At 38.8% G+C, this 124,702-nt stretch overlaps 5 protein-coding genes and 1 non-coding gene across 8 annotated transcripts in view; 4 read left to right on the top strand and 2 right to left on the bottom strand.

The window, feature by feature from the left end:
- Positions 1-557: 557 nt before the first annotated feature.
- LOC144085276 (sterile alpha motif domain-containing protein 10-like) lies at positions 558-26,768 on the bottom strand. 3 transcript variants are annotated; one of them, XM_077614376.1, is made up of 5 exons: positions 18,221-18,350; positions 13,172-13,356; positions 7,542-7,710; positions 3,876-4,016; positions 558-1,182 (listed from the first exon to the last, which is right to left on the bottom strand). In XM_077614376.1, the coding sequence occupies exons 1-5, from the start codon at positions 18,267-18,269 to the stop codon at positions 1,160-1,162; spliced, it is 567 nt and encodes a 188-aa protein (XP_077470502.1). In that variant the 5' UTR covers positions 18,270-18,350; the 3' UTR covers positions 558-1,159. The 3 variants fall into 3 exon arrangements, with proteins under 3 accessions (XP_077470502.1, XP_077470493.1, XP_077470485.1); XM_077614367.1 differs by lacking the exons at positions 558-1,182; positions 18,221-18,350 and adding exons at positions 1,194-1,755; positions 26,505-26,768; XM_077614359.1 differs by lacking the exon at positions 558-1,182 and adding an exon at positions 1,194-1,755.
- Positions 26,769-36,634: 9,866 nt separating this feature from the next.
- On the top strand, positions 36,635-43,085 carry prpf6 (PRP6 pre-mRNA processing factor 6 homolog (S. cerevisiae)). The gene is made up of 21 exons (XM_077610988.1): positions 36,635-36,885; positions 37,227-37,389; positions 37,473-37,591; positions 37,680-37,758; positions 37,862-38,038; positions 38,173-38,301; positions 38,634-38,728; positions 38,823-38,979; positions 39,123-39,285; positions 39,347-39,465; positions 39,551-39,769; positions 39,847-39,969; positions 40,172-40,293; positions 40,373-40,511; positions 40,674-40,793; positions 41,059-41,235; positions 41,300-41,433; positions 41,613-41,704; positions 41,777-41,891; positions 41,958-42,084; positions 42,230-43,085. The coding sequence occupies exons 1-21, from the start codon at positions 36,635-36,637 to the stop codon at positions 42,380-42,382; spliced, it is 2,973 nt and encodes a 990-aa protein (XP_077467114.1). The 3' UTR covers positions 42,383-43,085.
- A 161-nt stretch (positions 43,086-43,246) lies between these two features.
- aar2 (AAR2 splicing factor) lies at positions 43,247-45,971 on the top strand. The gene is made up of 4 exons (XM_077613848.1): positions 43,247-43,410; positions 43,482-44,256; positions 44,404-44,633; positions 44,894-45,971. Exons 2-4 carry the CDS (start codon positions 43,491-43,493, stop codon positions 45,059-45,061), a joined length of 1,164 nt encoding a protein of 387 aa, XP_077469974.1. The 5' UTR covers positions 43,247-43,410; positions 43,482-43,490; the 3' UTR covers positions 45,062-45,971.
- A 1,842-nt stretch (positions 45,972-47,813) lies between these two features.
- trnaa-cgc (transfer RNA alanine (anticodon CGC)) lies at positions 47,814-47,885 on the top strand. Its single transcript has one exon. It is a non-coding gene; the product is annotated as a tRNA-Ala (tRNA).
- A 35,906-nt stretch (positions 47,886-83,791) lies between these two features.
- Positions 83,792-95,128, top strand: emilin3b (elastin microfibril interfacer 3b). The gene is made up of 6 exons (XM_077598266.1): positions 83,792-84,377; positions 90,321-90,443; positions 91,335-91,639; positions 91,742-92,088; positions 92,164-92,517; positions 92,998-95,128. The coding sequence occupies exons 1-6, from the start codon at positions 84,199-84,201 to the stop codon at positions 94,105-94,107; spliced, it is 2,418 nt and encodes an 805-aa protein (XP_077454392.1). The 5' UTR covers positions 83,792-84,198; the 3' UTR covers positions 94,108-95,128.
- A 4,749-nt stretch (positions 95,129-99,877) lies between these two features.
- b4galt5 (UDP-Gal:betaGlcNAc beta 1,4- galactosyltransferase, polypeptide 5) overlaps positions 99,878-124,702 on the bottom strand; it is a 30,833-nt gene continuing 6,008 nt past the window's right edge. The window contains exons 2-9 of the mRNA XM_077608309.1: positions 109,340-109,456; positions 109,136-109,249; positions 108,473-108,600; positions 107,816-107,932; positions 107,511-107,698; positions 107,304-107,426; positions 106,830-106,931; positions 99,878-105,722 (exon numbers count right to left, since the gene is read on the bottom strand). Coding sequence (XP_077464435.1) covers positions 105,575-105,722; positions 106,830-106,931; positions 107,304-107,426; positions 107,511-107,698; positions 107,816-107,932; positions 108,473-108,600; positions 109,136-109,249; positions 109,340-109,456 — 1,037 coding nt within the window. The 3' untranslated portion in view covers positions 99,878-105,574. The remainder of the gene's footprint in view (positions 105,723-106,829; positions 106,932-107,303; positions 107,427-107,510; positions 107,699-107,815; positions 107,933-108,472; positions 108,601-109,135; positions 109,250-109,339; positions 109,457-124,702) is intronic.

Here is a 124,702-nt window from a genome sequence, read left to right on the forward strand (position 1 = left end):
CTTGTATCTGGGTACCTGTCACAGTATTACAGGATTATGAAGCTTTTAAAATTACACTACCATATGGGGATAGAGGTGTATAGAATACAATTGGGATCTATCCATTTATTTTGTTTGTCAGGGAGATGACTAACGGTAATGTTCTTGAACAACACAGCGAGTCTGTTAAATTCTCTCTCTAAAATAGGCAAATCACAAAAAGCATTCTCCTCAGCACACATGTAATGAAATAACACCTTTCAGTATGCCATTCCTCATTGTGTAATTCCATTTAAATTATTGCTTTATCAAGCCTACACACCGAGATCATCATATCACACTTGTATGTCCTTAGGATTTGACCCATGGAAATTGTTTCGCATTTCTCAGATGTACTGTACGTAATGTATATTTTGAGTAGGTATTGAGTGTTGTAAATGTCTCATCTCATCTCATTTTCTTCCGCTTTATCCAAAGTCGGGTTGTAAATGTGGTCTAATTTAATCACCATACACAGTAAAATGTCAGATGATCTGCTATCAGTTATTCACCAGTGATCTCAAACCCTGAGAGGAAAATGTGCTGCCGAGTGTTTATGAAAGATGTTTTCACACATGCATATACATACAGTAGACTAGTATTTTAACCATATCTTTAGCAATCTGGGCTTCACAATTTAGAATTCACCTGAAATACACTCACCAACAAATTTAGCTACGTCTTGAATACAATGGAAGAGTAAGATAAAAACATTTATATTAAAAACACACACAGTTTCAACTTCTCTTTTCAAGTTATTATTATTAAAGTAACTTTGCAAAGGCAGAATGTTGATCTGGTCTACCTAAAAAAAGTGACATGTCGGTTTATAATTTCCCACAATGAGCAAGCTCATATTGAAATGGGACAGACTAACAAGAATCAGGTTTGCAAAGTAAGACCTAAACCAGTTTTAGATCTTCACCATCACCTTCTTATTCTTATGCTACGTTCGAGCACGGATTTGTCTCTCATCTCGAACTCTAGTGAACAAACATTCATGATCATCCCGCAGAACTGTCGACATGTCGTCCACAGGCTTGTCCTAAGTTCGATTCTCGATTCACACATCTGAAGACAGAAGCCTTGCTAGGCTGCTGGAGTTTTTGTGACAGAGACTGAGGGCAAGTGATGACATGAGCTAAGAGAAATTTCCAAAGGAGGCTGTGGGAGAAAAGGAGAGAAGAGGGCAATTCATTATTAGTGCTAACACAGATTTTATTTAGAATGAGTCATTCAAATGCATTTCCTCTTTTTATAAAAAAAATAAATGGACATAATGCAGGTTAGTTTTCATGTTGTGATTTTGTATGGACTTTTGTTGGTCAATAATTGACCTGGGAGGTGACATATACTATGGTTTTGTTGGGATGGAATTCTGAGTGTTTCCATTACATTCAAACAACATTCATCAGTAAATATCCATTTTACGGCGATCAATGCAATCTACTTAAGTCAAGCAATATGTAAGAATCTTCAAAGAAAAGAGACAAGATGTTAAAAAACACAAATTCCCCCTTAATGTCATTATCTTCCTCTCGTGAAACAACAGATGAAACCAGCCGGTTCTCGCATCGACGAGCCAACTCCTGACATCAAGCGTCATTAGGCGGTCACAATTTCCTCGCCTAAACTGTTGACTTTTTCAGCTACAAGCTCTTCTCTCTTGATAGGCGACAAAGACTCGCCACCTGTTTCCTGGCCGCAGACAGATGTGAGCGTGGCACTCAAGCCAACCTGAACCACGACACACAGAGGCAGGAGTATGAAATGTCTAGAGATATGACTGGAGGCGTGTGGAGGCACTTCTCTGATGGAAAAAAAAATAAATGAGCTCCCAAAGGAGTTCTCATAGCAGATGTGGCATAAGATGAAGTGAGTACAATAGGAGATGAATAGTAACCAGGCAAATTTGTGCAGAAGAATTGATATTGTATCTCATTCTTAAAGTTCAACCATGTGAAAAGAAACGGAAATTAACATCACAAATAGGTAACATATTTAAGGGTCAAGGTGGTAGGGAGGAGCTACAACCGTCATCTGGCTTTAGCAAATTAACAGTAAGGTGTAGCGGCGTTGCAGATGGCTGCATCACACACAGAGAGACTTTGATGAAAATTTCATGTTTTGAGAAGTAAGGAAGAACTCACCATTTATTATGATGAAAAACCAACAAGCATGAGATAAGCTGGAGCCCTTCTGAATAAAGCCCCAAACATTCCAGCCCATCCTCCCAAGACTCCCAAAGCTCTCCAGATGTTGCATAAACACCTGCAAAGCTCACACTACACTAGGAGAGCTAAGAGGCTTTGAGCTCTGGAAAACGCCCCGTTACCTTTCACCGTACAGACAACATAATACACCAGGCTGAAAATACAAACCATGGAAAGTAAAAAGTCTAAAAATACAGGCATGAGATCATGCTGAGAATGTACGGGGTAAAAGATTAGGAACATGAAAGACGTGAAAGTACTGCGGTGAAGGTTGAACAAGTCTATGTATGGTCCCTTACACACATTTGCATTCTACTTTGATGCTCCGATTTGAAATTTTCACACGTAAATTTTAAGCTTACCTGTGCAATACAGCTGTGACCTGAAACTTTGGTCCAACTTTTGTTTAAATAAAATTGTGGTTCACCACCTTTTCCTTCTCTCAGAAAGTTTGCTTGTGCTTTAACAATCACTTTACCTCAATTGTTGAAATAGATCTTTTCAGAAATAGAACGACACCCTTTCTTAGTTGAAATACCAAGGTGTGGTATGGAGAATAACATAATTAACTCCCATATTCTGTCCCGCAATTAGAGCAGTGCCTTGATATTGAATGTGAAACGTTATTACAGTGCTTCTAGCAAGCGTGCCTGTCACAGACTGATGAGCACATAATGGAATGTGTAGACAGGCAGAAAGTGAATAAATGCAATTTCAGAGAAACTTTTTTCTCTCTGTACTCCATTATCATCTGATCTGTCAATTTGAGCCCATCTATTTTTCGGTCATACACTTCAAATCTAATCACAGTTCTGTGTAATTTTCTCAGTTTCCCTTGTTCCAAGGTTTATTCCTTGGGCTCAACCAAGAGACAAAGTTGCATTACCTTTGAGCAAAACACACATTTTCAGGTAACAGGTATGTTTGACCAATAATAATTCAGAAAAACACAGTAAAAATATGAATCTACAATTTGATCTAAAATAAACTGTTTTTTCCTGTCTTTAGAAATTGTATCACCTTGTCCCAACTTTTGTTTTTTCATACAGAATGCCTAATCAAGTGTTGCTGACTAGGTTTACTTGTGAATTATGAAGCTGATTAATTAGAAAATGCGTTGCTGCATAATTTCCCACTATTTTGGTTGGACTGGATTTACTATAGTACTTTATCTCCATCATCTAACCATTTAGCTCAAAGTCTACTTTATCCCTAGTTATCGTGGGAGAGAAAAATCCTGGGAAGCATCAGAGAAAGATGTTGGCGGCAGCTGAGGAGGGGTTCAAGCTTCTAGCTGAATATTTCATGGAAAGAATTTGTTTGCTACATCATACTTACCGTGCACTACAGGTGAGACAGTATTGTGCGAAAGCTATTTCTGGATCCAAGCCAGCTGTGATTAACTAGGTTATTTTATTGATGCATCACTAGTAAAAATGTTTACTGGAGCCGTGATTCAGAAACAGGGCAGCAAATTATGTACTGCCGTCAATAAAAGCCCACACTGCTTGCTCAATGATGTCCATTTCTATTATATGTCGCAGCTGCCATAACTGCTGGCGGGCAGTCAATTTAGCGAAAGCTAAAAAAAAAAAATCTGACCGCTTCTCCCCCAACCCGCAAACAGAGTAATTTGGTACTCACTTCGACTGAGAAGCTGAAGGTTGCGGACCTCTTCTCTGACCTGCAGCTGGAGGACTTGTTGAAGAACCTCCTGTCTTAGGAGGTCCTGTATGATTCCCATCCTCTGAAGCTTCTCCCCATTCAAACGCAGCAAAGCCCGTCCTGTCAAGAGAAAATGGACGAGGATTCACTTTGTAATAAATAATGTCATAAAGTAAGATCAGAACAAGGATGAAATCAATTTTTTTTTAAGTTATTAAATAGTAAAGGAATTCTGGAACCAAACCGTGGCTACCAGTGTGTGTCTGTTGGCATGGGTACTTTGCTTGTGTTCCTGCAACGTCAAATTCTGGAATGCCAAAGCAACCTTAATCTGGTTCTGACCCCATTTGCACTTTTGGCCGACATTTACAGAAAACCAAGAGACATGTTCAGGTTTAAGGATTATATCTGTCAAAATCTTATTGGAACGGGTTTGCTGCCATTTTAATTTACTATATTACTTCTGAATGTGGTAGAAATATTACTAGTAGCACACAATAAGTCATATTGTTATAATTGTTACTGCTAAATACAAATTCTAGAAAACAATTCAGAACCAACAGAGTTGGTTTGCAATGACATCCGTTGTAATGAGACGGAAATATGGAATGCAAATTGACTCATGATAAAATAATACATCCATTCAAGATTTTCTGCAAATCAAGCAAACTTGAGAAAACTAGTGGGCACATTTGTAATTCAGCCCCAAGATTCAGGGCTTAATCCACATTCACACTCCCGATTTGCAATTAGCAGCAGTAAAAAGTCTGGAATGAAGAGGAAAGCATTCATCCTGGGTCGGACTTAAAGAGTTGGCATTTAACACAAGGGAGACACTCATTTAACAAACCATTTCCCACAACCCGTGCATTTTACAGGCAGCTTGCATTCACATTAGCACAGAGAGAGAGAAAAAAGTCCTTCAAGCCATAAGCAAACATAAATGGAAGAAATGTCCTTAACCGCGGACAAAGGAATCCATCATACCTGCTGCAGCTCACAAATCATATAATTAGACTCATTACTCATAAAGATTGTGTCTCCTTTTTTCGGGAGCCTATCTATCCACCCATCTATCAAAAGCTTTACTTAGTATTATCAAACAAGTCCAGTATGTCATGTCAGGTCAGCAGCAGCAGCAAACAAAAGACAAATTAGGAAGACATGGTAGTGAAAGTTCTTTCTCCACTGCCCCATTTTAGATCTAATGAAATATAAATGGGCTTAATAGAGAGTTGACAGGCATATTTTAAATGACCGGCAGCTGGGTTGATGGTGGATTTACTATATGTGACTCTTGCAATTTGAAACCAAAGCTCTAGTTGGCTTAAAAAAAAAAATCACCTGCACAAACAAAGGCAACCTGTTCACCAATGGTTTGAGATTCTTTTATTTACTTATCAGTCAATATGTGCAAACTACTGCGCGTTCATACGTCACAATCTATTCCAACCTCCATTTCGTGCTTGAAAGCACACTGCTGTTTATAACCTCCAATGTTGACACACATTTCAGATGCTAAACAACATTCAATACTGAATCAGTTCTTTTGTGTTGCTTGTTTAAATAATAGTGGAACATCACACAGTGGCATCTGTTTACGCTTTTACAATATGTATACTGGCCTCCAATTTATTGTTAGTATGATATATACAGAAAACAAGTTTAAAGATAGCAGAGGCATCATTTAAAGGCAAACAATGCAATTGTGTGTATGCAGGTGAATTTACCTGGTAGCTCACAGTGTAAAAACTTGATTTGAAAAAAAAACCTACAGGAATATACGGTATGATGGCAGTCACAGTTTTTTCTTCACTCCCTTGTACTTGCGTCCACAAAAACCAAAGCAGCCTCTCTCACACCCTTTCCGTCCTTAGCATTCCTTTGTGTGCTTGCCGAGAGGCACAGCGGCACGTCCTAGAGATACAATGCCCTTGCTATGTGAATGCGTAGATGAAACAAAGGCAGTAGAATGGATTTCAAATCAATTTTCCACAGATGTGCTACGGCTTTCATTAATTGCACGCCGATTGCGATTCTCCCACTGTGTGGCGAGAATGACAAAAACTGCTAAATTGAGATGACTCCTCTCAACTTAGCTTTAAAACAAATAGAATATTACCACTTTCAATGGCAAAATAGAGCCATTTTCAGCCAGAAAATAATTGTGTAAAGCTCTTTTTATTTTGTTCTGACTGGTAAATTAATAGGACAGAAATCCAAATTCAATGATAAGTGATGCAATATCACGATTTTGAGGATTTTAACTTCATGTTTCCAGTGTCGCACCTTTCCTCAATCATCATCAAATGGGTATTTAAATGCAGCAGTTGTGTTATTGTATTCATCTCTGATTTGATTCAAATCGTTCCGTTATTTCAATTTTTATTTTATAGATTCTTTTGTTGGATTTTCAAAAATCGAAGATTTGCAAGAAAATTGTGTTCGGTGAAGCCAGTTCTGGTGATCGAAATGTTCCCTATTGTAGTGTTTCTTCATCACAGTCCTTACACTGTTGTAGATCACCTTAATACCAGCCTAATTCTAAAAGATCTTTCAATGCGGCTTCATTTTATGTGTGTCTTTGCACATGGACAGAATAGTAATAAAAGGATAAGATAAAAAGCGCACAATGAAAAGTGATGTCCCAAATGTTCACATACAAATTGAATGGCAACACTGATCTCCCCGGGCAGCTTGTTCCACCGTGATGCTGTGCTTTCTGAGAGACTGTGAGAGACATGATTACTGTTGGGTCACTGAACAAAAGATGATACAGGGAGAGGATTCAGCTCGAGGCTTCTGCACAGATCCACCACCCTTCCGTGATAGTGTTACAATTAATGCACGAAAGAATGCATCGATGTTGTTCACCATATGCATCACCAATTAAAATAGAATATAAATGTCAGAGAATTAATTTCAAAATAATGCAGAAAAAATGTAATCCACCTTTACTATAAAAAAAGTTTTACTTTCCTTGTTTGAGACTATCCAAATAAAAAGGTTCAGAATTGAGTTTGCGCTTAAGTATGATCCAAGGTTATAATAGTCATTTTGAGAGTGGCATTTATTTATTTATTTATCTCCTTCCCAAATTTCAGCTGATCAGAAATGGCACATGTTTTGAGACATGAATGAGAATGGGTGTGAGAACAAATCGAATGGAAGAATGCTGGAAGTATCTTTCCATAGCACCTAACCTGTAAAGGTGCATTCTACGTTATATGGGAAAACCTTTCATGTAGAGTTTCTTAAATATATCTGCTTCTGCGGGGTATTGCTTGAATTTGAACAGCCCAACATTTTTTCCACAGCTTTCTGTACCCAAAAATAGTCAGCAGGTTTTTTTTAAACATAACTACACATGAATGCCTCTTCAATCTCCTTCAGAAAGATTTGGCTGCAAACGTGCTTCCACTTGAGCAAACTAAGCTGTGGAACCACAAACTCTACTGAAGTGTGCAACCACTTACCTCAAAACTTGCAACGCGAGATATGCCAAGTTCTTTATTGTAGTGATTTGCAGTCTAACTAAATAGTGACATGACAAAAGATAAACGGATGTGACATTCAATTTTCCGCCCTTTCCTTTTTTTAAATTTACACTTCGATGATATAACACAAAGATGTGTTGCTGAGTACCTGTGATGGCATGATGAGAGAAGGCTTCTACATAGGTCAGGTAGTTGTGGGGACAATATTTCTTAAGCCACTTGCAGACGTCCTGCTGAGACCACAGCACAACAGGTTTGGACAGACTGGACAACGTTGGGCTGGTGTGGTACACTGTGAAGGCTTCACCTGGATGTAGCTGAAAAGAAGGAGGTAATTTTAATTGATTTAAAATTCCCCACGTTGTTGGAAGAGACATGAATAAGAAACCCAGAAACCACATTACTGTGTATTGGTGTGTATTTTTTCTTGTCTTATGAATTATTGTTACTACATTTCTATCTTGTGGATTAATCTAGAGGCACATTACTTGTTGCCAGATATATTCTTGATTCTGTCTATGTTAGACACTGCTTTTTCCCACCATGATAATTGGAGCTGTGTCTCTACAAGACTGGCAAATAGTTTTGCCTGTTCCACTTGACTCTAGAGTAATTGATCATTTATAGGTGCACACACCAATCCATCACCTTATAACTGACTGTAATTGAAATGGGCAAGGTTCGGAAAATTCCCATTGATTGCAGGCGAGGCAAGGTAAAATTACTTTCTCACTTGAGGACAAGCTCGTGTGTCGGCAGCATGCAAATGAAGTCCTACACGATTTAAAAATCTCTTTGAATATTGATCGCAGGATTTCTTTGAGCGACTTGTTAAAGCAGCAATAACTGTTAGCATGATCTTTTCCCTTTCTCTCTTTTTGCAGTTATCACCATTGGATTTTACATCTGTAGTACAGTATTGCGTATTGGGCAGCACATTGCAGCTCAGTTTTATTGCATTGAGATTATTAAAGATTCTGCTTCATATCAAGGCACCTTAGGGTAGAAAAATAAGCAAATCTGTCTCTTTGCGTGTCTTGAAAGCCGACAAGATGAAGGGTTTAGAGAGAATTCTCATCTTTGGTTATTACTGATTAACTGTGTATCAACACTGAACAATGAAGGCTTAAATTGCCACTTAATTACCGACATTTATGAGACTTCAGAGTAGCATGATTAAGCACATCTCAGTAAAATGGCAGGCCAGTTATTACAAAAACAATAATGATTACTCAGTGTAAATTTGTCTTTTCTCTTTCTATAGAAATACAGGATATACCTGCATATCAATATTTACATGTAGGATGCAAATCTTCAATACCATGAGTTTCCCTATAATAATGTAACACTTAACAAACTGTCATGATTTCAGGCTGAGATTCTGAGAAAGTTACATGAATAAAATTGAATGAATTTTTGAGAATTTGTGTTTTATAACTTAATTTCTTTCATATCCAGGGACAAAATTTTCAAATTGAGGCCTTTTGTAAAGTCAAGAATTTGTATGTACATTTTCACACGAAGTGGCACCACTATACAATTTTAATTTACAATGCATGTGTATAAATATGAATGATGACCTAGGTTCATTAAAGCACCCAATATGAGATAAATTAAGTAACAGTTCTGCATCATCTCCCCATTAATTATTTCACTTCCTTTGGTCCCTATGTGTGCAGTTACTGTCATTTATCTCAGTTGATGTCCTCTGGCCACTTCTCTGTTGATCCTGTTCACACTTTGTTGGAGCCCCCACTCTTCGTGGGACCTAATTCTGTCCAGTGGGAGGAGTTTCCTCATTCATTTCATATGCAGGAAGTGGGGGAGGGAAGAGGATGAGTCAGGAAAAAGGATGGGGGCGAATACAAAACTCAATATTGAGCAAAAGTAAAAAAAAAGGGTAACGTTATACATTTCTATAATACAGAGTTGATCATTGTCTTCCTGTTGTCTCAAGAATCTAATAGGATACATTTACATTGCAAGGAACTTCACCCAATTACTTTTATGTAGTCGTTCAAATCACTGTAGCCAAACCAAATGTGACTTCTAATGTAATACGTGTTAAGAACACACTTTTCCTGAACGCAATCAAATAATTTATAAATTTTAACTTCCACTGAAAAGCCCTTTGGGGTCCGTATTCCAATGTCCCTTCATGTACATGTTTTAAATTGAACAAAATTTAAAATATATTTTCCACGGTACCAATATTCACACCCCTAAACCTTTTTTTTTAGATTTAGTCAAGAACCAAAATAAATTCAATTTAAAAAGTTAATCTTTTCTCTTAAGAGAAAAAAGAACAATGAACAGCTTCTGTTTTGGAGAGTTGAGTTTCAATCTTTTTTTTTCTTTTTCTTTTAACTGGAAATACATTGCTGGTAGTGCAGCAGTAAATTCACCAGACTATGGCCCAAATTCAATTCTTGTATTCAGTGTAGCCTTTTATCTGAAGTCATCTGAACTCCATCAACCTGTGGCCTCACCAAGATGGGCTGCGTTGGAAATGGATGGAACTGAAAATAAACTTTTCCAACACTGTCTGCACCCAAGCATTTTATGTATTCATGCAAGTGAAGAATTAATGTATTACAAGGCTAGATAATGTTTCCATAAGAATATTTGTATTTGTCTGGTCCTGCGCTCATCTGGCTGACAGTCGATCTCCCCCTTTTTAGGTTAAATCTGTCTCTTCGATCCCCCCCATGACAGACCCTGATACTTGATCAGGCATATCCTCCTTTCCCATCCTGGGTAGACATCAAATCCTCTTTGTCCCCGGATGATTCGGATGTGTCAATCAACAAGCCCAGACAAGACGCATACTTTCAAAACAAATGTTGTATTTTCAAAACAAATATTGTATAGGTATAATCTCTACTCGGTCTGATATGAGAATTTCTCTTAACAGACATTTGGTAGAAAACAATCCGATTGAATTTTTTTGCAAAACTATTCACAAAAAGTCTAACATCCTAATGTAATGGAATCATCACTAAGAGCCAACAAGGACAAAGGCAACTACTAATTGAATTTCTCTGCAGGCATCTGCCACCGTGTGTACAAAGAAAAGTGAGTTTTTGCAGAGCAGCTGCTTTTGTTAGGTGTCTCACATTTTGTATTTTTTAGGTTTCTCGACGGCGTAGTTTGCTGATTACTAGGATAGATTCTCTGCTGAAGAAGGGTGGACTGGATAGAAATAAATCTTGTGATGTTCCAGAAGCTTGTTGAAATGCCATACCGAATTTATAGCCTGATCAAAGCTAAAAGGCAGTCCAATGAGAGCTGGGCAGTCTAATAAATTCGTTTTTAAACTATTGTTGAAAATGACTCAAAACCCAGTGTAAGTACTTGCAAATTGACTCGAGACTTCTCAATTTTGACTCAGTACTTGAGGGCAAAGACTTAAAACTCGCAAAATAATGACTTCCTACAACTTCTGATTGGAAACTAGAATTTTGCTCAATCGTTCTTGAGATTTTTGAGTTTTTTTCAAGCACCTCTTTTCCTAGCCCATGGCTCGCCAATTAACATCTGAGCAGCATTGCAAAGTCACTAACTTGCAAGAGGATTCCCTATCCCAACTTTAGTTGAGCCCCAGTTTGACAAGCTATATGGCTGTCACATTGCAAAACTTACACCATCAATGGTAAGCTTCGTGCCTAAGATCAGTTCCTGACAAACTATTTGTTTGTTGAGGATAGTGTAAACGGGCACAGTGTTGAAATAAAACTTCACAAAAAATAGTATTGAACTGTAGTTGAGTCTTGATTTAGAAAACTACGATATTTTTGTTATTGTATGATTTTTCAGAGTGTAAACATAAATAAGTGAACAGGTGTTTTTTTTCTATTAACACTGTTAATTTGAAGATGAGAAATCCCAAGGTCGCACTTTAAATCCATCACTGAGTTTTGTTCTGTTTTTCCGACGTCACCTAACGACTCCCTTATTAAAGCTCATGTGTGAATAAACAGTATAATGGAGAATAATCTTAACAACACTCCCGAGAGATGTTGTCCAAACGCTAGATATACTGTTCATCACATTCTTCCCCAAAGAGTCTTCAGAAATCAGGCATTGGCAATTATTGTATAAAGTGTGAATCCACAAAACATGCACACCTCAAGTAGAGCGAGCTATTTTTTGAATAATGCATGAAATTGCATGTTGCCATGAGGAGACGATAAGGCTCATAGTGTAGAGGTTTAATTATCCCTCTGCTGTGTAATCATTCGGAAACAGCTTCCCACTCTTTTAATAAGCCTTTTCTAGTTGTTATAGCTGAGGGGGCACTCTTATGAATTATTAAACAAACTTGCACAGAATATATGTGCATCTTATAGCACCCAAGTTGCAAGTTTCCTAAAAGCCAATGGGAATGTTCCATTGGGGCATTGGCTTTTATTCCATGAACAGCTGGACCCAAAAAGGAGTTGCTAGTGTCATGTGCAATTTTGAGTCAAATGCAGAGGGGAATGATTTGAATTTTGTTTTCTATACTTTGTTTTGTCCCCCCATGGATTGCACAGAAGGGATTCAATTCTGCACAAAACACATATGTGAACTAAGAGACAATGAACGACCAAGCAGATTTTGACGACAGCTGCGCCAATGAGTTTCCAATTGCTGCTGCGCATTGAAGTAAACACAACACAACTTTTGGACAGATTGCTCAAGGCACATTTTTGGATTACAGAAAATGAGGTCTATGGGTCTGAACATTGCTGCATCCTATGTATTCAGGCTTTCCCCGGTTTCATAAATCGTCAGGTGAGAGCTGACAATAATTCATTTTTGGATAAGCGGATAAGTTTAAACCTATCCATTAACGTAAAGGCTGGAAATTGAAGGGTTGAATGGAAATTGAATGGTCGGATGAATAAAGTACGACAAGGGATAGAGTGCATGGATTTGGGTTTCTTCTTCTTTTTTTTTTGGATTGTCTCTTGGTGCAAAGAACAGGAAGAATATTGCTGCCTCCAGCCAAGAAGCAACATAGCTTTGTAAACATTCTTTGCAAATGGAAATTTCTACCTGCCCCTTCAGCATGAAAAACAGCTGAAATGTTGTCACTTGGGACTCTAAAAAAGGAAAAATCCAGATCTGAATACATCCGCTGTGTTCTTTTGATGTAATTAGCATTATCAGCAGGAAAAAAAGTATGGTGAAAAGCACTTCCAAAAACATTTTAATCATTTACATAAAAACAAGCACTGTTTGGTTGGACATTACCCGAAAAATTTGTGGTGTGCAGCTTTTGGGCTGGTGTAAATGCAAACCAGCAAACTCAGGTTCTGAAACCTCAGGGGAGAGGTGGTCTCAGTTCAATGATTGAACAATCATAATGATTTAAAAATATACTTTATTATTTTCTTTTATTTGTTTGATTATTTTTTTATTGTATTTCCAAAAATTGCCACGCATTGTGTTGAAAATCTGCTCTTCCTCATCCGTTGCTGCACACAAAGTTTTTGTTTTGTTTTTTCGTGATATTATTTCATCTTCAAATGCCGTTCATTTTTGTGACAGTATGTATATATTTTGTGAAAAAAGCGCATGAATCAGCCAAAAATGCACAAAGGGCTATGGTACAGTGTTACAATATTTAATCCTGACCTATACGCGCATGTCCACAAACACATAACATTTTCATATTTCATAAGAAATTCAAAATGCATATTTAACTATTTCATGCTTTAAACAAGTCTATCAATAGTTTTTTATTCTCCTGTAGTTCGAATTTTTTTTACAAAAAAAAAATGTCCTTCTTACCTGGATGTCCTCTGTGCCAGGCTGCTGCAGGAGTTTGACAGGGCGCGTGTGTGATGTCTTCTGGCTACGGCCGTCATGCCAGGTCAGGTTGCTACCGCCAGAACGACGTGGCAGCTGGTAGCTCAACTCTTCAGCCGACAGCGTGTGATCCAGAGAGGTACGGCAAAAGCTGAAGCTGGACGCCGCTAAGGGAAGGTATGTGTAGAGGGAAATAATTCATTTTCACTTTACAATGACTGTAATGAATATCTGTTTTGAATGCAAGCAACAAAGGCTGCATCAGAAGATGCCATTTTTTTTTCCAGGCATGAAGGTCTGCTCGCTTTTAATAACAAGCTAGAATGTGAGCTACATTATCGAGAAACAAGTTTAATCATCCCTCGTAATCAAGTAATCAGAAGTTTGCTTAAGAAATTACATTTCCCTCATCATCATAATTATTTGAAACTACGATGCTTTTTGAACAATTTGATGCTTCATAAGAATAAAATACAAGAACCATAACAACCAAATTAAAATATCAGAACAAAACTGGCTTGAAGATACCTGTCCCGCTATATCATGACTTTTTCTTATATATATATATATATATATATATATATATATATATATATATATATATATATATATATATATATATATATATATATATATATATATATATATATATATATATATATATATATATATATATATATATATATATATATATACACCATCTCTCCATCCATCTGTGAACAAAACACAAGGATGGCCACCTAGATTTCCTAAGTTGTCAAGAAGATATGTAGAAGAAAAATGAGCAATTCTGCCAAAGGATAAAGGAGCACCAGTCTTTGAGGAGTATGTTTCTATCTCCCATTTTTATCTCATCTCAGAGCTTTGTTCAGTCAGCAGCTGCATGAAGACAGTGTTAGAGCATTGCCATGACAGAGACAGGACAAAAATAAAGTGGAGATGAAAACAAGAGTAATAGCCTACAGGCATTACTGGTGTGACGTCAACGTTCTAGCTACCTATACAATACTGATTTTGGTGCTTAATAGGCTTTTTACTTGTTACCCTACAGAATTTATTTCAGCCATTTTTCCAGCTGCCACTGAGACAAACCAGTGTAATTACTGCCAGTCAGACTGCGACGGCGGAGACAGGAGAGGAACATGGGAAACAGGAGTGCCTAAATACCTGCCAAATATGAGAAAAGAGACAAAAGAAGGAACAGTCGTGGGACCGACAAGAAATAATGCCAGATGATCCTTATCATATTCTCTTTACCATAGACTGTATTTTGGTGAAAGCCTTTGTGGTAGACATAGAATATGAAGAAATAAGTTCATTTCACAAAGTGTTGAATCAAGTGTTTTCAATTATTCCACAGAGACATTACTTTTAAGATGAAGAAATGCATTTTGTTATATTGATGTCTCACTAAATGTCCTTTCACGGGACCTTGTAAGCTTCAAAAGTCATAAAAAAAGATAAAGTGCTCACACTGCAAGCTATAATAGACTTGTTGGACTTAACCCCATGAGAGAGGTTCTAGAGACTTTAAGGACAAATCTATACCTCCCAGCTTCACTTGGATTAAAAGTAGCTGTAGGCAGAACTCTTATTGTTAAAATGTGCTCGAAGTCAGTCGGGAGTGATCCATGCCATTTCCAAACATCAACCATATATCCAAATATATTGATTCTTACAATCAAACATCACAAAAAGGATCAATACTGTAATAATGACAGTTCTGCCATAATTTAAAGACAAATTGACTTACAGAAAGGCATGGTTCTTCCTCTTGAATGAGTGGCAACATTTACAATTACAAAAAACAATAATAAGCATTCTGTCATTTAATGGAAGAGCATTTAATTGCTCTGCTGCTCACCATATGACGGTGGCAAAGATGAGCAGAGATATACAGCTATTTGAAATTGAGAATATTTCTCCGAAGAAAAAAAAAAGATTGATTCTGTGCAGAAACTTTTAATTGATTAAAACCTACACCATGTCCAACCATGCAAATGAAAAAGTACAAACCAATGTGACATACTCTTCGGCCACCAAAAAATCTGTGTATCGCTTGCCACAATGCAAATGTTTTTAGTTAAATGTTTACGTTTTTAAGAGAGGAGGTTGAAAATATAAGCAAATATACAACAAATATTTCTGCAAGAATCCACTATAAAAACCTGTGCAGTAACTTGGCTAAGAGTACAATGGAAGCATCAGCCAGTTATGTCTCAGGGGTGATTAGCATCTTCACTGGCCAGCATCATGAGTCATCTGTCACCTTTCTGTCCCAACACTCAGTACTTGATTAGCTTGGACAACTGCCAAAAACACTTTGTCCTGTTTGTCACTAACTGGTGTTGAATTATCTCCTGCTGCCCTTGACAACGAGCCCTCAACAACCTCCAGAAAGGCGATGACACGGAATGAAAAATGGTTGATCCAGGGAAGGAGGCGGAATGAACGCTGAAAAAGCCTGTGTTCAAAGCATCAACAAGTATTGGGAGTCCTAACAGCTTTCAGACTTTCGGGAGAAAGTTTTACTCCCCCCACATTTCACAAGAAGAACAATTACGATTACAAATAAGTCAATAGCCTCTCAATATACACACTTCATGTTATGTCTTACTCTTCTTTGTTAACATGGACTTCCTCTGAGAATTTCACCATGCTTTTGTAGATTGTTTTTTTTAAATGTAGTATATTACACAATATGTGTATATTTATCTGTTACGCAATACTAACTAGCTTTGTGTGTAACAAAAGTATTTACAAATTCATTTTGTTTTTCATAATGTTCAACTTCAGTTGCTTTCAGCCATGTTGCTCAGTGCAAGGCAGGATAAGAAATACAAACTAAACCTATGATAATTTCAAGTTTTTGTGTGTGCATGTGGATGCTCATTTTTTTGAAAGCCCAGACCAAAAAAAATCTAAACAGTGCTGCAATAAACAGGCAGCACAGCTGAAGGTAAAAGCCCTGAAATTAAAGGGCAAAGTCATAGACAGGTGTTAGCGTGAGCGTGTCTGAGTGCGTGCGCAGACGGTAAAGAGGTCAAAGCACCTCCGCCCAGTGAAGTGTAACCTCATCTCAACTGCTTTTGGCATATCTTCCATGCACAATGACAGCCAAATCTCCATAGTATTTCTTCACTAAAGGTAATTAAGCATTTTGGCACAGCATGGTGGCGGGTCGTTCCGAGTCATATCTCACACTCAATTAACATGACTCATCTGACTCCAGAGAATAAAAAATGTCTGGGACTATTCTTTTGTTGAGGTTTTCATAACCTTGATATCAGCAATGTTTAAAGGATAAAGTTGGATAATGCATTTTATTCCAGGCATCCGTAGAGGAGCGTATTGACTTTTACTTTAGTTGTATAATACAGGCATCAACTTAACCCCATCCTCAATTCAATGTGACCTGAAAAGAAGTAAAGCACCAAGAGGTGATTTCAAGCCTGTAGAATACAACAAACCAAATTCAAAAATACAATATTAAGCAGAGAAATTCCGCCTGTTCTAAACAAGTACACTGCAAATGATGATTATGTGTTTGTGCTCTCATATGTTTGAGGTAAAACAAGTAAATATCTGTGACTCTTCCACTCTTGAATACCTGGTGCTAACCTTTGGAATGAGCCATGAAATTACTCAATTTCGAGTGTGTGCAGCAGGATAAATATATAACCCAGAACACAGGCTTTTACCCATGATCCCCCGGAGTCCATTTTCCACTCTGACACGAGACAATGTTGTGGAGACTGTGTCTGAGGTTTACTTTTCACAAGCTATCACTGTCAGTGGGGCAGGCATGTATGGGCATCCACAATGCATGCTGATAGAAGATACTAACATACCAACTCTCATCAGGGCAGAGGCGAGAAAATGCCAACTAAATCTCTTTATGAATGAATGTGTTAGTCAAACCTGGCAGGTTCATGCATATGTGAATATGAGTCACAAAAATTGTATCAAAACTCCAACAACCGCACATCTGTAAAATAGTTTTCTGCCTTGCTTTGGGCCACTGTGTTTAAATGAAGTTGCCTGGAACCTACAATCAAGTGTCTGGTTGTAAGATAGATTCTGCATTTAGACTGCAGGCAATTATGGCTCACAATGCACTGAGAGGTAGAAAACCGATGTGAGTTTGACACACGCTCTGCTCACTAAATGAAAAACGTAAAAATCAAACCAAAGGTTATGAAGGAAAAATTCAAACAGAACTGTGCTTGTGGCATCTTTTGGCATGTCTGTTTTGCAGTCTTTCCAACTTAGACCGCAGTGACTTTCGCTTATTATCAATTTATATCATATTTTTATTTACAGTCTGATTCAGGGCTGTGGAAAAACACTACTTTCAGTAAGGCATACCACTATCACATAATTAAATTATTCCAAACCTTAATGTTCTTTTATGTGCACCTAGAAAGCAACAATAAGCAAAACATCTCGCTCCCAATTTGCCTGATTCCATTTTGATATTTTTAAGCTAATCACAAAGCTTTTATGAGACCACTATGCATCCACTTTATGACCCATAATCCATGTTACATCTTCCCATTTGTCATATCCATTCAGATTAGCCTTAGACTCAACATGAACTGAGGGAAAAATTACAAATTACATAAGAAGGTTATATGAGGTGACACAGAACTGTTAACGGCAATTTTGTAAAGGTCAGGCAACCTCGGTTTAGTTTGTTGAATATTTCTGACAAGCACTATTCATGGCAGTGGTATGATTTTGATTAGTCATGTACACAAATTACAGTCATTCTTAGTACAAAAAACTTTACATTTTTCAACTTCGAAATTAAAATGCGACAATAGTGTATTTATTTATTTATTAAAAAAATAAGTGTAGCTCAGACTCCCCAGAGTTGTGATGTTATTATTAATGAAGGTCTATATTTATTTTACAACATTTAGAAACAGTTCCAGACAGCACTTAGGTAATACACAATTGTTCACCACGTGCTTATCAATTTCATTATCATCTCGTTTGACGATAAAAATTAGTAAGGAGTACAAATACCTTCTGTAATAGCCTGCCAGGTATCCATCACAATCAGTCTGGTGACCATTAAAAAAGGAATAATATACACGATTGTGTGATGTTATATTTTCAGCCCAGCACAGTAAGTCATATTTGGCGCTTGGACTGAGCTTAAACAAGTGACTGTTTTAGAATTTCCCACTTTTATGGACTTGGCTTCATTGGGTTTAGTCACATGTGGTCTATAAATCAATGTGGAGTGCTAATGCTGTGGCCTGCTGAGTGAATGGCATCCAGTGGGGTGCACCAATCAATACTATATTGAGTGTCCTTAATAAATGCCTATTACACAAGCACGCCATGCCATTGATCCATGAGTGTCACAGACCTCCGTGACAAATGACAAGAAATGTTTAAATGATGTAGCTTTGTTGAAAAAAAAAACACAGTCGATAGAACTAAAAGTAGCAGTGAAGACACAGACACACACTTGTTCACACAAAAACAATGATTATAAATTATTAGCCAAGTGTTATGCAACTAGACTTCAATTAATGAGATTTTGTTGCATGACGGTGTACTGTCCGAACAGGTAAAAACCTGGTTTTAATCCCAATTGACTGAGGTTTGTGTACTCTAATGGTTTGTCACATTCCAAAAGGATTACTTTATATTTTTGGGTTACATGTTGTTGAGTTTATAGTGTTTCTGCTTATCCTCACAAAGGTCACTGGAGCCTATTCCCAGGCAACAATCGAGTGACACCCTGAATTGGTTGCCAGCTAATTGCAGAGTAAAATGAGACTGAAACAATGGACGCAAAGACAATTTTGAGTTCTAATCAATCACCCCACCATGCATGTTTTGGGGATGTAGGAGGAAAACGGAGAACCTGGAAAAAAGCCACGCAGGTTTTGGAAGAACATGCAAACAAAACACAGGAAGCTTGGAATCCACCAAGGATTTACCCATTCATCTCAGAACTTTGGGGCAGACGTGGTAACCACTCCCTGCAATAAATGTTCTTGCTGCTCAATTTTGTATATGTTTTTACTTACATGTCCATGTTATAACAGAAGTATAATGTGTGTGCTTTCTGATGCAGGAATACATTGCTGCTGCTGCTGCTGCTGATGATGATGATACCGGCTCAAAAACATTACAAAGTCGTCAAACAAAAGCAGACTAAATGAGCTGAGGAAGGAAAATGGATTATGTACAAATGAGTTTAATGATATAGAATGGCCCAGTGAAACTACCAACCAGAGTTCAACATTTATTTCGTACAAGTAGATGATGATGGTGGCAGCCAAATAGAAGTTGGAGCTTTGAAGTGGTCCGAGTTGTACTCCTGAGTGATGCAAGTGGCTCTAATCTTTCCCAGAGGGGAGGCAACAGAGACTGAAAGAGGAAAGGGAGGGATGAAATGCAGAAGTTACTGCACTGGGCCAAACGGCTAATGAGTGGCAATGTTGCTGAGACATGCAAGTAGAGAAATGCGGCATCACCACTGCCCCTGCCCCAAATAAAACAACAATGAATTGGGGCATTCATGATAATAATACTTTTCCTGCAAACTGTCCAAGAGTTTTACCTAGTGCATTAAAAAACTATATGACTGATGTGTAAAAGCAAATCTTCACACACCTTTATGTGCAACCCTAAGCCATGCCCATGTGTATAGTAAGTAATAAAAAAAATCAATCAATAGAAGTGTTGAGTCAGACAGATGACTTTTCCCCCTCAAAAAGGGTTTTTTTTCTTTTCAATGAGCAGCTTCCATAGTTTCACTCAATAGCAATGAGCAGGTTGTTTTTTTATTCTTAAATCATATCACATCATATCATCAGTCAATCCAGTCAGATTGCATAAGGTTTTTTTTTTCCTTTTCTTCAACCCTGTGTAGCACTTGGGCACAAGCCTCTATAACTCACTCTTACTAGACAAATCCCTAGTAATCTAAGGATAAGGCACAGCAGTCATATATCTCAATGGCTTTCTGCAAAATCAGGTCAGGAGGGTTAAGGCAAGCAAAAGAGCATTATCATATACAGGGTTGGGATCCATGGACATTCCTCATAGCCCAACAAAGGAAAGGGCCTAAAACTAAAAATAAGAGCCACAACCTGAATAGGTGGCCAGCAAGTCGCAGAGCACAATGAGACATCCAGCTATTCCCGCTCACACTTCATACCTAGGGACAATTTAGAGTGTTCAGCCAGCCTACCATGCAGGTTTTGGGGATGTGGTAGGAAACCGGAGTACCTGGAGAAAACCCACACAGACATGGGGAGCGTATGCAAACTCCACACAGGAAGGTCGGAACCCACTGATTATTGAACCCTTAATCTCCGAACTGTGAGGCTAACTTGCTAATCACCCTATCTCCATGCCACCAGTTTTATGTTTTATTAATAATTCTTATTTAAATTTTGCTGCAAATTATGTGTCGCCATCTTCTGTTCAGGTAACACAATTAAAAAAACTGCAAAACAAGAAAGTCAACTCCAACTATCTGTGCCTTGATTTCTTTTTTTTTCACAGGATACATAAGACGAGGGGGCGCCTCCATTAGGAGTAGCTGGCCTCTAAGAGAAGGCAAGAAAAGTAACCGATGATGAGCAAAGCAAAGTCAGCACAACTTAAAAATGGTTAGCACTTGGCAGTTACACTAGGAGCCAAGTGGTAGTCCTAAACTCCCTGACACACCCATCACAACCACCACATAAAATACTGTTAAGCCTGTAAGAGGCAAATGCAATTGCTTTTCAACTGCATGAATGTGACTTGTGCTCCCTGAGTCATGAGAACTGAAGCATGAGCCAATAGCCATTTGATTTAATGAGCAATCTGCAGAACAGACTGCAGTGACCCCCAATACTTAGTAGGAAAAAAGGCCAACCTATTAACTAAGAGTGGGAAGTTCCAAGCCCACCCTATCACACAAGGCCACACTTAATTAGACTGTTTGTTTAGCCGGCTCTAATGGAAAGATTGCAAATGGGGCGAAGCGGCAGATGCCAAGTGCTCTCCTTGAAACTTGAAGGCTGAAAGTCATCTGGCCAAGCATGGGGCTGAAGGCATATTGTGTTTGGGGCCTTAATGTTCTCAGGGCAGATGGTGATTGTGGAGAGGAAGGGATAAAACCCATTAAAAACGAAAACAGAGTCAAAATGTGTTTTGTTTGTTCAGCTAGCCTTTGTAATAAATTGTAGCAAACTACGCTAGTCATGATTTATTGATAATGAAGTAAAAATAAGTAAGTACAAGTGAACAGACATTTTGATACAGAGCAAAACACATGAATCGCGTTTATGTTTGGTGCTGGTAATACAACATGATTCACGAAGCACAATACATCTTAAAACTACTCTTAGGCCTCGTGTATGTCGCAGGGCTTTTAAAATATGATATTCTTTTCCCCCTGCATTAAGGGGGTGGTTGTACAGTCCTTACTGAAAGAATTGTGTGTTTTGTGGATAAAATCAGGAATGTCACTGTGGTTCTTGAAGGTCATAATACAAAAATTGTACGCAATTAGTACTTCCTAAAAAAATATGGCATGCCTTTATATCATCAGACCAGCACCTGTTCAGACATTTTCCTGCTTCTCCCTAATTAAAGAAGGGGAATTGGATACGGACCTATGAGCACTCTAATTTAGAGAGAAGGGGCCCGAAGACACAGGCAATGTATAAGATCGAAGATGCCGTGTCAAGTGTGGAAATATTAGAGGATGCCAAGGTTACTGGAGGGGTCAGACAGGATGAAACGGTTGAAGCGTGAAAACAGGCTATCCAAAAATCCAGCATGAATGCTTATGCTAATCCTCATCTGATTTTTACTGAATGATGGTCTCCTCCAACTCATCACTCCATGAGGTCAGAGAGAGTCCTGATAAAGGTATTAAATCCATCACATAGCCAATGGGGCCGCCTCGTGGTGTAGAGGTTCACTCGCCTGACTTCGGTGCGGGCAGACGCGGGCTCAATTCCTGCTGGTGGCGGTATGATTGGGGATGCGGATGGTTGTTTGTCCCTCTACGACTGACTGGCGACCATTCTAGGGTGTAGTCTGGGTTTTGCCAGAAGACAGCTGAGTTAGGCTCCAGAAACCCCTGCAACCCTTTCGGGGATGGGCGGTATGGAAGATGAATGAATGAACATAGCCAATAGAGTGTTTGTTTGAGAGAGAGAGAGAGAGAGAGAGAGATGAGATGAGAGATCAATAATGTATTTTGACAATCATAGCATTTGGGGGAGAGGTCAAGAGTACCGCCAGCACTATGTGGACCAAATGGACGCCATGGCCAGCAGGGGACAGGCCACACAACAAGATGGCAACAAAAACAGCATTTGTCTGTCAATCTAACACCTCTACACCCCTGCCAATCCTCATGTTCACACCCACTGGGTGTGCTAGCTGCCCTTTTGCTTCATCTATTTGCATGTTAACATCAATACACAAGGTCCGCATTGCAAAAAAACTCATACATACACATACAAATCCAAAAGTCATGGCATATAGAGAAAGGCTGACTGGACGAGGCATAATGTTACCTCGACCGAGGGAGCAATAGGCTGTATGACATATTTATCACATACAGCAAACTTAAATGTAATTCTTCCATAAAAGAAAACAAGACAAGCAAGTTATCATTGTGAAGATTCAGGTTACTAAAGAAAAAGCACGAGTGTGCCCGAGAAAACCAAAGGGGTGGCACAGGCTGCCTCTTTTGGTACCTACAGGCACACCGAGTCCGTGATTAATTTATCAGCCCAAAAAAAAATCAAAAATCAGGCTCTGTAGATGGAAACTACGCAAGAAGAAGTTTGAAGCCTCAACCTCAATATTATAAGGAAGAGGAATGAACCACTTCTCTTTAGTTTTTACCCACATCAAAAATTAAATTACAACTAGACACAATCTAATATAATTTGATATACTAATTTTAAATATATGAAATTAAATATAACATCGGGACTCTTCCTGTGTGTTGATTATTTTGTCACATTTTATCTCTCACAAACTGAATCCATTAACTCCACTTGGACAAGCACCACAGATGCTTTGGTCCACCGCAGCGAGAGATCAGTACTCAAAAGGCAGAGTGCTGTAGTTGCCGTCAGGGCCGAGAAGCAGTGATTCAAAACGTTGTTTTCTTTTTCGACATGGTACAAAATTGTTACTGGACTTTTTGCTGAATTGAAAATAGCAAATGTCTATTGATTAATGAATTGAAAACTCCTGCAATAATATTGACACTTTGCAATATGTAAAGTCATAAATGGAAAATGTCTAATAATTCATATGCGGGGATCCTAACTATTATTTTTCAGCACCACCGATATATAGGTTCCTGAATATGTTTGTAAATCTGCGATTCTGTAAAAAACCTTAAACGATGATAAAGTTCCCAATTCCAAATTCAAAACATCACAAAGTGGAACGAATAAATCAAAGGGTGTCGTCATGATGGTAATGGCTGCTTCTATTAGACAGGTTGGATTTTTGCCTGAATGATATTGAGACTTGGTTGGTGGGTAAAGCGCTACTGGAGATAAATAGATGGTTTGCTTTTGAGCTTCCATCCAGCTGTGTCCTCGCCTGCATGATAGCCTGTCACACTGATATATGGATGTTTGTGCGTTTGTGCATGTTGTGTGTAGGTGTGCGTGTCTGACATATGTGTCGCTGTATGCATGGAAGGAGGCCAACATGGATTGTATGAAATAGCAGAGTTAAAAGTCTGGACGCTGATCTTGGCTACGCCCACAGATTCAAGACTGAAGACACAAACACATGTAGAACAACAACACAACTACACACTCACACATGTCTATTTCTGCTGCAAATGAGGAATGAAGCTCTATCACGAAACAAAAGATACAGTCCAGTCCACACAGTGGGCAATGACCAACATAAATCCATGACCATTGTATACATAGTGCTATTAATCTGTGTTCTGGCAATGTACTGTAGGCCTGCAATTCTGAGCAATTAAATAAAAGCATGATGAAGTACACCATCTCTTGTGTATGACTATGAAGCAGCCATAAAAGGACTTGACGTGAAGCTGGCAGGAATGTCTCTCGTTAATTTTGAAGTAAAATCACTCAAAAAGGAGAATCATCTTATTCTGTTTTAAAGCCCCATCAAATCAAACTCTACAGTATTCTCCTCACAAAAGAAAATCAGTTAGTAGCACAGCCAAAAGAGAACCAAATTTGAGGTGTTAACATCTATCGTTTCTCATTAAGAAATTGAAGATACTGTTTTTAACACACGGATTGTGTCAAATCTATGAATATTGTATTTTGTTCAATGTCAATTTAAAACATTAAAAAGACGGACATACACTAAGCAATATGAATGCTACTTGGGCCCTTGTAAATAAAGCTTATTCACTCATTTTTGGACAAAACCTCATTAATATTTAAATAACAGAACACACTGTGAGGGTGTCATCAATGCCCAGAGCACTTAGTTAATGATGCATAGGTCAATTATGGAATGGATTAATTAAAAAAATAGCCCCATGTTTGACTAAGTGAGGGCTGTCTGGACTACTAATGAACCTGCTTCAGCTGATAGCAGAAGCATTGAAAAACAATCACGCCCACAATTATTAATGTCCTCAAGCTGAATGAGACTCTTATTAGGCCTCACTTGTGATTGCTGGCCTCACGCAAATGACAGCTAGCCAAGCTCAGGTATGAAAACATTTAGTTAGACAAAAGCACTCAGGTAGCACATACTGCACCTTCTATCAAGGCTCAAACATTAGTTACCTGCAAAATCAATGTCGGATTGTTCCGTGACTGTGCACTTGGTCAAGAGTAGAAAAGTTGCAAGTTACGATCAATGCGGGTTTAGTAAGTTGCAATCAATACAGTTTTACCTCAATCCAAGATGTAATGCGTTCTTTTTTGGTGCGCAACTCACTCCTCCACAAAGCTTATTGTGTGTTTTTCTTTGGAGAAAAGTCAAGGTAATTGATGTACAGTATATTTTCATGTTCGCTACCTCTAACAGCAGTTTTAAAGTGTACTTTATTTTACTACATTTGAGTTGCTGTCGCAATTTAAGGACTAAAGAGTCTACTCCTCTCTATATGGCATGGGCACAACTACGTCATGAGACATCTTCGGATACGCATGAAAAATTATCCACTTTCTCCTAACTGGTCTGGAAATTATAATTCAAATATTGTAAAACTGTTAATATTATTCATCTGACTATGCAAGTCATGTGGGTATACACTGATAGCTGGACACTTTTTAATCAAAGTTGGAGTATACTTACATTCAAGCACTCAACAAAACATTGTAACAACACTTCACACGTTATATCTTACAATTGTGATCAATTTTAACCAAAAATACAAAATACTTTTCTTCATTATTGCATTTTCCAACAACAAACTCCTTATATAGTGAGTGTAACATAGTCTATCAACGATCGAGGCGTCTGGGAAGCCCTTCGATACAAAACTAAAAAATAATTAGTGTATAGTTTTTGTGTATTTTCACGATGAAGAGTAACATAAGGATGTACAGTATTGGCACTGATACTGTGCTGGTATCACTCCAGCAATGTAGAGCAGAAATTGCGGCTTACATTCTGACCCCGAATCAATCAATGTGTGGGAACTGAATACACACTGCCTGTATTAAAGTAAGGCAGATTTGCCACTACGATATTGGTGACTTGCTTTATGAAATATTCAATTTAAAAAAACTCTGCTTTTTATCAATTGTAAGTGTTAAAAGGGTGTAACTTGTTTGTACTTCATAATGGCTACATTGAATCTGTAAAAACTGAACACAAAAGAATGCTCACTGCTCTGAGCTCTTCCATTCAAAAGAGGACATGTTTACACGGGTTGATCTCTATTTATAGCCAAACAAAAGAATAGAGAAAAAATAAAAGCCTGCACATTAATGCATCCCTCAAGTGAATATTGCCGTATATTCATGTAAGCGAGGTGTAGAATTATGTTAATCCTTCATCTAAATGAAGCAATAACAACAACAACAAAATCTATAAGAAAAAATAAAAACAATAAAGTTTAGGCAAAAGATTGGAAACGTGATTATTAAAAATAGTTACAGTGGCTAGTTTAAGCTTTTTCAGGAAAATACACTCTGTTAGAGGAAATTAAGTGATTTAATGCACAATCATTTTCTCCCTCTTTGACAAGAATTTGATGGACGCTTTCCGGCGTCCTGGAGTGTAAACATTGCCATTTGTGTGTCACATAAGAAGAAGCAGTGTGTCGGCACCCTGCTGACCCGGTTACGTCAAGACAAAACGCGCCTACCGTCCACGGCCATGCTCGGTCTCGGCGTGGATCTGTGCGCTGTGCTGTCACCAAGGTTCCTCCATTCTGCAGCCAGTACGACGGAATGTTTTCAGGGTCCGGACCGACGGAGCAGAAGGAGATGAAGTCCTCCTCCTTAGCGGACAACCGCAAGACACGCTCGCTCTTCGCGTCCAATTGTTGTCATAGAAGAGAAGAGGGCAGTCACCACAGCCGAGCGCTCATCAAGCGGCAAACGCTGAAACTCCGCCCCTTCTCTGCACCTGACCACCTAGAGATTGAAAGGTCACCACTGTGCACCGTGTCCGGCTCGCTCGCCCCCTCCCCCGCCATCTCGCTCTCTTTCTTCCACTTTTCTTTAACCCCAAATCCCAACTAGTCCTACTTTATAAGTACAGGAGGCAAATTAAAAATATCTCAACTAGATTCTCGCAGTAGAGGTACTTGTAGTCATTCATTTTCTGAACGGCTTATCCTCACAAGGGTCGTGGGGTGTGCTGGAGCCTTTTACAGCTAAGTACGAACACCAGGCGAGGGACACCCTGAATCAAGAAGACAAGGAGATGGGCAAATAATCATGCTCACACTGATAATTAGGGGTAATTTAGAGTGTTCAACCAGCCTACTATGCATGTTTTGGGGATGTGGGAGGAAACCGAAGTACCTAAAAAAAAACACGCAGCCCCAGGAAGAAAATGCAAACTTTGCATAGGTGAACCAACCTGGGATCAAACCCTCGACCCCATCACTTTGGGGCCGACGTGCTAACCACTCAACCGCTGGGCTGCCCAGCATGGAACAAGAGTTTGAAATTTCACATAATTTCTCAAAAAAACCCGATATATATATATATATATATATATATATATATATCGTTTTTTTTTTTTAGAAATTATGTGAAATTTCAAACTCTTGTTTGAATATAATTTCTCAAAAAAACCCGAGATATATATATATATATATATATATATATATATATATATATATATATATATATATATATATATATATATATATATATTGGGGTTTTTTTGAGAAATTATGTGAAATTTCAAACTCTTGTTCCATGCTGGGCAGCCCAGCGGTTTATATATATATATATATATATATATATATATATATATATATCAGGTTTTTTTGAGAAATTATGTGAAATTTCAAACTCTTGTTCTTTTTTTTTTAAACATTACACATCTAACTTTGTTCAGGTATCTATCACAGCAACATATAATAGTAGTGATGCCAGACAGGCGCTTCCAATTGCTTAGAAGATACAATAAAGTGTTTACATTTCAACTTGCCATTCAAATATAATTATACATTTAAATTTTTATTGCAATTTGCAGTTTCTACAAAATCTGTGCGCAATATCATATTCAGGTGTTCATGGGAATGATAATAACCCAAGAACTTGTAAATTTTCACTTGCTATTTTATGCGTTAAATATTTTGGCAGTGTACTTCAAAAAATCGTTGCACATCAAGGAAAAAAAACATACTTATAGTTGTGTTTCTGCACAATATCACTACATTCCAAAATCATAGTTGTCATATTATATTATAATTCAATACTGTCCGACTATATAAATATGAGTTTTATTTAGTTTTTTAATTGTACAGTGTAGGCCATGGATGGGTGGATGGATGGATGGATGGATGGATAAATGGATTATATATGAGTGGATCAATATAATAAGGGTGGGTGCATGGATGATGTATGGATCATTGGATACCCAAAAATAATAATGATTTAACTTAGCAATGGATTCATTTTTTGTACTTTGTAACATTCTATAATGACAAATATGAAGACGTTGATCACTGTAGTACGTAAATAATATTTGTTAACTGAAATCCTGCAAGAGAAACCTTGTCCAAGTTACAAGCATGGAAACTCGGATCTCCCCAGAATATAAAATGGTTTGCCTTGCATAACAACTAAAAGAGAGTCATCATTATTATTTCTCTGTTTTCATGTGCAAGTCCTAAAATTGACAATGTGACCATCGCAGGTTAAACACTGTAAGAAAGGTGTAGAAACGGTCTCAGATAAATTGTTCTCTTTACTTTACTAATGAAGAGCGTATAGCATGCCACTCTCTCTTACTCACATTCACATGCACACACATGGTTGCAGAAACAATACACAGCAATGAGATAATTATGAATTTTTAATGACGATTGGGGAAAATTTCATCAAGCTCCTTTGTGGATTAAAAGAAGCAAAAGCATTAGTAGCTTTGATGAGTGTAGAACATTTGGAAGTTCAGTTAGTATTCTTGTCATCACGTAGGCTTTTTGTGTTGTGGTAATGACGACATGGCCTATGTCCGATTATTATTATTATTATTATTATTATTATTATTATTGCCATTGGGAATAATCTTGCTTGTTATAATTAAATTTAAAACATAAAGAACTACCTTCAAACCTTCCTATTCTAAAGCTATGAAAAAATGTCCTTTTGTGATTGTAGACGGTCTTTACCAAAACTGAATAACGTCAGTGTCTCTTTTGATTGGATTAGAAAAATATATATAATAGTAATACTATTCCGACAAGTAACAAAATACTGATGCACACCTATGCATAAACAAACAGTGGTACCTCTACTGATGAAATTAATTAGTTCAAGAAGTGGTTTCGTAACTGTATTTTCCGTAAGTAAGGAAATATTTTACATCGATTTATCATAATCCATTTAACCATTTTCAATACTACCCCCTGAACCTTTAAAAATTACAAAAGTATATAAATTTTGTATGAAATATGTATGTGAATGTTTGTAGGTTGTGTGCATTCAAAAAACATAAGAAAATGATTTAGCAAACCATTAAAATGAATAAGAAATGCCGACATTTTCCAATGAGATGGAATTGCCAGTGGCAGCTGGTAGAAATTCCTAAGCAACACAAATGTGTGTGGATTATATCATCTATCCAAACATTTGCCCTTTTGTCAAGAATGCAGCAAATGTTTTTCTAAAAGGACTAAAATGATCTACTAGCCTAGCGGATGTCGTGGTCAGCCAATATTTTTCAACAGGCAGCTGAGCTTCACTTCAAAGAGGACCAAATTGTGATTGTGTCTTTGTTAGTATAATCTCACCATTTCCCTGGCTAACTGATTTGCCAGCCATCCAGTGCTTCTCCGTCTGCTCAGCAAAAGTACACCAAAAAAACCTTACCCCAAAAGACCTTAAAGATGAGAGAATGGGAACAGATGTGATTTAATTTGTAAAAAAAAAAAAAGACATGAATGTCAGAAAAAGCGAAAACATCAAGAAGAAACTGCTCCAATGGCTAGATCTGGTAGGTATTGCGGTTCAAGCTCCTATTGCGGCTATGCAAATAGTAGAGGGTTATCAGAACTCAAGATTTCCACCCAATGCTCATACAGTAAACATTAAATGTTACCATAATTCCAAATATTTCTTTTGATGTTTTGTTACTTTAGAGGATGTCTGTGTTCGGAATGAACCGATCACATTCAAATTCATGTAAAATGGCCATCCTAATACATCTATCAAGTACCTTTAATTACACGCAAATAATGATTTTTAATGGGCTCTTCCTGTGATTTTTATCTTACTTGCACAAGCCTGGAGGTTATGTTCTAACATGGACTGCTCCGTTGAACTCTTAATTGGTGATACCAAAGGTAATAAAGGCAGCAGCATTTGACTTGAGACCTATGCTATAGTATTGTAGTGTATGTCCACCTTTTCTGGTAAAGTCACATTTTCTAACTTATCTCTGGTAGTGGCAACTGACAAAATACTGAGGATTATATCTACTCTTTTATTATTTCACTCTTTCACTCTCTGACTCACTCATACACACACTTGCACACCCTCACGTTCCCCTACAGCCATATACACATTTGCGAATGTGTTTAATCTCTGAGACAGATCCTAATTTAGGGTGTTCTCATGAACGCCTGAAAGAACGTTTGCCCCTTTCTAACAGTGAGCAGTCAAAGCATGTAGTATGTAAAATTCTGATGACGGTTTGGATGGGAATAATGAAGTAGATTTACAGGCATAAACTAAGGAACTTGTGAGCAAATTATGCAACATGGATACATGTGATGAACCTATTGAGTTTGTTTTGCATCTCCGAGCTAAGCAATACAATACATTGTATCCTGCATCAGATAACTATGAAATATGTGCTGTATACTTTTCATCTCATGGCCTTTCGATCTTTTAACAAATCTTTGACACGACTAAATACAAAGAACTCAAGCAGCCAATTTAATTATAAATCTTGGAGTATGCCAGGGCTCAAATGATCTATTGTGGCCTGATAGGAAGCTTATTGAGCTCGAGCACCATTCAAGGAGAGAGGAGCACATTCTGAAAAGACATAGAGACGCTATTGATGGTGGAGTGTGGCATCAGCCTTCCCAAAGCTGGTGTCATTCTGAATGGCTGCCTTTTAGTGAGCACTGAGAAATCACGGTGGCCAAATTGAGCATGGAAAGAAAACTGGCAATAACAAAACCTGGATGGTTTATTTGGACAGGCAGAAACTGTAGTTTCAAAGAAGTGTGGTCTCAATGGGGCTCCTAATCTGATAAGAAAGGGTCTTTCAGGTGAAAGTGAAAGATATTCACTGAATTCCCACAGGAAGTTTTTTTTTCTCTGCTGAGTTCAAATGATATAGAGGGAATGCTCATGAGCTTATATGTATTATATTATTTTGTACTCCGGCTTCCTTCCACGTTTCCCAAAAACATACATGGTAGGCTGGTTGAACATTAGTTATGGTTGTCTGTCAACTAGTGCTCTGTGATTGGTTGGCAATCAATTCAGGGTGTCCGCCGCCTGGTGACCGAAGTCAGCTGGGATAGGCTCCAGCACCCCCCACAACCTTTGTGGGATAAGCGGCTTGGAAAATGAATGAATGAAAGTATATAAGTAGTATATGTATGAGGGAGGGATGGGATGCATATCTCCATGGACCATATGCCTTTACCCCTCAGTACACATAACCCTCTGTTTTTTCCTCTGCAACAACACAGGCTGAAAGTCAGCCTCTGGGCAGGAAGCAATTGAAGTGAAACTCTTAGAGACACTAAAAAGAAGAAAGGGGGACGCAGAGGGAGAAAACCATGTAAGATTTGCACCATCGCTCATCATCTCTTCTCATCTACGGTTTCATCTTTGAAAGTCAGTGGCATTCACTCTGGTTCTCGCCACAAAGACAATACGTTTGGCCATGATTACTTTTCAGGGGGGCAGTGTCTCAGAACATTTTGAACTAGAACATGTTGCTGCCTGACCTCACAGTAAGCAAGTACTTACCTTTCGTCTGTTGCGCTTTGCTTGTAAATGAAATTAGATATAGCACATATGGCTCATTTTCATTAGCATCGTTTTCGGTTTAAAAGGCTTCTTACAGTATTTGGTCAAGGTGACTTTGCAGCAATAAAGAATTAAGTGGTTTAGTTGGTTGTTTGTTTGCATGACAATTAGCCTAATGAATCAGAACCAATATGACTGAACTGTAATTCCTCAATCACCAGTGTTTTCAATACATTAGGAGATTTAACACACCTTGAACCTTTTTCATTTTTGCACAGTCCCAGTTTCCAGCATACTCATCATTAGTGTGAATAGATTGCTGTCACACTGAGCTGAGTTTAGAGGATCAATAATTCCATTTACGCATCTGTGGCAAAATAACATTAAAAAAAACACACATACTCACACTCACACATACACTCTTGTACTTAAAATGAAAAGCAGTTTACTGGTGACCTTTTGCAAGGGCATTTTTCTTTGTTATTACACAGTTGCTAATCAGGGGCGCAACAAATCATTAATCCCGTCAGGATATTATTCAGTATGAATCCACAATATGCTCACATCCATGAGATGGTAATGGAGCTTAGCATGAGTGTGTAATAGTGAAAAATGACAATGTCTGTGTTCCTTTTTGCCAACATTGTTTTGTGTTTTTTAATGAACTAAAATTAACTCAGTGATGCTACTCAGACTGTATGAATGATGCATCTGTGTTTCCTTGTGTATGTGTATGCATGTGTTTTGGCTGATGGATGAAAGTATGGCAGTAAAGCTGCTGTCTTGTCATCTCACCAACACTGTGTCGCTTCATAATCTTCAGAATCATAAATCTGACATAATCATACAGTGTTATTTCCAATGTGTACATGTTGTTTTGCATGCAATTCTGGTTACATTTTGCTACATGATCACGCTACAGACATCTGCTCAGTCCTCGCTTGTATCTGTTATGAGTGCATAATAGGTTAACAGATAAAATAGAATTATGCATTCATGCAAACAGATACACACATGGATACACATGCAGAAAATTACGCGGTTTGCTATGGCTTTGCACGACAAAATGTTAATGTGAATGCACTAAGCTTTCCTACTTAATTTATTTTCTGGCATATCTATATAATTCAAAATGTATTCATTGTGGGCAAGAAGATTGTTTGTGGTCATTCACAGGGCACTTACAAACAGGCTAGTCACACAATATTGACTATTCAGATTGGCATGCATATTTTAGGGAGTCCAGGAGAAGCCAATGTAGCAAGTGAAAACCCATCCAAGCACGGGGCGCACATGCAAACACAAGCAGGCGCTTTCTGAAATTTCCTTTACACTTCAGAATTGTGTGGAAGACATGCTAACCACTGCTTCAGTGCTTCATTTTCTATCACACTGCATGTGTAATTTAGAGAACAGATGTAAGTTGTCGAAACGCAGTTAACCCAGGGAAGTAATTAGTGTCTTGATTGGTTGCCACGTGCATCTTTACAAATGTGGATAGCAACAACACCCACAGTGTTGAAACGTCTGTCAGCTCTTCATACCCTTCATTATGAGCTATTTTCTGCATAAACTTATTTAGATGTCTGTGTTGCTGAAGGAGTCATAAGAACATTTTGGGAGATGTTAGCAGAGCTCCAGTAGATGCAAACATCATTATAGAAATGTGACGTTTGCCACTCTCAATGTGATAAGAAGTCTTAATAATTTATTATTCCAACACTGTTAGTACTTGCTTTTACCAATTATACAGCCCGGTGATGTTAATTCGAGCTCTGCACAATGTACTATAAAAAGAATAATTTGACCTAAATCAACCAGTCGTTGAACTAATCAGATAAAAGTAAAAGAAGTAATATGAAAGCTGCATGAAATTAGATGCGTTTGTACTTTAAATTAGTCCTTGCCAATGTGCGTTTTGTCAGGCTGTACATTTTCATCATAGTATCTATTCCCATGAGCACGGTAATGTCTGAGCTCCCGGCCATAGAAATGAAGAAAAATGGAAGGAACCCGACGAACGTGTGGACTGATGGATGGATGAGTGAAGTGAAACGTGATTAAACAAATTGATGGAACATCTGGCTCAGATTTCCTCGAAGGATGAAACCCAAAGTTGAGTGAATTTAGTTACTTTAACTGCTCAAAGTTATCGAACATGGTCAGATTAAAATCTGTGGAGGTCATGTACTCCTTCTGTAAGCAAACTAGCTCTTCTGGAGGCATGAGTCACGGACATGCAGTGCTTACACACTGTCGGCTTAGAGAATAATGGTGTATGATATTATATATTTTGGCATCCATATGGTCCAAGTTACTACAGGTTCACTATTGCCCATACAGATAATATTTAAGGTAGACGGTTCATCGAATTAATAAATCATTTTTTATGACTCTCGGTCATTTATGCGAAGATTAAATCATGAATCCATATACTATGATGCCTACGGTAATATATATATATATATATATATATATATATATATATATATATATATATATATATATATATATATATATATATATATATATATATAGTACAGTGGCGGGCCGTCAGGGCCTTCAAGGCCTTCTGTGCTGGCCTAAGAAATATCTGAATCATATGTTATATTTTGTCCATCGATATTATTAAATAATTCCAAATTGTCTGTTAGCTTCCTTTCCCCCTGGTTGCACTGCTTCCAGATGTGTGTTTTCATATTGAAGCATTTAACCAATCAAATTTCAGCCATCATTTGTTGTCAGGGTCAGAAATCTGCCTCAAAGCCTTCACAATCAGTTCTGCGGGCTCTGCCGCTTTAAACAAGCGTCAATAAGACTGTTGCTTTAAACAATCAGATTTCGAGTTGGCAACACCACAATGTATTGTCGAGGGCGTAGGGATACGTCATTGCCTTGTCGGCAATCAATAAATGCTGCTAGGAAGTGGATTTTACCCCATTTTAGTGCAATTTTTGCCGTTTCGCGTATGAACGTATGTGGACGTATCGACCTTCATCGCTGTCGTTTTCCCGGGGAAATTATATTCCGGGCCCGGTTCTGATGTCTAAAAAGCTCCAGTATTTGTATTTAATCAATAAATGCTGTTTTCGGCTGGATTTTACCCCATTTTCGGGCAATGTTTACCGGTACGCCATTGACGTTCATCGCTGTCTTTTTCCAGGAAAATCCCCCCCCTGGCCCGGTTGTAATGTCTGAAAAGCTCCAGTATTTGTATTTAATTATTAAATGCTGCTAGGAAGTGGATTTTACCCCATTTTGTGCATTGATTTATTGATTATTTTTTATGTGTCGGAGCTGTAGCTGCAGTCGAGGTTTTATAGCCATAAAATAGTTTTGAGGGTTGGATTGATTATATATATATATATATGTATATATATATATATATATATATATATATATATATATATATATATATATATATATATATATATATATATATATATATATATATATATATATATATATATATATATATATATATACAGTTCATCACTATAGTTTCTAAGGAATATATTTTGTTTTACAAAAACGAAAGGGCGAAACTCAGCCATCCCAGAAAAACACATTTCACAAGAACAATAATCTTAGTGCAACTCCTCACAAGCACCATTCCAATCTTCTGGGTAATGCTGCTCCTTAACAGCTTCATATCAGAATGCTCTCAATAGGATGCATACTTTACTGTGTGGCCGAAATATTTGCAAATGTGCTTCCATTACAAATGTTTATTATGCGTGGAAAAAAAGCATCAGGGATCAGGAATCACATTCATTATTGGATAGTTTACAGAGAGCAGAGACTGTAGAGAGACTGGACTTATTATATTAGTACATAAATAGAAATGTATTTATATATACTGTACTTGGGCCTATATTCAACAAAGAAAAATCCTGACAAAGATAATCGGTTTTGAAAATGGTTAAATACATATTATATGTATTATTAATAAATTAACATATATTCAGTTTTTGACTGTTTATTTTTGTTTTTAGAAGGGAAACCTAACACTTATTGGCTTAGACTGTTTAAGAAATCAATAAGTATCAGCATAACCAACCAGCAGAATAGGAGTATTTATACCTTCCTTCCGCCCATTCATCTATCGATCCATCCTCTACCGCTTTAGCAGTTTAAATAGCAAATCAGGGACTTTCATCTCTTCGGCAACTTTGTCCGAATATAAATATTCAGTCACCTTTTGTTGTACCAATCACCTCATATCGCTGACCTTATTATTTCTTGCCTTTTATGTTTCTAATATTAAAAACATAAAAAAACATCTGTGCTGTTTCAAATCAATACTAAGTATGCAATGCTTATTACTTTTGCAAATCACAAATATGTCCCAGTGTGTGTTGTTATAGTATTGTGGATACCTGCTTCAAACTAGTCTTTGCTACAACACAATTAATGAGGCCTGCTTGTAGTAATTTTTTTTCTAGGTTATGCAATTCTGTTATGTGCCCTATCCAACCCCGATCCCTATCACGGGAGCAAAAAACAAAAACAAAAACAAAAACAAAAACAGGACCTCATCACTATACGTAGTACTACTATACTGTCGGGAAATAGCGCCTTTCAGTGGCCTTCTATTTGTACATCAGAATGAGCAGATCAGAGTCTTCTCTTAAATTGAACGTGAATTATCTATTCAAAATTGACGTTACATATAAAAACAATTCTTAAAAACAATCTTCAAAGTAACATGACTGACAAGTAGCCTCAAGTGTGTTCCAATAAAATGTAAAAACAGCGAGCGTACTCTCCTTTCCAGTGGCGGCGCTGTTAAAATATAGTATCGTTGTTAAATTTTCCTTTAATGGTCGGATGTGCTTATGTTGTTATCCGCCTCGTCGCGTGTGTGTGTGTGTTTGTCGTAAAGATGTCAGCCACTTTGACTAAACAACCGGCTAAAAATGTCTCTAAATCCAACACAGGAGCCACTGGGGCCGCGGGGGCAAGCGGTGCGCCCCCAGTTATTCCCCTGGCCTCCCCACTGATGGGGAAAAAGAAGAAACCATTTCTGGGGATGCCTGCCCCCCTCGGTTACGTCCCCGGTTTGGGTAGAGGGTAAGCTAACATTTTAGCCAGCTTGCTAACCATAAACCTAGTCCTTCTTCACTTCTTCTTTCCACAAATTCAATATTCGTAACGTTTTACGCGTTTTGCATATGTGCCGAGGTGATATTCTGCAAATAAAATGCACTCACGTGTCAGAGAGCAACAATTAAGATGAATTTTGTTGTGGTTTTATTGCTGCCATAAGGATTTAGTTCAAATTCTGTTTTTTTCTCACAACTTGTATTTGCATCTTGACCGTTATTCTTGATTATTGGTAAAATATTAATAATATATTCCAGGAATATTATTTTAACACAGTATTTCATAGCTCGTTCATGGTTTTCTTGTAGGGCTACTGGTTTCACTACTCGATCCGATATTGGTCCGGCTCGTGATGCGAACGATCCAGTGGACGACCGACATGCACCTCCAGGGAAGAGGACGGTTGGGGATCAAATGAAAAAGAACCAGGAGGAAGATGAAGAAGATCTCAATGATACTAATTATGATGAGGTGCATTGTTTTCTACATTATCATAAATTCCTCCTATGGCTTTTTTCAACATGTTAAAATATGTAACACTTCCTTTCTTGTAGTTTAATGGCTACGCGGGTAGTTTGTTCTCCAGTGGGCCATACGAGAAGGACGATGAAGAAGCTGATGCTATATATTCAGCGTTGGATAAACGAATGGATGAAAGACGCAAGGAAAGAAGGTAGATTTTAAAATACAGTTCCTCAGCATTGCAACATTATATTCCATTGGGACAGGACATTATTGATATTTTTCCTTTGTGATTTAAGGGAGCTGAGAGAAAAGGAAGAGATAGAAAAATACCGTATGGAGCGACCTAAAATTCAACAGCAGTTTTCAGATCTAAAGGTAAAGATTGTAACAAATCCACAAATGCAATCCTCTTGAAATGTACTGCTTAGTCCCCCTGTCTAAATCAGATATTTTTGTAACTACTCTTTTCTTAACACAGAGGAAACTTGCAGAAGTCTCGGAGGAGGAGTGGCTTAGCATTCCTGAAGTGGGAGATGCCAGGAATAAGCGCCAGAGAAACCCACGCTATGAGAAACTCACGCCTGTTCCAGATAGCTTTTTTTCCAAGCACCTTCAAACTGGAGAGAAGCACACCAGTGTGGACCCATTGAAGGGGGTCGGTAATATGCAAATACACAGTAACAAATGATGACTACTGTTAATTATTCAATGCATACACTTTAGTGTTCTGTTTGGTCTCAGCATATAGGGAACCCCAAAATAAATAGCATTGTCTCCTCTCTTAATCAGCTTGGCGGTCTTAACACACCATACCCAGGAAGCATGACGCCAGGCCTGATGACGCCAGGGACGGGAGACCTGGACATGAGAAAAATCGGTCAGGCCAGGAACACACTCATGGATATGAGATTGAGCCAGGTAATTAATGCAGCATTTGCAGACATTAATCATAATTTCACAAAGCAGAACAAAGGTAATGCAACATTATGTCTACAATCACCAACACGAGGTATCAATGTAAGCATATTTAATATACCTGAACAGCTCAGTTCCTATTAACATCCCAATAATTATCAGTCCTGTAAATATACTGCGCACACGATGCTAGGTCATTTTTCATCTGGTTAGTCGGTGGGATCATTGGGAGAATTATAGATTATAAAAATACTTGATAAGTGCAGCCTTATCACAGCTCCTAAAATATGAAATCATTAGGAAGAATTGTCTCACATATTTCATCATTATGTCAGGTGTCTGACTCAGTCAGTGGTCAGACAGTGGTGGACCCTAAAGGCTACCTTACGGACCTCAACTCTATGATCCCCACACACGGAGGAGACATAAGGTAGGGTAGCAATGCAACTCCCAATCTACATGTGGTGGTCTTATTCTTTTTGCATTTGAGGACTTGTTCACGGCTGTTTTTTGGCTCTGTCCAGTGACATTAAAAAGGCTCGTCTGCTACTCAAATCGGTGAGAGAGACGAACCCTCATCACCCGCCTGCCTGGATTGCTTCGGCCCGGCTGGAGGAAGTAACCGGCAAACTGCAGGTGGCTCGGAATCTCATCATGAAAGGCACAGAGATGTGTCCGAAGGTAAAGGAAGGAGGAGCCTTTATATGGGTGTTTGTTTCATTAATTTCATTTAGTATGTATATATTTTTTGTGTTAATACTAATTTGCATCTAAGGGCTTAGTTTTCTTTTTAAAAAAAACTGATCATCCTCTCTGCCCAACAGAGTGAGGACGTGTGGCTGGAGGCGGCCAGGCTACAGCCTGGCGACACGGCCAAAGCTGTGGTAGCGCAAGCTGTACGGCACCTGCCACAGTCTGTTCGAATATACATCAGAGCCGCGGAGCTGGAAACTGATGTCAGAGGGAAAAAGAAAGTCCTCAGAAAAGGTAGTAGGCAAGTTAAATGTACCATCTTTGTTTTATGTCATGGTTCTTAATGTCCACACAGCATTGGAGAATGTGTCCAAGTCAGTCCGTCTGTGGAAGGCAGCCGTCGAGCTGGAAGAGCAGGAAGATGCCAGAATCATGCTGAGCAGAGCCGTCGAGTGTTGCCCTACAAGTGTGGAGGTGCTTCGAGCTCATATTCTGCTATTCAACCCCCCAGCGTGTAAAATCCCAGCTCTCCTGTACTGTTTGTGTCCATTATCTTTAGCTGTGGCTGGCTTTGGCTCGACTTGAGACATATGAAAATGCCCGACGTGTCCTAAATAAAGCTCGTGAAAATATCCCCACGGATCGTCACATTTGGATCACTGCCGCAAAGTTGGAGGAAGCCAATGGCAATACACAAATGGTCGACAAGATCATTGAGAGGGCCATCACCTCGCTACGTGCTAATGGGGTGGAAATCAACAGAGAGCAGTGGATCCAGGTGTGTTTGTGTCACTCGCAATCTGTTAAGTCCAATGGTGTCTTGCTAAAAGGTTGATTTGCCATCTTTTCTTGCAGGATGCGGAGGAGTGTGACAAGGCTGGGAGTGTGGCCACCTGCCAAGCAGTAATCAGAGCCGTCGTCGGGATTGGCATCGAAGAGGAAGATTGCAAACACACTTGGATGGAGGACTCTGATAGTGTGAGTGTAAACAATTGTACTTTTTTTTTTTTTACACATTAATTTAATTGTTTGTGTTATTGTTATGAGTGAACTTATTGGCTCCCACTGACAGTGGTGCACATTCAGTCGGGGATTTCAACCGGGGAGGCTTGCAGCGATCGAACGATTTCTGCTTAGACACTACCATCTGCCCCAGTCCTTAAAAAAAATTCTGTTTTAGTGCGTGGCCCATGGAGCATTGGAGTGTGCCAGGGCCATCTATGCCCATGCTCTGCAGGTGTTTCCCAGCAAGAAAAGTGTGTGGCTTCGAGCTGCCTACTTTGAAAAGAACAATGGAACGAGGTAATTAATATCTTCCTCAGAGAGGTGACGTTTTGCATTGAATAATCTCCATATTGTGTATTCTGCTCAAACCTGTCAGGGAGTCCTTAGAAACCCTGCTCCAGAAAGCTGTGGCTCACTGTCCAAAGGCAGAGGTATTGTGGCTTATGGGGGCCAAATCCAAGTGGCTCGCTGAGGATGTGCCTGCTGCTAGAAGTATTCTTGCTCTGGCCTTTCAGGTACTAGAGCTGTTTCGCCAAACAGAGCCTCTGATGTGAAAGAGCTTAATCACACACTGACACTACTGCTCTGACATGCATAGAGTTCATTCAACATTGTATTTCAACTGTAAGAACACATGTTGAGCACTTGATATACTCCAATACTGCACTTTTCCACAGGCTAATCCAAACAGTGAGGAGATCTGGCTTGCTGCAGTCAAACTTGAATCTGAGAATAATGAGTATGAGAGAGCTCGTCGTTTGTTAGCCAAAGCTCGGAGCAGCGCTCCCACGGCCAGAGTGAGTTCTCGCTTCCCTCGTTTCTCTTTTCACTCTCTCTCGAAATCCTTTAACCTCAAGGTACTGTGGGCCAATTTACATTGTGATGCTCCGACACAAACAGAAAATGCCCCATTACTGATTTCCGTCTATATGACCAGAATTCAGCTTCAATTTCTGTTCGAATGACCGTGTGAATACAATACACAAGATAAGGGCCACCATTAGGAGAAGGGCTTGTCTGTAAATGTGTGTTTTTATTTGGAAACGTGTGCTGTCTTAACAGGTGTTCATGAAGTCAGTCAAGTTGGAATGGGTATTAGGGAACATTGAAGCTGCTCAGGAGTTGTGCACAGAGGCCCTAAAACACTATGAGGACTTTCCAAAACTCTGGATGATGAAAGGCCAAATTGAGGAACAATGTGACAACACAGATAAAGCGAGAGAGGCCTACAACCAAGGGGTGAGTTGTTTGCAAAGGCTCTCATTTCATCTTCTTAAGACTAATGTCCCTTATTTTCATGCAGTTGAAAAAGTGTCCCCAATCAGTGGCCCTGTGGCAGCTGACATCACGTCTGGAAGAGCGAGTGGGCCAGCTGACCAGAGCTAGAGCCATCCTGGAGAAGGCGCGACTGAAGAACCCCCAGGGTCCAGAATTGTGGTAAGCAATCACTCAGTGCAGAAAAACGAGAAAGTAAATGTGGGTAAGATAGAAGAATGAAAAATGTTTTAGGTTGATCTCGGTAATTACGAGTGCCATTTAATGTTTTTGAGGCAGATCAGCCAGCCTTTTGAGAACGACACTTGAAGCTTATCACTTATGCTTCTCCCGTTAACAAGGTTGGAATCTGTCCGATTGGAATACCGCTCAGGACTGAAGAACATTGCAAACACTTTGATGGCCAAAGCTCTGCAGGAATGTCCGAATTCTGGTGAGAATGGACCGGTGTGTTGTCATTAATTGTGCAATCTAATAATGTAGTTAAAATTATTCTTTATTCAAGGCATCCTTTGGGCTGAAGCTGTGTTTTTGGAGGCTAGGCCACAGAGAAAGACCAAGAGTGTGGATGCCTTGAAGAAGTGTGAACATGATCCATACGTGTTGCTTGCTGTGGCCAAGTATGACCGCCTCTTTGTCTGTATTGTACTCTACAGACAAATCTTTATGAAAATGCATGCTCTTAGGTTGTTCTGGAGCGAACGCAAGATCACCAAAGCCAGAGAATGGTTCCTCCGCACGGTGAAGATAGATCCTGACCTGGGAGACGCTTGGGCTCTTTTCTACAAATTTGAACTCCAACATGGAACAGAAGTAAGATCCTTTCATTCTAGATATACGTGGATTGCCTAGCCCTAAGGCCTAGTCTATTTTACAACAGATTTTTTTTGTTAGTGAGGTATCCCAAAACAGAATTCCCTCTAACTTTTATCTGCATGTTTTTTTTGTCTTCCGTTAGGCGCAACAGGAAGAGGTGCGAAAGCGCTGTGAGAATACCGAACCACGCCACGGCGAGCTGTGGTGTGCAGAGTCCAAACACGTCCTCAACTGGCAGAAGAAGACAGTTGAGATTCTTGCACAAGTTGCAAGCAAAATCAAAAACACCTTCTAAGACGGAGGATTTGTACTTGACACATGTGATCCATTTGACCAATTGTAACAGGAAGGGAGTCGTTTTGGACTCAAGACAACTTAGTCTCCTTGTTGTATTTTTCCGTTTAAAGCAGGCATGTTGTGATTTGTTATTGTGATAATCTCTAAAATTAGACTTTAATAACAAATGAAAAAAACAGCATTTTTTCCACAGTAAGATTTACTTTTTTCTATATGTAATCTGTCTTGTTCAGATGCATAGGCAAGAAGACTGAACTTGATTGTCCTTTAGGCAGAACAGTTTTAATATGAGGCATGGTATACTCCCATTGTGAGTGTTTATATCTTGTGCTGTTTATCCAGAGAAAGCAACTGAACAATAATTTGGGGGAATTGAGAGAAAGGTAGAAAAGCAGGAATAGTGAAACAAAAAAAACACAATTAAATATATTTTTACTCAAACCATGTAGCTTTACTTTCTAATCTTACCAAGAGAGCACCATATACATTAAAAGTGATGGCTACCTAATAACTAAAAAAGAAAGAGGGAAGATAGGCCAGCCAAAAGTGTGGGAACAGGTGAGTGTACAAACAATGTTGATAATGTCTAGTGGAAAACCCAGTGTTTTAGGACAAAACAGTATTAATCAACTTTCTATAGTAATAACAGGTATGTCAGGGAAAAAAACCCAAATAAAACCTTCGCCCCAATCACCTCAAAACTGGATTTTATTTTGTGAATAAAGTTATCCTGGGTATAGTTAAATGCAGTGTAGTGGTTAAATTGTTTTAATATTATTATGTCACTACTAGTTTATAATGCTATACGTATATAGTACTTAGTTTGTAAACGTGCATCTTGTTTTGTCAGTTGCTGGTAGGAACCTTTGCACAAAAAGAAATGTTCCTACCCGTGCTGACATTACAGCAGGACATTGCAATGTTTTGTCGTCTTGACGTGGGCTTTTATGGGAATTCTGTAAATTAGATCGCGCTGCAAAGTTGCATCGTAGCGCATTTTTGCAGTGTGTTACCAATATAAAAACTGTGAGTATTTGAATTGATATTTGAAATGGTGTTGAGCCATGTTTGTAAAACGTAAAATTCGCTGCGTTTAGGTTCCCGAAATGGCTTCCGGTAGCAGAGTAGACATGGATCCTGATGTTGCTCGAAAGCTGTTTGAGGAGGGGGCCACCCTTGTGCTCCTGGGAGTCCCTCAGGGCACGGTGTTTGGCATTGACTACAAGAGTTGGAAGGTTGGTCCCCGCTTCCGGGGTGTTAAGATGATCCCCCCGGGGCTGCACTTTCTCAATTACTGCTCTGTCAATTCACCGAGCTGTGGAGGAGAAGTTGGTCCCAAGACTGGCCTCTTCCTCCATCTTAAACCAAGAGATGTCTTGTTGGCTAACTGGGACCCCAAAGAGGAAGATCTCAACTTCTCTGCTTCCTCCAATGAAGAGGAAGTGAGCAGAATCAGAGCGAGCCTGCAGGATCTGGATCCATACCTTGGACCTTATCCGTACGAGGTGATGAGAAAGTGGGTGTCCCTCTCGGACCGTCTACGCGAAGAGTTGGCAATCAACTTGCAGCCTCTCTCGGGTCGAGTACGTTCCTACAGTGACGTTGTCCCCGAGACTGAGTTCAGACACACCAAGGATCGGGCTGAGCAGCCGAGGAACGACACGGCATGCCAGACTATGAGAGAGGGACTGGACAGGCTCCCCAAGATGAAGGAGAGAGAGGGAACAGAGCTGCGCTTCTCTGCCATCCCAGAGAAAACTTACCCTCCTGGGGCCACGCCTGCCCAGATCACACAATGCAGCATGGACTTCACCTACGCCCTGGAAACTCTGCTTGACCAGAACCACCGGCAGGACCCTCTCGACCTGCTAGGTGAGTGTCAATCTTTAGATTTAGCAGAACATCTGTAATGATCTGATATTTTTGTAAGCAGACAGTGGGTCAAGGGACTCTTGGTTGTAAAACCTTTCGAAACTTTGAAGAACCAAGCTTGACTAGCAAGTGGAACTTTTTTCCCAGGTGAGCTGCAGTTTGCCTTTGTGTGCTTCCTGATCGGAAATGTGTACGAGGCCTTCGAGCACTGGAAGCGCTTACTGAGCCTGCTGTGTCGAGCGGAGGCGGCCATGCAGAAGCACAAGGAGCTCTACCTGGGTCTCATTGCCGTGCTCTACCACCAACTCGGAGAAATCCCTCCCGACTTCTTTGTGGACATTGTGTCTCAGAACAATTTCCTCACCTCAACGCTACAGGTAGGATTTTCAGGAGGTAAAAATCCAGCCTGTTGTTCGGGTTTAATCACATGCAGTAAACTCTAAATGGGAAACTGTCATTTAGCCTCTTCTTTTTTTCATTTTGCTAGGTTGAACCATAAATTATCTCTTCAAATTGGAGGTTATGTCCTTTTGCAAAATTACGGGAGAACTCTGGTTAAATTCCCTAATAGCAACAAGGCTTTTGGTAATAGATTTCATGTTGTTTGATTGATTTTATTTAATTTTTTCCCCTACAGGACTTTTTTCAGTTCGCCAGTGGGCCTGGAGTGGACGGGACACTACGCAAAAGAGCAGAGAAATTCAAAACCCACCTCACCAAAAAGTTCAACTGGGATTTTGACGCAGATTTGGATGAATGCGAACCCGTGGTTGTAGATCTTCCGGAGGGTTTTACTGTGGCATGACCTAGCAGTGTTAAAAAAGTTTGGCCTTCCATAATGCTCCATGTGTAAACCTGTTTACTATGTCCCCATGAACACAAATGTGGTGCTTCATCATTAAGGTTAGTGTTAAGAAGTACATTCTTGTTTTTAAGATTACTAATTAATTTCATCAGTGACACAGCAGAGTAATTTCAGTAAATCAAGGGTATTAAGGCAAACCTAACCTTCCTCTGAATTCATTGTCATATTGGCCTCCTCCACAAGATGGTGGCCATGAGCTGTTAATTTATTCTCTGCCCAGAGAAGATTGATTGCTTTCTTCAGTGGATTTAGTGTGAAATTCGATTATTTTTAGTGTCCATTTCAAAAGATCAAATTTTCATTTGAGGGCCTATATCATATTACAGAAGCCCCGAATGAATTATTTCCCAAAGATATGTAATTGGAAGGCCCTGCTGGTATGAGATTGGATCATAGAGAAGGAACAACAGGGAACAGAGGCTACTTGGGTTTAAATTTATCGGATGTTATTATTGATTACATGCAGTCTCGACAAAACAACAATGAGTCGCAATTGGCGTTTTCAGACCTCAGGCCACTTTGATAGAAGAGATTCACACCTGCCCTTTCATCTGGACACTTCATTCCATCAACAATGTATATGTGATTCTTTTGAGTGAAAAGTTTTATGTTCATTACTCTTGGATGAACATACAAGCTTTTATAGGATTCATGTGAAATATCAATCATTTGTCTACTGACTTGGTTTTTAATTTTGACATCTGTTGTAGTTTGCTCTATATAATGACAAACCAAGGGATTGAAGATGTAGTTTTTGATATTTTGGCCTTTATCTGAAACTGTTTTTGGGGAAATTCAGGTTGAATTCTCAAAAATGCAATTTATCGCAATTAAACATCTTTTACTATTATTGACAGGAATACCTGTCTTTCGTGTTTTTCTACATTCCGATGCTGCTTCATAGTAAATTTCTTGTGTTAATACAATTGAACTGCTGCTCAACCACAAGTAGATGGAAACTATGTAGAGTAGAAATAATGTCAGACCAAATTTCAGTCCAAGATGGTTGCATTTTGATCAAATGAATCAATGTAAAGATGTATATAATAAAATAATATTCTATGGGAGTTGAAATATCTGTCAATTAAGACCTGCCCAAAATAGGACAAGACAGGGAAAACATGCAAAGAAGAGCACAGATCAACTGACAAAAAAATAGCTGCCTGTTTTAAAGCAACCTATGGGACTCAATTTTCATCTCTTGTCACAGATCCAGATTGACATAGTGTACAAGGACACACATTAGACTAAGTGCTGCCAAACATAGCCTTTAAGATATCCACAATGTTGTCCTAACCAGTGGTTCAGTCCAAATTCAAATATTTTCCTCCCTATCCAATAGCTACATTTTCTTATCCTTGGTTATAAAAGCCTGCGTGTGATGGGTCTTTATTCCCTCCGGCTGAAGTTCCATTGAAGTTTTCACATGTCTTATACACATGATGTGAGGCAGGCACGTGTCCATTGTCCATTTTCCCCCTTAGAATATGGGAGAAGTTTTGGCTTGCTCACATTTGGAAGTATGGTAACCAGAAAATTGGACAAAAGCAGAAGAGGGTGCACTAAAAACTGGTGATGTTGTTAAAAAATTCTGGAAAAATCTCACACACATTAAGGTTCTGTTTGAATGATCTGCTCAAGTGATTAGTGGCGTTAGACTTCGAAAGTTTGTCCTTCTGCCGTTGTGATCACATAGGACACGCTTGAAAAAGTCATTCCCCCACAGACTGAGGGACTGAATGAAAGCAATACCGGGCTAACATGCAATGCCATGTTTCACGGATCTCATGCATGTTTCCGCACTCATTAGGTAAATCTTCCATGAGAGCTTAACTAAACATTTGGCAAGTCTAATTTTAATCAACCTGGTTTTAAACAGGCCACAAATCCTTTCCTGGCCCCTCAATACTCCTGGGCCACAGTTCACCAGAGAGCTGTCGTCCTCCCCCCACCTACCCATCACATGACTGATAGCTTGCTTCCATTTTTACTGACTGTTGTCTTTGGCAGTGACACCCCAGCCTGAACCTTGAAAGACCTTGTCACTGCAGACAAGATTTGAATACGAAACCACCCGGACCCAGACACCCCTGCTGTTCAATTACTTTTCACCCTACCCCAATTTTGTTCTTCTTTGTGAAAGAGATGATGTGACATAAGACCTGTGCTAGAGGTGCCTTGAAAGAGGGCATGTTGAATGGCCAATAAATAATAAATAGTGAAATGATTAAAATAAACCTTAAAAACTCACTACTGACCCATGGTTCATGGATTATGTTGTCTTTTTGGGTAGTAGAAACCTTACCTCGGGTGAAAAGGACCAAACACACATCTTTGTTCTCGCCCAGCTAAATTTAAATAATTCACAATCTGATGCATTATTCAGACGTTTCTCTCGCTTGTTTGCTGCTTTTGTCTGCTGTTATTCCCCTCTGCATCATGTTAAAATATGCAAAACTTTTCTATTATCTCCACCTCAGTAATTGAGTCACATGCGTGATTGATAGTCAGCAGAAGAAATGTCTAAAGAAAATAACTGAATTACATGATTCAAATAACCATTAGGTGATTTTCTACCACATTTTTCTACCCCAGCGACTTTGGGTAAGAAACGGGACGGACATTGGACTGGTTGCTGGTCATTCCTACCTTTTAGGTTTTTTCCATATTTGATTGCTATTTAACTCAAGAAGGGGATGTAGCTCAGTGGTAGAGCGCATGCTTCGCATGTATGAGGTCCTGGGTTCAATCCCCAGCATCTCCAAGTTTTATTAGATCTAAATTTGAAACATTTGCAACAGATTAAAATTTGCGCAGAATAAAGGATGAAATCAGGTGTGCAGTACAATCACTGCAACATTGTTCCGGTTGAAAATGCAGCTCAGTGTTAGAGCCCATGCTTTGCATGTATGAGGTCCTGGGTTCAATCCCCAGCATCTCCAAGTTTTATTAGATCTAAATTTGAAACATTTGCAACAGATTAAAATTTGCGCAGAATAGAGGATGAAATCAGGTGTGCAATACCATCACTGCAACATTGTTCCGGTTGAAAATGCATGTTTCTTCTCATCACTTACAGGTTTCATTTTCTTCTGATGTGCTGGTATGTAAGGAAAAATGAAATTTAGCAAATCAATGTATTGATCCTTTTGAAACTACAGGTTTTTTGGGAGTAGAGTGTTGGCACTAACGTCAGCGCCATTATGTAACCCTCTCCACAAACACTGCATTGTTTTACTGAATGGTCTCAGGCCTTGTTTGTGGACATTAACAGCTTTCAAAAAGTCATATAAAAACCTCAACAACCTATTGCTGACAGATCCATTAGTAAATGTAACCCTTACTGGCTACTTGGTATACTTTGAGACCCTCAAAGAATCTCTTTCTACTGTAATCTACATCCTTTTAACCCCCTCCTATCTCATGCTAAATTATGGGAACGTCATCTAAAGTAACAGTGGGAGATATGATTTCATCTTCCATCTCTTCCCCATCTTGCTTAAACTCCCAAATGAACTAAATGTACTCCGGCTCTCTGGAGTTCATTGTTAATCATACACAGATTTCACAAGAACATCACCCGCATCAATGAGTTTTTATTATGGATAACAAATCTTAAAATTAAAATTTTGATTTAGTCCTTATAGCCTGAATTTCAGTTTATCCTGCTTTACCAGTATACACGGAAACTCACTTAATTGAATATATTTCTGTCTGCTACATGCTGTGGCCAGTCTTACTCGAACCAGGTGGCCAAGTATTTGGCTCACAGGAAGCCATTTTTCTTTCTGTTCAACCACAGGGAATTGACAGAGCCCTGAGATGTGCACAGTAAATTGTTGGATGCATTAAAAGTGAGAGTAAAAGCACAGGAAGATTGAGAAATATCTCGCTAATTCTAGGGCAAACGTTTTCAGAAAGCTATAAATAAGGCTTTGGGAAAAGGTCCTCATTACTGAAAAGCTAATCCTAAAATAAAGTGCACTGGAACCTCTGCAGTCCAATGTTTCTGGGCTCAAGCAATTAAGAAATCAACCATTATTTACCCCGCTAAAGTCCAAGTATGCCGCTGTCACGCAAGCCCTCAGCTTGGCAACCATCCCATGGGTGTGCATGTCTTTTTTTCCCATATGGCTTTTGGAGTCACTGACTGCATTTCAAATATGGACCAGTCTCAAGAAGGGGTGTTCAGCAGATGTGATCATAGAGAAGAACAAGAATGACCAGATCTCAGCAGAGTCACAACGAAGTAACATTGTTTTTGGTCTTTCATTTACATTTCAAGCGGCACGATGGTTAACGGCCGTTAGAGCGTCTGCTTCTCAGTTCTGAGAGCAACCTTCGCCTCTGGCCTTTCTATGTGGAGTTAATTTTGTTGTAAGATGGAACATAGGTGTGATGCAGAAAGCTCCGCCCACCGCCACATTAATACCTGGGCCTCTGTAATTGAAAAACACACGCAGTGAGGTAGCAGATCAACACCGCTTATCTTCTGCCAGGATTCATTCATGAAATAAAAGATTCAAGGTTTGACAGAAACTCATTAAATAATATACAGTTGCACTGTGGTCGCCAAACGTGTACAATAAACTGTACATTTTAGTTTCGCTTCCCTTTGGATTAACTACTGACGCCAACATGCTTCAAGGGGCTAATCCATTCAAATCCTGACTGGTCATAGTGGGAAATCCATTTCCCATGTCAGTATTCATACCGGATGGAGAAAATGCACCTCATGTTAAACATTTAGGATTTAAATGTAAATATTCTTACATCAATAACCAATGGCGTAACAAAAGTTGGGAGTAAATTGGAAAAACAACCTTGCTTAATCGCTCTCCCTTGCCTTCTCTCACAGACAGACATTTTTGGCTGTAATGTGTTTTCTGGTTCTTGGGGGCATATACATACATATATTTCATATCCTGTCTAGCACTGAGCAGAGATTTGCTTCTCTTTCAGATTCCTGGATGAAGGTCTAAATCCATTCCTTCACTGCTCTGGGAGGTATTTATCAAACTAACCTTTCTCAAACCCTTGGAGGCCATTGCACCCTCCTTCTCCCCCCTCCATATTCCTCCTCTACATCATCATAAACATCTGTAGGATTGCAAAATAAAGAGGGAATGTTCTGTTAATGTGATAGGCCTCAAGGTTCCAGTGACACCTGCCAGGCCCGGTGTAAAAAGTGTAACCTTTGGCTGGTGCAAAGAGAAAGCAAAGCAAATTGATGTTATACGGGTATGAAGGCATCTTTGGGTCATGGACAATGTTTGTGGTTCCCCATTCATTAAAATTCCCTTTCACATTCCGAGAAATTATAGATTGGATATGAGAATTTTGGTATTTGGGTGGACATGTTTTGTTTCTTTTAAAATTCCACTCTTGTTGTCCTGGAAAAAAAAATAAAGACACAATGCATTATTTATTCTACGCACAATACTGGAACACAACAATAACGTGAAGCTAACTTATTGACTTAATTGAATCTACCTGAGTTTGAAAAAGTTAGTTTGAAACCCTAACACTAGTTTCAAACCCTACTACGGAAACCTAAATCTAGATTGAAATCCTAGTTTGACTGAGTTTGAAACGTTATGACACCTATCGGCATCGATAGCTAAAGGCGGGTTGATGTTGAACTATGGGTGTGCTGACTACTTCCACGTCGTTGCATGTCGCAGTCTGCTTAAGAGAAGATCCTGTTGGACGTGAAGCTGATCGAGGCGCCGCCATCGGCACCCCTCCTATCATAAAAGATCACCGGGGTAGCAAAACATTAAGGAAGCATGTTCAACAATTGGATTCCTTGCATTCCAGTTCCCTTTGCTGACAAGCATGTAAGCACAGGTCACAAGGCCACAACAGGTTGTGGTTTAATGTGTATTAACCTCATATTTCAGATGACAACACTATTATCCATTACCTGTGGATTCATCTTTGAGATGGCGTAGGGAACCAACCCTAGGGTGCTCTAACCTTTGACCCTCTGAGGTAAACCTCAGACAAGCTCAGCGGGGATCGACCTCTTCCGACAGAATAATGAGCATGAACAATAACGTGCAATCTATTAGGGCTGTTTGAGCTTGAACTTTTCTAATAAGGTGTGTTGTGCTCCAAGTGTTTTTTTTCTCAAAGTCTATTGCAATAGGATCATACAGTAGACTCTTTGATACACACCACTCATAATTATGGAGGCTTGGGCTTGTATGGCAGATATACTACATATTTCATTAATCATTCGACTTAACCCTGGTGGAAAAATATACTTAAATGTATTTGAAGTGTAGTACGATTTTCAGTAATAAATTTGTCATCATAGTGTTTATCTGTTGGTTAGCTATGTCTTTCATATAGCATGTGCCGATGCTTTACTAATTTAGTTAATTAATAACGTTTTCTAATCTGTGTGTACAGTTTAGTAATCTGTGATTCAGTTGAGTACACTAACTGTAGGTCCAGATTAGTTATCACAAAATATTTTTTTCCACCCTGGCACTCCATAGCATTCTTTTGGATAGTTGTCCCTAATATTTCTGCACAAATGAAGTCAAATCCATTTGGGAAATTCTCTGCTGTGTGTAAAATACACTAATAGCAATTCTTGCAATTCTTATGCAAAGTTTAAGCATTTCTACATAAAACACACTTGCATACACAAACCAAACTTAAACAAAACATGCATACTTCAAATGTGCTTGTGCACAAAGATCTAAGTGTTTTCTGCTCAATTGCAAGTTCTGCTAAAAAGAAGAGTACCTTGTATTCACAAGAAGTTGAGAGCAATTGACAATTATTAATTGATTGTGGTGAATCAAGAACAAACACACACTCATTATCATCAGGTCTCCAATGGACAATTTAGTTAGTTTTGTTGTTGTTGTTGATTGCATCTCTCCCATGTGTTCATTATTAGAAGATTCAACTCGACTACAGTTTCTTACCAAGCAGCACTTGGAAGCATTTCTTTTCCCCCCCCTGCAAAATCACTGTCTTTCTCAGTGTGCCAAAATTATTTAATGGAGTTCCAAGTTTCTGATTGCCTTTTTTTGTTTTTACCAGCCTTTCACCAGGTTCAGTACTGGCAGCTCCATACGAGGGCTTTCGTTATACAAGTATGATGTAAAGGATGTAATTACATACATATTGGTACATAGTGTAACTCAAGTCTCTCGGAGAATATCAATGAAAATGCCCCAAATATGGGTTATGGACTAACTCTAACCCTGGATTGATCTGGAGTACATCAGCAGAAATAAAAACACATTATCTCACAACTGCACTGGTTACCATATTAGAAAACCACCAGGGAACTGATTACCTTCCTTTAAGTTCCAGAGGCTAAGCGGGCACAAGAATAAAGCGGCCTCTGATTGCTTTTCCCAGGTGTGCCGGATAATTCACAGTGCGAGTACAGTCTGCTCAAATAAGTTACAGTCAGGTCATGTAGTGCAATCCACAAAAATAACATAGACCCACTTTAGGATTTATAATACTATGTATTAGCATTACAACAGAGTTGGAAAACGGACTGACTGACTGGAGAGGACAAGCCTCTATTAGGTCTGATTGGTAAGGCTGAAATAATTTCCATTCCACCTTCAATTAAGTTAAATTGGAGCAAACCCATCTGTTTTTTGTTATGCTGCACTGCTTAAAGTGTTTGAATTGCTCCACTAAGTAGCATTCCTTTATTTTGATGTGGAATGGGCTTTGTTAAGACCACACTGCCTGGTGGTTTGGCTATTAAAATACTGTTGAGGACAATAAGCATTGCTGTGTTATACATACGAGCTCATTAACGAACATGGACTCCCATTTGTCTGGCAGCGTAAAATGAAAATTTTGGGAGCGTGTGAAATTTCAAGAGTTGTTTATGATACTTGACGTACAGTACAGATGTTATGAAAACGCCAAATGATTGAATTGTATTGAATTGTAATGATTGTATTCCATCTCATAATCAGAAGCAGAAAATAATAGGCATAATAATATTTATTAAAAGGGGTGTTGAGGTGTGGCGCAACTGCTGTTCTTCATGGAGAAGGCGTGGGTGAGGCTCAATGGAGGTGTTTTAATTTGCTTGGCCTGTCATGTGATTTCAAGATCATGTGGATCAGTGGATGACCTTTTCATGTCATTACAGAATTTATGTAACAGCCTGGTCAGTGTGTGTATGTAAAGGCAGGACGGCGGTGTTCCTGAAATGGAAAGGCAGCATTAGATTAATCTTAGCAACATATGTCTTGGTATTTATTACACAGGCAAAATAGTCCTTGTTGATTGTCCCTAGCTATGAGCATGAGCGCGAATGGTTGTGTCGTGTGATTGGCTGGCAACCGAATCAGAATGTACCCTGCCTATGGCTCACAGTTGGCTTAGAATAGGTTCTAGCACCCCCACAACCCTTGTGAGGATAAGCAGTACATGCAATGAATGAATGAGGCATGTTCAGTTAAGAGTTGAGCTTTAAAACCCTGAAACAACTCTGCAATACTTTATAGGGACAGCCAGTCTACTTAAGGCGCACTGAAGGGTCATGTTTGTTTCAGGTTTGGCAAAATCCATTAAATTCTTCTAATAGTGTCAGTGCAGCTGCCTTTAGGGGTTAATGTGAGTTAGCTCAAGAAGATCCTATCACACATTATCACTTCACAAATGAAGAACCAGAATGAGGTTTGCTCACAGAGTAAATGGGTGTCTGCAGGGTGAATTTCAAACCCAATTCTGTTAGTAAAACCCCTTCTGCCTATTGAGAAATGAAAAGAAGCAAGTCTTTGTTTTTTTTATTACTGTCTAGCAAAACATAGGAAGGTTCCTGTTTTTTGACCTTCATTGAGTCAATGCACATTTTTTACAAGATGTTATAATTTCATGATACTAATTCACTAATCTGTCCGACTTCATTAGAAAAGTATGACCCGTGCTTGAATTTGGTGGGAGTATTAGCCAGAGGCAGAATTTGTTTTATATGTTTTATTTTTTGAAACAATTGGTCAACAAATGGCCTTATTATGATATTACTATGACATAAATATTAACAGCGATAAGCTATAAGCTGTCATTCTGACAGCAGTTGGAAAATCTAACTCTTTAAATAGAATCCAAGATTGAATTAAAAAAAAATATTTATTTAGTTATTCATTTTTTTTTTATATCAAACTTAACAGCTTTGTAACCATCAAGACACAAAAAGAATCCTGACTGGCTTTTCAGCCATCAGAAGAAAACATATTGCTAACAAACAATTAAAGAGAATCCCTGAAATAGATTTATATTAATGATTTGGCTGACAAGATTTAACAAAGATCGTCTCCATTTAATCTTCCAAAGGTGCTTGTTAATCACATGATTGGCAGCATGAGTTACTACAACTCTAATGTTCTCTCTCCACGTACTCACATGCACTCGACACAAGCCGCACGGCATCTTATGCTCGCTCGCACCAACATCAAGGCCTGCTGCGTTACTTTGGAAACCCTCCTGGCAAGAATCCATCTCAAAGCGTGACTTTGATTTCCAAAAAATCCTCACGAGTTCCAAACACAAAACACCATTTCAAATAACTTGGCTCTTGCTATGTTTATAAGTGGAGTACTCAAACTTGTCAACATGCATTAGGGAATCATTCAATAAGATTTGCTTGAATAATGTTGGACTGCTCAATAAGAGTCTGGCAGGTGAAAAGAAATAGCTTCATGGGTCATATGTTGTTTGTGAGTCAGTGAACTGTGTGACAGTGAGCCTAACAGCTCCTCTGCAGGGCACATCTCCATCTGGGACGTTCATATCTAAGCAGTGCTGAAATGAACGGCTTTAAAAAGACACTTGTGAACTGATAGACTGAGAGAGGAGTAGTACAAAAAAAAACAATGATGGCGAAATATTTCCATTGATGAAAGGGAATCCATTTAGGATTCTTGAATTCCAGACTCCCCACCGTGGCCTGAAAGCTACCAGAATGAGATCATGTGAAAGTGAGGACAGGGCCGTTGGGGGTGACATACAGGACACTCTGCTTGACTGACATTTTAGTTCTAGTTTATTTTAAGCGTGGCTAATTGTAACCCAAATTACCCCAAAGCATTTTATAATTTATATTAAACCAAGTTTGGCAGCACTCTGCTCCACATCCATAATAATAAAGTCTCAATACTAACTGTTTTTCACCAGGATGAAATTTGAGAAGAAATGAGTGATAGGTACTTTGCCTACTCATTTTTGCAGTGTCAAATACTATTGTGATTAACATTTACTTTACACCGGCAACCATACGAGATACACTTTTAAAGTAAAAATCATTTTTTAATCTCTCATCTCATTTTCTGAACTGCTTTATCCTCATTAGGGTCACGGGGGGTGCTGGAGCCTATCCCAGCTGACTTCGGGCCAGAAGCAGGGGACACCCTGAATCGGTGGACAACCAATCGCAGGGCACAAGGAGACGGACAACCATGCACGCTCACACTCATACCTAGGGGCGATTTAGATTGTCCAATCAGCTGACCATGCATGTTTTTGGAATGTGGGAGGAAACCACAGTACCTGGAGGAAACCCACGCAGGCCTGGGGAGAAGATGCAATCTCCACTCAGGTGGACGTGCCCTGGATTAAACAAATAATACCAGCCCAGACAATTTTGGCACTAAAAATGAAAAATAAATAAGTCCTTGGCTTTGTTTTTTTAATTATAGAGGAACATACAGAAGATGTGTTTACTTAGGGTCAGTTGCACAGTAGTATTTAGGGTTTTACGTTTCCCACTGGTATGTTTGAACCTGATGCGTTAAGCAGAATAATAACACACTCTTGGATATTGCGATTCAATCTGTCAATACCATTAAAACATCTTTTTTAATTACGTGAACAGAAGTGGAAAAAGAAGTTGGCTGTCATACTTTATCAGTGATGGGTGAAAACCCTCAAAATACAGCACAAGTACATTTTTAAAAAAAATAGTTATTTGGACTTGTGGCTGCCTATAAAGACAATTAAATGATCGCAGTTTGATGGCAATAGATGTACCATCTACTTGAAATGGTAAGAGTTTCCAATCCTATCAATACCATTCAATCAGTTTAATGTAACTTTTGTATCTAAACTACAGTGGCTCCTTTTTTTTCTTTCAAATTTTCTGCTTTTTTTAATTACCCAAAAATGTAAATTGGTCCTGACAGTTTCTGCCTGTTGACAGATCTTGCACTTGTTCAATGACTAAAAGCAGAAGCTAAAACCAGATGCCTTGCCTGAATGATTTCAGAAGATGATAATTGTTTTGGGCGAGATGTAAAAAGGTTTCTTGTGCTCTGCTGGTTGAAATTATTCTTCAAATATCAAAGATTTTTGTGCTATATAATCACATCATTAAAATGAAACTCAGTCCAAACGCTATGACAACAAAATACCTCTATAATTAATACTGGATTACTTCTGAAAATGGTTTGGTTAGTCCTAAAATAGTGCAATTCAAAAATGACTATCATACTGCAACTCGAAACAAAACAACATGGTCTTTATCTCTGTGAATTTTTACTTCAATCTGTTATTTACATCCACACTAAATTACTGTATTGTGTAACAATGCCAAAAAAATATATCTGGATTATTTGCTGACATTTCACTTTGAGCAGAACATGATACACAAATGTACTTTGGCAAGAAACAAAATGGAACACTGGAACATGGGTCCAAACACACACCCTTTATAGTAGAAACCACAACATAAAAGCCTGTTGGTGTTAAAGAATAAGAAATAATGATTGAGCAGGCGACGCGTTGGCGTATGTGGTTAGACCATCTGCCTCCTACTTTGGAAGTCTTACTGAAGTGTCCAAACGGGGCTGTTGATTTGACATGGTTTCTCTGTGCTATTGTATGTGTTATTTTGAGGGCTTCTATTTTGTCCCACATTTAAAAAAACACATGGTAGATTCATTGAGGAATTATCCTGAGGCGTTAATGTGGTGCCTTGAAATACATTTGCCCAAAGACTTCACCCGAAACGATCTTCTGCATTCTCCATTCTCTGTTAACTAATTTGCTCCCAATTAGCTGTCCAATCAATTTTTCAAGGGGAAGGTTATGAGTTAATGATCATGTTCCATTGTCTTCAGCGATGACAGCTGTCCAATCCAATTTTGACTAGGAGGGAATTGCTCTGAATGACCTGGGCTGATACATGTATCAGCATATAAACCTTAACATTCATAAAGCATGTGGAGGCAACATGTGAATAAACACTTTGTTGGACTGAGAAGAGAGAGTGTCCAACGGGAGGGAAGATGTCTTTAAAGCCGAAGAAAAATACAGTCATAAATTTTGGCGAATCATCACGGCAGAACGTGCTGGATAGCAAAATCCCATTTCACTTTTTTTTCCAAATTAGTAGATTTATGAGAACGCACTATGTGTCACTCAGCAGCTAAAACAATGTGTCAGAAATCAGGAGGTTGGATTCAACTTTGTCTTTATATGTGGAGGTGTGAACATGCGCCTGTGTGTGAAAGGTCGAAGGGCCTATCTGTGGGAATTTGTGTTTGCTCACTGTTCTCTGGGTGGGACCTCATGTCTAGCGGTGATGATAAATATTATTCTCCTAAAAACACCAGACCACAATAATACTGAAGTCCAATACCATGAATTTAATCCTCGCAGATGAATAGCGTCCACGTGAGATCACGTTTTCTGGAGTACGTAGTAACATACACGAGTGTTTTGTGTTTCACAGTGAAACATCTGCCAAAGAGCTGCCGGGATGTGAAACCATTTTTCACTTATTTTATTTCCCACGTGGAATGTTTGAATACCGGGTAATGACATGCCCAAATAGACTAATAATCAGGGTATGCTGCAGGTGTCAAGCCACATTAATAACAGTCTTCCCACCCACAAAGCAGCAAACACATCTGTCTATCTTTATTAATCTCCTCTGTGAAACCTCAGGGCTCACCTGACTTCTTCTGTCCACATGTTGAGCTGTTCAAGCCAGATCAGCCTCAACTGCATGAATATATGCTAGCCTGGTAAATGTGACTAGTTTTGCGTGCCATTATCCATTAGTGGGTATTTGTTGGAGCAGTATGCAATGGCAGAAATGCACTGAATGAAATGATTGTTTCCATTTTTAAGGATACCTTATTTGTTATAAAATGCATTTTGTAACTCCAGGTGAATCTTGAACCATTTCCATCATTGAAATTAAGTGTAATGGTATTGATCTACTCCAGTTCCCCTACAATTCCCACAGCTAATTTTAAGTATACAGTATAGTAATTACATTATTAAATATATTGTACAGGATAAAAGCATTTGCCAAGTGAATTAAAATATATTGAAATGCCCATAAATCAGCGCGTCTGCCTCACAGTTCTGGGGTCCTGGGTTCAAATCCAGCTCGGTCCACCTGTGTGGAGTTTGCATCTTCTCCCCGGGCCTGCATGGGTTTTCTCCAGGTACTCCGGTTTCCTAAAACATGAAGAGTAGGCTGGTTGGACAATCTAAATTGCCCCTATGTATGAGTGTGAGCGTGACTAATTGTTTTTTCTCCTCGTGCCCTGCGATTGGCTGGCCACCAATTCAGGGTGTCCCCCGCCTCGTGTCCGAAGTCAGCTGGGATAGTTTACGGCACCCCCCGCGACCCTAGTGAGGATAAAGCGGTTCAGAAAATGAATGAATGCCCATAAATCACTAAAGGATCCCAAATATCTGTAACCATGAATTGGATGAATCCTCCTTTTATGATTTTCCAGCCATGTTTGATAGCAATAGTGTAATCTAAACTAGGGCAAAGGCACATATTTAACATAGAAAATCTCTTAATAAAAATATCACAAAATGTGGATAAAGTACATGGGAACATTTGATCATGTTATTGCAATGTCATTGGCAAAGATTATAAAACAAAAATATTTCCACCGGGCGGCAAACATTTTATAGAATCAGAGAACATTTAAAGTGGGACAGCCACCGGCGCCTGAACTCATGTGGGAAGCCACCTGAGCAGTATTATCAAGTGATATTTGATAATAGAAAATTATTTCATGGTTCATGCTCTGTTCATGCAGGATAGCCAGCTGACTAGTATTAACAAGTAATATTTGATAATAGAAAATGATTTCATGGTTCATGTTTTGACAGGCTGCAAATGGATGGCCATTGTCAGCTGGGAAAAGCTTCCAACATTCCCATGACCCCTAAAAGTGGTATGGAAGATGAATGAATGTTTCAAGCCATTGTCTTTTAATGATCAGAGCTGGCCAGGACCCCCACTAAGGCACTGCATCGTACTATTTACATGGTAAATATTTTCCTAAATTGCCTGCAAAAGGAAAATGAAAAGCAAAAATGGTCAACATCTTGCCTGTGGCTTATAGTAAATCATGAAAACCTGTGAAATGACATGTTTTTGTATATTCATAATTCATATTGTTTCACTTAAAGAGAACGTTGCGATCTAAGTTGAAAACTTTTCTTTTGCTTTCTTAAAAAAAAACCTAATCAAACGATATGGGATAAAAAAAAGATCAACCCAAGGACAAAGTTCCTCGTTCCTCCTTGACCCAGACCAGACCTACTTCCCCTCACGGACTCATTAAAAACTGTTCCTTAAACTGCCCTTCTTCCATCCACAAATACTCAGTGGCATCGCTTTGGTCGAGAATAATTTATCAAATGCTGCAGCGCACAATATTGCTCTTTTGGGAATGAGATATAAGACGCAATGCATATTTTGACCACTTGTTGAATTTATTACTGCAGGTATAACAAATGTTTCTCTGCTTAAGCCCGTTGAGAGAAGCTGGAGGTGTTTAAATTGTATGTGTCAGTGTGCACAGAAGGGAGGAGTGTGAGTGTGAAAATGAATGCATTTACCATCAGACTGTGTTTGACAAATGAAGTTGGTAAAAATGCAATGATCCAAATGTGTTCAAGAACAGCAAAGAATCAGTCTGGAAAAAATTACAAAGACATTTCTAAAGCTTTAAAAACCGGGGAAGCACGCTGCGAGCCATAACCCACAAATGGAGAAAACATGGAACAGTAGTGAAACAAAAACCAACCCATGACTACAGTGACAATTTACCATGAAGGAACCTGGGGCAACACCTAATTATGGTCATTCATTACCCATGAGTCAAGAATAAGAAAAAAAAAGAAAAAAAGAACCAATGATTGCAGAGTTCAAAGGTAAAAGGTTCTGATTGCCCCAAAAAATAACAGTCCAATTAACTAAAAAAATAATAATACCAAAAACATATGACTGAAATTCTCCCTAAAATGGAACAATAGTCAATGGATTGAAATCAAAGCTGAACTTTTTCAAAGGCACGTCTCATTTCCTCTAAAATAAATGAAACAGTATGTCAGCTAAACAACACCGTACCAGCTGGCCTGGCGGCTGAGTGGTTAGCATTTTGGCCTCACAGTTCTGGGGTGCTGGGTTAAAATCCAGGTCAGTCCTGCTTTGTGGAGTTTGCATGTTCGCCACAGGCCTGCCTGGGTTTTCTCCAGGTACTTTGGTTTCCTCCCACATTCCCAAAAAGATGTATTGTAGGCAGGTTGTACACTCGAAAAACATGGTTTTACTGTCAAAAATATATCCACAGTAATCCCCTGTTGTTCGCTGTGGCCCACAAAATGCAAAAAATGCAAAAACCACAAAAGATTAAAAAAATGTGAAAAAGGGGGTTTTACTGTGAAACATTTATCAGCTTTAATCCCAGTTTTTTTTTGCTGTGCCCCGCAAAACGCAAAAAACGCAAAAACCTCGAAAAACGGGGTTTTACAAATATATATCCGCAGTAATCCCACATTGTTCAATGTGCCCCGGAAAATGCGAAAAAAAACGTAAAAATCGTGAAATGTGAAAAACCGCAAAAACGGGGGAATATGTATTGCATATGCGTAATTGTTGTACTTTTTCTTTTTTTTTATTGCCCCTTTTGTCTACCCACCATTACCAGCTCCAAGGACGGTCACCGTTGTTCACAAAGTGTCTAGGACTTTGCCCTTTGTTCATTGCTCATCTTGAGTGGGCATCCTTTGTTGTCGAGTAAGATCTGACTGCTTTTCTCTATTTTGGGGTTTCACTGCCCAATTGAAAATGTTACGCCTTTGTAATATGTGCCGGTGAAGAATATGCGTAAAATGACATTGTTGGAAGAACAGTGGTGGGGAGTGTCAGCTCAGTGAAACACAAACAGTGAGGAAAGAAGAGAAGGGAGGAGGAATGCAGAGGAATGTTTTCTGATGTACAGATTCCTGAGATCACATGTAGCTGTAAGCATTGGCTGCATGTGTGAAAGAGCTCTTTGTCCATGGCGCAGGTTCTTGGGTTCAGCTAATCAAATGGATTAGAGACGGCTTTGAAAATCCACCCATCAGAATCGTCAATCTGCAGAAAAACAAACGCACGACAACGGTTCACTTTCACTTAGTTTCACATTTGTGTTTGAGTTTGGGGCTTCACATCACCTACAAATATTTTGCGATATATATCTATGCAACTGTCTTGGAGATAAAATATCTCCATGTTGTTGTTGTAAGGTTTGGTGATTTACAGAAAAGTGGCCAGGATGTCAAATGTCAAACAAAATTTGATGGGGAGCAAATAAGATAAATAAGATACACCCAAATCACTGCTCATCACCAAAAGAACATCACACTGAGAGTGAAGATTGGTGGTGGCATCAAATCTAGGTTTTAATCAGTGGAGCTTGGGCCTCAGCTAATTTGGAAGTACTTACGAACAGTTCAAAATAGCAGCCCATGTTTTCATAAAACCTAGAAGCTTCTACTTCTGCCAGGAAGCAAAAAAATGTGAGGAATGAGCTTTATTTGTAGTTTATGAGAGGCATGTTAAATGATAGCACGTGTGTGTGCTGATTTCCATTGACAATGAGGTTGAATGTAATTGGTTAAGTGATTGTCATTGGCTGAAAGGGTGTGCAAACATTTGCAATCACTTTACGTATTGCTGTTTTATGTCACATTAATGATTAAAAAATGGGAATGCACTTTATCTTCTGGCTTCTTTAGCACCTCGCCATGTGTTTGCCATTTCATAATTGCTACCTTTATATTTACAGCTGTACCTTGAAAATAAATTTGGGATAATTTAGGATTTTAGGAAAAAGTAATTGCCATCAAATTTTAACTACATGTCCAGTCCACTAGAATGTAATTACTTCAAACTAAATATTATCATCATGCGAGTCCAAATGTGACAGAAATACAAATCCCCTGGAACATTAGAATTGACAAATGGGGAATCCTGTAGAATGTGGTTTATAAAGTTATTTTAGCTGCTTGTTTTATGTATAAATATCTGAAACATGATGTAGCCTATCGGAGATGCATGTGAAACTGTTAAGCTTGTAGAGCATAAAGTGAATATGTTTATTGTTTTAGGACAGGCTTTGGGGTAATCTGGAGAAAAGTAGCATTTTGTTACCAGTCCACTGTGAATTGAGCGGTCAGAGCGTGACGATAACGATGTTAAAGAGGTGTCTGGCTTATCAGTGAGGAAGCAGACAGGGCCAGTGCTCACGATTCGGAGGGTTGATTACCCAGACCTCTACAGCTCAAAAACAAATGCTCGTCCTACTCGATCTACCCCCTGGGCTTCTGTGCGTTTGTATTTCCATCTCACCGTATTGAGAAGTTTCCGTTGACCTTTTACTTGAGAGAATGGAGGTTCAAACTGCGTCAACTCTGGCATTCGTGTTCATAAAATTCCAAACTCGTCCCTGTTGTGCTTTTACTGTCCTCGCTAGTGAGCGCTGGTATGCACAAACAACATTCAAAATGTTGACTCCCAGGTGGTCAGCTCATTGCCAGGAGTGACAATGTTATGAACACCCCCTGGGAAATGTAGGACAGAACAGCACCATCAACCCTTGAGTGGACCTTACAGTGTCCAACTAAATCTGTTACGTTCGTCTACCAAAAAAACCCACAAGTAAAATCAGCTATTGAGATTTAAATGCCAGAAATAAGAACAGGGCTGTTGAGGCATTTTCTAAACTACAAATTACACACTCACAAATGAGAGCTCATTTCTAATACTCTACCTTTGTTAAATCATGAATTTATGCAATAAGGACGCACAAAAGAAAACTATGTAGAAATTATAGACATATTTTAACCAACACCCTTTGAGTGTCATAGTTTATCATTATCCTAAGATGTGATGTCTCCCTAGTTAGTACAAAGACATCAAGTGTAATGATTCGTTATCTGTTTCTACGGTCCCTCTGTCAAAATATTGCTTCATATGTAAAGGTTTTGTACCACGAGCGTTGGGGTGCATAACTGAGATGATTTAAAACGCCAAGAGTGAATAATTTCCCAGGTTGGCCAAAAAGAACTATCCAAACCTAGCATTGCGTCAACCATGTAACATTTTACAATAGAAATCATTCCACTGACGTCAGCACACCTGTGACCCTGGTGAGGATAAGCGCAGAAGAAAATGGAAAGATGGATGGATAGTCATCAGTAAGGAATTTTGAGCCATGCAAAGTGCTTTAAAAATAGAGAGTGATTTACTGACTGATAGGCTGACTGACAAAGTGACCTCTTTTGACTTAAATAGTCCACACATGTAAAAGCATATGTCAAAAATAAAGGCAAATGCATGACACGTGAGTATCGTCTAGCTGTCTGCTTTCAAACATAAAAGGGAAATAAAATAAGCACATGCTCAGGTCACCAATCGGGGACGTAAACCTTTGCATCTGCGTGCACTTTGCATTGTGGATTTCTTTCAAAGCTGTTTGTGACTCTGGTGTCTGTATCGAATCAACTCTACTGTGCTTTGCACAATGAGATTGTTTGTGAAGGAATACAACTGGTTGTTTACTGCCATGTTTCCGTTCAAATATACAATGTACGAGCTACATTTTCAAAGCCCCGTGGGCTCGGCTGGGCTATTGGGTTTTGGCTCTTCTCACTTTCACTTTCTGTGTGCAGGAGGGATAATTGCTTTGGGATATTTAAAGTGTCACCCTGCCTCTCCCTGATACTGTTTACTTGGAAGCGTATCTGGTCAGCAGATGTGAACATTTGTTGGTGGGGCTTTATTTGCACGGCTTTGCAATGTCCATCAATTTGACTGAATGCAGAGATCGGAGTAGCTACGAAACATTTTCCAAAACAAGTCTTACATGACCTCAGTACTCCCATCATAGGTGTGAGTTCTTTGAAGGAGACTAATAGTGTGCATCTTGTTTTGTTTTATTTCGTCTTTTCTCCAATTCATAGCCCTTTTACAGTTTTTCAGGGTACATTGTAAAGGTGTGAGGAGGTCGCTTTTTGGAAGTTGCAGGTCTCAAATTGTAACCTTCGACATTTTAGCAAGTCCCAAATTACTGTGCAAAATACTAAATTAAGAAAGTCAAGTCATTACTTGGTTTTAGCAAGTGACTTTTGACATTAACAACTTAATATAGTGGCGTGAAAAATGTTTACCTTTTTCACGGTTCATTACGCAGAAGAAAAATATACATATACATATCTATATATACATGCTATACTACCGTATATATATGTACATGCTATACTACTGTATATACATTATCGATATCTACTATAACTATTTCTCTCAATATATATTGTCTTCAAATGTGTGTTAAAATAAAAGTACTGTCATGGTAAATTCTAAATGAAAAGTCCATTTCTTTCTTTCTTTGTTTAATCTGTCAATATGAATGTCAACGGGGCTAATACAATTGGCTATTTCTAATGGACCAGAGTGAGAACAGTAACACTAAATGTGGGACTCAGCCTTCCTTGCTGCAACACAATTAGAACACAAGCAAAAAATGGAATGTAATGTAAACAGTGGTTGCAAAAATAAAAACAAAGCACCCATTAGATACAGCATGACAAATATACAATTGTAAGCACATCTTTCACAAGTGGACATGAAAAAATACACTACAAGTTTTTCCCACACATACCAACACAAGCATGCACTCAATAAGTGCTGAGATTTGGGGGACTCTGTAGGCACCAGATGGGACAATTTGCTATAATTGTGGTAATCTGTGGAATGATCCAGAGATGCTGATACAGCTTTGTTGGTGAGAGCAAAAGCGAATTATCAGCGCTGATACACTTGAAGTGGATTCTGTTTGTATTCCCCATAGAGATTGCAGCGAGCCTGTGGTTTTCACCAGTCATCGCTACACTGTCCTCATTTGTTTTCATTTCACCCTGAAAAAACATACCTAAGTCATCACTAGCTTTTCTGGGTTTTTGGCCGAAGCTATCAAAGTCACTAATCCTGTGGATATTCTATACCTCTTCTGATACTAATTCTACCAATTATGGAAGTAGATAGTATGCTCCTTGTTTCTTTCTGGCTAGTTTCCCTATGCACCCAGTAGCTTCCAGGTTCTCAAAGCTGCCAACTGGCACCATTGAGGGAAGTGGGACAGCTGGACCTTTACCCGCAGGGATTAAAGCAAACCTCTCACTATCATCAGTAGCCAATCCAGGCAATGGGTTTTCCGCATCTAATCATTCAGCAATGCTTCCAAGTTTGCAGTCATTCGTCCAGTGAGCTGCACAATCTTGGAGATGGAATAAAGACATTACAAGTCTTTGCTTCATTTCGCTCAAGTTTGCACAGGGTAGGACCACAGTAACAGCAGATACCTGTCTATTTAAGTGTCTTTTGAAATGTTTATTACCAGCCTGTTTAGATTTAGTTTAGGATTTGGCAAAGCTCCGTATAAAGTGCAGTGTGATCACCAGAATAAAAGGGCAAAGGCTTTGAGCAACAGCACATTCTAAATGCACTTAAAAAATCTTGTAAATTTACACCAAGGGTCAATTTCAGGAAAAAATATTTTAGGTTGGCCTATTTTGTTGTTCTTTTTTGTCGCTATCCCAAGGCACACGTCAAATAAAATTGTAACCTTGTTCACAGTGACTTTTGTCCACCTTAAGAGTGGGTGGAGCTAGGTGGCAATAACCGAAGGTGCTGTATTGACTCTGCGCCAATCGGCCAGAACTAGTTCTGATAACATGTTGTTTTTTAGATCATGCAAAGCATCATTCAATTTGTTAACTGTTGCCCATGGGACATCCATTGGATCTCCCCTCTGTCTACCTTACCAAGGTTTAATATTTTGTCATTTTTTTTGTTTTCCCCTTGCTCTTCGGAGTTCAGATCACCTGTAAAGCTCTTTGACACATTTATTGTGATTGAGAGCTATATAAATAAATGTCACTTTATTTGACTTGACATATATTTACATGTGTTGGATGTGTGCTCGGGTAGAGAGGATGGTTAATGTGTCGCAATTCCCTAGTTGGATTGGCTAGAGCAAGGGTGTTAGACTCGGGTTGGTTCGCGGGCCGCTTTAACGTCAACTTGATTTCACGTGGGCCGGACCATTTTAGATATAATATTTAGATATATTTTTTTATAAATGGATTAAAAGAACTGGATTAAAAGCCCTGAATATTCAGTTTTTTATAGATCTAAAACTATGTTTATTTTAGCTTTTTTAAAATATATTTTTAGATTTTACAAAATGATTTTTGAACTAAAAACAAAAAAATGATTAAAAAATTACAATTATTGATTTAAAAGGGGGAAAATCAGGAAATTTAATATACATCTATACTCTTCATTTTAATTTGATCCTAAAACAGAAAGTCGACACTCATGATTTACTTTCCCGGGCCACATAAAATAATGCGGCGGGCCAGATTTGGCCCCCGGGCCGCCACTTTGACACATGTGGGCTAGAGGTTTCAGAGTGCAGGCATACAGTTTGTTGCCATTGTCATATCCAGTGTTGGAAAAGACCCTAACAGGCAGGAGCAAAATGTTGCTCGTACATGCTAAAGATAAACACCAAACAAAGCAACTAACAGACAAATAAGTAAAAACTGTCTAGTGTAACACACTCTTTCTCACTCCTTTTTTTGTCCATTAGAAAGCCTGGCTAATGTGATACGGGAATATTTCTTGATGGGAAAGAAACAGCAGCAAGCAAAAGTTCATTCAGATGTCTAAGGGAAATCCAAGTCAGATGTGTTTACATGCTCATTCAGGAACATTTGGCTCTATTCGTTCCATTTGAAATAGGAGAGCTTTGGGAACAATTTGAATATGAATTCTTTGCCTTTATTTATTCTATCTGTTTACACATTCAGACAGTGCAGAACCCAAGTGGTACACTCATTTAAATAATGATGCAATTACTATTTGAGGCCAGCAATAGACCATTAAGGTGACATTCTTTTTTGTTATCAACAATTTTAGTTAGTCTAATTATATATAATAACCTTGTAATTATGGAACATTATACCTAATTTTGCTTCATATATTACATTTTTCATTATTATCCACATTTGTGTCAACTCATTGGCTGCAAGAGATTGTGAGATTGTACTTTTGCTTATGAAACTGAGTTTCTTGCCCAAACGATGGTTAAATAGAATTTTAGAGTGATTCATTTATGTTTCCACAATCTGAGCTATGATGGTGCCTTATGATCCATTTGGCTTGATTCAATCTTTTACTTTCTATTACACACAAACTCACATGTAAGCAAATCAAACCTTTGTTATGAGGTTGTGTGAGGCAGGACTCCATGAGGTTAGATCTCATTGAGATCATCTCAATGAGTCTAGATTACATACAGAGTCTGAGGCTAGGGAACGATAACCCCCCTGTACATTTAAAAGAGCTTCTTAGGGGGTTCATCGGAATAATCTCTTTACTTGAAAAACACATCATGAACTGCTCTCCTTGCGTGGGTAATAGCAATGGCAAACAAGGAGACTGCAGTTGTCAACCATGAGTCCATTCGACGGTCAGCATTTTTTGTGAAACAACTTTTACAACCCCCTTTCAAACCCTGCCCAATTTGCACTTTCTGTAAAGCTAAGATGGAAATGGTCAAAAAAATACATGTAGTAAATATAATTTTATGATATATATAATAATGGAAATATTTTCATGAAAAACAAAGTATTGTACAACAAAGAGAAAATTGAGTGTTTGAGGTGATCATTGCTTTCTGGAGAAAAAAAACAATGGTTCCAGAACACAGAGGTAATGCATGAGTTCGTTTCGGAAATGTTGCTTTCCCAGTTTGTGGTCCGGCTGGATCGGTATGTGAACAGGGAACTGGAGAAACAACAAAAAATGAACATAGCCCTGGAGTCCTGTGGTGAGACTTAGGTGCTTGTAAATACGCTGGCTAAAAAAGACTTTTTAGACATCTGTTAATGATTTTTCAGATGTGTGTTGGGAACAGAGAAGAGTATGTTTCATTGTAGCAACAGAAGCTCCTTTGTGCTTTGTCTAATTTATAGTCATTATGCTCCTTTTGTAATGTGGTAGCTTACATAGCCCACAATGAGAGCTCAGTATGCTAATATCAGTCAACACGTTTGTGTGATTTTGCCCTAGAAAGTGAATTTCATGCATGAAGAGACACATATAAACAATATATAATCCCTCTTACAGTAATACCAATAATGCGTCCGGGATTTCCTGTGACTATTTGAACTGGCTGTCAAAGGCTTAGTCTTTTAAGAAACAGTTAAAGGTCAATACAATGTCTTTTAACATGAGTACATAACAGTTTTTTTTCAAGACAATTGTGTTTCATCTGCACCCACAATCCAAATTTTCAAAATTCGTCGTTTTCTTATGCCAAATAATTGAGAAATAAATACAGTTTGTCTAAATAAAATGCTCCTGGCTGTCAGCAAATATTTATTAAAAATGATATCCAAAAAATTATGGTTTATATCAATTTATTCATAAATGAAGACGCTCCGAATTATGCTTATAACTGATTTTCTCATCAAAAACTTCATGTGCTTTCTGTTGGAAAGTCCACTGCAGTATCTGGATCTTCCAGCGCCAACCACTTGATCCCATAACACACCATATTCTGGACTGTTGCAATAATTGCCTCCCAGGGCTGCTGTGTTAGGATAAATCTACTCTGTACTACTATAGGGATTCCTTTAAATTATATGCCAAAGGGTTGCCATAGGGTTGAGGCCATGTGAGGTTTGTGGCCATACCATGAGTGTTCCTGTTTTAATGCCCACAGCTTCAATGAATAAAACCCCAAAGGTATTTTTTGCAGCGTGGGAAAATGGATTTAGTGTGCAGGCACAGTTCTTCTATTTATGTCATGGCAGGAAAAATTTAGTTCACTCCAAATATTCTGCTGAGGTCATTTTGACACATTAAAGCAATGTCCATTTCTAACAATTCAGTAACCATTTTCAGAATTTAAACATCACTCTGCCACCTGCTTGCCGATCTTACGGCTTTGTTCACACACGGTGAGCCAACCAACGAGAATCCCATCATTCTGAGCCATTCGAAACAGCCCAGCATGTGTCAGTGACTCAACCTATTTTGAAATAACTTCACTCTACTGGTATTGAATTTCTGAAAGGATAGCCTTTTTTTGCTATTGGTTTGGATTAAACTGCAAGTATTTGGAGATTGTAAAGTATTTTAGAGCTGCAGAGATACAGCCAATGTTCAAAAATGCTTGTTTTAAGGATAATGAACAAAAATGTCAAAATGTTACTGAATTATTCTTATTCTGACCATTTATGTGTATAGCAGACTGATTTTTTTTCGATATAGGTACTCTGAAAGAATGTGAATCAGCATTCAAATTGTAGACATCAGCACCTTCATCCAGTCATGTGTTAACATTTTAAGAATAAGCATAATGCTTTAATTTATAAACAGGATTTTTGTTTTTATCCATATGCACTGGTGCAGTGCTTTTAAGTTTATTGGCGCAGGTGCACACCGCAGCATAGTGCGTAACTTTGAAGATGCCAGATCAGGAAGTTAACCAAAGTGGGAGGAATTTTGAAGAAGGTAAAGCCTAGTACAAGTGAAACATTGAGTTGCGGTCTTTATTTATGCCAGATGGAGTGGGCATGGCATTTCAGAATCCATAGTTGTATTTATTCTGAGAGTAAACATTAATGCATACGAATATGATGAATGAATGATTGTGTGAAAATAGTTTCAATCGCAGTTCTGATTTGTTTCTTGTACTGGCCACAGTAATTGCTTGGTGGAAAGATGAGCTTATGACTTGTGGTAAGATGATGAGAGGAATCAGATGCATGGGTTAACCTCGTTTGGGGTTTTTGTGGTGTTCAATGAGCAGGAGAGTATTTGTAACCAAAGCACGACTGTGTGCAGTATTAAAGAGAATAAAATTCCAACTCCATAGTTGTATGGCCACAAAGTAATCTCTCATTGATGTGAAGGAAGTGGCCTCTGTGCACTGCGCATATTGACTGTCACTGCAGCTCTTTAAATGTCGTACATCAACATTTTTTCATATTCTGTTTTTCTTACCGGATCCCTACTGACCTTAGACAAAAGGTGAAGGGAACCCTGAACTAGTGGCTAGCCAAACAGGCACAGCGCACCCCTCCGCTCACCGTTATCTCTTCAAGACTCTGAGCTATACCCCAGCCCATCCGAATAACTCCAGCCATCTTTTTTGGGAATAGAGAATAAAGAATAAGATGCAGCCTGACAGTATTGCTGTATTCTCTGTCTGCTTAGTTACACATTACTGAAAATAAATACCTAGTTACACTCTTCCAAGATTTTGTATACCTTGCCCTAAGTGCTCTTTTAACAGTTGGCTTGAAGCCAGACTCCTTTCTTGGCACAACTAAACTGCAGTAGCGTGTATTTAAAAACATTGAAGAGGCTGTCAAAGTAGCACGGCTGTCAGTTAAATCTATGTGCCATACTGATGATATTTGAGCCAAAAGTCATTTATCAGCTTAAGTATGACATGCTTCAGTCAGGTGGGGTAGTATCTAGTTGTCCAGTAATGTTTTCACAACATCTTTATAGAAATGGAGGAGACTGCGATTTTGAAACAACTTAAACTGAATGATTATACAACAATTCAGTCCCTTCCATGACAGAAAATATGTTTTGGGGGGAGGCAACAGCGTAACAGATAAAGCAGCGATATGGCTCTATAACTCATATATGCAGCGCATGATGCTCAATCTATATCCCTTTGTCTATCATCTTACTGTTTGCATGTGTGCAGGCCGGCCAGTTATTGCCCCTGAAGCGCAATGACAATGAAGCCCAGATGAGACCGACTCACTTTAGGGCCTGGTTCAAACTGTGCGCAGGAAATTGGGGCCTAAAAAAGAGATTAAACTCTGAGAAAGAATTATCATTTGAACTTACAGGGTAATATATACTACATAATATATATGTAGGTTTTTACGGTATACCGTATGTCCAAAGTTCGCCTGTTCTTAGTTTTAGAGGAAAAAGTAGTTCATTTTACAATAATTGAATGAGGAGTTCGAAACTGATGATTTGTGAAAAAGCAGTGGCAATTTTTCCCTAAGAGTTCATATAAGTCGTAAATGTAGCTTTCAAAACTTTAGAATAACGGTTGGAGAATGACTTTTACGTCTTTTTTTAAATGTAGAAAAACATTTTAGTCTTTGGTTGTTACGATTATTTAAAGGACCGATCAGTGATTTTGTAAGGGGCTTACATTTTTTTTTCAAAAATGTCAAAACTGCTCAAAAAGAGATTTTGGAGCACATAGAAATGTTGCAAACAGTTATTCGGACTCTCGTTTTAAATCGCTATTGATTTTACACACTTTTTTTTGCACCAGTTACAGTTGCTATGGAAGATCTATAGTGAGCTGATGTGTGATAATTTGGACCACATCCAGTTTTGATTACAAATTGGTGTGTAATTAGCTACCCTAAGAAAGGGAGGCAAGTTGCTACACTGGTTCACCCCTACCTACAATGATAGATACTTTTACTATCATTGACCTCAAATGAACCGCTAACAACCTCCCAGTGTGTGTGGGAAAAACATACGATGCCATTTATACATATAAGTACACACATACACTTCCATGAGTAGCACACAGTTACAAGAGTGATTGGCTTGTTCCCTTTGTGAGCAGCATAACAACAGGAAAGATAAACAAGCTCAGCAATGTTTCTATTGTGCGTTACACTGTTAACTACAGATAAGATAAAGGCAACATGAGAAAAGAAAAAGAAAAAATGGCTGTATCTCGCTGATTTATGTTCTTTTAGGTCGATAACGTCAACTGAAATAACATTGGACACCTGGACTAAAACTATTCTGAGTAGCGGTGGTGAGAGCACCATTTTTTTCAGTCAGGCGCGAACATCCCAAGAAAATTGATGCAATTGCCAAGTCGACTTCCACCCTGCGCAATAAGCCACGTGAAAAACCCTTAAACCCGCTGACCCCGAGCAGGCCAAATACTGTGGAACCCCCTTTCAAGTCTATCCAAATAACAATAATCCTTCATCATGTGTGTCATTTTCTTTTTCTGGAAAGGTTCCAGGGAAAATGAAGTAAAGGTGCAGACCATTTCTTTCACACATGGAGGCACTTATGTCAGTTCACACACTCTGCACCATCATGAGACGCGTTTGTTTTTTTGCAGCACACAGTACAGATCCAGTATTGAGTACTTATCCTCTTCATCTATGCAGAATAATGGAAAATATTTTGCCCATTTTCTTTTACAGGACAAGATTTTCGAATCTTGAATCTTTTTTTCACTCAGTTTTCATTGTATTTAAACTATAGTCAATAACCTACCATACTCGTTAAACTGTCATTGTGACTCAGACATTTGCAAATACGTATATGTTTTGACGAAAGTTTGGCGACACTCTTTTTCCTTGTCGACGATAATGTCAAATATTTATTCATCTTATTAGACGTGCTTCATAACTGAGCAAAGAATACCCCGAGATTTGGTACAAACGTAAAGCTGGCATGCAAAATGACTTGAATGGCTGGACATCGTAAGGCTTTTTCTTTAAAAAAAAGTGGTCTATGTAAAGTAAAGCTTTTATTTGTTTAAAAAATAAATACTATGTATATATAGTCAGGCTTTTTTCTTTAAAAATGACCATGTATATTAAGGGTTTTTATTAAAAAATGACCATGTATAGTGAGGCTTTTTTATTTAAAAAAAACGACCATGTACAGTAAAGCGTTTTTCTTAAAAGACGACATAGTATAGTAAGGCTTTTTTTCTTAAAAAATGACATAGTATTGTAAGGCTTTTTTCTTAAAAAACAACATAGTATAGGCTTTTTTCTTTAAAGACGACATAGTATAGTAAGGCTTATTTTCTTTAAAAACGACACAGTATAGTAAGGCTTATTTGTCTTTAAAAAAGACATAGTATAGTAAGGCTTTTTATTTACAAAAAAGACCATGTATAGTAAGGCTTTTTTCTTAAAAAATGACCATGTATAGTAAGGCTTTTTTGTTTAAAAAAACCCATGTATAGTAAGGTTTTTTTTCTTAAAAAACGACATAGTATAGTAAGGCTTTTTTTCCTAAAAAAACGACATAGTATAGTATGGCTTTTTTCCCCTAAAAAAACGGCATAGTATAGCGTGGCTTTTTTTCTTGAAAAACGACATAGTAGAGGAAGGCTTTTTCCCTAAAAAACGACATAGTATAGTATGGCTTTTCCCCCTAAAAAACGACATAGTATAGTATGGCTTTTTTCCTTTAAAAAACGACATAGTATAGTATGGCTTTTTTTCTTAAAAAACGACATAGTATAGTAAGGCTTTTTTTCTTAAAAAACGACATAGTATAGTATGGCTTTTCCCCCCTAAAAAACGACATAGTATAGCATGGCTTTTTTTCTTGAAAAACGACATAGTAGAGGAAGGCTTTTTCCCTAAAAAACGACATAGTATAGTATGGCTTTCCCCCCTAAAAAACGACATAGTATAGTATGGCTTTTTTTCTTAAAAAATGACATAGTATTGTAAGGCTTTTTTCTTAAAAAACAACATAGTATAGGCTTTTTTCTTTAAAGACGACATAGTATAGTAAGGCTTATTTTCTTTAAAAACGACACAGTATAGTAAGGCTTTTTTGTCTTTAAAAACGACATAGTATAGTAAGGCTTTTTATTTACAAAAAAGACCATGTATAGTAAGGCTTTTTTCTTAAAAAATGACCATGTATAGTAAGGCTTTTTTGTTTAAAAAAGACCATGTATAGTAAGGCTTTTTTTCTTAAAAAACGACATAGTATAGTAAGGCTTTTTTTCTTAAAAAACGACATAGTATAGTATGGCTTTTCCCCCCTAAAAAACGACATAGTATAGCATGGCTTTTTTTCTTGAAAAACGACATAGTAGAGGAAGGCTTTTTCCCTAAAAAACGACATAGTATAGTATGGCTTTTTTTCTTAAAAAATGACATAGTATTGTAAGGCTTTTTTCTTAAAAAACAACATAGTATAGGCTTTTTTCTTTAAAGACGACATAGTATAGTAAGGCTTATTTTCTTTAAAAACGACACAGTATAGTAAGGCTTTTTTGTCTTTAAAACGACATAGTATAGTAAGGCTTTTTATTTACAAAAAAGACCATGTATAGTAAGGCTTTTTTCTTAAAAAATGACCATGTATAGTAAGGCTTTTTTGTTTAAAAAAGACCATGTATAGTAAGGCTTTTTTTCTTAAAAAACGACATAGTATAGTAAGGCTTTTTTTCCTAAAAAAACGACATAGTATAGTATGGCTTTTTCCCCTAAAAAAACGACATAGTATATCGTGGCTTTTTTTCTTGAAAAACGACATAGTAGAGGAAGGCTTTTTCCCTAAAAAACGACATAGTATAGTATGGCTTTTCCCCCTAAAAAACGACATAGTATAGTATGGCTTTTTTCCTTTAAAAAACGACATAGTATAGTATGGCTTTTTTTCTTAAAAAACGACATAGTATAGTAAGGCTTTTTTTCTTAAAAAACGACATAGTATAGTATGGCTTTCCCCCCCTAAAAAAAGACATAGTATAGCATGGCTTTTTTTCTTGAAAAACGACATAGTAGAGGAAGGCTTTTTCCCTAAAAAACGACATAGTATAGTATGGCTTTCCCCCCTAAAAAACGACATAGTATAGTATGGCTTTTTTCCTTTAAAAAACGACATAGTATAGTATGGCTTTTTTTCTTAAAAAACGACATAGTATAGTAAGGCTTTTTTTCTTAAAAAACGACATAGTATAGTATGGCTTTTCCCCCCTAAAAAACGACATAGTATAGCATGGCTTTTTTTCTTGAAAAACGACATAGTAGAGGAAGGCTTTTTCCCTAAAAAACGACATAGTATAGTATGGCTTTCCCCCCTAAAAAACGACATAGTATAGTATGGCTTTTTTTCTTAAAAAATGACATAGTATTGTAAGGCTTTTTTCTTAAAAAACAACATAGTATAGGCTTTTTTCTTTAAAGACGACATAGTATAGTAAGGCTTATTTTCTTTAAAAACGACACAGTATAGTAAGGCTTTTTTGTCTTTAAAAACGACATAGTATAGTAAGGCTTTTTATTTACAAAAAAGACCATGTATAGTAAGGCTTTTTTCTTAAAAAATGACCATGTATAGTAAGGCTTTTTTGTTTAAAAAAGACCATGTATAGTAAGGCTTTTTTTCTTAAAAAACGACATAGTATAGTAAGGCTTTTTTTCTTAAAAAACGACATAGTATAGTATGGCTTTTCCCCCCTAAAAAACGACATAGTATAGCATGGCTTTTTTTCTTGAAAAACGACATAGTAGAGGAAGGCTTTTTCCCTAAAAAACGACATAGTATAGTATGGCTTTTTTTCTTAAAAAATGACATAGTATTGTAAGGCTTTTTTCTTAAAAAACAACATAGTATAGGCTTTTTTCTTTAAAGACGACATAGTATAGTAAGGCTTATTTTCTTTAAAAACGACACAGTATAGTAAGGCTTTTTTGTCTTTAAAACGACATAGTATAGTAAGGCTTTTTATTTACAAAAAAGACCATGTATAGTAAGGCTTTTTTCTTAAAAAATGACCATGTATAGTAAGGCTTTTTTGTTTAAAAAAGACCATGTATAGTAAGGCTTTTTTTCTTAAAAAACGACATAGTATAGTAAGGCTTTTTTTCCTAAAAAAACGACATAGTATAGTATGGCTTTTTCCCCTAAAAAAACGACATAGTATATCGTGGCTTTTTTTCTTGAAAAACGACATAGTAGAGGAAGGCTTTTTCCCTAAAAAACGACATAGTATAGTATGGCTTTTCCCCCTAAAAAACGACATAGTATAGTATGGCTTTTTTCCTTTAAAAAACGACATAGTATAGTATGGCTTTTTTTCTTAAAAAACGACATAGTATAGTAAGGCTTTTTTTCTTAAAAAACGACATAGTATAGTATGGCTTTCCCCCCCTAAAAAAAGACATAGTATAGCATGGCTTTTTTTCTTGAAAAACGACATAGTAGAGGAAGGCTTTTTCCCTAAAAAACGACATAGTATAGTATGGCTTTCCCCCCTAAAAAACGACATAGTATAGTATGGCTTTTTTCCTTTAAAAAACGACATAGTATAGTAAGGCTTTTTTTCCTAAAAAACGACATAGTATAGCATGGCTTTTTTTTTCTTGAAAAACGACATAGTAGAGGAAGCCTTTTTTTCTTAAAAAACGATATTGTATAGTAAGGCTTCTTTTCTTAAAAAACGACATAGTATAGTAAGGCTTTTTTTCTTTAAAAAATGACATAGCAAGTAAGGCTAAGAGAGTCGGAGAATAAATCTGACTTCTGATTCTTCACCTTCTCGTTGTTGCTGTGGTCCACTGGCAAAATCATTGGGTCCAAACATGAGGTGGGAATCAGGAGTGAGTTCAATTCCACTCGTTGCAATTCTCAAATTGTTTATTGAGGTAATGAAAAGGATAAATACAACTTCCAACTTTACTGTGGTGCAGTGGCAAAGACAATGGGTCAGAATTTCAGGTGGACTCAAGTTCAAATCAGAAGTGAATTTGATTCCACTCTTGCAATTCTCAAATTGTTTATTGAGGTAATGAAAAGGATAAATATAACTTCCAATCACATCATTTCAGAAGACACTGTGGTCCAGTGGCAAGAACAATGGGTTAAAATTGAAGTTGGACACAAGTTCAAATCTGGAGTGAGTTCAAGTCCACTCTTTGCAAATCTCAAATTGTTTCTTGAGGTGATGAAAATGATAAATATAACTTCCAATCACCTCATTTCAGAAGTCACTGTGGTCCAGTGGCAAGAACAATGGGTTGAAATTGAAGTTGGACACAAGTTCAAATCTGGAGTGAGTTCAAGTCCACTCTTTGCAAATCTCAAATTGTTTCTTGAGGTGATGAAAATGATAAATATAACTTCCAATCACCTCATTTCAGAAGTCACTGTGGTCCAGTGGCAAGAACAATGGGTTGAAATTGAAGTTGGACACAAGTTCAAATCTGAAGTGAGTTCAAGTCCACTCTTTGCAAATCTCAAATTGTTTATTGAGGTGATGAAAAGGATAAATATAACTTCCAATCGCCTCATTTCAGAAGTCACTGTGGTCCAGTGGCAAGAACAATGGGTTGAAATTGAAGTTGGATACAAGTTCAAGTCTGGAGTGAGTTCAAGTCCACTCTTTGCAAATCTCAAATTGTTTATTGAGGTGATGAAAATGATAAATATAACTTCCAATCACCTCATTTCAGAAGTCACTGTGGTCCAGTGGCAAAGACAATGGGTCAGACAGACCTCAAGTTAATGGATTTGACTGCCACGTGGGAAATGGGGTTCGAATCCCGCTCTCGTTTGACTAATCACTACACTAGTAGTTCAGTAAATAGGTAATCCTTTTTTCATTCAAATAAAGACTTAGTCATTTTTTTCAGCAAAACAATATTTCCGGTCAGCCTTCGGCCTTCGGCTGACTGCCGACACCATACAGTTGTTGACTGGCGACACCGGGACGTGAACCCTCGACACCCATGTCGCAGGCAGGTGACTGACCCACTACACCACGAGGCGGCCCGCCTATACATGATTGGAAGTTATATTTATCCTTTTCATTACCTAAATGAACAATTTGAGAATTGCAAAGAGAGGAATTGAACTCATTCCTGATTTGAACTTGAGTCCACCTGAAGTTCTGACCAATTGTCTTTGCCACTGGACCACAGTGACTTCTGAAATGATGTGATTGGAAGTTATATCTATCCTTTTCATTACCTCAATAAACAATTTGAGAATTGCAAAGAGTGGAATTGATCTCATTCCTGATTTGAACTTGAGTCCACCTGAAGTTCTGACCCATTGTCTTTGCCACTGGACCACAGTGACTTCAATATACTTATATCAGCCTTAAACATAAATTATAATACAAAATATAGCACTGAATCAACTTACAAACAAATTCAACTTATGAACAATCGCTCGGAACCAATTGCGTTCGTAAGTAGGGGAGCGTCTGTATAGCATCCATGTTGATATCAACCATTTCAATGTTTTGTTTACTGTGCAGACACGCCATATCTTGGTGCTTTCACTGTATTGTGTCTTTATATTTGTCTCATCCTGTGGAAGCATTTCCAAGAGAACTTTTTTTCCTTCATTTATTATTTAAAAAATTATCACAATAAAAAAAATATCAGTCAATATCGATAATTATCACAAGAACTATCACATCTTTTGTCATTCAGATTTGAAACTTCAAACTTCTGTGAAAAAGTAAATAAATTACTTCCCCCATTATTCAGCTATGAAAGTAAACTAAGTTACTTTACTTAAAAAAAAAGATTTTAAAAAGTGTTTTTTATTGTTCTGATGTGCAAAAAAGATAAGACAACTAACTCCCTCCCTGCACTATGAAAAGAAATGCATAATAAAACCTGGACAAAATTTGACAGGCATCTTTATTATTATAAATTTGCATTAAAATGAAAAGTTTCTATGCAATATGATATAAATAAAATATTTAACTGAAGACTTCATCACCATTGGCAAGCAGCCTAACAAAAAGAAATGATGTAAATTTACATTGGTTTACATTACGTTTGGTCAGACAAATAGACAGACAACACATATGATACTTATAGTAATAACAAACACTTCTTTGTGGAATCAAGTTGTTTTTCCAGCATGGAAAAAAGATTACTCAGTGGCCTGTTTGACTTCAGCATGTTGTGTAGAAGTGTAAATCGGATAGGCACTGTGTGGTTTCCTCGCCGACAGACTGCATGTCTGTCGCCTGCAGCTCTTCACTTCACAGCTTGCTGCAGTTGCACACTTCTTCAATTGCTCCCTGCAATATTTCAAACTGATTGGCAGTCAAACGCTTTCTGCATACTTAATGAACAATCGCCTTCTGTGTTACCCTGCTAAATATGGCCATTCACGCAAATGCGTCCCAGTAGCTGGCAAATCTTATTTCGCTGAGCTGCAGCTGCAGAATTTTAAAGGGTTTGTAATCCTGCTTCGTTAAGCGGCAACATACAACAGAACTTTACAAGCAACCATGGAAATCTTTTAGCCCTGCATGGATTAGACTGATCGTACATACCTGTCAACTTATAAGTTTTTCCCGTATTTCCTGTATTTTATAACATTTTTGATCATTTCAAATTGAGTACAGGATTTTTTTTAAAGTCAGTTTTTTGAAAAAACGATCTCATTCGACCCATTTTGGCTCTAATTCAGATCGTCTCCTCCACTGGTAGCTGACGAAAATGTCATCGTCGACTGCTAATATTGTCATGCTTTCAGCATGATATGCGCATGCGTATTCCCCTTCCACACAGTGCATCAGCAAGCAATGTATACGCAGACAGTCAAGCTGTCAGCGTCATACAGCAACATCTACAGAATCTTAAATTTTGTGCATACAAAAGTCAAGTCCACTTTGGGGAAGTTTTTTAGACTTTTAAGTGCGCCACATGTGAGTAAATATGTACCCCGTTGCATTTGTACGGTGTATTATCGCTTAATAAGGGGAATTGCAATCATTAATAAGGGGCGCAATTGGCCGAGGTTGACGGGTATGATGGCAGGACAAAGAATCTACAAAAAAAACAAAAACACATATGCAGTGGAAACAGTGTGGAAAAAAATGCTACAGAATGTTGAGAGTGCTTTCATAATGTGTCACAGAACAGATATTGAAATAAAAATAACCCAACATTTCTAAGACTTAACCACTATTAAAGCGTAGGCCTCATACAGGCTACGTGAAGTAAGAAGATCTGTTCACTCTCAGGCACCTGTTTTCCTCTGCACTTCAGTAGATGTGATGGTGTGCCTGTTTTTGTACTTACTGGGGCAGTACGCATGCCCATCTCGGTGATGGGCAAACCTGTGAATTCTGTCAGTGCCAGAGAAAGCCATACTACTGGCCCATAAACTTGCCTTTAATTGCTTCGCAACTGGAAACACATTTGCCGAGGAAACAAGGCCTCACTGTTTGAGTGTGTTCATCTCAGCACACCTCATATTTGCTGCAGGCTGTGGCTCACCAGATTTGCAGCACCGACAGTAAAACACGGCACTAGCAATGTAGCTAGGTTTTTGTACGCAAGCTACTATTGCAGATGTTTTCTATGCACGTGCAGACATACTTTACCATGGCTTTAAATCTCAACACCTGATTAAGGCAACAGATTTTTTTCTGGAGTGAATAAACACAGTGCTTCTGTGTTTCACCTGCTAAGGTTGCATGATGAGGTATGGTTGATGTACAATTTATTTTAATTTTTGATCACGTAAAAGTTAAGTGTGTGTGTGTATCATGACAGATCTGCTCTGAGTGCTATTGCTGGTGGTTTTGGTTAGATCTAAACCAGATGTAGACTATGGTACCCACTTGAGGGAGAGCGACGCTTGTGTGTGCATGCAGCGTGCCAGCATTGATTACAGCGCCAATGTAATTTTATGTTGCACCAACCACATTAGGGAAAGCGTGAATATGGAGAAATGAGCTCATGCTCCGTATGACCGGCAAGTCATATAGACTGCAAAAAAGAGCTGCTCTTGCAGGAATTAGAGGTTAGTGAATGGCGCCACGCCATTATTTGGCACACGTAGTCAAATAAACTCACTCACTACACAGCGACTCTGTTTAACTGTTAAACTTGAATGTATTGAATTTCCATTGATATAATGATCAACATGCAGGAATTATGATGAGGTCAATTCAATAACATGTCTCTCAAAATGGTCCCTGTTGTTGAGAGTTAAAAAAACAAGAAAAGAAATTCAATAAGATTAAAGCAGCCCATCGGCCGAGTGGTTAGTGCGTCAGCCTCACAAGTTTGGAGTGGAGGGTTCAATCCCAGGTTAGTCCTCAATGTGTGGAGTTTGCATGTTCTCCCCGGGCCTGCGTGGGTTTCCTCCGGTTACTCCGGTTTCCTCCCACACCCCAAAAACATTCAGGGTAGGTTGGTGGAAGACTCAAAACTGCCCCTAGGTATGAGTTTGCGCGTGAATGGTTGTCCATCTCCTTGTGCCCTGCAATTGGCTGGCCACTGATTTAGGGTGTTGCCCATAGTTAGCTGGGCTAGGCTCTATCAGTAAGATTTCCCTATTTTTCTTCACCCCATGAGCCAAGCTTTATACTGAAGGTACTTCTTTCATATCTTAGCTTGTGTGGTTTGGGTCCTTCTGTTGACAGGTGAACTGTTGCCCTAGTCTGAGACCCACAGGGTCTTTGGAGCATGAGTTTGGACACAACTCATCGAATACAACAAAAATGATGGTTGCAACCTGATTGATAGAGCAAGAAATTCCATTATGTAAATCACCTAAATATTGAATTATTCATCGAATGGCCCTGTGTTAACATATATTAAAGAAACATGAAATACTTATTATACACAGTTCTCATATGCATGTGTGTGTGTGTGAGTGCATGTGTGTGTGTTGTTGTATGCGTGTGTGTGTGTGTGGGGGGGGGGGGGGGGGGGGTGCAATCGTCCCAAAAGAGGACTCAGGGAAGAATGAATGGGTCACAGAAGGGTTAGGTCAATAATTTATGTGCTCAAGGTTTGAACAGAAATTATGCGATTTGGCAGCATATTTCCAGGGTAAGTACAAACCCAAACTTTTTTTCTAACAATATTTGTAGCAATATTGAAGAATTTACCAGGTAATCTGTAACCCACGGTGGCCATTTCACAGTTTTATTCAACATCATACTTGTTTTCAATCAGAAGAGAGAACCAGAGAAAGGTAGCATTTCTGGTTTCATGGTAACGTGACAGCTTCTGGAATGTCAGGTTGACTCTTCAGCAGGAAGCAAAACACTTCTGAAGGGCCACATATTCTTTCCTGAAGCTCATACGGCATTATCTTTAGGAAATTAATAGCATCAAAGTTAATTGTATCCCACAATATTATTTAGACTGTGGGTGAATATGAAAGGATTTGAAGTCTCCAAAAATGCTTTGACAGGACATTTTTTTCTGTAACCATTAGTCCAGCTCCCAGAGAAAGTACTGAAAGTATAAAGTGTGTTTTTTTTCTGGGCTTTGACGGCTTTTGTCAACTCTTCCGCTCATGCGATGTGTCCTTTTGATATTGTGTTTTTCTTTCACAGTGGCTTGTAAATGGACGGCAAATAAAGTCAGTTAAATGGAGCACAGACCACAGTCAGGTGAGAAAGACCTGGCAAACCAACTATTCAAACATAGAGGCCATTTCAAACACCTGTTTTTACTCACCCAGATTTTCTTTACTATTTCTATATTAGGTCAGGGCAGCACTTCATATTCTTATACAAAATTTTGATGAACATTTGAGTTTTCAACATGATGACTAGTATTTACTTCATTTTAAATGTTCCTATTTCAATCGTGACAGTATGAACATTTGGTGAAAGTCTACAGTAGACTAAATTGTATTTTTCTTTAGTGAATAGCCTTTCGCTACTTCCTGTCACTGTGCACAAATGAAGCCAGATATCCTGGCAAAGACTAGTGACGTCTATTGGAAACAGAGTACTTACAGTTGGGATTGAGGAACTCAGCCGTGGAATCATGCTCCTGCACCGGCTAATGAGCTTTGCTGAAGGTACAATCACTCTTGGACTCTCACTGAAATTCACCACGGATCTGTTTAACATTCCCTGCCTTTGGGGTGAAACAGTAATCGTGTTGTAAAGTGAAGATGGCAAATATAGCAACACATTCCATCAAAAAAATCAGATCAGTGCCCAGGAGGGAAGAATAGGACCGGGACCCGTAAACCCAAATAATCTTGAAATCTTCACAATTTACATATGACCACAACAGCAAGGCTTACAAGCTTCAGCACAACAAAGAGCAAGTATGTCATTTTGAAGTCCATCGTAAAGAATCATTATAAAAAAAAAATATTAGATTGAATATTTGATCAGATCAGACATATGAATGAAAATTAGGATTTTTTTTTTTGGAAGATGGAGACATCCTGGTGAGAATGATTTAAAAGTGCACTGGGACATGACGAGGCAAATGCTGGATTGTTCATGAGTGAGTGACTTTGGTGAATTGAAAAGTAGGCTCATCCTGTGTTGCTCTGCAACATCCACGCACATGGCAAAGCACTCTGGGAATATACATTTACTGTATGTACTGCTACTGAATGAAATAAGGCATAGAGTGAAATGAAGAACACCAACTCCTCTTCTTTCTTGTGTGGTTCAGCCTAGCTCGCTTTGGGGCGGGATATGCAAATACAGTCTGTCTGTCTGCCTTCCCCTTTTAGACGTTGCTCCTTGCTCACCCTCGCATTCATTCATGCATAGTGACGCATACAAGGAGGGCTGAGCCTTGAAAGTGGGACCCGCGCACATGCACACGTGTGTGGAATTTAAACATTTTCTGTAGACACCCTCACTATCTCTCCTCTAACCTCCTGGAGCACACCTTTGTGCTATTCTCCTCCCCACACTTTTGAGGCTCGCAAGCCTCCTCTCCCTTCTGACCAATGTGCCTACAGTGTGGCTAGTGTACGAGCTGAAGGCGACACGGGCGAGATGATGCTGATGTGACATCCATTAGGACTCCACTCTCCTTCTGGGCCCGCAGAAGAAGACTGCCTAAAGTCTTCAGCGCAGAAACCTGAGGAGTCCACAACATTTCCTCTCATCAACCCTCTTTTCCTCCGAAGCCAGTTTCATATTTCAGATTGCAGGATTAAAGTAAGGCAAATTCAAACAATGAATGTCAAATTGCGTCAAGTGCTTGCGCCGCTCTGTCTTCTGGGAGTGTTAATCTCTGTGGTGGACAGCAAAGGAACCTTCTATGGAGGCCATGTCAACCCATTTTATGGACACAGATACAACATGTTCAAGGGTGGATTCAACCCACACCCAAACAAGCCTATGACCCGACACAAGTAAGTGCTGTCCGGTGGATATACAGTAGGTGCCGAGCATGTGTATCCAGATTTCTATTATTACAAAGGCAAGGGCTGCCCCTCCATTTCTCCCTGGACAATCCCCAGGTTACTCTACCTATTCCTTTGTAAAAATATGGTTTCGGTTAGGGCATCTCCTTTGTAATCGATCCTTGAATTGATGCTCTGTTTTGGCCTCTTTTCTTGTGGCTCACACCTAAAACCAGCTGTATTTGGAGAGAGATATTTGAGAGAAACAATAACAAAGTGAGCACATATTTTGTTCTTATTTTATGCACAAAATTGATGACAAGTGTACTGATTCCTGAGTGTGTATGTATGACACAACCTTGTGGCACGGTCGCGGTTTGAAGTCATGAAGCTGTGAGCGGAACAGAGCTTTGACATATATTTTTGCGGTTGATGTCTGGCCAATAGGATTTTGTTTCCTTCATCCCTCCTGTCTCTTTTGCTCGGATTGCCTTGAGAGCGCTTATGACTTTGGACAACTTCCCAGCTACCTGCTGCTTCACTCAACCTGCCTCATAATACTGCCTTAGTTTTGCCGGGTCTCAGTCACCTTTTATAAAGTGGGAATCCTGCCGGCCCACACCCATCAGTTGTATATATCTAATAGTTTACCGTTCTTTCTTACATACTTTTTGGAACAGGCTACATGTTAGAGGTTCAAGTTTTGCGCCCGTGAGAGCACAAAACCAAAGTATGGGAACATACTAGATCATCCATGAGCCACTTAGACCAACCTATAGCAACAGGGTTATGTTGATATTTTTTGCCACTATTAGATGTCAGGGGAAAAACGTTTAAAAAATTGTTAAACAAGATTATTTCTGCTGAGATGCACTTGATAAAAAAAAGCCTTCCCTTCATTCAGTCATTTTCCATTTCGCTTATCCTCACAAGGGTTGTGGGGGGCGCTGGAGCCTATCCCAGCCACAACTATGAGCAATGGGTGGGTCATACCCTGAATTGTTTCTGTATTCTTTTAGATTTTTTTGTCTTTGTACCTTTCCAAGCGTGTCATACTTGATTGACAGGTTAACCAAATTTTACAGATAGTTTTCTTCATCTATAATAGTCAGCAATTTCTTTCTGTCAGGGTGATAATCCTCTCCATGTGCTGTCTAACAATAGCCTTTATAAAAGAGGTGTTGACCTAGCAAACCACAGTTGGGCACTGTTGACACATAAGGGTAAGACCAGCTCTAGAAATAAATCAGATCTGCTAATGGTGATGAAAAAGGATAAAGTACTTTGAAATAGCTTGCATTTACTGCATGTGTGAGAAAGTATACAGTGTTATGTGCACTAAGACGGCAACTTGTGCTTTGCCGGCTATAATATGACATTAGTTTATTACCAATAAGGAGGACTCAGCTAAAAGCCTTGCAGGCATCTGTCAGTCCAATGACACACGAGTGGACCACAAATACACAACAGGTCAAACACTGTCCCCTGACTGGGGTGTTGGAGATCAATAATGATCCAAGCAGATGCCACATGCCAGCACTGAGCAGGTTAGAGCGCCTAGCTATGGGCTTTCCAATGAGGCATGGGAAAAAGATCAGGGGGTAAAAGCCACAGAGGTGGTGGAGGTCAAAGGTTATGACTTGTTGTTATAAGTTGGCGTTGTATGTCCAGTGGAGAGCAAGACTGGGACAAGTCTCCCGCTATGGGTCATAAAGACTGGATGGCAAATCCCAGGCTCAAATGGCATCTCCTGAACATTTCAATGACTTTTGCTTTTTATTTATAATTGATGATGGGCATGCTTTAATGTCATTACACCGACACAACAATAAAGTACCGAGTCATCAATGACATTTTTAAGTAGCAGGAGTGTGGGAATGTTGCCCCTTTGCTGACTTCCTACTAATGACACACACAATTGCTTTCTTTAAATATAAATCAGCTTACATAAATAAATAAAGGCTAAAGCGCTGATCGGTGCACTGGAGAGATGAGGCCAGGAAAGCTTTTGAATTACTACAACTATTGTGGTCAAGAACTTGTTGTTTATTAACTAACTGAAATATAGCTGCTTGCGCTTTATTTGTAATTTGTTGTCATTGGCCTTTCGCAAAGTCCACTTCCCAAACGACCATCGACCAAATCCTATGTCCAATTATTTTTTAATCTAATCCTCTAACATTTGTAGACAGATCACAATTTGCTAGATATATCCTAGGGATGTGATTGGCTGGCCACCAATTCAGGGTGTCCCCCGCCTAGTGCCCGTAGTTAGCTGGGGTAGACTCCAACACCCCTCGCACTCTCGTGAGAATAAACGGTATGGAAAATGAATGAATGCATATTCTAGGAATATCTACACACCAATCCTCAAAGTCCGATTTTTGACCTTTTGTCCATGGGCTGAATAATAAATTGCAGATTTATTGATGCCTGTATTCTAGGAGTATGCCAGTAGAGGGTATGCACATGTCTAACATAACCTTTGGCCCATTCTCTCACATTGGTGATTGTTTTATCATTACTACTGCATTAGACTTTGAATTTCAAAGTACGGAATTTGTTTTATTCAGTACTACATGAATAATTTGAAGCATTGCTGTGTATCAATTTTTGTTTTCACTCCCAAGGCCTATATGAAGAAGTAATACTTATTAGAGAGTCCCATTTGTAACCTGTTTTTTTTCTAGACACAGTAAGAATTATTCTTACTCTAGAAAGATTATGGGATTTAACAAATGTCTGAGTATGAAAAAAAAGAAAGTCAATGGTCTTTGTTTCGTAGGTCTAATAGTGTAGTAGAAAAAGTATAAAGGGGGAAACTAATACAATAGCAATACACAAGCAGAGAAACAGGTAGACAAGATTTTTGTGTTTTAAAAGACAGAATTTCCCTCTGAATTTAGTAAAATAAATGTCAGTAAAAAGGAGGTGGGGTTGCACTATGAGTTGTTTTGGGCACTCCAGGGGGAGGAGGTCTTGCAGCAATATTTGCCAGAAAAATGCATGCAAAAATTGGAGATAGGAATTCCGTTCTTCCCCTAGGAGACACAACAAGTTAGTTTATAATTGTAATGCTAGAATGGAAATATTTACACAAGGTTCAGGATAGTGGTGGAAAAAAAGAGGTGCAAAATTTGGGAAGCGGCTCTCTCCTAGAGTGGAAGGAGGAGATGAAGGGTCTTTTGCTTTTGATTCGAGTAGTTAGTAGTGGTCAAGGCCTGCTGTGATTAGGAGAACAATTTCAATCGCTTGAGATTTAGATTTTAGCATGAGGTCAGATGGGTGGTTCTGACAGAATGTGGGCCTGGTGTTTTTAATATGTTGGGACATATTGCCACATTCTTCAATAGTGAGAGAAACAATAAATCATCTCTCTCTCTTGAATTATGTTGTGCTCCACTGTTTTACGTACCATTCTTAAAATGTTTTTCCTTTAAAAATTCTGCAAAAATTGAAGATTGAAAGCATTGTTTGTACAGTGGAAAACATAAAAAATTATATATAATATACAAAACATAAAGAATTAGAAGTTATTCAGTGTTTTTCAATAGCCCCACAACTTTGCCTTTTGATATCTGAGAATGTGAATCCTGTAAAACATCATTGGCAGTCTAGCAAAGCCACTGACTCAACAGATATGGGATTGAGCCAGATATCTGAACAAACCCAGGCAATATCAATACCTACAGTAAGAATTTTGGAATGGATTTTGACAGATGTAAGAAAAAACGAACATGCAGTAATATTTAACACTCACACGTGCAGCGCCTGCTCCTAATCAGCTGTACGTCCACAAAAGTCTTTTGTCAACCTTTGACTACACAAACATACTTCACAATGCTTATTGTTGCTGTAAGGACATAAGACCGATTTGTTCGGAACTTCTATGGATAAACTTCCATTTGCTGTAGTCCTTGACATCACAGTAAAACGGTGCTGAATGTGATCTTGCACAAGACCTATCACATGATAAAATATGACAGGAAAGGTCCTATTTGTTTTGGGGCCAAAGGCTCTAATAAATCATGCTTAACAGATCGTGAGAGCCGAGGAAATGATCGGTGGTAGTCCCCCCCTACAGGAAATGTAAATATGTGTATGTGCAGCATATAGGCTTCAGGTAGGGTGGTAGGAGTGCACCAGTACAAATGCATTTCATCTGTTTCAACAAACAGTTTACAAAGCAGTTGTACCACATGGTGTCATCCGAAGTTTGTGATCAATGTGTGAAAAGAAAAGCATGTTTCATAAAATGCTTTCTGGACGAGGCCAAACTTGACATTATTTAATTCATTCAAAAGAGGCATTGCAAAATGGCCTTTGTTGCCGTGTTTTAGGTGAATTGGAACTGATTGTTTTAAATGTATACATAATATTGCATTCAACAATCAATTTAATCAAATTGTAATACCGCCAAATGTCGTATTGTTTTCCCCCAAAAATTGTATCGTCTCATCTCAACTCATTTTCTGAACCGATTTATTCTCAATAGGGTCGCAGAGGGTGCTGGAGCCTATCCCAGCTGACTCCGGGCCAGAGGCAGGGGACACCCTGAATCGGTGGCCAGCCGATTGCAGGGCACAAGGAGACGGACAACCATGCACACACACCCAAACCTAGGGGCAATTTAGAGTGTCCAATCAGCCTATCATGCATGTTTTTGGAATGTGGGAGGCAACCGGAGTACCTGGAAGAAACCCACACAGGCAAACATGCAAACTCCAAACTGATGGACATGACCTGGATTTGAACCCAGGACCCCAGAGCTGTGAGGCCGATGCGCTAACCACTCGCCCCACCGGGCCGCCTATCGTTACATCATGAAATGGTAATTTATCTTTTTAATATTGAACCATATCAACGATTTATCAAGGGAGCCTCCTTCTTGGCACCGAGTAGTGATAGGTGCTAGGGGATCCAGGTGGAGGATACATGTCATTACAATGTGTAAAGCAGTGTCATACGTTGGTCACTGACGTGGTCCAATATGCTGTAAATTGGCCCTCACAGGGCCATTCACTTTGGCAACTGCCAGGGTTCCCTGCCCTTTGCCGCATTTTTACCACACAATGATTTAAGCAGCAGGTTTAATGAGCGCCTGTGAATCCAACGGATGCAGTGACGGGAGGGCTTTCAAACACTGTCAAGATAGTCACTGATTAAAAGAGGGAAAAGTTTCTCACGGACTGTAAAAGGCAACCCCTCAAGTAACCCTTTTAACCTGCTAACTTGGAACGCGTTAAGCCATCTTGGCCCCTGTGCTCATCCAAAAACATAAACTTGTCTGGAGCAGCTGCAGAGCAATATTAAAGGCCGCATGTGTTGCCGAATACTCCCTGCTGAATGAGAAGAACGCTTCACATATGAATCTGAAGAGTGAAGATAATAATTTCCTGTGGAACATTTTGGTCTTGCTCTCACTCTTCTGGCAAAGGAAAGGAGAAAGATTCCGGTCGAGAATGATGCAAAAACTATTGGAAGTACTTTACGAGGTAATTACTCTGATCACATATTAGCACTCAAAGAGCTGAAATTTAGCGGTTCCTGTTTTTTTTTGTCTTGCTTATACATGCAACTACAGCACATTACCGTGACCAATAGCAGTTTCCCTGAGCAAATCTAAAAATGCTGTTCATGAAAAGTAATTCATGTAATGTCCCACGTATGGGCACCAGATTTAAAAAAAGCCATATACAAAGTTTGAATGTACAGTATTCAGTAGACCAATGTATACAATAAAGGAATTAAAAGTGCTTACTCAGTGAACAAAGCAAAAATCAATACCAGATGGGCGCAGGAATACAGAAGAATTATTGTATGAAGTCATGGCGGTTTCATTTGAGATGACAGAGGAAATATTGTCATCACATGCAGCTGGACTAGCAAAGGCCTTTGGCTGAATCGTATTGTGCAATATTGAATTCTAATTCCCCTTTCTTCTCTTTGCAGAAATCACTGTGCATATGTGGTCCAGAAGAACATAACATGCACAATACAGGATGGAGTAGCCACGTATGTGAAGGCCGAGTACACAACCAAGTGCATCTGGGGGCAAAAGTGTCCTGTTCTCATGTAAGTTGACACAAAAAAATGTAAATAAATGTGCCTCAGAGAGGGGAAATGTGGCGTGTAAACACTGCATGTTACCTTATGGGGTTAGGTGTGGGTTGTTACATTTATACCGTTTCAAGGCTGCCCTCTAGTGTTTATATGGTATTCCTCCACCGGGAGCCCTGGGATGGAAATTACTATTACAATCGATTAATAAAAGGGGGGTCAATAATTGTTTGATCATATCCCTTTGAATGAACTAATGATGGAAACGCTTGTCTTTATATATAAGAAAAAGAGGATTGCATATGATTATCCAATGCTTGCTTACTTGCTTGTTACTTAAAAAATGATACTTAATAAATTAGTAGGGGAGGAAATATTTCAAAATCTATTTTATGCACATCGGCACCTTTTGTGAATGAAAATTTGATTTGCCTTCTAATGGTCCAATTTTAATAACATTCTGCAACTCACAGAGGAAATTAAAGGAGTGGGTTTCCATTTCCTCTCAAAAATGACTGTGTGCGTGTGTGTGTATGTGAGAGAGAGTGGGAATAGGGGGGCTTGTTTGTGTGATGAGGCAGAGTGGATTCCAAAATCAAATAATCAAATACAAGTCTTATCTCAACAAAAGGTAAGATTGGCATTTAATAATGACCCCAGTTCAATCCCTCGATCATGATGCCACACCATTTACATTACACATCAAACTAATCTCTTAATCCCCCTATAATCTATGTTTAATCCAACAATGACTACAACCAGTTATTTTTGCCCTGCCCTTCCTGTCATGGTGTCCTCTGCTTGGACTCATATGGAGTAATTTGTAAAGAGTCAATTAGTGGTGTCACCCAATAGGACAACGTACAAAAAAATAATTGCTCAATGTCAACATGTTTCCACTTTTAGGTATAGGATGTTCCACAAACCAACATACAAAGTGGGTTATAAAACAGTGACTGAGCTGGAATGGCGATGTTGCCCCGGCTACTCCGGAGAAAACTGCTACGAAGGATCCACGTCACTGCCCGACCACAAACCCCCTTTTAGGGGAGCAGCTTTGCCCCATCGCCCCGGGTTCAAGGGCGGTCTGAAATTTTCTGTTGACCAGAAACCAGGAGGGGCACACCTGGAGCCAGGCAACCCTTACCCGAATTTAGATGCTCACAGACCCATACCTAGTGGACACCTACCTGTGGGAAAACCAAATACGGGTGAGAACATCCTCCTGTGTGATGTAAATGAGAAATAATGAATTCAGTGCTTTTGCATCGGACCCAATGACTTACATTGTTGTTCAATCCATTCAAAAACAGGGAACACTTTTGGGATTTCTGGGGTGAGTGGCGAACGTCTGGACCGTATGGAGGACGATTTACGGCGCCTGACTCAAGGCTTCGACACTCTCAACGGGGTGGTGTCTGGTCTAGAAGAGAGACTGCGCGCTTCTCTTCGGGAAGACACCAACAAGATCCTCGTGTCCCTCCTACCAAACCCGTCACGTGGGCACGACTCCACTGTGGGATTTGGAGCGATCCCAATAGGGGATCCTGGTGGGCTGGGAGGGGAGGAAAACTTCAAGAGATTTGGGGATCTTGCCGGGAGGGTGACAGAAGTGAAAGATGAGCTACGAGCTAAGACTCATATATTGGAGGAGATCCAGGTTTGTGCCTCACATGAAATCACCTTATCATTTCTAAAGCTTTACCAGTCTTCATTGAGCTGTATGTTTCTTTAGGGAATGGTTTTAGGCCATGACGGCCAGCTCAAGACACTTTTGGAAGGAGCAAGAGGAAGGCCTATCCCTGGCCCTGGCTCTGGCTCGCCTCATCTAGATAGCGTCTTCGAGACCAAGATAGCCGGGATGCAAGCTGAAATCCTGGATGGATTTGAACGCCGACTTTCTCGTCTGGAGGACGAGTGTGAGGAGAAAATTGGGGCCGTGCAGAGACAGTGTCACAGAGAACATATGGATGGCCAAGAACAGATGCAGCAGTCCCTTGATGGAAGAGAAACTGGGCTCAGGGCGGAGTTGGGCTCTTTGCATGCTCAGATCCAAGGCCTAACTCTCACAGAGAGCTGCTGTGGACAGGTATTGAAAAGAGAAGTTAGTGTAATACCCAGATATAATGTCTGTCAAAGTTTGCGGTTCCCTCGAGAAGATAAAATGATACCTCAGAGATTAACTTTAAATCAAGGAAGGAATTCAATGAGTTTGATGTAGTATATTTAAGAGCGGGACAACACATTAATGAACATGTACACGTAAATAAGAAAGATTACAGCAAATGGCTAATTTTCATCTTTTGTCCCTTATTCATTTTTAAATACTCTTTGGCTTTTGGCGTTCTGTAACCTTTAACCACACACGTGAACAAAAAGGCATAATATGCAATTGCATTTTCATTGTCATCATTATGGAGGTTGTTGAAGGGAGTTGGAGAATTTTGGAGGTATAGGAGTACTGGTGTATAAAGCTTAAGAAGCACTACTGTACCTAGTAGTGCACCTCCAAAACTACTTTTTGTGAGTGGCCAGTGCATTTTTCTGATGTGAGTTTTGACCTTTGCAGGTAAACAGCCTCTCTCAGCGTGTGCTGCTCCTGGAGGAGTCCGTTAAAGAAATGACTGAATCACAGCGACAGCTCCAATCAGCACTCAGCGAGCAGAGCATTCATGTGGAGACGCTGATTGAGACCCGTTTAGTGGAAGTGGAAGGCCGTCTAAACGCAACAGGAGGTGGCCTGGGTGGCTACGAGAACAAGTTAAAGGACAAGTTGAAGACTCTAGAGGAGAGGGTGTCTGTGGCCATGGAGGAGCTGAGCAATGGCACAGCACCAGCACTCTTGGAAGGCCAGGTGGTCCCACCACTAAAAACTGATATCGAGTCTGTGAGGAGAAGGTTAGATAATAATCTAGATGGCATTGAAAAACGTTTAGTAGACCTGGAGCTCCTCTGCACCTCCTGCTCACCTCCAGCTCCTCCAGCAGGGGGTGTCAGAGTTGATGAGGGGGAGGAGGGGTGTGAGTACATGGAGAATAAGATGTCCAATCTTCTGGACACTCATTCCGACCAGCTGAACCGCCTGAATAGCACACTGAAGAACTTACTCTTGCGTATCGCCCACAAGGAGGCAGGAGACTCGGTCTACAGTGAGATCACTCTGCTGAAGGTCAACATCAACTCCGTGAACCGCACCCTCAAGGGATTAAAGGACTCGATTAGCTTCATTGCAAGCGAAGTGGGTCACGCCAACTCCACGTGGGAACAACGGGAACAAGCGCTGGAAAATCAGGTGCAAGGAATCACCAAACTTATGGGCCACCAAGCCTCTCTCCTGGGGTCCGGGGAGAGGCGTTTGGCCCAGCTGAAGGAAGAACTTGCAGCGTTGAAGAGACAGCTCAACGGGGGGCTTCAAGGCTGCTGGACCACAGCGAAAGAAGTTCAGAAAGAGGTAAAAGACGTTGATAGCAGGGTGAGCCAGGTGGAGGGCCAATGCAATAGCATGTGGGAGCTGGCAGAGCAGCTGGAGAGGATCCGAGCAGAGCTCGAGAGACACTCGGACTCCTTCCTGGCTCAGGATGGCACTCTCTCCATCCATTCGGAGGAACTTCATAAACTGAAAGGGGAAGTCAAAGACAATGTGCCAAATAATGGGGCAACTCCAAACGTAGATCAGTAGCATCTGAACATCTATTTGAATAGCAATAATAATAATAGTAATGACGATGCTAAAACAATATCTTATCATTTGCCCCACATTCAATGTTGTTCTGCACATATGAAAAGTAATTGGATGCCAGTTCCCACAAGCCAATCCCTCCAGTGCCTCCAGAAGACCTGCTTATGTAGTTCAGCCATGTGTAAAGAACATATTTAAAAGACGCACCCATGGCTGTTGTTTTAGTCGATGAACTTATACAAACCTTGCTCATCTTTTTTTTTTAACTTATATGCTGGGTATCTTGTTTTGATGTTTTTATTTGAGATTTTTGTGTGAGAATGCTACGCAAAGTGAAAAACCGGGGACTACTACGTCACTACGGGTTTATCGTGAGAAACACACTCATTACTTTCTGTGTAAACAATTGTTTGGTCTATATATCAACGTGGTGCTATTTACATATTTAGAAATATCTGCTTGTACATGTGAGTGAATGAGTCAGGTTTTAGTTTTTAGTTTTGGAATGTACCATGAGGGTCGGAGAAACGTTACTGGCTAAGAGATAAAATCCCAAGCACCCCACTGTTTTGCATTTTGAGAACATTGTGTGTAAGTACGTGTATCGTTTTCTGATTAATAAGGATAAATGGATCAACGAGCAGAAAAGCGCTCAAGCTATTGTATTGATTGTAATTTTATATATCCCCAAGGCCACAATTTATTAAGATTCAGATATTGAGTCTATAACTGATTTAGGATTTTAATTTTGGTTGTGTTATTAGGTGGGTGTCTGTCTGTCTTTTATTGTCTTTGCAGGAGCCATATTTTCTTGGCTAGATAGTATTGCATTTTCATTTTGCATTAAAGTTGCACTATCACCTCAGCGGCTCTGTACTGAATTTCATTGAATAGACTTCGATGAGCCTCGATCCATAGTCCTTTTCTTTGTTAAAAAAATAAAATAAAACGCAAAACACAGTTACCAGTGACATGGGAACCAAAACAACACGCCTTTAGTCAGCAATGTTGGCTCCGCCGCTGGACAAAGTGCACCTGGAAAAAAAATCCCGGCTTTAATTCCAGATGATAAATTATTAGTTTTTCAATCATCATGCTTGCTTGTAGAGCCAAAGGTCATACATGAAAGAAATGTATTATTCAGTATATGTTAATATGTTTTGTACCATGCTTGGCTTTTCTTTCAGTTATGGGGGCCCTGCCATGGTACAAAAACAATTTCCAGTTCCTTGATCATACGTTGAGATAAGATGTCGAATTGATACAGCCAAAGATTGACTTAAAAGTAGAGAACAAGTAAGAAAATCACACTAAAACAAGACTGCAGCACATGTAACACAAAAAAACATACTACTGCTTATAAAAGAAACATCTGAATTGTTATAAAATGCTAAAATTGGTTAAAGTTTATGTTGGGGGTTAATGATAATTAAAACCCATACATATAGGTTAAATAAGTGTGAGTCTTTTTAATTGACCTCTTTTTGGGTGTAGAATTGTTGTCACAATAAAAGGCTAAACTCTTGAGGTCTATATAAAACGTGAGCCCATGTGGTATGATCTGATAAAACCCAACATGGCACAAATATCTCAAGATAATGTGTATATAGCACACGTATAGTAAAATGAGTTGTCAAAAGAGGCCAGATTGCTGAATTACAATTCCAAAATGGGCCATGGACCCAGAAATCTCATGGTGAGAGGCTGATGACTATTTTTTGAAGGTGGAAGTCGCAAAATTATATTTGCCTTCAGTTTGGAGCTCCGCATGAAATGTCATTTAGCGAGAATGAGCAAGGAAAGGAAAAGGAGTAGCCTGAAATTCTGCAGCAGGAAAGTAATTGTGATCTAGAGGCAATTCAGTTAGTGGCCAACTAATGGAAAGAGCCGTCCATTAACAAATCTTGAATGAAATCTTCCTGTCTTAAGCAAAAAAAAGATGAAGATGAACATGGAATATACTGTCAGGGCAACAAAGGAGTGCCTTAAGAAGGTGGTTCTTAGAGATGGGCGGATTAAACATTGATATCATGGATAGCAAATTATCATCAATCAGATTGATTCTAGTCTGTTGAAATCGATACTTTAATTTATGCTCTTGTTTTGAATGTTGCGGTTTCGCAATAGCTAAACAGTTAGTTTTCAAGTAAGCGCTGTGACAAAGAGCAGAGCACTGTGTTGGCGGGCACACCTTGTTCCTTCTCACTCTCTTGTCTGACGGTGTTCACGTAACGGTGCAAAGCAAGTTGCTGGCTCAGTTTGATCAGCACATGTAGAGACAGAATAATGATAGATTGAAAGAGGAGCCCTGTGTGTCTGAATTTTCAAGGCAAAAGTCAGATTATAGCAAAATGTGGGATTTGTAAAAAACCAGTCACATATGGAGGAAACTAAATTCATATAAAAATCCAATTTATGTAAACAAAGAAAATAAAGTATCCAAAATAAAACCTTTTCTGCAACATTTGTTTTGTTTTAATGTATTTTTTGGTTTGGGGGCACATTTTATTTAAGACTTTTCTGAACAAAAGAACGTAGCAATTTTTATTTCATTATAAATGTTGTATTTAACTATGGATTCTTTCCTAATTTTTACTATTAAAAAAAGGAACCATCACAAAAACAATTAAGATTATGAAATGTAATTTGGTTCCTGTCATTGTTAACTATGGCAGACCCGCCCATGCAAACATCGAACGCCAGTATATTTTACTGCAATTTATCCCCCCAAAATAACCCAAATTATTGGACATGTGATTTGGTAATTGGTCCAAGCAGTCTTTTAGTTGGGGACTTTTGGAATTCCCCTCTACTTCACTTAGAATATAAAGGTTGCATTCATGCGGCTTCACATTCTTCTATGCGCCCAATTCAATTAATTCAGCTGTCGGTCAGACGAAAAATGATAGAGCCCCATATCATCAGGTTTTATGTTGTACTGGCTTCCTACACAATACGTGTTAACCTTTTTCCGAAGAAACAAATTAAGACTTTTCTAAACAAGTTATCCTCGCCCAGAGCACTTGGTGGCTGCCACAGTAATAAAGCTAGATGGAAGGGGACGCAGTGTGCAAAGAGGCCGTTCGCCTGTCACGTCACTCGGCGTCAACTCTGGCTTTATGTTCAACTGCACCTTTTTGGTTTATTTTACAAAGAAAAGGAGTGTGGGTACTGGCTCAGTGAAGTTCAATCTATCAAATTCAGTAAAGCATCCCCTGAATTGATAGGCCGGGTTTAACTCAAATATACTATACATATATATTGTATCTTGATGTGGGCCATGATGGTGGCTCAAAGAGCCAATTACCTATTGAACTGGTACTTCATCTAAAATGCTAAAAGAACCACTGCCTTAAGAAAACCTTATGAGCTGTTTGACAAAATGTATTACTATTTTAGACAACAGAACCAAGATATATCACATTTAAATCCCAGAATAGTTCTAATGACTGGAGTGATGAAGCAGTACTGTACTATAATATGTACCATATTAAGAGATGAATACTAATGTTATTTTCCAGTTCAGTTTTGATTTGGTCTTGATTTAAAGCCAGTAGACAGAAAATGACAGTGAAGGCCAGAGTCTGGACGATCAGATTTCATGGTTGTGAAGGTCAGTTACTTTGTGGTTTCACTGATGTTAAGACATTTCACCCATTGCCACCTTATTAGCTATGAGAAAATTGATTTACACCACAGTTGACATTTGTTATAGAAACTGGAAGGACATCCAGACGGAGAAAGCATTTTAGATGATTGAATACGAACATGTCCTTGTGTGTTAAACAAAAAAAAATCTACATGGTTTGCAAAATATGCAGCTCACAAGACTGCAGTCACATGGTGTGATCAGACAAAGATATGGGGTCATGAGATGATTTTATAAAGTATACTTGAGTGTTGCTGTAGTTAGGGTTTAGTTTAGAGTGGACCCACAAAATGTACTATAGTGAGAGGGTCAGGGGGTTGGTTGCTGACCGGCTCACGCAAGTGCACAGTCAGCTGGTCTTCTGTTTAGCATCAGGACATTGTCTCCGAGAAGCTCTCTCGAATAGAGAGAAGTAATCCAGGCATGATGGAAAGCAGAGGCTGGATGCAATAGTAAAAATGCTGCAAGAGTAAGAGTGAATGAATGCAAACTCAAGGGCTACAAATCTACACTGCTCACAACATTTCAGACATATTTGGCTTAGGTTCTAGTGAGCCCTGTAAACCAAAGCATACAAATAAAGCACTGTTGCACTCGTGCGATAAATGAAGCCTTTTTGGACGAACGATGGCAATTCACTGATTGCCGCAGGGAAACCCATTGATTGGTAGAGACCGTTTCATAAATGTTTATTTTTAGGCTTCCCAAGTTCTGGAACTCAAAAAATGGCTGTGGCACTTCCAAATTCTCAATGAAACAAGTATGCATGTTTTCCCCGCTGTTATAAATGTTACTCTCTCCTCTTGAAATGATAAAACCTGTGATCTTCTCATGCAACAATGAAAAATAAGCGCACTTTTGTCCAAATGTTACTTGGAGCTTTAGCGCATGGGCTCAACTTATCCAACTATGCAAGGACACAGTTTGTCATGAGACTGGATTCATTATGCCGTTAATTTTGCTTTCCGCGGAGTGGAATGTAGTCAAGTAGGAGGCGGCTGTATAAAAAAAAGTTTTGGTAGTCCCTTCGAGTTCACTTAGAAGATAAAGGTTGCATTCATGCAGTCTATATCCCTTTTTTTTCCCTAATTAGGGATTTTCACGTAAAATAACACAAACATTGGTCACTCCTCTTGTGTGTTCTCAACCATTTTTCACACATCCAATGTACAGAAAAATCACAATTAAAAAGAAATACTTACCTTGGTTAGCAATTCAACTGTGACTCATTTTATAAATGTGGATCTATATACACACACATTCACCCATCCATATAGTATATACATACATAGAAATCCAATGATGGCTTGAAACTGTTTTTTCCCAAGTTCTATGCAATCCGTCTATTGTGTATCAATTGATGTTTAGCATCGCTCTGGAAACCTTCCATGGGAAAGCAGGTCGATTAGTTCTTAGCATATTTATACGACATTTATCACTGAAAAAACACAGGTCACCACAAAAAGCAAACACCGGCATGCACACACACACATCTTCCTTCAAGGCACTGTTGTTCTGATTTAGGACGATATGAGCAAACGGGCCCCCAAGTATATGATGTCAGTGCTTCATATAGAAAGCTAAAAATTGTCCCAAGCTAAAGGGCAGCACCGAGGCTGAGTTTGGCGAAACACACGAGCATGTGGCCTCAAAAACTAATGTCAGAGGAGAGAGAAGAGTATGGGTGATCGGATTCTGCGATCCCGAAGGCGACAAATTGGAACACCTGTTCCTAATCCTATTTTCTGATGTTTACTCCAGTCTGAGACTCCTCATAGAGGGTTAGAGAGGGGAGGGAGGGGGAGTATAATCTCTCCTGGTGGCTAAAATTTTGGTGTTTAAGGTGCACAGGTGGGTGAGGGTAGGTTCTCAAAATGACGTGTGATGTGTGGAGTTATAATAGAATGTCTGAATAAATTTCCCTGCCAGCACCCACACCTCCTGTTGGATGATCTGGTCAGGTGGCTCGCAAATACATAATGGCCGTACACACACTAATATTATGAATATCGAGAGATGGGGCCAAGAAAATGAATAGCTAGAGATGGAGCAGAAAACCACACTTGCCTGCTTGCTGTGTTGCCAGTAAATGAAAAAATAAAGAGTGAACGCAGCTGCATCTTTAGTTTTTTTCTTCTTTTTTTATTGGTGTACTTTGACAATAACAATGATGGTATAAAAGAAAACCCCCATCATACAAATTTCAATAACCAAAAGATAAATATGCCAATACACAAACATATCCATGTAAGGCTGACATCAGGTTTTAACAAGTGACTTTGGATGACTCTAATTCAAGGCCCCTTTACAATTTAGGGACACTGTCATGTCAAGAATGTACAGTTGTGTTGGAAAAAAAAAACAATCCCAGGTTAATGTGACTCACCAGATTGGTGCACATTTTCAGTATGTTTGTTTTTATTGCTATACATGCTATACAAATATGCAAGTAGATATACAGGAGAATTTCAGAAGACCCACAAGGCCGAGCATTCAAAATGTACTCTCTCTACTGTTAAGGCTGTGCAATTGGATTTGAAGTGTATAAAAAAGCAGTCTGCTGTTGACTTTACAAACTTTTTTTTTTACCAATGCAAAAGCCTACCTACCTTTGAATCACTAAACTGTTATTTTGTTGTCTGACCATTTTTTTTCTTTTTTTTTAACAATTGTCTTCCTTTGTCGTCAACTTGTATAATAATGCTTACAAGACAGAGAAACTTAGCCTTCTCTTACATCTCTGCTAAAGCTAGGATAGAATAGATTCTTCCAGTACACTGTATTTTACTCCTCTGTCTTAGGCAATAAATTGTTTCGATTAGAACGTGTTGTTATCGGAGTCCTTTTTGAAAACGAACATGCATGGAACTTTAAGGATTGCAGCATCAATAGGTGAATTAAAACCTAAGTTCTTTTAAGGGCCTATAATTTTTTTATCATCTCCCTTTTAAGGTTTCATCTCTCCAATCACCCTTTCATTGAAAGTAAGATGCTCTTCTGGACAACGTGTTAAATGACCCATTTTTCTCAGGTTTTCAAGGAAAATTGCATGTTTCATTCTTAATAGGGGCCATCACTTGTTTTTCACAAAATTGATGACCTCACTGATTAAATGCTACAGTGCTTTTTTAAATGTTTTTTTTAAACACACCCCTTTGTACAAATTGCTCAATTGCCCAACCTTAAGAGTATGCATATCATGAATGCTGGATCTCATTGTTTTTTAGGGAATCTACTGCATCTAAACGGTAAACGTCTTTGACAGGTAGCAATAAAAAAAATAGCCTGAAAACATGGCTTAATCTGATTAGTCACATTGGACTGCTATTTTGAACACTACTGTGTAATTCATAAATAAGCGGAGTTAGTTTTTTCTATTTATTGTTTCGAATTCACAGAAAATAAAATCATTGTATATTTTGGAGCACGTTGCATTGCTGGTTTGGGTGCCAGTTTATTATTTTTTTATTTAAAGCACATGGTGTTTTTGGCAGACACACCTGAATTTGTTGCCTTAAAAGTGCAGTCCATCTACACCTTAAAGGGACACTCCAGTGGAAGTCAACATAAATAAACTACTAGATTGGGTCAACGATAAAAGTGTTGAGAATCCTGCCAAATCTGAATTGATAAAATTTTAACCCGTATTTATTAAGGCTTCAAAATGGGCAAAAATATCAAGGCCGGTCAACCAGGTCTCAGACATTGTATGCATGTCTGCTGAGTATGTATTATTACATAAAGCCCATACGTATTACTTAAAAACGTATAAACCAGACGGAAGCTATTTCATATTTTGGTGATGTAGGTCATGAATTTTTGTCCTTACTGCCCTTGGGCGGACCCTCAGCAGAACCCGAGCCGAGCACAATGCATCCAATGTAGTCCGCTCCTATACGAGGCACCACTACCTGCCAGCCATGCTGCGTTATTGCTGGCAGTCTCCCGTTTGTCTCAGCTGGATGAAGCCCACATAACATAAAACACATAAAACTATACTAAACGTGAGAGACGAAATTTAACTAAGAAAGCTGCCATTTACGCTCAAATAATCCTGGCAGCGCTGACAAAGAAAACGTTTCTTGCTATAACTCAGAGATTAAGCACTCAATTGTGCTCAGTCTGTTTATGTTTTCAGTAGTTATCTTCAAACATAATTCATGGTTTTAGAAACAAATTACAAAATTGACTGGAGTGTTCCTTTAATTCTGTCAGAGGTTGTGAGGAGAAAAAAGGACAGTGGACCCAATAAGGCAGTTCTCATCAATACCAGCATCTTTAGTGGGGAAGCCAATTAATTGCTGAATGTATCAGTTAATGTGATAGGAATCCAAATTTAGGGAGGTTAGTGTTTTTATTTTTTTTCATGTATTCAAAAAATGCTGTGCAGTGATGTAAAAACATTGTTGTCACGGTGTAAGCATCACTTAAATGGCACCCGTACCAGCCAAACACTCCAAATCCTTGTTCTTTATGCTACCATCAGTAGTAAATTTAAGACCTTATAGATTTTTTTCTAAAACACTACACACAACAGTATTTACAATGAGCTATAACTTGATATGCACTTATTGAAATTTAAATATTTTTGCTCGTAAAAAAAAATGAGTGAGAAAATCACTGCAATAAATTAAGAAGCTTTTAAGGCTGCCAGTTTTGTCAGATGCCCAGGCATGGTTCCTTCATTTAAACTAGCATAGAATGGATCAGAACAGGTGAGATTATGGTACCATGAGCAGCAGGCTCAGTCTTTGCCTGGACTGAGACCATTTACAATATACATAAAGAGGTAAATGACTGGCCAGCATGCTCCTATCACCAACTGAAAAAAACACATTTTCCTGTTTTTGACAAAGCATGAGGGTGGAGACTGAATTAGAGTTGAGAAACCAGTCTAGCTGTCATGGAATAAAAGAATGCCATTTTAATTTATCCACAGGTAGATGCTTGTTTTTGCAATGTGGAAGATAAAGCCCAATACTGAATATGACCAATTAGGTCTCTTTATACAGCGAGCACCCTCAGCGTCAAATCTTCAGGTAAATTTCCGATTGTCCACCGTTTGGCTCTTTCAACATTTCCATTGAGCTTTTAATTTAAAGCAATAATAAAGTAAACCGTATACAGTGTTTTAATGCAAGTGTCAAGAAAAGAAAGAACCTGCTAGGTTGCTCACTACCACCTTCCTGTAAATCATTACCAATGCAGGAAAAGAAAACTACAAAACACAACTCTAGAAGGAGTACAGTTCACATCTGGAGGGTTTCGCCATTTCACTCAAACACGCATGGAGACGTTTTAATACGTTACACAAATGCTGCGACTGCCCATTGCTGTCACTGAGCACCTCTCCTGGATGGTCAAGGATATTAAATTTGTCACAAATTGTCCAAAGATATGCTTGTGTAATGGAATTTAATATTTGTATAGTTTGTTTTTGATAAAATTAAGTCCCAGTAATATTAAAAAAACAATTACTTAGGCATTTGTTTTAACAGGGGCGGTTAGCGTGATGCCTCACAGATCTGGGGTCCTGGGTTCGATCCCAGGTCGGTCTACCTGTGTAGAGTTTCATGTTCTCCCAGGCTGAGGGATTTCTCCGGGTACTGCGGTTTCCTCTCACATTCCAAAAACATGCACGGTAGGCAGGTTGAACACTCTAAATTGCCCCTATATATTAGTGCGAGTGTAAATGGTTGTCCATCTCCTTGTGCCCTGTGATTAGCTGGCCACCAATTCAGGGTGTCCTCCGCCTCTGGCCCGGCCGGGTCAGGTTCATTGAAAGAGGTGCTCAATGAATAACATAGCTAGCCAGCACACTTACAGTAATTCACTTCCTCGCTCTTCCCGCGGTTGTCACACAAAATGGCGCCCTCAGATGTGTCTGCTGAGCAGAGTAAACGTACACCGTCCTAAACGGGTCCCAGTCTATTTCATCAGACCTTGTATCTGTATGAAATACAGTGGCTCCCAGGTTTGAAAACAGGATTCCAAGGCTCATGACCCCATACAAATACACATAACAAGATTCAGTGCATTTAACACAGTCTGTCATACATCACGTCGTAAGTCATCACATTAAATGTGAAATATTAGAAAAGCAAAAGCAAAAAAAAACAACAACAACAAAAAACAGAACAATTACAGAAAATAATCCATAAGAGATCAAATAAATAAAAAGAGGTCCAGCCTCAGTGTGGGAACAACGCTAATTCACCCCCCCCCCCCCCCCCCCCCACACACACACAAACAAAAACACGTATCTTAAATGCATACAAGGCGATTTATGTGAAATGGAGTAGCTTTGTGACTAGAGGACAGACAGTGATAATCATGTCCATATAGACCCAAATATGAAAGTGTCAATTTAAAGCACACATAAATCAAAGAAGGGAAATTATTTGACCCCTTTGCACTTGCAGAGCTTCAGCTGGTGTCAGTGCACAATGTTAGACTGCACGCCACTCAACAAAAACATCTGGCAATCCATGGTACAGAAGTCGGCACCTAAAATATTCAGGCCTGCGAGAATCAGGTTTTAGTCTTAAAACAAAATCACTAAAGACAGGCATTGTTGTTAAAGAGATTTAAGCAGGGGGTTCGGGAGGCTCACATATTCAAATACGACGCAATAAATCAAAAGCTTCTGTAAACACCATCTGTGTGTTGACTTGTGTGAAAATGGAGGCCATCGCAGAAATGGGGGACTTTGATTACACCCCACAAACCTAGTGGGGCCTGTAGTCAATCCTGTCACTCGAACTCTGATGACACGACAATATGATCCATACAAGCCATTTGCATAGGCTCTCCCTCGCTAACAAACGAACTCACAGACAAGCACGAAGCCACAGAGAGGTTCTGAGAAGACATTGTTTTCATTGGGTGGCATGTTGACTTAGGAAAAGGTGCGCCGAACACGTTTGCAAATGCACTCATTCTGTCTCTGTAGTGAGTATATGCTAGCACCTGTGCTATTGCATCGGTATCATGAGGCAGTCGGGTCTAAATTCATCTCTGCGATATTACGTCTTATTGCTAACAAGGTGAGCAACACTCTCACATCCATAGCCACTCGCTGGCAGACAGGTACGTCCAAAGCAACAACGGAAACAAAAATATCACAGTCTTCAAATGGTATGTTCACAGGGTAAAATATAGTTATATGAAATGGTCAAGGTACTAATATACTCTAAATTTAGCGTAAACTATCTCACATATAGATGATTGAAAACTCTTCATAGTTCTTTTCATTTGTAGATTTTGGCATACCTTCAGCAGAACCAGCTGCAACCGTCCACGCGGTCAAAGTTGTGTGTATACATGCACATGTTTCACAGGCCTACTGCATTCGTGTAAGAAGTCAGAAGTGCAAAAGCAAAATAAAAAAGCACATCACCTTTGAAATCAAACTTCTGCGCGCCTTAAAGAGTGTGTGTCTCACGGTCTATTTTAAAGAACTAATGTAAACTCAAGTGCAGGGATGAGTTAAGGAAATTAATTAATTGATGGGTGCTGAAAGGCCAAAATGGTGCAAAAGGCATGTGGACACTGAAGACTAGATAATCCCAGATGAGTGAAGTGGTGGACTGTGGCACAAACAAGTGCAGCAATAATCCTTATTTACTTCTATGATTTAGCCAACACACATATTTTAGGTTTCCGTTTTTTTGTTTCTCTTCTCATCGCAAACCCACAAAAGAAATAAAGCACGAATAAACTAAACTGATTTTCAGCAGTGCCGCAACTGGTGAAATATGGCTGATGTCCCAGAGGACTTTTGATTCCCAGGTGGTTGTCAGTCCAGCTATGTCTACATCAGTAGTCGGCTACGGGTGCAAGACTTCTGTTCAACTTGACCGTGACGTTGGTGTAAAGAGGCCTCTTGGACACAAGTGGGGAGTAGTTTAAGTTGTTCAGACCATCAACCTTTTGTCGTTCCTTTGAATGGCGGAGAAGACTATACCTGCGAGAGCAATCAAACCATATATTTGTTTTTTTTTAATTATATAGGAGGGACAAGATCTTTTATTTCTTATTTTTGCTCTGACCAGCAAGGAAAAATTTGAGATGTTTTGAACGTTTTGTTTACAATGAGAACAGCTCTAATTTGTAAACAACAAAGTAGTTGTAATTTTGACAGATTCAATTCCAAAAACTATCTATTAAGCCAACCATTCACTCCCCAAGCTATTCCTGCCCTTAGGGAATTAGTTAAAAAACATATTAAGCTGCTGGAAGTCCTGAGAAAATAAGTAAAAAAGGCTACATATGTTTCTTTACACAATAACTTAATTCTCTCACATACCTGGAACTCAATACTAATTAACATACGTGAACTGCTGTCTCCGAACCTTTTCGCCAATCATTTTAAAGCCTGGCTGTAAGACGAACAAAATTGCGATCACGACACTGTCTAAAATTGTGCTACGTGTTTGTGTGTATGTATCTAGTGTGTGTCATTGCTTATCTTGTACCTACACAGGGGACTAAAGATGGAAATTAGCCAGCGGCTACAGTCTTACATATTTACATTTAGATGTTCATTAACATAAATATGAATATGTTCATTAATATGTGCTGTCCCTTATCAAATCAATCAATCAAATGTCTATTTTTAAAAGAAGAGCGCCTAAAATTCTCAAAACCTACCTATGTATGATCTGTGGTTTACTGAAGAATGGAAGCGTGTACATTTTTTTTCTGCTGAAATAAGAGTGAGTTCTTTTATTCTTCAGATTTGGTATAGATGGGCCAAAATCCACTAAAACTACTGTTACCTAAGGTTTTGACTACTGAACCTTTTTTTAAAGACTGGTAATTGAATAAGTTAAATGCATTTACAGGTTTTAAGTTGCAAGGTTCTGTGTCAGTTATATTTTAAAAATGCCAGCAAAGACTGTCCCTGTGCGGTTTTAAACTCTGTCACATGCAAAGTATTTCAACAAGTGAGAATTCCCTTCCAGTCACTGCTCGGGCTTTTCATGTGACTGGCTCACATGAGTCTAAGCTTCCTTCCAACTAGAGAGTGAGACTCTGTGTGTGAATACGTTTACCAAGCAGTGTTACTGACCTCCCGAGGAACTGGACCTCTCCGCGATGATGGTGTGGAATGGACATGTAGCGGCCCAGTTCTCCATGCGGTCTGCTTACGGTGAAATTTGCATACAGCACCCTACAAATAGATTTTGTACTCATTGATGCATGAAGTCTGATCTGTTCTATTGGTGACCCTATTTACCATATGTTCACAGAATGCCTCTCTGACAACAAACTCAGCCTGGAACGTGCAAGTACAATGAACAATTAAATCCATAATAAAAGACCGGTGTGTTTATTCTAACTGCTGCGAGTTCACAGCTGCCTTCTCACACCGCAGTAGGAAAAACAAAAGTTGTGTGACAAAGGTACATGACGGAGAGATAAAACACTTCATGACCAGATTGGATGATTCATCCATCTCTTGGACATATATTTAATCTTTTAGTGATGTAATATGTAACTTTTATAGGATGATGTTTTTCTGTGACTGTGTCTGTTTTCTCACCTGCTCCAAAGGTCATCATCCTCTCCTCCCCACCCCCAGAAGGCATTAGGAAATCCATTAATCTTATCGAACTGTCCCACTTTCAGGCCACTGACACCACCAAAGAACTCATTATACGGAAGCCTTAGGAGGAACAATTAGAGGTATTTTAAATGAATATCAAGAGTGGACAGCACTTACCCGCAAGGATAGAGCATTAAAACTTACATGTACGAGTACTTGTCAAGTTTGACCGCAAAATGTCTGGGCATGTCCGTGCAGCCGTAGTAGTTCCTGTCATTTTCCATGAGGTGGTCGACATCATGGAAGACAAGACAGTCCCAATCCATATCCTTCATGGCCTCCTTGTAGCCCACGTTAAACAACATCGCTCGGTTAAATGGCTCAGTTCCGGCCTGGACAAGAGATTTGGTACATTTAATCCATTAATAAAATGTGACAATCATTGTGAAAGGATCACTTCAACAATTCGTGATCTCGAAGGTGGTCTAGAAATAGCGGTGTGTGTGTACCTGCTCAATGACATAAAAGCCAAACTGGAGCCTTTGTTTCTGGAGAACTGGTACCAAATGTCTCAGGAGGATGGGTAGGTGCTCGTGTCGGTTCCGGAACGGTACTAAGATTGCCACCTGATGTGATAAAAGAGACATAAATTGTGTGTGCAAGTTTCAGGAGTTAGGAATGAGAGAAAAAGAAATCTCATTTGTGCGGTGCCATCTGACATTCAACGAATCACAGGTGAAGCGGGGCAGCCAAAATCTTTGAAAATGCGTAAAAACAGAGCCTATTGTTAGATCAGACAATAAGTTTTGGTCTTTGAGAAAGCAATAATAAAACTTGATTTTTTTGCGCAATCTAACTGGACAAAATGTGGGATAAAGACAGATGGCATGTATGAATGGTGGTCATACAATAAGCGAGGAGCAAATCAGTTTGTTTCATCAATGGAGAAATATTCTAAAAGACAACTAGAACATTCCAGTTGTGATCAAGTCAACACCATGCAAATACAATGACCTGGATGGATGATTAAGAATATTCACAGGTTTTTGTTAAGCAGTTGAACTTGTTTGGCTTCAGAATAGAAAATGAAAAGTGTCCTCAGGTGGGGCCCTTTATCTAATGCATGCATTCGGGCAACCACTCCTCTCCAGTATGGAGTGACATACCTTCCAGCGAGGTAAACAGCCTTTGGGCTTCCAGTGGCCTCCCGGGGCCATAACAGACTCGCCCTGTAGCAGAGATCGCTCCACATCCTCTAGTGAAACTTCACTCATATTCACCTCCAACCTACCCTCTGTGTTTAGAGGAAAAAGACATTTTGTGCCATTCAAGTCTCCGTGGAAAGAAAACAATAAAGGCAACATCCGTCAGCGATACAATTAAAGCGGTGAACACGTAGGAGGAAAAAATGGAAGGGAACTGCTTAACAGTTGAAATATCACAGGCCACATTAAGTTATTCAGTCCAACAACTAAACATTTGTATACATAATTGAACTGTAGCTACATTGCCACAACTTCTGCCCAATAGCAAATGGGAAATATTTCCACGTGACTTTTGAAAAGAAAAATCTAACATCATTAAATACACTAAACCCGACTTTTGACTTTGACAATTTGCCACCAAAAAATTTAAACACCACATAAGAGCCGACCGAGTTTAATATGGGTAACTCTGTATTAACTTTTTGCAGATTAGACCATTAGTTCAGGGTATACCTTGCTTCCTGAAATTGATCATTTCCATCTTGGACTCCATAACAAAAAACTCTCAAACCCAAAAGAATGCACGCAATGCAAGAGGGAAAAAAACAACAACAATGAACTTACTCATTGAAGGCAGCTTCTCAGGGCAAACTTGTGAGGGGAAGTACGTGAAGCCCTCAGGAAGATATGCAGTGGGAGGAACATCACTCTCACTCATGTTGAAGTCATAAGAGTAATCTGTGAATATGCACTCATGTTTATCATATATTTCTTGTGAGACCTTATATTTATGTATGATCGGCGTACTCCTAGAAAGATGTATTTTACCTGTACCATTGCTGTAAGCACCTCTCACCACCTGTTCCAGGACTTGAGCACCGATATTCTTCACATTTTCTCTGATGCGGATCCCTCTGGCTTGGACCATGAAAAAATACTCATTCACTGTGGATCGATAAAGAAAGGGAAATTCAGGTTTGTATTGCCAGTCCAAGTTTATTCATGGCAAATTACAAGACATTGGAACATTGCAAAAACTTCCAATATTCATTCAGAGCTGGGGTCTCACACATTCATTTAAATTAATATATAAAGGTAACCGTTACCTTGTTTTATAACTACGTACCCCTTGAATCTCTAGTGTTGTTAATTTGAATTCCCTCTTAAAGCCATTAGCCAGTCAGCAGTAAAATGTGTGACAAAAGCAAAAAAAAATGGCAAAAAGGAGACTGGCTACGTTATAGAAGTCTGCAAGGGCCGCTGAAATATTTTGTTGCCTTCAGTGAGAGGAATTTGCCACCAGCACAGCTAGGCTTTCATTCCAAGAAGCCAACAAGTGGAATGTTAATCAGTGATAATGAGGGCGGGGAGCATGCGACAGCAAAAAACCCAACTCGAAAAAGGAAGAAATTATGAACTCGCATAGACTGATTGGTTCCTGTTGTAACGTATGATCCTTGCAATAAGATCCCATGTTTGGAGGAACTAATTCATCTATGGCCTGTGAGTCAGTAGTGATTTATGATGGCAAAAATTGGCCAGTAACAGGATAAAGGTAAAGAAGATGCTTCATTTGTTGTAGTTGTTGAGGGATTGCTCAACACTTCCACGCCCTCACTGTGGGCCGTGAACCGAAGCGTACAGTTGAAGATTTAGTATTATCTTTAGTAATGGAACAAAAAAAAACACCAGATAAAGATGTTGTCTTTGCCTTTAAAGATTGAGATAATGAATGCAGACGTGCCAGGCTTACCCATACAGATTATTTCACAATCAAGTAGTGAATTCTTTATCAAAAAAGGTAAAAAGTGTGTCAACACCTGTCAGCTGCCTTGGATGCCTGCCTTGCTTATGACAAATTTATCATATCAATACAAGTAACACAACAGATTAACAGTGGCTACTACACAAGCTAGTGAAAATAATTCTGCGGCTTTGTTGAAAATCAATTAATTGGCACTTACGTTTAACCCCCTTTTGTCCCGTATGTATAGTCCCAATATCCAGCATGTCAACATCATACGGTGTATTGAGTGACTTTCTAAAACTGTGACATGAAACCATAATGACATGGGGGACAAGATCTTGCCACAACTCCATTAAAATATTTAGTTTGACTAAATTTTTGTTTTGTTCTTTTTGCAACACACCAAGTGCAATAAGTTAAGAGAGTATACATCTGTACTGAAATAACTTTTATGAAATATTATTAAACATTTATTAATGTTGTACATTGCTAAGACATTATTTTTGCAAAGGATATTTCTCATTTTTATTTGCCACATAGATAAATCAAGTGCATGCATGTAGACAAAAAGTATTACTTTAGTGTGGTGCTTGTGTCAGCTGAAGGGGATGCTATGGCACCTAAAATCCACTGTAATGGGCTTTTGTACAAATTTTAATATTAATTGTGTTTCATTGGTTTTCTTTCTATGAGACGGCAATTATATCTGAATTTATAATTCATTGCTTTTCATTTATTTTTCGTTTCATCTGTGCAACATTATTGTATATGGCCTTTTTTCTTTTAACAAATCACAAGCATTCTAAAATAGAGATGGACATTCAACACTCATTTCATAAATATTTGATGCACGGAGTGACCAGAACTTGCACAAAGGCTATGCACTTAAATGTATTGTTCTATTCAACATATCATGATAAGGAATTCTTATGACAAAATCCAATTTCGTATACTAATTTCAACGATATCTATTCAGTGCCAAGACTGCATCACTATACCCTCGTACTTGTACAGTGACAAATGTCTTGTTTTAACTCTTCATAATAACTTACAAATATAACAGTGATAACAGTGCAGTAAATGACTTCAACAATTGTTAGCATTATTAAAAGGGAAAACAATTATTCATTGAATGTAGGAAACTATGTCAATTGCACTTCCCCCATGACATTATCAGAACCAGATACAACCAAGACTTCATGTCATAAATACACACGTTCACCCATACAATCTCGCTAACTGATGATCCTTTGTGGCGCCATATGATGGAAAATTGCTCACAGACTCCTGGCATGTGATGCTGTCCTGCAGGCATCAACCTATTTTGATATACAGTAAGTGCCCTTTAGAAGCTTGCCAAACATATGCAGATGGTGCTTCTACCACTAAATATATGAGAGAACAAGAGATGGGCTGTTTATATTATTCGAAGTTTGAACATTGCCAATACTTATTCTGGTGAGATTTCACTGTGAATAGTGAGAGTACAACTTTGATTGTTGATGATTATTTTAAAAAGAAGGAACACCAAAGTAGTAAATAGGCTGGCACCTTGTCCAGTACAAATAAACAAGGCCAACAAAATGTCATCAGCATAAAACAAGTCGGGATAGGGGTTTCCATTCAGACAGTTAGAAGCAATCCAAACTCAGCTTGAAAGACATTGGTTCCAATTCACCCTAGATCCTATTATGAAGTACTGAGAATGAATGAATGCATAAATCCTGACAGTCAATTAGCCAATAAATAGGCTCTAATGATCTTTGCTAGTTGCTTTAAGAGTTATACTATAACAATTCAGAACATCGTAGGCAAAGAAAAGAAGGCCTGATCATGTTTTTCTTCAAAAAATGTGGCCTTTCCGCTTGAAAATGAATGACACTATTTTTTTGCCCGCCTATTTGAGATCTATCTCTATAAAGAGCTGATGATTGTTAGATTTTATTTGAAAATTGTAGTCTCCCCCCTTCAAATGTTGAGCTTGAAAAATGTACAGGAGATAGCGGGATAACATCATAATCTGATCTACCATATACTGCTCATTGGAATGAAGGCAGTGCTAGGCATTGGAGCCTACCAACAGTCACAAATTAAATTAGACACAAGAGAGCTGGCGTTCAGAGGAAGAACATACGGGAGCGAACAACACAGGGCCACTTGTAACAGACATTAAAGATTGGAATAAGGTGCTTGCTTGTACTGTATGCAGATTCCTGATTCATTTAAGGGTTGTGGTCAAAGCATATAAAATTTGCCCTAATTTCCATCCAGTTCATTTTGACGAGTATTTTTGTTTACATTTTCAACTAATTATAGTACATAGTACATCCATTAGCAAAAATGCATAACTCGGCTAGTCACTGCCCGGAAACGAGCACCCACATAAAGCCTCCTATGTGTTCGTGACTCAGTCTGCCATTGTTTCTGCTTTAGTGAGTGAGCATCAACCCGCATGTTCATGGGTGGAATTTTCAATGCAAAGGGTTTTTTGTGCTCAATATTTGGGTGAGAATGCTAAATAAACAGCCATTGGGCTGAAGAAAGGTCTGAGTGCCAAACTGTTGACATCTTAACTCACCCAGAATGCATACCAAAAGTAAAAACAACACTGGCATTCCAAAGGTCAGCCTCACCTGGATCAAAAATTACTCCGATCTAATGAGCAAGATAATCATTATTCTCATTGAAATGCTTTTCTTTTGATATGATGCTGTTTATCTGCAGACTTTTTTTAAAAAGGGGCATTAATGAAAATTGACTACACAATATTAGAAAGCAATCTAACCTCGTGTCCTCCCGGGTAATAAAAAAAGGTATATCTTGTCAAGCATGAAAGCAGTCCTTGAACGACCTTGTATGCCATAGCGTGAACAGAACATGCAGTCCACATGCCAAATCCCACCCACCCTGCACTCATTCTCTAACTGGCCCCGCTCTTCACCTATCCAGTCTTCTTTTCATCTCTCTCCTTTGCATCTACGCAATGGAATTTCCAACAAGTTGTGTATCCATTAAATAATCTAAAATGATTAGCTGCTGTTTTACAGAGAGAATCCCGGGATTAGGCAGATCTGAACTGTAACAAAGGTTAAACAAAACAGCAAAAGGCCAAATCAGGGGGAAAAGGAACCCCCAACATCGCAGCCCCCCTACCAGCCACCTCCATTTTGCTTGTGAAAGGCAATTAACTCCACAATGATAGCTCAGCAGAGTTAGGTGATCGGCCCCACTCTGCTGGCTCACTGATAAGAGCTGAAAGGCAGTTTTGCTCCATGTGTGCACACATGCAGTGACACAAGCACACTCCCTGTACATACACTTCAAGCTCTAAGAGATTAAAACTGTCACTCTGAGAAAAAAAGGCTCTTTTTACTGGCACTGCGTATCAGTGATGCCCACAGACACCCAGGAAGAGGAGCAAATGAGTGTCAGTGTCCTCAGTGAACATTGAATTTGTATTACGTTCAAGGAAAAATTTAATTAATGATGCCCGTCAGCAAGGTAATGCTCAAAATTTTCCGCCACCAATGTAAAAAAACCTCACTGCAATAGCGATGTATTTATATATCCACCACCATTAGGAACAAATGAACCATTATTAATCACGCTGAAAGGGCCGGGTATGCTATTACCTCCTTTAACCTTCTGTAAGCAATGTCGAGAAACCCCAAGGCAGAAGTCAATCGATATACTCACATGAACATGGACGTGCACAAATTTAGATGGATTGATGTAAAAACGCTCACATTTTCAATGACTCATCGACAATGTATATTCATACTTTTCCTTTATCATTTATTTGGTTCAAACTGCAGACTCAGACTGGTCTTAGTGTTACCATGGTAACATACTGTGCAATTCAGGAACGAGGACTTCATTTTTCACTTGACAGGAATATAATTAAATTAATTCCATAGATTGATGTTCCATAACAAAGAAATTCTCGCTTTCCTTTCAACTCATTCAATCCTTTTGAACTGAGAGGACTAGAAGCAAATGGATTGGACGTCTACTGCTGTCAATGTCAGTGAATGTGTTCACACAATTTTGCTCAATAGCATTCACTGCCTTTAGTCCTTATTCTGACAATCATCACCCAAACACAATCACCTAAGATACATTTTAAAGAGTTTTCCAAGCATTTACTTTGTGCATACTACTTTCCTGAAAGTTGGAATACTTTGGGGAAAACGTGCATGAAATGATATGATCCTTCGTCAACTTAACAGGGTGAAAAATATTTTTTAAGTAACTGGTCGTTTAATCATACTGTCGGTTATCTTGTTGAAACACCCAAGAAACTGTTTTTGCCTTAGGTGGACCAAAATCACAAGACATTAAGCTTGGTCCAACAATGAAAATATTATCTCTATTTTCCAAGTTGTACATAGTGGCACTTGAACCAGCAACTCACCAATAGATTAGTATCATAAACCCCTATCAATGCAGAGGTGGGCACTGTTATTGTGTCATTAAATTTTGCTCCTAATTAATATGTGCAACTAAAGAGTCTCCAACTCACCGAGTCGGAATAAAAACATAGCTACCAAATGGGCAAACCAATTCAGAGACACAATGATCATAAACATTGGCTGATGATATAAGGTGTACAAATGAACAGATAAACAACAAATTCCCTGAGCAGATTTCCCCTTGAAAAGTTTGAAAGTCCAGAAATGAGATCAGTCCCTGGCATTAGCTCTGCTTCCTGAGAGCCTCCAAAATTATCATTTCCCCCTTTTCCTGCTTCCCATTTCCTATTTCATTCATTAAAAGAATTTCCATTTTTCTACGGCATTCAGCTTTCCGTCGCAACTGCTCTACATTATCTTTTAAAAATCAACTGGCATTATGATCAGTGTTTGGTGTGAAATTGCTGACCGAACTATGTACACAATTTCTTTTTTTTAATCAAATATCACAATCGTAGTTTCACAGTATTTTTTCACTGAATCAAATACCCTATTCTACAGGATACATTAAGCCCCAAGTTTTCATTGGTATTGGCTACTTAGACTGTGACACATGTCCCAACAAGCTGCTGTTTTACTGGCATCTTTCCTTCACATACATACATATCTTTTACCAGCTGCATTCAGAATCGTCAAGGAAATCAGGGCAACACATCTACTGTGATTTGGCCATAAATACGTAGAATAATATACACTATATGAAACTAGTCCTCTCAGACGTTTCCTTTTTTCTTTCCATGACAATCAGTTTTTATTGTTCGCAACTTGTTACAAATGACATAAAAATAACATACTGGGTGCAACGTGTTGTGATGTACAGTGAAATTAAATATAAACTATAATAGGATAGACAACAAACACACATGGTTAATGTGCAATGTGCTAGAAAAGTGATGTCTACTCAACAGTGACTTAAATCATGGACTAGCCACTCTAGCCCCCGCCCAACCCCCACTTTCACATGCTCTGCTGCACCGCAGTCCATGTGCGCTTTATCAGCTATCTTGTGTGCATTTGAGGTCTTCTCCTGACACTTTGTCTACTGAGACTTTAAGCATAGAGACCAGATGTGCAGACAGGATGCACATGAATGCTGCAAAGGTGCCAAGGCCACTTATTTATTTAACTAACTCAGCTGCCAGCAAATAGTGAAACATTGCAAGTATTGGTGCATGTGTTCGTGTGGAACAGAGTGACCGAGAGAAAAATGTACTATTTTTGGGCACAAACTCAATTCATAATTTCAGCTGTCGTTATTGACTGCATCAATGAACAAAAAATAGCCTTCGCTGACAGAACGGGACTGGGCGAGCACAAGGTTAAAAGGGCTGACAAGTTGCGGTATTGAATATTCTGCACCAACTGGAAATAAAATAAAAGCATGAAGGCGAATGCTTTAAACTAAAATATCTATTTAATAAATATTATTAGGTTTTAGAGTGGGTTACATGTGTTTTGCCTCAGTGTTGTGCATCTTTAATGAGATCCAAGGCTGTAGTTTTGAGCTATTTTTAACACAATCCATTTTACAAGTAGAAAGTCTCTCTGGACTATTAGAGGCTTTCATAATAAATGATGGGAGCTAATAGTGGTTAGTGCTGGAACACTCAGGACTGGTGCGGATCCCTGATTGGCCAACAGGGCAGTCTTGGGATTTTTGGTCAAGACCATCAGTCGGCTATATAAACATGGTTCATTAACATTGGTTCTCAAAACAAAACATCCAATTTATCTGTTATGAACTTATACACACACTTTAGAAGTGATTCGGCCATGTATCTGATTAAGATGCAAGAATTCTAACAAAATCTACACTATGTAATGCTCTTATATTGTCGTGACAGCCAAGAGAAAACGGCACAAGTTCTGTAAATTTGACCGTTTTTAACCGCTGTGCGTACCGCGTAGCGGACAGTCACGCTGCAAGGGAGACTTGCATGAAGAAAATCGCAACTGCCTGGAATTTGTGTCATTTCAAGATTAAGGTTAGCCTTGTAAGCAATGCAGTCCTGCCTGATTCATCATAGAGTACTGTCTTGCCAACCAAATGTCTAACCACTTTGCAGCCATTTGGTGACAGCCAATAAGAAAAAAGGCAGGAGCTGCAGTGCAAAGCAGTTCTTATAGATAGGTTGATTTCCTAAATTTTGTTTGGAATATTCCTTATTCAATGGACATTACTATTTTTATTTATTTATCTATTTTTATGGGAAATGGTGTTTTCGCGAATGTGACGGGAAGATTGATTTTGCCTGATTGATCAGTGTAATACATTGTTAGTGCATATATGGAAGAATCAATTTGCCGTGCCGTCATTTTTCATGTGTGGTTTTATGATTAAGGGCCATTAGCCTACCATTTTGTTGTTTCTTTGGTTCATCTACCACCATGTACATTTCATGGACTTCACAATAAGAAACTTGCTCTCTATTGTGTTTAAGCTTGTAAACTCCACTGTTGTGGGGAGTGTTTATGTTCTGAAAAGATCTTATGATAATCTTTATATTTTGTGATTGCAGGCTTCAATCTATTCCTTACCCCAGGCCTGTATCTAATTTGTTCCAACACTGCACAACCTAAATGAGGACTTGTTAGCGAAGATGAAAATGAATGAAGGGACAGATTAACAAATTTGCGCAAGAAATAAGATTGCAGTTTTGATTAAATTTCAGCACTCTAAACAGCACTCGCTAAAAAGTGAATGCAGTGCATGTCATTTAGTTTTTTTGTATTTAGCATTATTATTTAATCTGTACCGAGTTTCATTTCAGTGTTTGACTTTAATGAGTCCAAACAATTCATCATGCCACAGCTTCAAATGTGTCTTGCGTAAGAGTTGAAATGCCAAATCAGTTAATCTGTTCACAGTCTGATTTTAAACCACAAGTTTCTTTGAACTGATTTAACATTTTTTTTTGCAAACTAAAATTCTGAATCATTTTTTCAACATCCATGTCGCCAATGCCGTGACTTACCATTGTAAAGCTTTATACGAAAGAAAAGCAATGGTGAAACACTTTCCCTTCTATGCAATGTTGAGATGGGTAGGCATGTATATAAATAAGATGCTGTGTTATGTCACATTGTGATGTATTTCAATAAATAAATAAATAGATACATGTAAATTAGATAAAGCAGAGAGAGCAGAATATAAAGGTGGGAAGGGGTCATTTTTTGAATGTATTGTTACAACACTTAAATATATCAATGACAGCACAGAGATGATTGACATCAAGTGATGTTTGTGTGCACAACAGCCTCCACAAAATGATCAGAAGCAACTTTCATTTCCGGGGTATTCCGGAGTTCTTAATCTAATCAACTCTCAAGACAACAGAGACAGTCATCACATTGTTATTAACCTGTGCTTATGTGCCACTGGTCTCATTCCGTGGAATATATGCCAGCTCATTTGCGGGCTACATTTTGTCCCCAACCACGTGACCGATGAAACCATGACAACAGTCTCGGTAACAAAGGCAGGCCCAGGCCAAGTCAACAAAGACTGGGATTCTCCCCAGAATGATTAGGTTACATAAATGATTAGAGAGTCGATGCAAGCGCTTCGGCCCACCCATGCGCTGACTCACAATTCTACACGTAGACCAGTACAAACAGCACCGCTTCCCCTCCCTGGATCACCTCTAGTGCACTCAGCCACCATCTGTCTGTGGCAAGATGTCCCGACAATAGAGTTTGGATGAGGGTCATCTTACAGACACTAGAATGAGATCAAGGTTTACTGAGGAAGGAAATGTTGCATACTGTAAGGGTAATTTTGTTGCACAATTAGGTTGGTTTGTAACATGATGAAACTGTGGCAAATTTTTACATTGATATTCATATTTATTTAAAAAAAATATATATATTTTTTCTCAAATCATGTAAAATGTTAAAATATTTACTTTTAAAAATATAATCACATAAATATATATATTTTTAATAAATAATTAGGTGTTCTGTTCACATTGCATAGTTTTCAGTTGTGGGATTTTAAAATAAGAAAAAAAATACTAGTAAAATTTCCACCCTCACATGTCAAACGGTTGTGTACCTCATATCCATCCAGTCCCGTGTGTGCGCACAGAACAAGGTGACTGAAAGGCTTTAAAAGGTTTGCTCATGGCTCTGACTATAGAGTGCAATGAACTCCTGGGCTATTGATGTTTAACTAAAATCTCTATTAACAATGGAATTTTGAGTCAGATGTCTTTGGCCTATGCACACATTCACAAGAAAAGGTGTATTACTCAAAAGTGCTGTTATCTAACTGTGCACAGAAATAATAGTTTTTTACTTTTGTTTGTAAATGGAGGTGTATGATTTCAGTCTGACAGTGGAAAAGGCCAGGAGAAGTTTGGTATCTGCCATCTCTTGGCTATATTTTCTGTCGTAAGATCTGATGTAATGAGTTTTACAAGGGTCAAGTTTTGAAAGTCTTTGCCACAAATGGCTACCACTGCAGTATCCTTAGGGATTTTTATGTCATCGAGGTCTTCATGGGAACAAGGACAGCAGGTTTCTATGGTTGCTGTGACAATAAATAAGGGTTAGTCCCAGTTAGGAATAAGCTTTGTGGGAACCATGGCAACTGAAGTGAGAATGTCAAACATTAGCCTTTTATGTTCCAGCCGCAAGGGTTACAGTGATTATAGGGGGATTCATTAAACTCCCCATGTTGTCCTTGCATGCTGTGTCGTGTAAGTAGGTCTATCAATTAAAATAACACCTTATTCAAAGGGCGCGGCCCGGTGGCGCGAGTGGTTAGCGCATCGGCCTCACAACTCTGCCGTCCTGGGTTCAAATCCAGTTCATGTCCATCTGTGTGGAGTTTGCATATTCTCCCCGGGCCTGTGTGGGTTTCCTCCGGGTACTCCAGTTTCCGCCCACATTCCAAAAACATGCATGGTAGGCTGATTGGACACTAAATTGCCCCTAGGTATGAGTGAGAGTGCATGGTTGTCTTCTCTTTGTGCCCTGCAATCGGCTGGCCACCGATTTGAGCTGGCCCGAAGTCAGCTGGGATAGGCTCCAGCACCCCCCGCGACCCTAACAATAATGATAATGAGGAATTATATAAAGCATCTTTTTTGATACACTTGCATCACAAATTTCACGAATCTCAGCAAAGTAACCATAGACAGGTGGATGATTTGGGCATAGTAAAATGGGTTGGTTGGGAGTTTGTCAAGAAAAGCAACTTTACAATGTCTTTGAGGTCAATGTACAAATGATAAAGGCTTTGGGAGTTTAGTCTTTAGCGGTGTTATCAAAAATTCAAACAAGTGTTTGTTACTCATGAAGCTGACAACAAATTAACCAGACTATCAACTCAAAGCTAATCATTTACTGTCTTTAACTAAGGCAGGGTCAATCTATTGCAGGGGTGCTTATTACGTCGATCGCGATCTACCAGTAGATCGTCAAGGTACTATTGGTAGCTTGCCTGACTTTGGTGCGGGCAGGTGCGGGCTCGATTCCCGCTGGTGGCGGTATGATTGGGAGTGCGGATGGTCGTTTGTCTCTCTGTGTCCTATGACTGACATGCAACCAGTCTAGGATGTAATCTGCCTTTCGCCCAAGACAGCTGGGTTAGGCTGCAGCAACCCCTGCAATCCTTTCTAATATTGGCGGTGTGGAAGATGAATGAATGAATGAATGTCTACACTAAGCTAGAGCATGAATCAGGATGGGATTTTCACTAATGTTCCCCCCTTATTTCCACACATACCTCACATTGGAGTCTTATAAAGTCAAACTTGAATTTACTTTTTCAGAAAACAAAACAATAAATTTTGATCAGAATGGTGAATTGAATGAACTTCTATAATGATGCTTCCTCAGCATCAACAGTGCCCAAAGATATTCACAGGGTTACTTACATTCACTATATCATTACTGTCTTCTGAACCATAGTGTACGCATTTTGCTTGAAGCTTTGACCTACAATTTTTTCTCCCTTGTCTCAAATATATTTATTCTGCTCTTTAAGTACAGTTGCAGCCACACAGAAAGCACTTTACAGAACAGAACTAAATTCATACATATTGGATAAAACCGTGGGGTGATTTACCTATCTAAACACATTGAACCACATTGTTTTGTATGCATGTGTGATTTTGCAGGCATGTGCTTAACTTTAAAAGTTGCATTTATTTTTGTAATGTCTGACTAAAAGAAAATTCCAAATAAGGCATTATGCTTAAACTTGGAGCAAAAGTTACCTATAGTTTTGCCAATTTTTAGGTTTTACAGAGCACGGGGTTGGAAATACAGGCAAAATCGAAGTCATTTGAGCAGAAAAATAAGTCACGCATAAGTTAAAATTCTTGTAAGACCTGTTAGGTACAATGTAGTGTTGGAACTAAAAGTAGCATGATGTAAGATTTGCACTTTAATTATTCATTAAATGGCCCTAATATATCAGTAGATATAAAAGATACATTCAATCATTTTATGTTGCGCTTATCCTCACAATAGATGGCGTGGAGGAGAGGGGGTTTTGTTCACATGATTCATACCAACGTTAATGTGTCATTTTTTAGCAGCTGACTTTTCTGACTGAAATTGTGTTATAATAACGCAGCATGATTCTGCATTGTAAAGTGCTTATCTGGCAACCAAAAGAGGAAGGGATGTTGTGTGCTTCAATATTTTAGTACCACAGGTTCTGTGCAAAAAAAAATTGTATTACGTATTCGCTATTGTTATAATTGCATAAGCAAGCAACTTTAAATGCTGACAGAAGAGATATAAATTTGAATGTGATAGTTTAATTCTGCACACAATGACACTCCAGTTCTTACTTTACTTCCTCTTTTGTTACAGTTTAGTTACAGGTTGAAGGTCACAGTAATGGTGGAAGAAGTTGTAAAATGGTTTAGCTTAGTCTTTTTTTTTTCACGTCACCTGTAGCTATAGCCAATGAATGTACGAGTCATTCACTGTTGGACAACATGAAACACACCTGTTTCCACCAGAAAATAGACTTTGAACTGCCTTTTGATAGGTTGCACCTGAAAATAAATGAGTATGCTTGGTGGGATAATGGGATGGTTTTAGAGCTGCTTTGCCCCAAATTCATATCAATATGACAATAAATTCCAGCAACTACAATGTAGCAACAATCACAATCCACACACTATATTCAACATAATAAAATAATATGCCAAAACCATCATACAATACATCAATCATAAAAAAAATAAAACTCTGGTTTGGACATGTGTTCAAGGCTGTAGTTTACGTTTCACAAGTCCTCTATGTGGGTACCACTGCCGACATCACGCCAATATGAGAATCCCTCCCTAACACGATTCAATGTATCTCAGCTGTTAGTTCATTTTTCATGCCATTCATATTTGCTGGAAATGTTGGAACTTAAACATGTCTTCAACATGCCACCATCACACATGGCAAGAGAACAACTACCAATATGGATGAATATTTAGATCAGACACCAAGTTGATGCATGCATATCTTTGGTTGGATAACATCTTACTGGCTGTATATACAGTACATTAAGTAGGGCAAACTAGCCCATTTGTGAGAGACACATGCAGTAATTACAAACGGTAGCATACCCACTATTGCTGTTAATGCTGGTGCTTACGGTTTCAGCAACATGTATTACTCTATCAGGCTTATCAGAGGTTAAACAAATGGATTGCAGTCTTATACGCAGTACATGTACAATATATTCCATTTCATAGGCTTAGAATACATGCCCTACAATTAGAATGATCCTCACTTATTTTTGCAGCATTTTTAGATGGGAGCATTACACCTACACGCCGTCATTCAATTGAAAGATGAGCCAGTCACCAGAGACAAAAGGGTGCCACCTGGCCCGTCTCCTCTGTTCTGCTTTCCCCGGATGTGGAGGTGTGTGTACATGCATCTATGTTCAATCCTATAAATAGGATTTGTGTCTTCCCTGGATTTTGCGGCAATGGGATTCTCTCATATTTTAATTAAATACACTGCTGCAATTGGTCCCAGCTGTGGCCTGCATCCCCAGCCTGCATCAGTCATCATCTATGCTCTGGGGCAACACAGCAGAGGTTTCAGTGTATTGGAGTGTGGCAGCAGACAAATAGGAAGAGAAAGGGGCAGCTCGTAAAAGGGGAGAGACAACTAAACTAAGGAAACTGGGAAAGTGGGGCATTCTGCACGGAAGACACATGACTAACATAGGAAGTCGAGCACAGGTTTGCTGGAATCAAGATCCGTTGTATAAACCAAACGGAAGTGGAATTCTTTCTGTATGGTCCTTCCTATATTTTTACAAAGAATTTGGTCCCTGTTCAGTTTTTCAAATCATATTAAAAATGAAGAGATAACATATACAGTACTGTCTAATGCCTTAGAACAACCCAAATGACAATTTCTCAAGACTGCTGAATGTAGTCCCAAATAATTGGGGCAAGGAGTACACAAATAAAATACTATTACTACACTTTCAGCTTGTCCTGTCTGGTTGCCACAGTAAACTATCTCCATCAGCCAGTACTGTTGACCTGAGATCTTCTCATTTGCACACATGTATTTTGTTTCACTATCTCATTTTCATTCCTGTTTTCTATATAGCAGACCGCCACTTCTGTAAGGTCTCCACTACCTGCTCCTTGTTCCCACAGATCACAATATTGCGCAAACATCATATCCCATCCAAGGATTTTCTTGTCTCACCTCATCTGTCAGACTATCCATCACCATAGAAAAACAAAAAGGAGCTAGGAGCAAATCCCAACCTAACACCAAACTCTTCTGTCACTCCTACTGCACACTCCCCTGCTCTAGTACAACTGTCATACATGTCCTGAACTACTCTGACAAACTTCTCTGTTAATCCAGACTTTCTCATACAGTACCACAGTTCCTCTCTCAGGATCCTGTCATAAACTCTCTCCAAATCTATAAAGGATACAATGCAGCTCCCTCTGACCTTCTCTGTACTTTTCCATTGCTAGCCTCAATGCAAATGTTGCATTTGTGGTACTCTTCCTTGGCATACGGCCATAATGGTGGTCAAAAATACTTCTGTCCTTAGTCTAACCTCAACCACCTTCTCCCATAACCTCATTGCATCCATCATCTTTAATCCCTTATAGTTTCCATAAATCTGTAAGTTTCAATTTTCTAGAATATGGACACCAGTACATTTCTCCTCCATTCTTCTGGCATCTTCTTCCTTTCTGGGATCGTATTAAACAACACATAAAATCTCTACAGCTACCTTGGCTACCTCCACCGGTATGGCACCTGGGCCAACTTCCTTTCCACTCATCTTCTTTAGCTGTCGAACTTCATCTTTACTAATCTTTGACATTTCCTAGTTCATCACAGGTATCTCTACTACCTTTTGTTCCCCCGGATATTCCTCATTCATTAATTCCTCAAAATAATTCTTCCATCTTCCAAGTACGCTACTGGCCTCTGCAAACACCTTACCGTTTCTGCCTTTTCACTACTCTAATCTGCTAGATCAACAAATTCAACTATAATTGAAATGAATATAAATAATTGATTAAATACTCAATCACAAGTTAGACAAAAATACTTTGTTACAGTAACGCTAATAAATCTAATTGTTTCTTTCCACTGGATGTAAAAACTAAAGTAGCTTTTTGTAAAAGCTCAAGAAGCAGTAATGCTTCTGGTTACCATGTATAATTAATCAGAAAGTGCTGCTGGTCTTTGTTCAGTATGGGCTCTAACCCCTAGTATACCATGTGATTTTTTCAGTCCTTTACTTAACACCCAACAGAACAGAATTGGCCATGGATATTCCTGTGACAAATGTGTCTTCCACATTGAAGAAAAATATTTCTTATATGTAATCATATATTCTTTCATTGCTACCTGTAGGTAGTTTTTTTTTTAGCTAACATGAAGTTTGGAGTCATTATCTCTGTGGAATTTACGACTCATTGTTATCTGTGTAGGTAAAAAACTATTTTACATAACTAA

The sequence above is a fragment of the Stigmatopora argus genome, chromosome 1 (genome assembly GCF_051989625.1).
Source record: "Stigmatopora argus isolate UIUO_Sarg chromosome 1, RoL_Sarg_1.0, whole genome shotgun sequence".
Classification (NCBI taxonomy): domain Eukaryota; kingdom Metazoa; phylum Chordata; class Actinopteri; order Syngnathiformes; family Syngnathidae; genus Stigmatopora; species Stigmatopora argus.

Bases quoted from the DNA above. Each gene is read 5' to 3' on its own strand.
- emilin3b (XM_077598266.1), top strand. From the start codon at position 84,199: ATGAATGTCAAATTGCGTCAAGTGCTTGCGCCGCTCTGTCTTCTGGGA. The intron at 91,640-91,741 runs GTGAGAACATCC...ATTCAAAAACAG, and splicing joins TGTGGGAAAACCAAATACGG to GGAACACTTTTGGGATTTCT. The intron at 92,518-92,997 runs GTATTGAAAAGA...TGACCTTTGCAG, and splicing joins CAGAGAGCTGCTGTGGACAG to GTAAACAGCCTCTCTCAGCG.
- prpf6 (XM_077610988.1), top strand. From the start codon at position 36,635: ATGGTCGGATGTGCTTATGTTGTTATCCGCCTCGTCGCGTGTGTGTGT. The intron at 38,302-38,633 runs GTAATTAATGCA...TCATTATGTCAG, and splicing joins TGGATATGAGATTGAGCCAG to GTGTCTGACTCAGTCAGTGG. The intron at 40,294-40,372 runs GTAATTAATATC...CAAACCTGTCAG, and splicing joins GAAAAGAACAATGGAACGAG to GGAGTCCTTAGAAACCCTGC.
- LOC144085276 (XM_077614359.1), bottom strand. From the start codon at position 18,269: ATGGTCACCAGACTGATTGTGATGGATACCTGGCAGGCTATTACAGAA. The intron at 13,357-18,220 runs GTATTTGTACTC...ACCTTCCCTTAG, and splicing joins CTGGCAGGCTATTACAGAAG to CGGCGTCCAGCTTCAGCTTT. The intron at 7,711-13,171 runs GTAAGAAGGACA...CCTTCTTTTCAG, and splicing joins CTGGCACAGAGGACATCCAG to CTACATCCAGGTGAAGCCTT.
- aar2 (XM_077613848.1), top strand. From the start codon at position 43,491: ATGGCTTCCGGTAGCAGAGTAGACATGGATCCTGATGTTGCTCGAAAG. The intron at 44,257-44,403 runs GTGAGTGTCAAT...CTTTTTTCCCAG, and splicing joins GGACCCTCTCGACCTGCTAG to GTGAGCTGCAGTTTGCCTTT. The intron at 44,634-44,893 runs GTAGGATTTTCA...TTTCCCCTACAG, and splicing joins TCCTCACCTCAACGCTACAG to GACTTTTTTCAGTTCGCCAG.